Genomic DNA, 144,179 nt, shown 5'->3' with positions numbered 1-144,179 from the left:
GGTGCAATCCCCCACCTGTCCAAGATCCTCTTGTGGCAGGGAGGAGACTGTGCGCCATGTCTTTTGGGACTGTGCCTTTGCCGGAGTAGTATGGGCTAGGGCACGGGTGTTGTTAGGTTTGGTAATTTTGTATTGACGTGGGCCAGGTTAGAGAGAGGTGTAGGGAGAGCGAGAGGGACGGATAGGGACAGGTTTCTGCTCTGGCTTCTCATGAGTCTCTTTAAACGGGGGCTGTGGGAAGCCAGGCAGAACATGGTGAAGACAGGGAGAGATTGGGGGGTGGAAGGGATAGTGAGGAGGGTGGAAGGAGATTTGAGGGGGAGGATGAAGAGGGAGGAGAGGAAGTGGGGGCAGCATGCTGCTCGGGAGAGGTGGAAGGGGGGTTTAGGGCTGGGTGTCATTTAGATTTGTAAGGGGATAGATTAGGGACGGGGAGATAGGGAAAGGTAGTGAGATAGGGAAAGGTAGTTTGTAGGGTGACGGGGAGGGAAGATGCTCCCCTGAGGTTTTGTTTGGGGTTTTTGTTTCGTTAAATTAGTTCAATTAAAATACCATTATTTGAGTATGTATGAAAATTATGAGTTGTAAAGAATGAATGGTATTGAAGATAATAAATTATTTTTTATAAAAATAAAAAAATAGGCTACCACGCTGCATTTTGGTCCGACTCTCTTTCAACGGAGGAAAACCGTAACAGAATCACCCACCACTACAGGACCAAGCGGCGTGGTGACAGGCAGCGGCAGCAGGAGCTACGAAGTTTGGAGTATACGACTTGGGAGGAAATAGACAGGTGGGCGGTCGACCCAGAGAGAGTGCCGGAGCCCGCCTGGGATTCGCTGGAGCAGTGCGAAGAGGGCTATAGAAGAATGGAGTTGAAGAGACAAGCACGGTGGCGCAGAAGGAAGCCCGAGAGTCAGCCCCCAAAATGTATTGGGGGGGGGGGGGGGGGGCTCAGGGAGAGTGTGGCAGAGTCAGGCTTCAGACCTGAGCCAACTCCCCCTGTTTATCGTGAGGGGCAGCGATCACAGGACTTCTGGACGTGGGAGGAGATATTGGACGGAAAAGGACCCTGGACACAGCCTGGAGAATATCGCCGTCCCAAGGAAGAACTGGAGGCTGCGAAAGCGGAGAGGCGCTGGTATGAGGAGGCAGCACGGCGACGCGGATGGAAGCCCGAGAGTCAGCCCCAAAAATGTATTGGGGGGGGGGGGCTCAGGGAGAGTGTGGCAGAGTCAGGGTTCAGACCTGAGCCAACTCCCCCTGTTTATCGTGAGGAGACCAGAACCAGAGCCGGTGTTGGAGGTGAGTGAAGCAGAGACTGTGAAGGAGTTAATGGGGAAAGTGGAGGAGAGAGTTATGAGGGAGTTGCTAGGTTGGTGCTTTAGGTACGATATTCGCCCGACGGAGCGTGTCGGGGATTTGATGGCACCTGGGTCAGCACTCCATACTCATCCTGAGGTGCGTGTTAGTCAGCTGGTGAAGATTGTGCCAGCCTCACGCACTAGGCCTCCTGTGTACCTACCTAGCCTTGCACGTCCTGTGCCAGCCCTGCTCTCAGGCTCTCCAGTACACCTTCCCGGTCTGGTCCATCCTGTGCCACCTTCACACACCAGTCCTCCGGTGGCAGCTCCCCGCACCAGGCTTCCTGTGCGTGTTATCAGACTGCGGCCCGGAGCGAAGAGGGTAGCTTGCAGCTAACGTTAGAGTAGAGGACCTTGTGCTTTTCAGGTAAAATAACAACTCAATGTTTATATCCCAGGACAAATTAGCTAGCAAGTGCAAGCTAACTAGCCATACATGTTTAATGCTTTTCGACCTGTCCCCAAATTAATGTCCTGCAGGGGGACAAAATACATTTTGTGTGTAGGGGGACAAAATACATTTATGCACAATAGCGACGAGGCACACGCGCAGTCGGTTTGGGTTCCATGAAGGTGTAGCTATTAGACCTACTAGTTCTCAATGGGCTTTGGTCATAAGCCGAGCACAATGTAAAAATAAAAATTTCAGACAAACACGTTTTCTTTCAATGTTCTTTCTTCTAATGAGAGTTATTAGGTAGAAACAGTAAAACTGTGTGATGTGACGATTGCATTAGCTCTATCTCTGCACATGTGCCTGCGTTCAAGGGTCTACTATCATTAATCCCACTTCTAACATTGCCTATGATTATTTATTTTTGAGGGCACAACTGTACTCAAACTACAATAAATGGACAACTGTGAAGTATTTCATAGCTTGTAGTAGAGGTCGTCCGATTATGATTTTTCAACGCAGATACCAATACCATTATTGGAGGACAAAAAAGCCGATGCAGATTAATCGGCCGATTTTTTTTTAAATGTATTTGTAATAATGACAATTACAACAATACTGAATGAACACTTATTTTAACTTAATATAATACATCAATTTAGCCTCAAATAAATAATGAAACATGTTCAATTTGGTTTAAATAATGCAAAAACAAAGTGTTGGAGAAGAAAGTAAAAGTGCAATATGTGCCATGTAAGAAAGCTAACGTTGAAGTTCCTTGCTCAGGACATGAGAACATATGAAAGCTTGTGGTTCCTTTTAACATGAGTCTTCAATATTCCCAGGTAAGAAGTTTTGGGTGTAGTTATTATAGGAATTATAGGACTATTTCTCTCTATACCATTTGTATTTCATATACCTTTGACTATTGGATGTTCTTATAAGCATTTTAGTGTTGCCAGTGTTGCGGGCGATTCCCTGATCCACCTCTACGCAGACGACACCATTCTATATACTTTCGGCCCGTCTTTGGACACTGTGCTATCTAACCTCCAAACAAGCTTCAATGCCATACAACACTCCTTCCGTGGCCTCCAACTGCTCTTAAACGCTAGTAAAACCAAATGCATGCTTTTCAACCGGTCGCTGCCTGCACCTGCATGCCCGACTAGCATCACCACCCTGGATGGTTCCGACCTAGAATATGTGGACGTCTATAAGTACCTAGGTGTCTGGCTAGACTGCAAACTCTCCTTCCAGACTCATATCAAACATCTCCAATCGAAAATCAAATCAAGAGTCGGCTTTCTATTCCGCAACAAAGCCTCCTTCACTCAAGCCGCCAAGCTTACCCTAGTAAAACTGACTATCCTACCGATCCTCGACTTCGGCGATGTCATCTACAAAATGGCTTCCAACACTCTACTCAGCAAACTGGATGCAGTCTATCACAGTGCCATCCGTTTTGTCACTAAAGCACCTTATACCACCCACCACTGCGACTTGTATGCTCTAGTCGGCTGGCCCTCGCTACATATTCGTCGCCAGACCCACTGGCTCCAGGTCATCTACAAGTCTATGCTAGGTAAAGCTCCGCCTTATCTCAGCTCACTGGTCACGATGGCAACACCCATCCGTAGCACGCGCTCCAGCAGGTGTATCTCACTGATCATCCCTAAAGCCAACACCTCATTTGGCCGCCTTTCGTTCCAGTACTCTGCTGCCTGTGACTGGAACGAATTGCAAAAATCGCTGAAGTTGGAGACTTTTATCTCCCTCACCAACTTCAAACATCAGCTATCTGAGCAGCTAACCGATCGCTGCAGCTGTACATAGTCTATTGGTAAATAGCCCACCCTTTTCACCTACCTCATCCCCATACTGTTTTTATTTATTTACTTTTCTGCTCTTCTGCACACCAATATCTCTACCTGTACATGACCATCTGATCTTTTATCACTCCAGTGTTAATCTGCAAAATTGTAATTATTTGCCTACCTCCTCATGCCTTTTGCACACATTGTATATAGACCCCCCCTTTGTTTTCTACTGTGTTATTGACTTGTTAATTGTTTACTCCATGTGTAACTCTTTGTTGTATGCTCACACTGCTATGCTTTATCTTGGCCAGGTCGCAGTTGCAAATGAGAACTTGTTCTCAACTAGCCTACCTGGTTAAATAAAGGTGAAATAAATAAATAAAATAAAAACAGTATATCTTCCGTACCTCTCCTCGCTCCTACCTGGGCTCAGACCAGCCACCCTCAAAGCAGTGTTACCCATGCAGAACAAGGGGAACAACTACTCCAAGTCTCAGAGTGAGTGACGTTTGAAACGCTATTAGCGCGCACCCCGCTAACTAGTTAGCCATTTAACATCACATCGTTACACCAGCCTAATCTCAGGAGTTGATAGGCTTTAAGTCATAAACAGCAGGGCTGCTGGCAAAATGCATGAAAGGGTTGTTTGAATGAATGCTTATGAGCCTGCTGGTGCCTACCATCGCTCAGTCAGACTGCTCTATCAGATCATAGACTTAATTATAACATAATAACACACAGAAATGTGAGCCTTAGGTCATTAATATGGTCGAATCCGGAAACTATCATCTCGAAAACAAGACGTTTATTCTTTCAGTGAAATACGGAACCGTTCCGTATTTTATCTAATGGGTGGCATCCATCAGTTTAAATATTCCTGTTACATTGCACAACCTTCAATGTTATGTCATAATTACGTAAAAGTCTGGCAAATTAGTTCGCAATGAGCCAGGCGGCCCAAACTGTTGCATATATCCTGACTCTGCGTGCAATGAACGCAAGAGAAGTGACACAATTTCACCTGGTTAATATTGCCTGCTAACCTGGACTTCTTTTCGCTAAATATGCAGGTTTAAAAATATATACTTCTGTGCATTGATTTTAAGAAAGGCATTGGTGTTTATGGTTAGGTACACGTTGGAGCAACGACAGTCCTTTTTCACGAATGCGCACTGCATCGATTATATGCAATGCAGGACACGCTAGATAAACTAGTAATATCATCAACCATGTGTAGTTATAACTAGTGATTATGATTGATTAAGTTTAATGCTAGCTAGCAACTTACCTTGGCTTCTTACTGCATTCGCGTAACAGGCAGGCTCCTCGTGAGGCAGGTGGTTAGAGCATTGGACTAGTTTACCGTAAGGTTGCAAGATTGAATCCCTGAGCTGACAAGGTAAAAAATCTGTTGTTCTGCCCCTAAACAAGGCAGTTAACCCACCGTTCCTAGGCTGTCATTGAAAATAAGAATGTGTTCTTAACTGACTTGCCTAGTTAAATAAAGATTAAATAAAAATAATATATAAAAATATAAAAATATTTTTAAAAATCGGCGTCCAAAATTACCGATTTCCGATTGTTATGAAAACTTGAAATCGGCCCTAATTAATCGCCCATTCCGATTAATCGGTCGACCTCTAGCTTGTATTCCTGCTGGCAGTATCACATCAAATCAAATCAAATCCAATTTTATTTGTCACATACACATGGTTACATACTGTACCTGTCGAAAGGCTGCGGTCATACTTCTGATGTGACTTTATCTCTCCACAATATCATCATCCTGGCGGTCAGGTATGTATTATGTAGGCTATGCCTGGGTGCCTGGACTCTTAAGCTGCTCCGACAACTATTGTTTCTTTCATGAGATGAGTTTGCAAAACTGCTCAAAGAGATGGCACCCAGACTGTATATCGTCCTGGTAATATTTTTTTGAATTTCTGATCTTGGCTGTTTGTTTTTTGTTGTGATTTCAGATCTTGGCTGACTTAAAGAGGTGGATTCATATTGGTATGTGTTGACTTCAATGCTTTCCACAGTTGTGACAAGTTGGCTAAGATGCCCTTTGGGTGGTGGACCATTCTTGATACACACAGGAAACTGCTGAGGGTGCACTTGGCACCTACTACCATACCCCCTTCATTGGCACTTAACCTGTCTCCTCCTCTTCATCTACACTGATTTAATTGGATTTAACAAGTGACATTAATAGATAGCATAGCTTTCACCTGCATTCACCTGGTCAGTGTATGTCATGGTACGTTTTCTTAATGTCTTGTACAGTCAGTGTATATCTCTGACAACTCCTCATCAACTGTATTAGCTATTTGCACCCACACACTTTAAATTGTATACTTTTTAACTTAAATGACTTACTATTGTGTATCATGTGTATGTACTTCTATCTAAATACAGTTAATTTATAGACATTTGTTCAACAGACGATTACATGGGTTGAGTCCTTCCACTGAACTACTGTATTCCTAACTTTTCTTCATGTACCAGCTTCTCCTTCTTCCTCTCTGCACTGTATTCCACCCTGGACTGTCTGTAGACTGGAGTCTGTCTCCTAAGAAGGAAACGCATCACCGTCAATTGTTTTTGGTTGTTGATGTTTTTTACAGCCAGCGTGGAACCAGATATAAGGCTGTATTCAATCCGTATCGCGGAAGATCCGTATTAAAATGCAAAAGGTCATTTCCGATTGAGCCGACATATGCAGCGTTTAATTACGAATGCAGTCTCTGCGAACACGGGAACATGGCCTTTAAATTTCAGACGAGCTAATAAAAGGTGGATCTTCCTCGATACGGATTGAATTCAGCCCATAGTCTTGGTTTTCTTAACTTATTCCCAATCTCTTATTCTATCAGTTACAGTATATGAAATAAATGTACCGTAGACCTATATCACAATCTAGAGTTTGTACCCTGTCTATGGGCTGTGCCAACCATCTTGGTGTAGATATACTTGGCCCAGAATCGGTTCATTGTGTTCAGAGCCTTGGTGAGGAAGTCATCAGCTCACGGGACACGGACGATTATACATTGTTTGGGGGTCCACGTGATGAAATCAGTTCTTGTTCTACAAACATCTGCACCTGTGTTGAACCTAACATAGTGAGAGAACAAAACCTCGTGAAAACTGACTCTGCACTTAGCAGTCTATGCTCCTATGAACTTTTTGATGTCACTCAACATTTTGGTCAACTGTGAACTTTGTTGATATGCATTTTCCCTTATAACTGCTATTTAATTCAGTGTAAATGTTTACCAACCTGAGTGTTGGAGAAGTGGTTCTTCCTCAAAGAAGTTGCATTTGCCAGATGCCCTCTCTTGTTCTGTAGCCAGTCGTCCAGAGTGTTGTTGTCTTGTGCCCAAAGGACACTTGACATCCAGGACTCTGTGTACAGCCACCCATGTCTGATGTGATTCCTCCATCACCCTCCACAATGGTTTGACTTGAGCATTCATGAGGGTGCAGTCGGACGCCCCATCCACTTTCAAATAAGTTATTGGGCTTCCAAGGAATGGTAATTGTTCATATTATGTGCAGTGCAGATACCTTGTAAGATAAAGGGCAAAATACATTAGAAAAATGTACTGAATGCACAACTCAGATTATGTTTTTTAGGAGAAGAGGTAGGCAGGCACTGGGCAGGAAGGGGATGCCAGTAAGTCTAATGCCATCACCCCTCTATCCTAATGCCAGGACTGGAAATGTAGTCGTTTTTATATAGTACATTACTATAATACTTTTGACTATTGTATTTGACATAAAGTAGGACTGACAGGTGTCTAATAAGCTAAAGTTTTGAACTGTAACTTAATGTAGGTTAAAAAATGGAGAGAAGGCTATTATTACAGCCTCAGATCTTGGAATAGGGGTCAGGCAGCCTATGGGTCAGGCAGCCTATGGGTCAGGCAGCCTATGGGTCAGGCAGCCTATGGGTCAGGCAGCCTATGGGTCAGGCAGCCTATGGGTCAGACAGCTTATGGGTCATGCAGCCTATGGGTCATGCAGCCTATGGGTCATGCAGCCTATGGGTCATGCAGCCTATGGGTCATGCAGCCTATGGGTCATGCAGCCTATGGGTCAGACAGCCTATGGGTCATGCAGCCTAATGGTCAGCAAGCCCATTAGTCATTTATAAGGGGTATTATTAAGAATAAATATCTAACTTGAAATAATGAAACTCAGCTGCGAATTGGTAGGCCACACAAGCTCACAGAATGGGACCGCCAAGTGCTAAAAGCGCACAGCGCGTAAAAATCCTCTGTCCTCAGTTGCAACACTCACTACCAAGTTCCAAACTGCCTCTGGAAGCAATGTCAGCACAAGAACTGTTCTTCAGGAGCTTCATGAAATGGGTTTCCATGGCCAAGCAGCCACACACAAGCCTAAGATCACCATTCGCAATGCCAATCGTCGGCTGGAGGGGTGTAAAGCTCGCAGTCATTGGACTGGAGCAGTGAAAATTCTCTGGAGTGATGAATCACGCTTCACCATCTGGCAGTCTGACGGATGAATATGAGTTTAGCGGATGCCAAACTGTAAAGTTTGGTGGAGGAGGAATAATGGTCTGAGGCTGTTTTTCATGGTTCAGGCTAGGCCCCTTAGTTCCAGTGAAGGAAAATCTTAATGCTATGGCCTACAATTACATTCTAGACGATTCAGTGCTTCCAACTTTGTGGCTACAGTTTGGGGAAGGCCCTTTCCTGTTTCAGCATGACAATGGCCCCGTGCACAAAGCGAGGTCCGTACAATTATTTTATTTTTTTGAGATCGGTTTGGAAGAACTTGACTGGCATGCACAGAGCCCTGACCTCAACCCCATCGAACACATTTGGGATGAATTGGAACACCGACTCCGAGCCAGGCCTAATCGCCCAACATCAGTGCCCGACCTCACTAATGCTCTTGTCGCTGAATGGAAGTCCCCGCAGCAATGTATCAACATCTAGTGGAAAGCCTTCCCAGAAGAGTCGAGGATGTTATCGCAGCAAAGGGGGTACCAACTCCATATTAATGCCCATGATTTTGGTCATGTAGTGTATATACTTTCTATACCCTATAGGGATAATTAATACATATTAATGGGGCCTTCCGAGTGGCGCAGCTGTCTAAAGCACTGTCTAAAGCACATGACCTAAAGCACTCTAGGTCATGTTTCGGAGGATGCATGACTCGACTTTTGCCTCCCGAGCCTGTTGGGGAGTTGCAGCGACAAGACAAGATCGAAATTGGGGAGAAAACGTTTTTATGATCTTGCCAGACTTGTTGGGGTCTTTCGTCGGGGTGAATCTGATGGGGCAGCAGGAAAGCCCCACAATATTCGTAAAAACGAAGCGATTTTACCCTGCTCCTCGGCAGGAAGGCTGGACGAATAGTTTCAGGAAATGTTTTGATTAATATAATGTATTATATGTAGAAATAGTTCAAGTAGTTAAAATAGCAAGATACTTTCCCCTCAGTTTTGCAATGAGCGACAATGGGTAACCAAGGATTACGGCAGGTCCTGTGTCCACCAAACAGTAGGTGGAGTCTCCAACCAAGGGGCGTGGCCAACACGTGATCGCCCCTAAAACGACATAAACAGTCCCTTAGGGTGCCCAGGGCCCTGACATCCAAGGTGCCCCCTATTGATTTTGTTCATCAATCTCACTCAGATATCATTCAAATAGAATGTCTTGATAAAATGTGCTTTAAAATGGCAAGAATTGCTCCCCAACCCATCGCTAAATGCGTAGAATTGCAGGAAATTAGCTGTAAAACAAAATAAACTTTTTCTCTGTCATCAAAACGGGGGCCACTAAAAGGCTAGGGCCGGCCCTGGGTAACCTAATATAGTGTATATCTAATATAATGACCTTGGGCCATGTTTCCTCATGATAACTGGGTCAGGTGGGTGAAATCAGGTTTCAAATATTTACGTCTACCCGAAAACTCACTGTTTTGCTAAACAAAGCAGCTCCCAAAACATGGCAATTAGCATCTTGGTTTTAAGGTAATGTTGCTGTTTCATCATTATCCTATTTATTTTTTACACAGATCATAGTTAATCACCCGTAAAAAAAAGGGAGTAAATCCTAAAACTAAACCTGTCATTGGCCAAACAGACACTAACCGAAACTAACCTTGGTAGCACAGGTATAATATAGGTATAAGGGTGTCATACATGCTCATGACAAGTCTTACAATGTTTTCAGTGGCGACACCAGTTTTGAGCCCCACATTTTTTGCCTAATCACAGGGGGGGGGGGGGGGGGGGGTTGCCTGTTCTGCGTGTTATTTTGACATTCGTACGTGTCACATATCAGTTTGCAAACAATGTAAACAAAAAATATATCGTTGATAAAATGTATCGGTGCTTATCGGCCATTGGACATAAACTTTACATAACAAGTTGGAAATTGCAAATTCAACAATGAGTGGTTTGGAAGAAATCAGTGGCTAACTGCAAGCATTGCATAGCAATCATTAGTCCGCTATTCGGTGGAGTGGCTGTGTGGCCCCAAGTATAATCTTAGGTGACTCTTTTCCAAGTTTAAAATGATAAACATTCAACATTGGCCATGCTGTCAATGAAGCATGATTTGTGCCATGCTCAAAATAACTGTTAACTCGGAACTGCAAAATCTGACAGTGAGTAGTGAGTATAGTGAGTTCAAGGCAACTGAGAACTCGAGAAAAACCAGATACGACTGGGAAAACGTTTTTAACTTTCATCCAACTCGGAATTGTAAATTGGGAACTCGGGCCACTTTCAACAGCTACGACCTGAAGATCACTGACGTCATCATGATTCAACTTTTTTTTTGAGTTCCAAGTTGTCTTGAAAGCACCATACATCCAGAGAATGCCAGACTTTGATGACAAAGTTTAATGACAAAATTTGCCCACGAAGGACCGCTGTGCCACCTTCCTGTTTAAGTGGGCACAGCACAAGGTGAGGCAAAAATGTTTTGTATGCTGCTGCATAAATAATGTAATATGCCAGGGAGATATACAGTTTCTTGTTTGACACAAGTCATTTTTCCAACAATTGTTTACAGACAGATTATTTCACGTATAATTAATTCACTGTATCACAATTCCAGTGGGTCAGAAGTTTACATACACTAAGTTGACTGCCTTTAAACAGCTTGGAAAATGCCAGAAAATGTCATAGCTTTAGAAGCTTCTGATTGACATAATTTTTGTCAATTGTAGGTGTACCTGTGGATGTATTTCAAGGCCTACCTTCAAACTCGGAGCCTCTTTGCTTGACATCATGGGAAAATCAAAAGAAATCAGCCAAGACCTCAGAAAAAAAATTGTAGACCTCCACAAGTTTGGTTCATCATTGGGAGCAATTTCTAAATGCCTGAAGGTACCACGTTCATCTGTACAAACAACAGTACGCAAGTGTAAACACCATTGGACCACGCAGCCATCATACCGCTCAGGAAGGAGACGCGTTCTGTCTCCTAGAGGTGAACGTACTTTGGTGTGAAAAGTTCAAATCAATCCCAGAATAACAGCAAAGGACCTTGTGAAGATGCTGGAGGAAAAAGGTACAAAAGTATCTATATCCACAGTAAAACAAGTCCTATATCGACATAACCTGAAAGGCCGCTCAGCATGGAAGAAGCCACTGCATCAAAACCGCCATAAAAAAGCCAGACTACGGTTTGCAACTGCACATGGGGGCAAAGATCATACTATTTGGAGAAATGTCCTCTGGTCTGATGAAAGAAAAATATAACTGTTTGGCCATAATGTCCATTGTTATGTTTGGAGGGAAAAGGGGATGCTTGCAAGCTGAAAACACCATCCCAAACGTGAAGCACGGGGGTGGCAGCATCATGTTGTGGGGGTGCTTTGCTGCAGGAGGGTCTGGTGCACTTTACAAAATAGATGGCATCATGAGAGGAATGGGCCAAGGAGGAATGGGATGGGCCAAAATTCACCCAGCTTATTGTGGGAAGCTTGTTGAAGGCTATCCAAAACATTTGACCCAAGTTAAACCATTTAAAGGCAATTTTACCAAATACTAATTGAGTGTATGTGAACTTCTGATCCACTGGGAATGTGATGAAATAAATAAAAGCTGAAATAAATTATTCTCTCTAATATTATTCTGACATTTCACATTCTTAAAATAAAGTGGTGATCCTAACTGACCTAAGACAGGGGATTTTTTACTAGGATTAAATGTCAGGAATTGTGAAAAACTGAGTTTAAATGTATTTGGCTAACATGCTGACCAGACGTTGCAAGCATTGCAAAATACATTTAGAAATCCATGTTATTCAATTATTGTGCCAACGAGCATCTGCGTTGCCAAGGGCTAAAATAGAAGTCATAACCCTTTCTGTCGCAGATCACGCTGCATGTCCTGCCTCTCCCATCTCCTCATTGGTTTATAGAAGCAGGTACCCACGTGCCATCTCCTCATTGGTTATACCCACGTGGGTGATTGAAAGACGAACTGTTGCCGGTTGTCGTGGTAATACTATGAAAGTGTAGATGCTAATCACCATATAAGTTCAAAGATGAAAAAGCCTGGAAGGAGAAGGAGATGACTTGAAGCGATTTGGTTGACCGTTTTATGTGTGGATTAATTGTAGGAGTAGAGGACCTTGTGCTTTTCAGGTAAAATAACAACTCAATGTTTATATCCCAGATCAAATTAGCTAACAACAGCAAGCTAGCTAAATAGGACAAATTAGCTAGCAAGTGCAAGCTAACTAGCTAAATTGCCATACATGTTTAATGCTTTACGACCTGTCCCCCAAATTAATGTCATTGGTTCAGAGTTTGTTTTGATATTTTAACCTGCTTGTCGTGATCGCGTTTGATGTAGGGGGACAAAATAAATGTATGCACGATGTCGCACGCACGCAGCCGGTTTGGGTTCCGTGTTAGGTGTATGTAAACTTCCGTCTTCAACTGTATGTATACTGTAGCTAATAAATGAATACTAAGTGTATGTTCTGTGGTATGCTGTTAGTAGATCATGTGTTCACCGTAACAATTTTGTCTATTTTGTTCGGTATTCTGTCGTTGTACATTTCAAAATTGCTGAACAAATAGTTATATTGACTACATCCGTCCTAGCTCTCTCATTAATGTCTTAAACTAAATTACGGATTGCCTCTTATCCGCTTGTCGTAACCTTATGCCATAGTTTGTACATCTCAATTGTCAGTAGAAACCACATTTGTTTGAGCAAGTCAGCCATATCAGCAATGTTATTTTAAAAGGGAGTAAATTAGGCTGAATGAACTGTTTTGCTGCCAGACAAGGCTCCGCTGATAGCCAGGTGTAACAGTGGTAAGGTGTTGGGACTGCAGTTGGGACAGCTTTATGTAGGCCCTAACAGTTTGTGGGCACAGTTTGTCACTGTTATAGTGCAATTAATGTGTTGTAGTGGCTTTGCTGGCATGCATCCCACTCCCCCCCCCCCCCCCCCCCCACACACACACACACACACACAAAGATATGAATGCTAAAATCGCCAACTAATGATTTTCAAAAGGCAGTTACCCTTATCAACAGCCAAAGTTTCCATTGTAAACAAAGTAGGAAGGTGAGTAAGCTTACCAATGCAAAAGTGTGTAGCATTGCCCTACATTATCCAGAGGCCCTGGTTTGTGTTTAAACTTCCTAACTGCTTCGATACTTCACACTCAACGTGCAAGGTCCGCAAACTTCTGGGTCAAGGTTTTTATCTTATCATGTCAGTGCGATTATCAGGCTTCTTGCACGGTTCCTCTCTAGGCATGCAAGTCACTGGAGGTGATGTGACAGCCAACACACCGAAGCTTAGCCTGGTCCCAGATCTAAATAAGGTGTATAGCCAACTCCTATGGTCATTGTCATGCCTACGACGTGAATGGTATGACCGATTTGGGACCAGGTTTCCAAATTGTGCCGCATGGGCTTTTATTTCCATATTTATTTGATCGTGTGTAGGCAGTCAAGTGTACAAGTTTAGCCAATAGAGGCAAGCAGTTGCTCCATAACACCAGGGCATTTGCTCAATAAACAAACAAAGCATTGAATAAAAGCATGCATTTCAAGAGGAGTAGGCCTTTCAAATCCCCAAAATGTCACAAGATGATATACACTGAGTGTACAAACCATTAGGAACACTTTCATAATATTGAGTTACACCCCCTTTTGTCCTCAGAACAGCCTCAGTTTGTCAGGTCATGAACGCCACAAGGTGTCGAAAGCGTTCCACAGGGATGCTGGCCCCTGTTGACTCCAATGCTTCCCACAATTGTGTCAAGTTGGCTGGATGTCCTTGACACACTTAAACCGGTGCGCCTGGCACGTACTACCATACCCGTTCAAAGGCACTTAAATATTTTGTCTGGCACATTCACTCTATGAATGGCATACAAACACAATCCATGTCTCAATTGTCTCAAGGCTTAAAAATACTTCTATAACCTGTCTCCTCCCCTTCTTCTAAACTGATTTGAAGTGGATTTAACAAGTGAAATCAATAATGGATCATTGCTTTCACCTGGATTCGCCTGGTCAGTCTACGTTATGGAAAGAGAAGGTTTTGCTTATGTTTTGTTTACTCAGTGTAGAGTAAATGCACATGGCTAATGTGGGTTGTCCAGGCAGGTCCTGGAGAGAGGCTTGGCACTAAAAGCCTTCTTATGGGTCGTGCTGAAGTGTTGCTCATTGTAGAGAGCGGTGATGTGGCTGAATTTACAGTTTTCCCCTGCTAAACACAAAAACTGGTTCTTGGAGCACAAAAACCCATACCCTTACGTCATTCCCCAAAACACACACACATTTCCCATAGCCGTAAACACTATTCCACACATGTTTCAATATTCAAAACTCTTTATGCAAAACCTTACCCAAGTGGCCAAATAAATCAATCATTGCATTATATATTCATTCAGCAAACACATGCTCTCAATATAATTAACTCAAGTCCTCACAACCTGAACTCAAAGAGCACACCTTTCTCCAGGTGCAAACACTAAGCCTCAAAATTGTTAACACACCAATCAGAATGGCAGGATCAATAAATAGGGCCTAGAGGCATGTCCATGTGCTTTGGAGCAATGGATCCTAACGACGCCGAAGTTGCAAGACAACAGAGCGGAAGAGGACGACAAAGACAAGTAATCTCTGGTGACATTCGTGCCACCCTAGTTCAGCATGTGCTCATACATGGGAGGACTATGAGAGAAACTGGACAGCTTGTGCAACCCAACTTTAAAAAATGACAGTATGTAGAGTATGGCCCATCTCTCCAGCATATCAGTACAGTACCATATAGTAATGTGTTACAGTAACTGCAGTACACAATCTTTCATTCCAGTACTGTGTTTGTAGTACAGTAAAATGTGTTTTTTTAACCTCAGATAATCTTTTAGCTGGATGCCATGGCTGACTCACAGGAGTACATCTTCATCGACGATGCAGGGTTCAACCTAATAAAAGGGGGCGCAACATAATTGGTCACCGTGCGATCATACAAGTTCCTGGCCAGAGGGGAGGCAATGTCACCCTATGTGCAGCAATCATTGGCGTCCTCCACTGCCATGTCAAAGTGGGTCCATACAACACGGCACAACTCCTTCAATTTCTAGATCAGCTGCACGATAACATTCTTCAACAGGAAGGGGAACCAGAGCAAGCCCAATATGTTGTCATTTGGGATAACGTGAGTTTCCATCGGGCTGCTCTGGTTCGCGCCTGGTTCAATGACCTCCCCGGGTTTCCCATTCTTTTTTTGCCAGCAAATTCCCCATTTCTGAATCTGATTGAGGAATTTTTCTCAGCATGGCAGGGGAGAGTGTATGACAGCAACCCCTACGCACAGCAGCACCTCCTGGAGGCAATGGTGGACGCCTGTGGTGATGTGTCTGTAGAGTCTATCCAGGGTTTTCTAAGGCACACAAGGGACTTTTTTTTCCACATGTTTTTTTCCTAACATGTTTTGTCAGTGTGACATTTCAAAGGTAAGTTTTTTTTTCTCACCAAAACCGCATATACTGTATTCCCTTATCCACTAATGTAAGAGGTATTTATTACAGTACTGTTTTGAATTTCTCTCGCCAGGATGTTCCTGAAAGGGTATCTGGATAGTCAGTGCTGTGATTTTACAAAGTTCCAAATTATTTCTCTGAACCTTTTCTAAACATTTTTGTAGCAGTGTTTTGACTGAATCCCTCCAGTGTGTAACAGTCATGTAGTCTGTGTTTTTGACTGTGTTTGAGGGCAAAGTTTGAATTGGGACCCAGAAGTTAGAGGTTTGTACCGTTGGGCTTGAGTTTTAAAAAATTGGTGTGAAGATTTGAGAAAATGGTGAGTTGTTCCAGGAATTGGGTTTAAGCAAATTGAGAAACTAATTTACAGATGGCAATCTGATCTCAGAGCATTTTGTATTTATGTAAATCTGAGGCACTCCTTTTAGTATATGTTACGTTTGGAATGGTTACATAAGCCAGATGGTTACTTAATGCAAAAACAAAAGGGTGGATGGGTAGGACGGATAACTTTAACTTCTAGCAAGCTGAAGGTTGTGAGTTTGAATCTCATCACAGACAACTTTGGCATTTTAACTTTTCAACTGCTTAGTACTTTTTAGCTACTTTGCAAATACTTATGTTAGCTAACCCTTCACCTAACCATAACCTTTTAACCTAACTCCCAAACTAGCTAATGTTAGTGAGCTAGCTAACAGCCACCTAACTCTGATATATTTGTAATATTGTATGTTTTTCAAATTCGTATTGTACATTTTGCTAATTCGTAACAATATGAATTGTAATTTGTAACCTATCATATGGAATGGGTGATACTTACCATACCAAATGTAACATACACTAAATAGTCTCTGCTTTAAATACATAATTATACGAAATGCTCTGAGACCAGGTTGCTGGCAGATGGCGAGAGAGGGAGATGATTAAAAGACCCTAAGTTATGAATAACTTGCTGATGCTTGCACACAAAAGGGACAAAGAGCGTGTCAATGTTTCTGCTCTTTATGGCGTTTTAGGCTGGGTATCTGTCAATCCTGTGACAACTGCTGATGTAAAGGGGCTTTATAAAATACATTTGACTGACAAAGAGCTTGTGTGTGTACAGTAATCGGTGTCAACTGGTTCTCTGAGAACGTATTAGGTAGCAGTGGAGGCTGCTGAGGGGAGAATGGCTCATAATGGCTTAAACGGGGTGAATGAAAATGGCATCAAACCATGTATTTGATACCATTCTGCTTCAACCATTACCACGAGCCCATCCTCCCCAATTAATGTGCCACCAACCTCCTGTGGTACAGTGTTGGGGAAGCTACTCAAAGTATAGTTTACTAAACAACCAATTACTTCACACTGGAAGAAGTTAAGCTATACTAAATAAAAATATTGTTTACTTAACGAGAGTTACTTTCAAAAAGTAGATGACTAGATCCAAACTACTTTGTGAAGAATTTTCATATCTATGTAAATCTAAAATGTCAGAACAAAAAATGCAAAAACAGTTCACTCTGGAATCAGATGTTACCAAAATGTGTCATTTAGCCTATTAAACAGAAAATGTTTATTTTAGGCATGCACAAAAGTTTTTCAAGTAAGAATTAGGCAGGTCTGATGAAGCTTCACCCATACATAAAATTTTTAAAAAAAATGCCCCAAAACATTGTGTGTAGTTTCAGTAGATCGCTACACCACTACATGATAAAGTAATATACACTACCAATATTTGAATTTAGTTCAACTACCACCTAGCTATTGCAAAGTGTAGTTAAATGACTAGATCAATTACATGTAGTTGACTACTTCCCAACAATGAGGTATTCTCAGATATCTGCATTGCTTAAGCACTGACAACTTCAGCACATTTCTGTTCAGCATTACACATTGTGCTGTGTGTGTGTGTCTAGGGAACATACAGTGAAATGTGCACATAATAAGCCTGAAGAAACATCCGTTTGACCCCCTTTATGAAATATTAATTTGCATTAACAATACTGTCCTCTAGTGTTCGTTTACCTAACCATAATTGACTTAACGGCTGTTGTTGCTCTCAGCAGTATTTGTTTCCAATTCCAATGGCACAGGATCTTCTGTACAGGAATTTCTGTACAGGAACTTCTGTACCAATGAATGATGTATTTTTTATTTCACCTTTATTTAACAAGGTAGGCCAGTTGGGAACATGTTCTCATTAACAACTGCGACCTGGCCAAGATAAAGCAAAGCAGTGCGACAAAAACAACAAAACAGTGTTACACATGGGATAAACAAACGTGCAGTCAATAACACAACAGAATATCTGTATACAGTGTGTGCAAATGCAGAGTATTAAAGGTCCTTACCAGCTTGAGATGGGAGACATGGAGCGAACCCGTACTGACACTCGAATGGCGACAGTCCAGTGGACGAGTTCGGCAGTGTGTTGTGAGCATACTCTGCCCAGATGAGGAACTTGCTCCAGTTGCTGGCCTGGGTGGAGACGAAACAGTGAAAGAACTTCTCCAGCTCCTGGTTGGCCCGCTCCGTTTGCCCATTCGACTGTTGGTGGATCCCGAGGAGAGACTCACCGATGCCCCCAACAGGGAGCAGAAGGCTTTCTAATATCTAGTAACGAACTGGGGCCCACGATCCGAGACAATGTCCTGGGGAAGTCTGTGTAGTTGAAAGGTAATCATGAGATCAGGGGTCTCCTTCGCTGAGGGCAACTTGGGAAAGACGATCGACGACCACCAGGATAGTGGTAAGCCCTTGGGATGGGGGATAACCCTGTGATAAAGTCTACGGACAGGTGGGACCAGGGCCAGCTGGGGATGGGCAGAGGTTGGAGCAACCCAGCTGGTCGCTGTCGTGAGGACTTCCTTTGGGCACAGGTGGAGCAGACCGTAATGAAGGATCTCACATCCTCAATTATATTGGGCCACCAGAATCTCCCCCTCAGGAACTCTCATTGTGCTCGATTAACCCCTGGATGTCCAGTTAATTTAGAGGTGTGTCCCCATTGTAGTACTTTGGAACAGGCTGTTCGCGGAACATGAAGTCTATTAGTGGGACCCCGCCGGGGTCAGATTCTCCATGGTCTCAATACTCCATATCATGGGGGCCACAATGCGGGAGCTAGGGATGATGGGATGAGTTCCTCTCCTCGTTAGAAACACCATGTTGGCGGGACAGGACGTCTGCTTTCTGATTCTTGGATCCCGGGCAATAGGCTAATGTGAAGTTGAACCTGTTAAAGAACAGAGCCCACCTAGCCTGGCGAGAGTTCAACCTCTTGGCTTCTTGAATGGAGACCAAGTTATTCTGGTCCGTCCAGATTACGCAAGGATGAGGTACCCCTTCCAACCAGTGTCTCCACCACTCAAGGGCCCACTTAACTGCCAAGCGCTCCCGGTTACCTACATCATAGTTGTGTTCTGCTGGCGAGAATCTCTTGCAGAGAAAGGCACATGGGTGCAGTTTCTTGTCTCCCTCGTTCCGCTGTGAAAGGACTGCCCTTGCTCCGGTGTCCGAGGCGTCTACCTCTACCACGATGGGATGGGTAGAATCAGGATGGACAAGGATGGGTCCGGAGGCGAAAGGTCCATTGAGCTCCCTGAATGCCCCGTCAGCCTCTGAGGTCCAGCAAAAATGGTTCTGGGACTTGCGGGTTAGGGCCGTGAGAGGCGTTTCCACCGCACCAAAGTTGTGTATAAACGTGTGTAAAAATTGGCAAACACAAGGAACTGCTGGACTTGTTTGAGTGAGGCGGAACAGGTCCAGTCGGTGACCGCACTCACTTTTACAGGGTCCATTTGGATGCTGGCGGTAGAGATAATGTGGCCCAGGAAAGAAACTTGGGATACATGGAACTCACACTTCTCTATCTTGATTCATAGTTGACTCTGCAGGAGGCGTCTCAGGACTTGGCGGACATGCAGGATGTGTTCCAGAAGGGTCTTGGAGAAGATCAGGATGTCATCGAGGTCAACAAAGATGAACCGATTCAACTTATCCCTAAGCGTGTCATTGACCAATGCTTGGAAGACTGACAGGGAGTTTTTTATTTTTTTATTTGATTTATTTAAACTTTATTTAACCAGGTAGGCCAGTTGAGAACAAGTTCTTATTTACAACTGCGACCTGGCCAAGATAAAGCAAAGAATTGTGACACAAACAACAACACAGAGTTACACATGGAATAAACAAACATACAGTCAATAATACAATATAAAAAGTATATATACAGTGTGTGCAAATGAGGCAGGATAAGGGAGGTAAGGCAATGAATAGGCCATAGTGCCTAAATGATTACAATATAGCAACTAAACACTGGAATGATAAATGTGCAGAAGATGAGTGTGCAAGTAGAGTAGTTTGATAGTGCCAATTGTGTGCAAAGCTGTCATTAAGGCAAAGGGTGGCTACTTTGAAGAATCTCAAATATAAAATATCTTTAGATTTGTTTAACACTTTTACGGTTACTGCATGCTCCATATGTGTTATTTCATAGTTTTTATGTCTTCTCTATTATTCTACAATGTAGAAAATAGTAAAAATAAAGAAGAACCCTGGAATGAGTAGGTGTGTCCAAACTTTTGACTGGTACTGTATATATAAAAATATCAAGCCTATTGAATAGACCCCATTCCAGTACACGACACACTGACGTCACGCAGAGATGTGAACGACTCTTTGCTGCAGTAAGAAAGCCATCGCCATCTGCGCCTTTTCATCATAGCCTAGATTTACAGTTGTATTACTTCTTAACAAAATCACTTTTTGGGGTTCTCATACACTTATACAATACATACATATTGTGATCTTTACAAAATAACTATTTTGGATGAAGCGGTTGTTAGTTCTCTGCTGCCAATGATTGGAACAAACTACAAAAATCTCTGAAACTGGAAACACTTATCTCCCTCACTAGCTTTAAGCACCAGCTGTCAGAGCAGCTCACAGATTACTGCACCTGTACATAGCCCATCTATAATTTTGCCCAAACAACTACCGCTTCCCCTACTGTATTTATTTATTTTGCTCCTTTACACCCCATTATTTCTATTTCTACTTTGCACATTCTTCCACTGCAAATCTACCATTCCAGTGTTTCATTTGCTATATTGTATTTACTTCGCCACCATGGCCTTTTTTTGCCTTTACCTCCCTTATCTCACCTCATTTGCTCACATCGTATATAGACTTATTTTTCTACTGTATTATTGACTGTATGTTTGTTTTACTCCATGTGTAACTCTGTTGTTGTATGTGTCGAACTGCTTTTCTTTATCTTGGCCAGGTCACAATTGTAAATGAGAACTTGTTCTCAACTAGCCTACCTGGTTAAATAAAGGTGAAATAAATAAATAGCTATAATGCTAATGCTCATTGACATAGGTTGTAGCAAAAGCTAGACGAAGAGACATTTTATTGAAGTTCAAGTGTTTTATAAGTACAATGCAGTTGATTTGCGATGATGACATTTGCACATTATTATTTTCCAAATTCTTCAAGCTCTGTCAAATTGGTTGTTAATCATCACTAGACAACCATTTTCAGGTCTTGCCTGTAGATTTAAGTCGAAACTGTAAATCGGCCACTCAGGGAAATTCTCTGTCTTCTTGGTAAGCAACTCCAGTGTTTTAAGTTATTGTCCTGCTGAAAGGTGAATTAATCTCTCAGTGTCTGGTGGAAAGCAAACTGAACCAGGTTTTCCTCTAGGATTTTTCTCCATTCTGTTTCTTTTTTATCCTGAAAAACTCACCAGTAATGATTATAAGCATACACATAGCATGATGCAGCCACCACTATGCTTGAAAATATGGGGAACGGTACTCAGAAATGTGTTGTATTGGATTTGCACCAAACAGAACAGTGTATTCAGAAAGAAAAAAAAATGTAGTATTACTTTAGTGCCTTGTTGCATACACAAAGCATTCCTTCTTTTCACTCTAACAATTAGGTTAGTATTGTGAAATAACTATAATGTTGTTGATCCATCCTCAGTTTTTTCCTATCACAGCCATTAAACTCTGTAACTGTTTTAAAGTCACCATTGGCCTAATGGTGAAATCATGTTTGGTAGCACGCCTGTATCTTTGTAGTGACCGGGTGTATTGATACACCATACAAAGTGTAATTAATAACGTTGCCATGCTCAAAGGGATATTCAATGTCTGATCTCTTTTAAATGTACCCATCTATCAATGGGTACCCTTCTTTCTGAGGCACTGGAAAACCTCTGGTCTTTGTGGTTGAATCTGTGTTTGAAATTAACTGCTCGACTAAGCACATTTTTACTCCTGAACCTATTTAGGCTTGCCATAATACATGGGTTGAATACTTCTTGGCCTAAGACATTTCAGCTTTCCAAATTTTATTGTGGGCCTCCCATTGCTGAACCGGAGAAGGCAAAGTACAGTACACAGTCAGAGAAGTCAAATACACCCTCAGCAACATTTCGTCACATTTTGACATCTTATCAAATGCATTAGCAAAGACGTGGTGTGGGTTGGTTGTGGCTTTGTACTCCACAGGGAGAAAGGAAAAGTAAGTGAGAGTTATCAAAGGCCAGTTTAGTCCTATTAGTCCATTTCATGGCCATTAATAGAAAATATTCACATGATTCCATTATTCACATACAGCTACTGTAAAGTAAACACATCATTTCACAGTAGCCTAAATATTCCAGGATACCATCTCCACAGGTTGAGTTGGACTGCACCATTGTCCCTGGAATATGTCGTTGTGGTGGGAACTAAAATGGTGGTCATCCCTGTTCCCTATAAAGGTGGGTTCTCCCCCTGAATCGCACAGGAATTGACAACTTCACAATCTGGTAAGGGGAGAGCCACCCCTTGTTTCTCGGAAACCATACACAAAATGAATCATGTGACCAAATATTTAGAAAGAGGTCATCATTTCATGGAGTCTGAATCAAGAAACCACATGGAAAAAGAGCTAACTAAGTTAGGTTCAAAAAAATTATTTTTGCAAAGTCAAATTAATGTATTGTGTTATAGGTTTCATGATGCTTGTATCTAAACCAAAGTAGATAGCTAAGACATTTTATACATCAGTTGGGCTCTCTATAAGCTAAAATATGAGGTCCTAAACCTAACATGAAAGTGAATCCTTGTAGTTGTGTGGGCTAATATGGTCAAAATTGATGCGTCGGGGTAAATTGTGCAATTTGGCCAGGGGCAAGTTGCGGTAATGGATAATGAATTTACCCCATACAAATTAAGATTCCATTTTCTATATTTTAAACATAATATAGTGCATTCTGAATATATTCAGACCCCTTTGCTTTTTCCACATTTTGTTACGTTACAGCCTTATTCTAACAGGGATTCAATTGTTTTTTTCCCCCTCATCAATCTACACACAATACCCCATAATGACAAAGTAAAAACAGGTTTTTATAGATAAAAACAATTACAGAAATGGAAATATTGCATTTACATAAGTATTCAGATCCTTTAAACAGTACTTTGTTGAATCACCTTTGCCAGTGATTACAGCCACGAGTCTTCTTGGGTATGATACTACAAGCTTGGCACACCTGCATTTGGGGAATTTCTCCCATTCTGCACTGCAGATCCTCTCAAGCTCTGTCAGGTTGGATGGGGAGCGTCGCTGCACAGCTATTTTCAGGTCTCTCCAGAGATGTTCAATCGAGTTCAAGTCGGGGCTCTGGCTGGGCCACACAAGGACATTCAGAGAATTGTTCCGAAGCCACTCCTGCGTTGTCTTGGCTGTGTGCTTGGGGTCGTTGTCCTGTTGGAAGGTGAACCTTCGTCCCAGTCTGAAGCAGGTTTTCATCAAAAACCTGCCGTTGAAAAACATCCACAGAGCATGATGCTGCCACCATCATGCTTCACCTTAGGGAGGGTGCCAGAGAAATTCTGGACCTCTGTCAGAGTGACCATCGGGTTTTTGGTCACCTCCCTGACCAAAGCCCTTCTCCCCCGTTTGCTCAGTTTGGCCGGGCGGCTAGCTCTAGAAAGAGTCTTGGTGCTTCCAAACTTCTTCCATTTAAGAAGGATGGAGGCCACTGTGTTCTTGGGGACCTTCATTGCTGAAGAAATGTTTGGTACCCTTTCCAAGATCTGTGCCTTGACACAATCCTATCTCGGAGCTCTACGGACAATTCCTTCAACGTCATGGCTTGGTTTTTCCCTCTGACATGCACGGTCAACTGTGGGACCTTATATAGACAGGTGTGTGCCTTTCCAAATAATGTCCAATTAATTGAATTGACCACAGGTGAACTCCATTCAAGAAACATTTCAAGGATGATCAATGGAAACAGGATGCACCCGAGCTCAATTTCGAGTTTCATAGCAAAGGGTCTGAATACTTATGTAAACAGGGTATTTCATTTTTTTATTTGTAATACATTTGCTAAAATTTCTACAAACCTGTTTTTGCTTTGTCATTATGGGGTATTGTGTAAAGATTGATGAGGGGAAAAATTATATAATCAATTTTAGAATAAGGCTGTAGCGTAACAATATGTGGAAAAAGTCAAGGGGTCTGAATACTTTCCGAATGCGCTGTATGCGTAGTATTTTGAAGACACCTCGCATTTATGTGATTAGTCAAGTTAAAATTATGAAAAATGCCTTCCTCAGTTGGGTTCAACCCCCTCTACGCCTCAATTAAAGGGTTTTCTACCCAGGCGTAATGCAAGGAATTATCGCTGGGATATGAGATTACACCAGGGCCTTTTTTTAAAGTACAAAGTGCTATAAATGTGTCCCTTTGCTTACCCAGTCCCTATGCTCAACTTAACCCAGAGAGACCCCTTTTTTGGACAACCTGCTGTATGTTTTCAAATCTGTTATGTTTGCATGCGTTCTGATTATTATACACAACATCCTGAGATACAGTAAAAGTCAAAGGTTTGGACACACCTCCTCATTCCAGGGATTTTTATTTATTTGTACCGTTTTCTACATTGTAGAATAACAGTGACGATGTCAAAACTATGAAATAACACGTATGGAATCATGTGGTAACCAAAAACAAATCAAAAATCTATTTCATATTTGAGATTCTTCGAAGTAGCCACCCTTTGACTTGATGACAGCGCACAGCGTTGAGATTGCCTGCAATGACAACAAGCTCAGTCCGATGATGATGTGGCACACCGCCCCAGACCATGACGGACCCTCCACCTCCAAATTTATTTTTTTATTTTTTTATTTTACCTTTATTTAACCAGGTAGGCAAGTTGAGAACAAGTTCTCATTTACAATTGCGACCTGGCCAAGATAAAGCAAAGCAGTTCGACAGATAAAACGACACAGAGTTACACATGGAGTAAAAACAAACATACAGTCAATAATGCAGTATAAACAAGTCTATATACAATGTGAGCAAATGAGGTGAGAAGGGAGGTAAAGGCAAAAAAGGCCAAGATGGCAAAGTAAATACCATATAGCAAGTAAAATACTGGAATGGTAGTTTTGCAATGGAAGAATGTGCAAAGTAGAAATAAAAAAAAATAATGGGGTGCAAAGGAGCAAAATAAATAAATTAATTAAAATTAAATACAGTTGGGAAAGAGGTAGTTGTTTGGGCTAAATTATAGGTGGGCTATGTACAGGTGCAGTAATCTGTGAGCTGCTCTGACAGTTGGTGCTTAAAGCTAGTGAGGGAGATAAGTGTTTCCAGTTTCAGAGATTTTTGTAGTTCGTTCCAGTCATTGGCAGCAGAGAACTGGAAGGAGAGGCGGCCAAAGAAAGAATTGGTTTTGGGGGTGACTAGAGAGATATACCTGCTGGAGCGTGTGCTACAGGTGGGAGATGCTATGGTGACCAGCGAGCTGAGATAAGGGGGGACTTTACCTAGCAGGGTCTTGTAGATGACATGGAGCCAGTGGGTTTGGCGACGAGTATGAAGCGAGGGCCAGCCAACGAGAGCGTACAGGTCGCAATGGTGGGTAGTATATGGGGCTTTGGTGATAAAACGGATTGCACTGTGATAGACTGCATCCAATTTGTTGAGTAGGGTATTGGAGGCTATTTTGTAAATCGATCCCGCTCCAGAGTACAGGCCTCGGTGTAACACTCATTCCATCGACGATAAACCCAAATCCGACCTTCACCCCTGGTGAGACACAACCGCAACTCGTCAGTGAAGAGCACTTTTTGCCAGTCCTGTCTGGTTTGTGCTCATAGACGACGTTGTTCCGGTTGTTCCGGTGATGTCTGGTGAGGACCTGCCTAACAACAGGCCTATAAGCCTTCAGTCCAGCCTCTCTCAGCCTATTGCGGACAGTCTGAGCACTGATGGAGGGATTGTGCGTTTCTGGTGTAACTCGAGCTGTTGTTGTTGCCATCCTGTATCTGTCCCGCAGGTGTGATATTCGGATGTACCGATCCTGTGCAGGTGTTGTTACACATGGTCTGCCAATGCGAGGTTGATCAGCTATCCATCCCTGCAGCGCTGTCTTAGGTGTCTCACAGGACGGACATTTTAATTTATTGCCCTGGCCACATCTGAGGTCCTCATGCCTCCTTGCAACATGCCTAAGGCACGTTCACACAGATGAGCAGGGACCCTGGGCATCTTTCTTTTGGTGTTTTTCAGAGTCAGTAGAAAGGCCTCTTTAGTGTCCTAAGTTTTCATAACTGTGACCTTAATTGCCTACCGTCTGTAAGCTGTTAGTGTTTTAAAGACCGTTCCACAGGTGCATGTTCATTGATTGTTTATGGTTCATTGAACAAGCAAGACAAACAGTGTTTAAACCCTTTACAATGAAGTTATTTGGATTTTTACGAATTATCTTTGAAAGACAGGGTCCTATAGCTATAGCTTTGTTAGAAATAATATTATATTTCCCTAAATAATACTTACTTCCCACCATAATTTGCTAATAAATTCATTAAAAATCCTACAATGTGATTGTCTGTCATAGTTGAAGTGTACCTATGATGAAAATTACAGGCCTCTCATCTTTTTAAGTGGGAGAACTTGCACAATTGGTTGCTGACTAAATACTTTTTTTGCCCCACTGTATTATCATATTAGTTTTTGTTAGTTACTGCAAGCGCCGCAAAGCAATCGCTATTTTGCTTCCCCTGCCTGTTATTCGGTGGAGAAGGTGTGTGGTCCAAGTCTGGGTTTAAGGGTTTAAAACATCTGTCTGAAAGGGTCTCTTTTCCCAGCTTAAAAAGATTAACTTTCACACACAATACATGGGCCAGAAAAGGTTGAATACATGCTCCCGAGTGGCGCAGCGTTCTAAGGCACTGCATCTCAGTGCTAGAGGCGTCACTACAGACCCTGGTTTGATCCTGAGCTGTATGACAACCGGGCGTGATTAGGAGTCCCATAGGGCGGCGCGCAATTGGCCAGGATAGGGTTTGGCCAGGATAGGCAGTCATTGTAAATAAGAATTTGTTCATAACTGACTTACAGTGCCTTGCGAAAGTATTCGGCCCCCTTGAACTTTGCGACCTTTTGCCACATTTCAGGCTTCAAACATAAAGATATAAAACTGTATTTTTTTGTGAAGAATCAACAACAAGTGGGACACAATCATGAAGTGGAACGACATTTATTGGATATTTCAAACTTTTTTAACAAATCAAAAACTGAAAAACTGGGCGTGCAAAATTATTCAGCCCCCTTAAGTTAATACTTTGTAGCGCCACCTTTTGCTGCGATTACAGCTGTAAGTCGCTTGGGGTATGTCTCTATCAGTTTTGCACATCGAGAGACTGACATTTTTTCCCATTCCTCCTTGCAAAACAGCTCGAGCTCAGTGAGGTTGGATGGAGAGCATTGTGAACAGCAGTTTTCAGTTCTTTCCACAGATTCTCGATTGGATTCAGGTCTGGACTTTGACTTGGCCATTCTAACACCTGGATATGTTTATTTTTGAACCATTCCATTGTAGATTTTGCTTTATGTTTTGGATCATTGTCTTGTTGGAAGACAAATCTCCGTCCCAGTCTCAGGTCTTTTACAGACTCCATCAGGTTTTCTTCCAGAATGGTCCTGTATTTGGCTCCATCCATCTTCCCATCAATTTTAACCATCTTCCCTGTCCCTGCTGAAGAAAAGCAGGCCCAAACCATGATGCTGCCACCACCATGTTTGACAGTGGGGATGCTGTGTTCAGGGTGATGAGCTGTGTTGCTTTTACGCCAAACATAACGTTTTGCATTGTTGCCAAAAAGTTCAATTTTGGTTTAATCTGACCAGAGCACCTTCTTCCACATGTTTGGTGTGTCTCCCAGGTGGCTTGTGGCAAACTTTAAACGACACTTTTTATGGATATCTTTAAGAAATGGCTTTCTTCTTGCCACTCTTCCATAAAGGCCAGATTTGTGCAATATACGACTGATTGTTGTCCTATGGACAGAGTCTCCCACCTCAGCTGTAGATCTCTGCAGTTCATCCAGAGTGAACATGGGCCTCTTGGCTGCATCTCTGATCAGTCTTCTCCTTGTATGAGCTGAAAGTTTAGAGGGACGGCCAGGTCTTGGTAGATTTGCAGTGGTCTGATACTCCTTCCATTTCAATATTATCGCTTGCACAGTGCTCCTTGGGATGTTTAAAGCTTGGGAAATCTTTTTGTATCCAAATCCGGCTTTAAACTTCTTCACAACAGTATCTCGGACCTGCCTGGTGTGTTCCTTGTTCTTCATGATGCTCTCTGCGCTTTTAACGGACCTCTGAGACTATCACAGTGCAGGTGCATTTATACGGAGACTTGATTACACACAGGTGGATTGTATTTATCATCATTAGTCATTTAGGTCAACATTGGATCATTCAGAGATCCTCACTGAACTTCTGGAGAGTTTGCTGCACTGAAAGTAAAAGGGCTGAATAATTTTGCACGCCCAATTTTTCAGTTTTTGATTTGTTAAAAAAGTTTGAAATATCCAATAAATGTCGTTCCACTTCATGATTGTGTCCAACTTGTTGTTGATTCTTCACAAAAAAATACAGTTTTATATCTTTATGTTTGAAGCCTGAAATGTGGCAAAAGGTCGCAAAGTTCAAGGGGGCCGAATACTTTCGCAAGGCACTGTACCTAGTTAAATAAACATGACTTCTGCCGCATCGAAAACAACTTGGAACTGGGTAATCTCAGACTTCAGTGAGTTCAATACTTAGGCATTATTAGGCATTATTGACTGACTTATTGTTTCCATGTCCTGATGCTGCTCCTGTTTTTGTATTGTTTATTGTTCATGTTCTATTAAACTCTCTAATGCACCTGCTTCCTGACTCCCATCATCTACATTACAGGATTGCGCCGCCACGTTCAAGTGAGCACAGCACAACAACAGTGAGTCATAAAATATGTATTGTATACTGCTGCATAAATGATGTAATATGCTAGGGAGATATGTATACAGTAGCTAAGAAAGTAATAATAAATGTATGTTGTGTAGTAAGCTGTTAGTAGCCCATGTGTTTCACACTAAGAATTAGCCTACTGTTCTGACTTGATGGTGTACAAGTAGCCTATAGCCTGTTTTATAGAAATACCATCATCGACCATTGTAAGAGCTTTCATTGTCTGCTTTATATGCCCCCATTATTTATCCTACGGTTCTGACTTGGTGTACAGGGAGAATACTGTAAGAATGGCCCATGTTCTGAATTCTGTCGCTGTAAATTTACAAAGTGCTGAACAAATAGTTATATGGACTACTCGCTCATTAATGTCCTAATCGAAATTACGGCTTGCCTCTTATCCGCTCAACGTTCCCTAATGCCATAGTTTGTACATCTCAATTGTTATATTGCTTATATAGGTCTATCTCATTAGGATGTTATCATCATTTTTGGCAATGTTGGAATGATTTCATAGTTTTTTTGTTTTGAATTTGTGTATTATAATTAGCTCATGTGCTTTTCTTCTATGTAATGTTGTTGGGTTTGTAACCATGTTTGCCTCTTCCCATTCAAATATTTTTTTTCAACAAAAGGTTTAGTAATAGACCCATGTAATTCCAGTTGATATGGTGAGGGTTGTTTTGTTTGCACAATGCACTGTCTGTGCGGCAATATGTTGTCTATAAAAATGGATCCTCGTGATTGTATTTTCCTTCCGTGTTAGACCACATATGCCTAATAAAATGTTGTGTAGTGGCTTTGCTGGCATGCATCTTTAAAAAATTGGTTGCGTTTTCCCCAGCAAAAATGTAGACGCTAAAATAGCCACAGGAAACTCCACCTGGAGTATTCTTACACTCAATAGTAAGTTGAGACCTCTGGGGCCCTTTGTCACCGCTTATGCCTGGGGTAGGCCTTGCATAAAGGTTCATCCAAAACCAATGTTTGCCCCGTTCTGCAATGCTTCCATTTGAGTGACAAATAATCCACAAATGTGAGAAGGACGTCATAGATATAGTATATATGCATATACAACGTGATGATCTAGATTTGACAGAGCCACTGACCTAGGTGTTTGACCTTGGCCTTGACAATGTATGGGGTGAACATGGCTTTATGAGTGCTCTCGAGAAGCTTTTCCTCCATTTGATTCTTCTTGATGGCCATGACTGGCCGGATGCGGCTGGTGTGGGATGAGGCCAGGTTCTGGAAGCCCTCTATCTGGGTGGTGAGGAAGTTAACCTGCCTCGGTCTTCATACATCTGGAAGTTGGTGCACAGTTTGGTCCAGGCAGGGGTGCGGCTGAGTGGGATTCATGGGTGGAGGGCATAGCACTTGACCGCTTCCGTCAGATACTCCTTGATCCGACCCAGGTCTTTGTGCTCGACATGGCCAGGGGTAGGGCAAGCGATGGTTCCTTTCTTGGGAAGGGTGGCGAAGGAGGAGTTGAAGTCCGTCTGGAAGGTAGTCTTCAAGGTCTCGTTAGGGCCATCGCCACCGTTGGCACCCCGAAAGGGTATGTGTGAGGACTGAAGGAAGTCCTTTCCCATAAATGTGCTTACAGCCATAGACCTTCTTGGACTGTTCTTACTTATAATTTGTCGTTCTCCTTACATCACTGTGCATTTCCTTTTATGGTTTATCTTTTTTTTTAAATCATTCTATTCTATTAAAGTTTTTTTCGTGTGCATAATACAAATCTCTGTCCTGTGTAGCCAACCATATACACCTAGCATTATGACAGCCCTGAGTGATAGAGTTGATATTTTATGTTAATTAGTTATGGAATGAAGATGTGAATGAACAGAAATATAAATGAACAGGAATGAGTGTTCATTGTCTGCTGCTATGTGTGTATTTGTCTGTAGCAAAGCGAAGTTTATAGGAGGCAATGAAAGTTACTTACCCATTCCACAGTGAAGAACATCACCTGAATGAATAGTGGTAGCTACACGCTTCCCTGCCTCAAGTGTCTTTTGTGCAAGTGCCTCCCTAGTAGCGCAGTGGTCTAAGGCAGTACTTGACGTGTCACTACAGACCCAGGTTCAGCCTGCTGTGACTGGATCACCCATAAGGCGGTGGACAATTGGCCTAGCCTTGTCTGGATTAGGGGAGGGTTTGGCTGGCTGAGATGGCCTTGTCTCATTGTGCTTTAGCAACTCCTTTTGACGGACCGGGTGCCTGCAAGCTGACTTTGGTCTCCAGCTGGATGGTGTTTCCTCTGACACATTGGTGCAGCTGGCTTCTGGGATAAGCAAGCAGTGCGGCTTGGCAGGGTCGTGTTTCAGCGGATGCTTGGCTCTCAAACTTTGCCTCTCCTGAGTCCATAGGGGACTGCAGTGATGGGACAAGACTGTAACAACCAATTGGAAATCATAAAAAAATAGTATTTTATTCATAATAGCATTTCTGTGGAAAACCTTACAATATAAATTTGCCTTGCCTCACGTTCACGTACAGTATCAACGCTGTTTGCATGGCAATGCATGTAATTAGGAAGATGTTGTTTTGAAACTTAAGAGTTGATGTGAGGGCATCTTAAATGGAGTTAATGTTTCACTGTGGCATATTTTCACCCATTACCATGAACCTGTCTTCCCCATTTCTCCCACCACTGATAAATTCATACATACTGTACATTATATAGTCAAATAAATTATTAAATAATACACACTTGGTATGGTAATATAAATGACCTCATCAGAGAAGTTTACTCAGTCACACCAGAGGGTGGCAGTAAAATGCAACTATCTAACACCTGTTCCAAGCGACTGATCGTTTGTGTTCGTTTGAGGATACAATTTAGTGATACCAATAGTATATTGCAACTTTATATGATCCTGACGATAACTTTCCAAACATTTTGCTGTTAGTAAAGTCAGGATTAATCCAACAGATTTGTGCACATTTAAAAAAAAAAATTTAAAAAAGCTGGTGCGAAGCAGAAGAGGATGTGATGTAATATAACTTCCGCCTTGTACAGACTCTTTTCGTTGAGGCTCAGCTAGCGGCCGGGTGGGTTCACATTATAGTTCATACCAATTTTGGGGAAATTGACTATAATACGCATTTATAAAGTTCTAGAAATACAACAGTGTCCGTTCGCTACCATATACGTGTCTCAGTAGCCATTTGGTTATCACATGTTCGATGTGTAAATATGAGTATTGAAATACGAGCTCCAGCATGTGGCAGAGGCCTTACTAGTAGCACTGGCTGGACCGCAGTTGATGGCTAACTAATAAGTCAGCTGCTCATTCTTATTGCCGATGGGATAGCTAGCGTGTTCACTATTGTCCTCCAAAAACATTAGTACTCGTTGATGACTGAGTTGTGGACTCCCATAGCATTGTTTGTGGATTTCCATTCTTGGTGCCAGGGAGTAGCAGACTATGCTAGTTAACAAGCTTCTAAAAGAGAAATCTGCTAACTTGCCACCAACTCGCACCATTTTTTCTCCCAACAGCCTGCCAAGATGCAGATCTTTGTGAAGACGTTGACGGGGAAAACCATCACCCTTGAGGTTGAGCCCAGCGATACTATTGAAAATGTCAAGGCCAAGATCCAGGATAAGGAAGGTATTTTACGTTTCATTGTAGCTCATTTGTCATACTGTATGGTTGGGAGGTGGATTTTACACTTTGATACCAGCACTGTCCATGAGTGATTTCATTAGTGGGTCATATCAATTTTCATTTTATTCTCAGGTATTCCTCCTGACCAGCAGCGTCTGATCTTTGCTGGAAAACAGCTTGAAGATGGTCGCACCTTGTCAGACTACAACATCCAGAAAGGTAAGCGAATGAGTTAATGAGAGCATGTAATGCTGCTCAAAGTTATGAGTTGGCCCTATGTGAAAAGGTACAGGTGCTTTTAAAGACATACTTTGGGGCAATCATTTATTTAAAACCTGCTTCAGGCTGGATTTGTCAGTTTTACCTAAGCTAGCCACAGTTTCTTTCTGGAAGCTTTGTGTGCTATTTTCTCCCACTGGGGACAGCCCCCTAACAATTATTTTCAGCCAATGTGCTTTAGCCCCTTGCCATTTGAGTGACAGCTAGCAAGAACACAGCAGAACAAGAGGATGCACAATGATGTGGTGCACATATCAGTACATGTGATGTAGTACAACATTTTTGGGGACCACTTTTGATTTGTGCATGCTAGTTTCAGAACTACTGGCTAAAAGTGTACAAAAGTACTATGTTTGTTCCCATCCAGAGTCCACCCTGCATCTTGTGCTGCGTCTGCGTGGAGGCATCATTGAGCCATCTCTGAGACAGCTGGCCCAGAAGTACAACTGCGACAAAATGATCTGCCGCAAGTAAGTAAAGTTAAAGGCGGTAAAGAACAACTGTTTTTACAAAATAGTTAAGGTTGGCGCGTTTCTTTAAACTCACCCTTTATTTTTAGTTTCAATTTAACATTAAGAAACCTAAATGCACATTTGAGATTGAGTTGATGGAAATAGAGATGCAACATTCAGCAACTGCAGTAATGTTGCCGTGTACAAAAACTTAAGCCCCGTTGATGTGAGTGTCCCCTTGAATGGTTGACTGGACAATGGACCAGTTAATTCCATTGTTTTATGTCAACCATATCCCACACAAATTCAGATTTCATATGTCTGAAAAGATTGGGTAGCTAATCAGTATAATGTTTTAGTTCAAATTAATCAATTGGAGCGCTAGCTGGCAGTGGCCTTACACCGCTGGACTATACACTTTGGACAGTTCTGAGCCTTTTTGTGCTGCAGGTGCTACGCTCGCCTCCATCCTCGTGCTGTCAACTGCCGCAAGAAGAAGTGTGGACACACCAGCAACCTGCGCCCCAAGAAGAAGCTGAAGTAAACTGTTTGCTTGGTGCTTTCTGTGGGACATATGCAGAACTGTTCTGTAAAATAAACATTTTTTTTAAATGACATTGCCTGGCCTTGATTTAGTTAATCCACAATTGAAGGGTCTTAGAGAAAGAACTAAAGGACAGTCTGAATTTGTTTGATAGTCAGGCTTTCACGTGGGCATGGACAGCTCAAAAAAACATCCAGACAATTCAAGGTGACTTGTGTACATACTTGTGTGTGACAAATTGAACCAGCCCCAAATGAAGCTGACAAATGCACAATTGCTGTCTGAATTCATGTACATGTTTGAAATAGACATTTTGGGAATGCGAAAAATGGTTTTATAGCATTTTTATTTACAACTTAGTATGCTTTAAATTCCAGTTTAAAATGTAAATTTTGGCTTTTACACAGAAAAAAATAACTCATTAGGGCATAATCTGTGGTTTTCACATGACTGGGCATAGGCGTACACACTTGGGAGACTGGCCCAGCCAATCAGAATAGTTTTTTTTCTCCACAAGGGCTTAATTACGAACACACTCCTGTTTCATCAGCTGTCCGAGTGGTAGGTCTCGAACAATCCCGCAGGTGAAGAAGCCGGGCGTGGCGGTCCAGGGCTGGCGTGGTTACGTGGTCTGCGGTTGAGGCAGATTGGATGTACTACCAAATTCTTTAAAACAACGGTGGCTTATGGTAAAGAAATTAAATGCTCTGGACATTACTGCAGTCAGCACACTCCAACTTGAGACATCTGTGGCATTGTGACAACTGCTCATTTTAGTGGCATTTCTGGGACCAATACACTTTACATATTGCGTTTATTTCTGTTAAGTATTTGCTGCACACTTGAATAAAATTGTTCAGATCGTGTGTTCAACAGTTGATAGGCATTCCCTCATGATTATGAACAAAAGGTGGGAATCAAAGTAACTGCGCAAGATTTGACAGGGCCAACATGTTTGTGCTTGATGCACTTGTACTCAACCAACAAGTAATTTACAAGATAGTCATGTGAAAGAGGTGAATAGGAAATTGCAGTACACAGGATTGTATGACATTGTAAAGCAGAGCTTGTGTTCAAAGCTAAGGAAAATTCATACATCTCAAATGACTGATGTGCCTCAGTGTCAGTCAACATTTTAGAGGTCTGTAAACTGGCTACTGCAATTCATCAAAACAAATGTTTTAGCTAAGTTTAATGTTGAATTGTATACAAATACTTGCACATTGTAACTTCCATTATTATAAACATGGGTTCCTCCTATGCAGAAAGTAAAGTCAAATCAGGCAAGTGTGATTAAGGCCCTGTTTTAATACAGGAAAAATGTATCCTTGTTAAATAATGCAACAAATAAACCACCTGTCCAATGTGATTACAAGGATAATCATTGTATTTGAAAGTGCTCAGACACTTGGAGTTCAAAGTAGGTCGCTGAGGTATTTGAAGTATTAGTGGTTGTCAAGTGTATTAAGAGTAAGAGAACACTACAGACCCTACACATTTTAATTACAGAATAATTCCACAGGCATTCCAATATATATTTTTCCAGTCAGTTGTGCTTCATCCAGTTATGTGGGTAAGAAAAGTGCATCTTTGGTACTGCATTTTGTATCACCCCAGTGGGATGATCACATTTTCTGTCAAGTCTTCTCCAGAAGGTTGGAGATGGGCTAGGAAAACAACCATGTTGATATGACCATGCCCCCCCCCCCCTCTGTGTACTTCTAGGCATCAAGAAGTACACAGAGCAGGTTGCACTTCCTGATAAATTCTTGGATGACAGTCACACTTTTAGGTAGGGACAGCAGAGACCACGTTTACATGCATACCAATATCCCATTATTTTTTGGGAAACTCAAGTATTCTGTTTTTGAGTTGACGCATATATAAAACACATACAATAACCCGAAAAATCTTATATTCCGGTTTTGAGAAACATGTTTAAAAAAAAAACTTTATTTAACTAGGCAAGTCAGTTAAGAACAAATTCTTATTTACAATGATGGCCGGACGACGCTGGGCCAATTGTGCGCTGCCCTATGGGACTCCCAATCACGGCCAGTTGTGATACCGCCTAGAATCGAACCAGGGTCTGTAGTGACACCTCTAGCACGGAGATGTTGGGAGCCTGGGATATTCTGATCTTAGACGGGATACCGTGGTATGTAACCATCTTATCCCGTTTAGGCCTACTGTTGTTTTTCGAGGTCTGCACGGGCTCAGTTTCGCATATCATGGGTGCTGTGATGTTTTCCTCTGATTCTCAAACAAATCACTTCAAAAAGTTGGCTACATGCGCAGTTCCATCCACCATAATAATTTGTTTTTCTGATACTCCGTAGGCTACTGGACTGTATAGTTTACTGACTTAGGCTACTTTCACCCCTAATTTAGATATGTTTCTGCTTATAATTTCCAACATTTTGAAGACCGTTTGTTTGTCAACTATAGTTCGATACAGTGCATTCGGAAAGTATTCAGTCCCCTTCCCCTTTTCCACATTGTTACGTTACGGCCTTATTCTAAAATTGATTAAATTATCCCCACCACCCCCACTCTATGGAGATGGGAGAGCCTTACAGAAGGACAACTATTTCTGCAGCACTCCACCAATCAGACTTTTGTGATATAGTGGCCAGACGGAAGCCACTGCTCAGTAAAAAGGTACATGACAGCCCACTTGAAATTTGCCAAAAGGCACCTAAAGGACTCCCAACCTGACAGAGCTTGAGAGGATCTGCAGAGCAGAATGGGAGAAACTTCCCAAATACAGGTGTGCCAAGCTTGTAGCGTCATACCCAAGAAGACTCGATGCTGTAGTCAATACAAAAGGTGCTTCAGCAAAGTACTGAGTACAGGGTCTGAATACTGTAAAATGTGATAGCCGTTTTTTATTTGTAATAAATTTGCACCCCAAAAATTGTCATTATGAGGTATTGTGTGTAGAATGATGAGGGGATAAAAATAATTTTATCAATTTGAGAATAATATAACAAAATGTGGAAAAAGTCAAGGGGTCTGAATACTTTCCGAATGCACTGTACATGCAGCTTCTCTTTCGTAATAACTTGATGCCCTAGAAGACTAAATAAGGTAATGCTTACCAGATGAATGCATTACTAATCTACAGTGCCTTGCGAAAGTATTCGGCCCCCTTGAACTTTGCGACCTTTTGCCACATTTTAGGCTTCAAACATAAAGATATAAAACTGTATTTTTTGCGAAGAATCAACAACAAGTGGGACACAATCATGAAGTGGAATGACATTATTGGATATTTCAAACTTTTTAAACAAATCAAAGACTGAAAAATTGGGCGTGCAAAATTATTCAGCCCCCTTAAGTTAATACTTTGTAGCGCCACCTTTTGCTGCGATTACAGCTGTAAGTCGCTTGGGGTATGTCTCTATCAGTTTTGCACATCGAGAGACTGACATTTTTTCCCATTCCTCCTTGCAAAACAGCTCGAGCTCAGTGAGGTTGGATGGAGAGAATTTGTGAACAGCAGTTTTTAGTTCTTTCCACAGATTCTCGATTGGATTCAGGTCTGGACTTTGACTTGGCCATTCTAACACCTGGATATGTTTATTTTTGAACCATTCCATTGTAGATTTTGCTTTATGTTTTGGATCATTGTCTTGTTGGAAGACAAATCTCCGTCCCAGTCTCAGGTCTTTTGCAGACTCCATCAGGTTTTCTTCCAGAATGGTCCTGTATTTGGCTCCATCCATCTTCCCATCAATTTTAACCATCTTCCCTGTTCCTGCTGAAGAAAAGCAGGCCCAAACCATGATGCTGCCACCACCATGTTTGACAGTGGGGATGGTGTGTTCAGGGTGATGAGCTGTGTTGCTTTTACGCCAAAGTTAACATTTTGCATTGTTGCCAAAAAGTTCAATTTTGGTTTCATCTGACCAGAGCACCTTCTTCCACATGTTTGGTGTGTCTCCCAGGTGGCTTGTGGCAAACTTTAAACGACACTTTTTATGGATATCTTTAAGAAATGGCTTTCTTCTTGCCACTCTTCCATAAAGGCCAGATTTGTGCAATATACGACTGATTGTTGTCCTATGGACAGAGTCTCCCACCTCAGCTGTAGATCTCTGCAGTTCATCCAGAGTGATCATGGGCCTCTTGGCTGCATCTCTGATCAGTCTTCTCCTTGTATGAGCTGAAAGTTTAGAGGGACGGCCAGGTCTTGGTAGATTTGCAGTGGTCTGATACTCCTTCCATTTCAATATTATCGCTTGCACAGTGCTCGTTGGGATGTTTAAAGCTTGGGGAAATCTTTTTGTATCCAAATCCGGCTTTAAACTTCTTCACAACAGTATCTCGGACCTGCCTGGTGTGTTCCTTGTTCTTCATGATGCTCTCTGCGCTTTTAACGGACCTCTGAGACTATCACAGTGCAGGTGCATTTATACGGAGACTTGATTACACACAGGTGGATTGTATTTATCATCATTAGTCATTTAGGTCAACATTGGATCATTCAGAGATCCTCACTGAACTTCTGGAGAGAGTTTGCTGCACTGAAAGTAAAGAGGCTGAATAATTTAGCACGCCCAATTTTTCAGTTTTTGATTTGTTAAAAAAGTTTTAAATATCCAATAAATGTCGTTCCACTTCATGATTGTGTCCCACTTGCTGTTGATTCTTCACAAAAAAATACAGTTTTATATCTTTATGTTTGAAGCCTGAAATGTGGCAAAAGGTCGCAAAGTTCAAGGGGGCCGAATACTTTCGCAAGGCACTGTAATTACCAGTAAAGTTGTCTGTTTCGTTTTGGGACCTGGGAGAAAACACAATAACTCCAAATCAGTAGAAAAATTGTTCCTGTGGAAAATGTCCAAATTTCATCAATTTGACTGGTTAAGGTTAAATGAAAAGCTGAGAAAACCATGGAAAACACTTCTGATAAGACTTCAGTTCATCTCAGGTGCATATTTTGTGTGGTTGAACTACTGTCTGTTTGCATAACAGTGTCAAATATAACATGTTACACACGTATTCACATTTTCTCAAGAGATGCTGAAAGAAAAAAAGAAAAAATCTCCACTCCTGTTCCCGAGACAAAATTAACATTTGTTGTACCATTTTACAGTAAGAAATGCATTATTCTGCAGTAGTTAATGTTATATTACTCTACATGTGAGAGGTTATAGGCCGACAGTCAGTGTCCACATCTCAGTTACTTTTCCATTTAACCCATATGAACTTAAATTAGGAATATTCTATTTAGTCACATGGATACTTGTGAGCGGGATATCAAAGGTGCATGTAAACAGCTTATCCCGAATAAGACCTGAAGCAGGATATGAGCTACTATCCGAAATGTATGTAAATGTGGTCATTGTTCAACAGAATTGCAGTTTGTCTACATGAACAAGGTGAGATTACATTACCTACAGAGTACTTGTCAAAAAAACTGTATTGCTAATTCAACACTGATTTAACCTTATTTGTACCTAAATAATACCATGAAAAAATGCCTCAATGCCTAGGTCAGAAGATAATCTTGATGGTGTGCATCAGTGAAAGTAGAGATACCAGGTTAGCTTTTGCATTGAATCAAGTACAGTACATCTTTACTAATAACACTACTTGTGCTTTTAAATCTATTTGTAAAAGGTTGCACATTGGGTAATGCGCATAACTCACATTACTGTACTTGGCAAGGTTCTTCACTGAGCTCATTAAGTTTTGTCATTGAGTACCCTTGGTGGTAAACCCTCCGCAGCAACATTTCTGTAGGATGATCAAATAATTATGTTATCTGTTAATGTAATACATAAAACAACAGAAGTAAATCTATTATTAATTGTTAATACTGACAAACGGAAACAATAATTTGGCATCTACATTTTTAAGTACAAGCCCAGATTCAATCCAACTACTTTTAAAAGTTAAAGATAACTTCTATAATAGCAGGTTGACTGAATCATAACCCAACAAAACATTGAGATAAATGGTGTAAACGTCGACTCAACAATTCTCACAGCGACGAAGAAAAAATATTAGATTGTTATTTTCAAGGTGGTGGGTAGGATCAATGTACCGCTGCAATGGGTGGATCCACGGTTCTACTCTTAACCTCTGTAATAATGTGCTTAAGCAAACATTGTTCCAAAAGAGCTAGCTTCCTTTCCGTCCTTGTCCATCGCCCTCTACAATCCTGTCATCGCGTTGCGCTATTTGTCGATGAGCTTGGCCAAGCTCTGTCGTAGGTCATTCAGGTCGTAGATCTTGACATCCAGGACGTCGATGACCCGCTGAACCTCACTCTCCGCCCTATCCCGCTCCTCCAGAGAGGAAGCCAGAGTCTGCTCGGCTTTCTCCACCCGTTGCTCAAGTTCTGCATTCCGTGTCTCCAGACCCTAGAAGGTCCACAAGGTGACAGAGGACTTCGGATCAATTCATGTTAAAGATCTCAATTGCATACTCCTCGCATACTCTCTACTCGTCTCCTTATCAAAACTCATTGGATGAGAATGCCAGAGGTCCCTCCACTCTGACCATCTGCAATGGATTTTGAGGAGGTGGCCAGTAGAGAGGATGCGAGGAGTATGTAATTGAGATTCTCCCACTGTCATATCTTTAGATTTCCCCCCTGCAATTGTTCAGACCCTTTGAAAACTCTCAGAGACCCCCAAGCGGTGCCCGACCCCCTGGCTGAGAATCACTAGTCTTCAGTATAGTTTTGAAAAGCCAAAAATACATGTTCTGCCCTAGTTCCTAAAACTCACCTGAAGTCTCTGAACCGCCTCTTCCCTCTCTTTCTCTAAATCAGGAATATCTGAATTCTTGCTCTGTAGATTGTGGATTTCCTAAAAAAAAGACAAAGTATATTGAAAGCAGGTGCTTCCACATGTGTGGTTCCTGAGCAATTCCTAAGCAATAAACATCCCATCATGTATAAATATGCTGGGTAGGCCCAGTTCACCATTATTTTGGCTACCACAGGACCACAATGCCCCCATCCACAGGGCACGAATGGTCATCGAATGGTTTTGTGAGCATGAAAACAATGTAAACCATATGACATGGCAGTCTCAGTTACCAGATCTCAACCCAATTGAACACTTATGGGAGAGTTTGGAGCGGCGAACGAGACAGAGTTTTACACCACCATCAACAAAATACCAAATTATGGAATTTCTTGTCAAAGAATGGTGTCACATCCCTCCAATAGTTCCAGACACTTGTATAATATATACCAAGGACCATTAATAAAGTGGCCTAATGCCCTATTAAGACACTTCATGTTGATGTTTCCTACATAACAGTCAAAAGTTTGGACACATCTACTCACTCAAGGGTTTCTTAATGTTTACTATTTTCTATAGTGAAGACACCAACACTATGAAATAACACATATGGAATCATGTAGTATTCAAAAAAGTATATTTTTAATTCTTCAAAGTAGCCACCCTTTGCCTTGATGACAGTTTTGCACACTCTTGGCGTTCTCTCAACCAGCTTCACCTGGAATGCTTTTCCAACACTCTTGAAGGAGTTCCCACATACAGTGCCTTGCGAAAGTATTCGGCCCCCTTGAACTTTGCGAACTTTTGCCACATTTCAGGCTTCAAACATAAAGATATAAAACTGTATTTTTTTGTGAAGAATCAACAACAAGTGGGACACAATCATGAAGTGGAACGACATTTATTAGATATTTCGAACTTTTTTAACAAATCAAAAACTGAAAAATTGGGCGTGCAAAATTATTCAGCCCCTTTACTTTCAGTGCAGCAAACTCTCTCCAGAAGTTCAGTGAGGATCTCTGAATGATCCAATGTTGACCTAAATGACTAATGATGATAAATACAATCCACCTGTGTGTAATCAAGTCTCCGTATAAATGCACTTGCACTGTGATAGTCTCAGAGGTCCGTTAAAAGCGCAGAGAGCATCATGAAGAACAAGGAACACACCAGGCAGGTCCGAGATACTGTTGTGAAGAAGTTTAAAGCCGGATTTGGATACAAAAGATTTTCCAAGCTTTAAACATCCCAAGGAGCACTGTGCAAGCGATAATATTGAAATGGAAGGAGTATCAGACCACTGCAAATCTACCAAGACCTGGCCGTCCCTCTAAACTTTCAGCTCATACAAGGAGAAGACTGATCAGAGATGCAGCCAAGAGGCCCATGATCACTCTGGATGAACTGCAGAGATCTACAGCTGAGGTGGGAGACTCTGTCCATAGGACAACAATCAGTCGTATATTGCACAAATCTGGCCTTTATGGAAGAGTGGCAAGAAGAAAGCCATTTCTTAAAGATATCCATGAAAAGTGTTGTTTAAAGTTTGCCACAAGCCACCTGGGAGACACACCAAACATGTGGAAGAAATTGCTCTGGTCAGATGAAACCAAAATTGAACTTTTTGGCAACAATGCAAAACATTATGTTTGGCGTAAAAGCAACACATCTCATCACCCTGAACACACCATCCCCACTGTCAAACATGGTGGTGGCAGCATCATGGTTTGGGCCTGCTTTTCTTCAGCAGGGACAGGGAAGATGGTTGAAATTGATGTGATTTGCAAGGAGAAATGGGAAAAAATGTCAGTCTCTCGATGTGCAAAACTGATAGAGACATACCCCAAGCGACTTACAGCTGTACTCACAGCAAAAGGTGGCGCTACAAAGTATTAACTTAAGGGGGCTGAATAATTTTGCACGCCCAATTTTTCAGTTTTTGTTTGTTAAAAAAGTTTAAAATATCCAATAAATGTCGTTCCACTTCATGATTGTGTCCCACTTGTTGTTGATTCTTCACAAAAAAATACAGTTTTATATCTTTATGTTTGAAGCCTGAAATGTGGCAAAAGGTCGCAAAGTTCAAGGGGGCCGAATACTTTCGCAAGGCACTGTATGCTAAACACTTGTTGGCTGCTTTTCCTTCACTCTGCAGTCCAACTCATCCCAAACCATCTAATTTGGGTTGTGGTCAGGTGATTGTGGAGGCCAGGTCATCTGATGCAGCAATCCATCACTCTCCTTCTCTATCAAATAGCCGTTACACAGCCTGGAGGTGTGTTGGGTCATTCATCCTGTTGAAAAACAAATGATAGTCCCACTAAGCCCAAACCAGATGGGATGGCGTATCGCTGCAGAATGCTGTGGAAGCCATGCTGGTTAAGTGTGTCTTGAATTCTAAATAAAATCAGACAGTGTCACCAGCAAAGCACCATCACACCTCCTCCATGCTTCACGGTGGGAACCACACATAGGGATATCATGTGTTCACCTACTCTGCGTCTCACAAGGACAAACCAAAAATCAAAAATTTGTACTTCAGACCAAAGGACAGCTTTCCACGGGTCTAATGTCCATTGCTCGTGATTCTTGGCCCAAGCAAGTATCTTCATCTTATTGGTGTCCTTAAATAGTGGTTTCTTTGCAGCAATTCGACCATGAAGGCCTAATTCACGCAGTCTCTGAACAGTTGATGTTGAGATGTGTCTGTTACTTGAACTTTGTGAATCATTTAGTTGGGCTGCAATCTGAGGTGCAGTTAACTCTAATGGACTTATCCTCTGCAGCAGGTAACTCTGGGTCTTCCTTTCCTGTGGCGATCCTCATGAGAGCCAGTTTCATCATAGCGCTTGATGGTTTTTGTGACTGCACTTGACATTTTCCGGATTGACTGACCTTCATGTCTTAAAGTAATGATGGACTGTCATTTCTCTTTGCTTATTTGAGCTGTTCTTGCCATAATATGGACTTGGTCTTTTACCAAATAGGGCTATCTTTTGTATACCACCCCTACCTTGTCACAACACAACTGATTGCCTCAAATGCATTAAGGGATGAAATTCCACAAATTAACTTTTAACAAGGCACACCTGTTAATTGAAATGCACTCCAGGTGACTACCTCATGAAGCTGGTTGAGAGAATGCCAAGAGTGTGCAAAGCTGTCATCAAGGCAAAGGGTGGCTACTACTTTGAAGAACCTCAAATATAAGATGTTTTGATTTGTTTAACATTTTTGGTTACTACATGATTCCATGTGTTATTTCATAGTTTTGATGTCTTCACTATTATTCTAGAAAATAGTAAAAATAAAGAAAAACCCTTGAATGAGCAGGTGTGTCCAAACATTTGACTGGTACTGTACGTAAAGCAATTTCCTTTGAACAAGAGGTGGAATTCAGAGTATGCAAAGCACATCTACCAAGGAAATTTCCACATGGGAAGTGCTCGAAAAATCGGTTTCTTGAGATTCTCAAGTGAAAACCTCAGCTTGTACCTCACTTGTTTCTTTCAACGGTGCTATCTAGACAGCCTAGAAGACTGACATCTTGAGGCTAGCAGTACCTAGCTGCCTGGAAAGTGTGTCTGAGCCCCGGGTCTCACCTCATCTTTAGCTTTGAGCAAGGCTTCCAACTCCTCTAACGTCTGGGTCAGCTCATCCCTCGTCTCAGATTCACTGGGACCAGGCCGCCCGCTCTGAGCCTCCAGCTCTGCCACCTGCCAACACACAACACCGGAGAGGATAACAAGTAAGGACTTTTTAAATCCTAGTGTACATGCTATTACAGGATTTGTTTTTTCCATTTATATTTGGACTTTGGCACGTGGAGTGCACAGATTCTCTTCACTTCGTTAGTCAGTATGTGTTACATCTGTGCTGGTTTGTCATCTCGTTTGTGGGAAGGAGTTTCACCTGGGCTGGCCTAGGTAATATTTAAGAGTGGCTTGCCCAGTGCTCCAGTTGTCTTGAGAGATGTGGAGGGTTAACACCTTTAGTTGGCTCTCCTCATTTGATTTCTAAAAGAACAATCCTTTATCTGATCTTACCGGTTTTTGTTTTGCTCCACTTTTTGTTTTGCGTCCTGTCTTTAATTTTGTTTGCCTGTTCTTGGGCAAATTTAGTGAAAGCTCATGGTGGGTGTCTTTAGGTTGTTGTTGCTCGTCAATGTTCAGTAAACACACCCATGAGTGTCTTTCAGAACCCCTCCTAAAACCCCCACCTGTTTTGTTTTGGTTGTCAGTGACTCTTTGTTAGCCCCTATCTGTTTGAGCGACAATTTTTGTTCTTGCTGGGGAACGTAACAAAATGGGGGCTTGTCTGGGATCTTGTTTCCCATGTGTATGGTAGTCGCTCTAATCACCTACTCAGAAGCTCTGCTGTGCCCAGATATTTGAATGTTCAAAATACACTTCTGTCATAGTTTCTGTCACTGACATCCACCCTGAGACTGTTGGAATCATTTTGAAAGTTGCATAAACACACAGGCTTATAAAATAAAATAAACATGAACTTTAAGCATTTGTGGAAAACCCTACATGGGAGATGCTAGATAAATGTAAAAAGGCGAATCTGCTCGTCATTGCAAAGCATTATGACATCAAAGTTGCACATGCCGATTCGAAAGTGGTAGTCAAAGGGTTAGTCTATAGTATATTGATTTGGTGGGATGAGGAAATTCTTCCGGAAAGGGAGGATGATGAAAAGGGTCCTACGGGTGGTAGAGTACACCCCATAGACATGCAACTGCGAGAGGTAGAAATTTGAGTTTGTGCACAAGGAAAGACAAGATGGGTGTGCAGCCAAACAACAAGAACATGAACATACAGCCAAACAACAAGAACCTGAACATGCAGCCAGATAACAAGAACCTGAACATGCAGCCAGATAACAAGAACATGAACATGCAGCCAGATAACAAGAACATGAACATGCAGCCAGATAACAAGAACATGAAGCCAGAAAACAAGAACGAGAACATGAAGCCAGATAACAAGAACATGAACATGCAGCCAGATAACAAGAACATGAACATGCAGCCAGATAACAAGAACATGAACATGCAGCCAGATAACAAGAACATGAACATGCAGCCAGATAACAAAAACATGAACATGCCATTCAACTGAGATATGTAGACCTGGAAACACTCCATCCAGTCAGGCCATTTAGCCCCCCCAACAGAGTTTGGTCTTGGACGGAACAGCCTGCTTGTACACATCACTGACAATCTGAAATGGTCCACCCACACACCCTTTGTGCGGTGACAAAGGCAACCTCAGGAGGCTGAAGAAATTAGTCTTGGCCCCTAAGACCCTCACAAACTTTTACAGATGCACAATTGAGAGCATCCTGTCAGGCTGTATCACCGCCTGGTATGGCAACTGCACCGCCCACAACCGCAGGGCTCTCCAGAGGGTGGTGGCCCAACACATCACCGGGGGCACACTGCCTGCCCTCCCCAACACATACAGCACCAGATGTCACAGGAAGGGCAAAAATATCATCAAGGACATCAACCCCGCGAGCCACGGCCTGTTCACCCTGCTATCATCCAGAAGGCGAGGTCAGTACAGGTGCAGCAAAGCTGGGACCAAGAGACTTAAAAACATCCATCTCCATCAGACAGTTAAATAGCCATCACTAGCTGGCTACCACCCGGCTTTGACAGAGATCGTGTTCTAATGAGGACATGGCATTCTCGCGCCACTTCTGGGCAGGACGATTGGCCCAGTGCATCTCAAATTGTCGTTCCAGTTGCACTTGGACAAGAGATACTGAGGTTGGCTCACGATGGTAGTATGGCAGGCCATCTTGGGGTCAACAAGACGTAAGACCGTATCTTGCGTAACTACTTCTGGCCTGCTGTAAATCTAGTCTCGTTAGCCAGCGGACAGGTACAACGAACCAAGCTGTGCCGGTTGCACCTTTGCAGACTATTCCTGCTTTTGACTAACCTTTCAGCAGGGTTCTGATGGATTGTATTGTATTTATTATGGATCCGATTCTTCCTGGGGACCGGCAAAAACAAGACAGCTATACAATTTTAAAAACGTTACAATAGATTCATAACAGATTTCACAACACACTAAGTGCGTGCCCTTGGGGCCCTACTACACTACCACATATCTTCAACACAAGATCCATATGTACGTGTGTGTATAGTGCGTATGTTGTCATGTGTGTGTATGCATGTGTCTGTGCCTATGTTTGTGTTGCTTTACAGTCCCTGCTGTTCCATAAGGTGTATTTATATCTGTTTAAAAAAAATCGGATTCTACTGTGTACATCAGTTACCTGATGTGGTCATGGCTCTACGTAGTAGAGTTCCATGTAGTCATGGCTCTACGTAGTACTGTGTGTCTCCCATAGTCTGTTCTGGACTTGGAGACTGTGAAGAGACCTCTGGTGGCATGTCTTGTGGTGTATGCATGGGTGTCAGAGCTGTGTGCTAGTTGTTTAAACAGACAGCTCAGTGCTTTCAACATGTCAATACCTCTCACAAATACAAGTAGTGATGAAGTCAATCTCTCCTCCACTTTGAGCCAGGAGAGATTAACATGCATATTATTAATGTTGGCTCTCTGTGTACATCCAAGGGCCAGCTGTGCTGCCTTATTCTGAGACAATTGCAAAGTCCCTCTTTGTGGCACCTGACCCCAGGCCTGAACAGTAGTCCAGGTGCGACAAAACTAGAGCCTGTAGGACCTGCCTTGTTGATAGTGCATTTATGAATGAAGAGCAGCGTTTTATAATGGAAAGACTTCTCCCCATCTTAGCTACTGTTGTATCAATATGTTTTGACCATGACAGTTTACAATCCTGTGTTGCGCCTCAACTTGCTCGATTTCCACATGATTTATTACAAGATTTAGTTGAGGTTTAGAGTTTAGTGAACGGTTTGCCCCAAATACAATGCTTTTAGTTTTTGAAATATTTAGGAATATTTTATTCCTTGCCACCCATTCTGAAACTAAGTGTTGCAGTAATTTCAGTCGCTGTAGTAGCTGACGTGTATAGCATTGAGTCATCCGCATACATAGACACACTGGCTTAACTCCAAGTCATTTCATTAGTAAAGATTGAAAAAAGTAAGGGGCCTAGACAGCTGCCCTGGGGAATTCCTGATTATACCTGGATTATGTTGGAAAGGCTTCCATTAAAGAACACCCTCTGTGTTCTGTTAGACAGGAACTCTTTATCCACATTATAGCAGGGGGGTGTAAAGTCATAACACATGTTTTTCCAGCAGCAGAGTATGATCAATAATGTCAAAAGCTGTGCTTGTTGAATGTCCTTCCCTATAAGCATGCTGAAAGTCTGTTGTCAATTTTTTTTTACTGTAAATTGGCATTGTATCTGGTCAAACACCAGGCTTCTTTTTCTTCTTTGGACTTTATATGGCGATTAGTGATTTACTTTCATATTTACCACAACCGACTTCCGTTCATCTTTCAATCACCCATGTGGGTATATGTTCCTAAAAACCAATGAAGAGATGGCACGTGGGTATATGCTTCTAAAATCCAAATGAGGAGATGGGAGAGGCAGGACTTGAAGCCCGTTCTGCATCACAAATAGAATCAACTTCTATTTTAGCGCCTGGCAACACAGATGCTCGTTGGGGCCGCGTCTGGTTTGGGCATGGTGTAAGGGTTGTTAAAAGGCTGATTGGTTGGCTATTTGAGCCAGTAAAGGGGGCTTTACTATTCTTAGGTAGTGGAATTACTTTTGCTTCCCTCCAGGTCTTAGGGCACAGACTTTCTAGAAGCATAAATTGAAGATGTGGCAATATCATCCACAATTATCCTCAGTAATTTTCCATCCAAGTTGTCAGACCCCGGTTGCTTGAATTTGTTGATAGACAACAATCATTTTTTTCACCTCTTTCACACTCACTTTACGTAATTCAAAATTAAAATTCTTGTCTTTCAGAATTTATACTTGGATGTGTAGTGGCAGCGTTTGTTGCTGGCATGTCATGCCTAATCTTGCCAATGAAAAAATGATTAAAGTAGTTGGCAATATCAGTAGGTTTTGTGATGAATGAGCCATCTGATTCAATGAATGATGGAGCTGAGTTTACCTTTTTTCCCTAAATGTAATTGAAGGTTCTCCAAAGATTTTTACTACCATTCGTCATTTTTCTTTGTTTCATAATTTAATTTCGTCTTCTTTTTATTCAGTTTAGTCACAATTTCAACATTTTCAGTACGTTTGCCAAGCGGTTATGCTGCCAGACTTATTTGCTATTCCTTTTGCCTCATCCCTCTCAACCATACTATTTTTACATTTCTCAGCAATCCAAGGGGATTTAACCGTTTTTACAATCATTTTCTTAATGGGTGCACGCGTATTAGTAACTGGGATAAGCAATTTAAAAAATATGTTAAGTGCAACGTCTGTTTGCGCCTCATTACACACCATGGACCAACAAATATTCTTTACATCAACATTGGAATCACGACAAAACTTGTATGACCTCTTATGCATATTAGGCCCAGCCTTTGGAACTTTAGTTTGCCATGATATGGCTACTATATTGTGATCACTACATCCAATGGATTTGGATACTGTTTTCAAGCACATTTCTGCAGCATTAGTAAAAATGTGATCAACACATGTTGATGATTTCATTCTTGTGCTGTTTGCAACTACCCTGGTAGGTTGACTGATAACCTGAACCAGGTTGCAGGCACTGGTTACAGTTTGAAACTTTTTCATGAGTGGGCATCTTGATGAAAGCCAGTCAATATTTAAATCACCCAGAAAATCCAGTTTCAACTGTTCAGAGCTGCCCTTCATAATGTCATTAAAAACCACATAGTCTACGATTGAGTCGAGATCCATGTCCTGCCGTAGTACATTCGGGAGCAGCTTAGTAATGTAATTTACTCGATCTCCGGGATAGGACATTGTTTTTGCACCAGGAACAGTCACATTTCTTATCATGGAGCTGCCCAAAATCATGGCTGGCGAGAAGGACGATGAAATCCACCAACTCCTGCTCGATCCAGAGCAGGGCTGGAAGGTTGCCGATGTCAACTTTTAAATCGTAGGGGATGGAGTAGGAGTAGGCACAGCGGCCGCAGAAACACAGGTACCCCCAGCGATGGGCCTCTCGTTGGGAGTGAAGACTGCTTTGCAGGAGGCCACTGTCTTCGGCTTCCACAGCTCGTGACATGCGACAATCATTGATTCCGATGCTCCTCTTGCTGTGCTCCTTCGACTCCGCTGTGCTCCTTCGACTCCGCCAGTAGGATAACGACAAATGACAAGACGGAGATGCATCCAACATGCGCGAACGCCGCCCAGCCACCGGCGTAGAAAAGGTCAACATTCCACACTGCGTTTTCCCCGGTTACTTACATAGACTGGCGACCTGCATGATCAAGGAAGCCACCTCAAGCCAATAATCATTTTGGAAGTTATCATTCTGAAACTTTGCACAAGTACTGTTGCCCTCTTGTGTTTTTCACTGAAATCGGCAAATTGGTGAAGTTATACATTTTGAATGGAATAACTATATATAAAATACCAAAATGGTATTCTAACACAACCCCTAAAAAAAGGAGAAAAAACATGAAAAAAAATACATGTATAAAATAACACTTTCAATATTTGGAAGACCCACAGTCCTCTACACAATATTGTGCTGCTGATGCCAGGTGCCATAGCAGTCTCTTTCTGCTGTAAAGCAGTTGGTCACCAAGCAAGTGGTGCAGGTGATGGGGGACTTCATTTTGCAAAGAACACAGAGACGCCTACATGCTGTGCCCTTTTGGCCCTGAGGCACATCCATGCCTGCAGAAATACATTTGGGCAGATGAACACCACTTGTGGCAGGAGCTGGATGAACCAGCTTCAGTGGGGGATGGACACCTTGGCACTGGGGGCTGCCATTCGGAGTCAGTGTCACTGTGAAAGAAAATGTTCAGTTAGAATAGTTTCACATATGAGCCCTGTATCAACAGGTGTAATAAACAGATATATAAATATATATATATATATATATATATATATATATATATATATATATATATATATATAGAGTACAGGGAACATAAGGTTGAATATATTATTATAGACCTGCTAGATCTACTGTCTCATTTATATTATGACAGACCAGCTAGATCTACTGTCTATTTCATATTATGACATTTCAGCTAGATCTACTGTATATTATATTATGACAGACCAGCTAGATCTACTGTCTTTATTATATTACAACAGACAAGCTGTATCTACTGTCTCCATTTCACTTTGGCCATTGCTGTGGGCCTGCCCTCCCCTCAACAGCCTCAAATAGGCTATTTCATTTCACAAATAATATTTTATATTATTAATTTCAAACAACAGCTTTGGTATGAGAAAAACTTACCAGCTGAAGATGCGCTTTACCAAAACAATGCTGTGCATAACATGCGTGGCTCCTTCTGGTATGAATCTTCAATGGCGAATGAACCTCTTTATGCCGGAGTTTACTACATGGGTTGATCTTCCAACACATAAATATTACATATTGCCGTTTACCTCAGCTCATTGGCTATCTACCCAGCTAGATTTCAAGACGATCAGTGGTCATTGGGTTAAAATACAGTCAATCAACAAAACAGAGGTCATATCATTGGTGCACAATGATGTCATTACTTGTTGTCTTCAAATCGGTTTCTTTCAGTCAATACGTCCCGCGAAATGATCCATCAGGTTTGGTTGTGTTACAAACAAAGCAGTTGATTGCAATGAAACCAAACATGACTGGAAAAGTCCCGTTTAGTGTGTGTATTTACATCGAATCTGTCGTCGAAAATGGAATGAGACGGAATTCACGACACAAGCGGTTCACAAAATGTTTCGTGTTAGGCTATAAAAATGGATTTGATCAAACAAAAGACCATTCATTGTGTAACAATGAGCATTGGGATTGCAAACAGAGGAAGATCGTCAAAGGTAAACAATTTATTTTATTGCAGTTTGTGATTTTGTTACGCCTGTGCTAGTTGAAATAGTTGTTCAGATAATCGCATCGTATTCTCTGCCCAAAACAAATAGTGAAAATCTGTTTCTCTTGACCATCGTGTGCGCTGCCATTTGTTTCCTTGAGGCCAATCCACTGAGGAAAATCACGAGAGAAAAGTTACAACAGATATTACAGGAATTTCCCCTTGAAATCAGACATGTCCGTGGTAAGGACAACTTGGTTGCTGATTGTCTTTCTAGGGTGGGCAGTCAATTTATTATGACTGCACGTTTTTCCATATTGGAGATGAGTTTTGTTTTGGTTGTGCTCCTTTCAAGGGGATGAGAGTTATAGAAGCGTCTTGTCCTTCCCTGTTTCTTAAAACGTGAGAGTTTTAGGCAACTATAGAAAGAAAAAGAAAATATATAAAAAAAGATTGTAAAATAACATCTCTATATATCTATACAGTTGAAGTCGGAAGTTTACATACACTTAGGTTGGAGTCATTAAAACTTGTTTTTCAACCGCTCCATAAATTTCTTGTTAACAAACTATAGTTTTGGCAAGTCAGTTAGGACATCGTCTTTGTGCATGACACAAGTAATTTTTCTAACAATTGTTTACAGACAGATTATTTCACTGTATCACAATTCCAGTGGTTAGAGCGTTGGTTTCTGGATCGAATCCCCGAGCTGACAAGGTAAAAAGCTGTTGTTCTGCCCCTGAGCAAGGCAGTTAACCCACTGTTCCCCGGGCGCAGAAGACGTGGATGACGATTATGACCCCCCCCCCCCGCACCTCTCTGATTCAGAGGGGTTGGGTTAAATGCAGAAGAATTTCAGTTGTACAACTGACTAGGTATCCCCCTTTACTTTCCTTTTATTAATTGCTGGACGGATTTATTTGACCTACTTTTACAAATAAATTGTGACTCAAAGGTTTGAATTCCACATATGCTCATGTGGGGAGTAACAGTGATTAAAAGAGAGAAACTATTAACCCCTTGAAATCAAAACTTTTACTTGATGCCAATTATCTTCACTTTAACACCAGACAGGAACATGGTTAGAATTGTATAACAAAACAGACTTGTTATTTGAAAACTGAAGTTTGCATGGGTTTGTGCTCAGCCTTCGCAATTACCATCTCTCCCTTTATATCTCCTCCGCATCTTCAGAGTGAATTTCAAAGTGGCCCTTTAAGATTCCATGTCATGCCATCCAGCAGCGCTTGAGAAAGCTGCTCTAAGGGCATCTAGCATTCCGATAGGACCCAACCCCATCCTGTCAAATCCATGTGACAGCAAGTCCCCGGGGGAATGATGTTACTGGTTGCTCACAACAGCCCTTTCACACCACCGCTGACAACATAGACAACAGTATTACTGATGACACCTGAAGCCAATCTAAACCCAACATACAAGTACATGAAAATAGTCCCTTCTGAAATTCTCCTTTCATCTCTAAAACAGTTATCAAATTGCCTTGCAGGAAAATGAATAGGAGCTCAAGTCAAATACATTATGGTGAAATTACCTGAAAAGAGCTTGTATGAACAATGTTAGCATTTTGAGAGAACCAACAAATGGGATTTTAAAACAGTGTGCACTCTACTGTCCCTTGGTATAGTTTTTATTTAAAAAGGACTTCCTCGCTTCGCTCCTACCGCATCTCAGCTACTGTCTACAGTGCAAGGCAAGACATGAGAGAGTAGGCTGGGGACCAGAGCATCTCTGCAGTGTCAGAGATACCCCCGAAAATAAACCGACCCCTTCAGTAAAGCGCGTCTACCGCTTGGAGAGCCTGGAGAGGAAAGGGCTTACTTTAAATGGTGGCTTGGTAGAAAATCCTAGCCAATGTCTTGCCTGCTCTCCCTCTGGGTGATTTGTCATTTCCTCCACATCTAGGGCAGGGGGAAATAGGGTGTCCTGTCCTCAAACTGCTTCACCGCCCCGCCAAGCCCTGGAGACATGGTCTACTTCCAACCACCTGGTTGACTTTGTTGCAGAAGTGGATAACCTTAGCTTTTTTTTGGACTGAGATGGATGTTGTTCCCCTCGGTGCCTGAAGCTAAAATAGGACTGTTGACAGCTAATTTCTTCCAGAAGATGTTACGCTGGTACTTTAATCTGCCACATGAAAGAACCTCAATAAGCTTGACCAAGGACACATCTCTTTTTCCAATTAAGTTTAAATTAAGCTAAACACATTTCTCCCTCTGATTATCCAGGCACATCAACAGTGATACATAAAAAATGTTATCAAACCGGTGGAACCTGCAGCCAAATGTCAGGACAGTCCTTTGACATAACCCCAGTTTAACTACCATGTGACCACTGATCTTCAGTAGATCTTCATATGATGTTGCTTTGAGAATGGTCTTTCTCATGGGCACGATCCCACTTTGACCACCAAAGTGGCAAAGTGTAAGGGTTACCCCCTCTTTAAACCTAATAATCTACCATTATGGATCCAGACCAGTTAGCTGGGATGCAGACAACCGGAATAGCAGTGGTCTGTCACCGTAACTCTTACCTGATCTCGGAGCCTGCCAGTCTCCTCCTGATACTCAGCCAGCTGTTTCTTCCACTCTTCCACGCCCGTGTTAGCCTCGTGAAGCGCCGCCACTAGCTTAGCGTTGCTATCCTGCAGGGTGAACAGCTCTGCCTCCAGGTTAATCTCACATATGGACCTGGAGGGAAAAACCAAATCAGAAGATAAGTGCACCATGATCAGACAAATCAGAGGTCATAGTCAGGTGCAAAGTACTGCTCCCCAAGTGGTATACAGTACAGCTATTAAGTGGTTTTAGAATTCCTGTCATGCCAGAATGTGGGACCATTAGAGTCATTATATTGAATGGACAAGAGCTTTCAAATAATTTGCGGGAGATGGGAAAATTCCAAACAGTCTTCTAAGACCAGCATCTTCTAAAGTACTGAGGCCTCAGGCAAAAAACCACCCCCATGCCGTTTCTAACTGTCTGCCAACTACCAACCAACTCACCATAGCAACAGGCACAAAAAAAACATACAACTCTCATTACATGCAAGAAAAGAACAAGGAGGGTTTGTCAAAGAACATTTTAAAATTGTATATTATGTGCTTGGGTGGGATGGAATGGTGTCTGAATGGCTCTGCTGTAGAGCCTCATTAATGACCATGTTTTAACTGCACATGACTCAGCCTCATACAGGTCAGTGGCCACCTGTCATTGGGCTCAACCTCCCACTCACAACAACCTCCACAATAGGAGAAACCATACCGCCTAGGGCCATGGCTTGATTTTGCTAGTATATTTCCACAGCTAAAACGCATCCCATACACTCTATATAGGAGTTATTATCTAATGGTTTGCTTTAAGCACTAATCTGCTTTCCTCTCGCCACGCACGCTCCTTCCTCCCTAACGTAGCGGTGAGTTAAATCGTGTGCGACAGTTTCCCGGGTCACATCATCCTATTAAGTGAGCTCAGCGTCCGTGTTCCTTTCCATTCACTTAGGCACCATATATCCCATGTTCTAAAAAGGCTTCACCTCTGCCATTGTGATCACATTGACGCTTTCGCACCACAAGCCACTGAACCTCTATCATCATCTGGCACGTTAGCGCAAACTCTGCCCCAGAAATCAGATGACGGGGAACACGCACTATGCCTGGCGACACGTGATAGCTGCTCAGTGACTCACTTGGTAACCCAACAGTTGCACGACAACACCAGATAGTGGGAGACAATAGGCTACATTTACATTTTACATTGAAAATGTCACACCATGCTACCGCAATTAAAATAAAATGTCACAATCTGGTGCCAGCTAATTTGAAAGGTTATTTGAAGACACCAATGTGACTTCACACCGACGGGGTGGCACATTATTACCATTTGGAGAAATATAGTGTGCACTGTATGCTTTACATTTTATACATGGTCTACAGTATTTAAATTGAACCTTCATTTAACCAGGAAGTCACACTGAGCTCAGAATACCTCTTTCCCAAGGGAGACCTAGTCACTGTAAACAATGACGATGGTGGCACAATGGAAGTAGACTTTTTTGGATCTCATTGTGTAACTACGAGGTGTGTGTTTGGCAAACTGCTGTGTTCAGGGGGGGGGGGGGGCTGTTCCATAACATTACCCTTCAGACAGCATCTTCTTAATGCGCTCCTTCTCCGACGTCAGCTGCTCCATGTCGGCGCTCTTGCTGCGGAACAGCTTGTCCTCGGGTCCGTTGACAGTCAGCAGCGGTGGCGAGTGGCGGTCCTCTGATAAGTCCTGGGGGACCACAGGGACATGATTAGTGACAGGAAGGATATCATGGAAATGAGTTACCCGGACACCTCCAATCCTACTGTATGTTCAACTCTTCCTTGTTGTCAAAGCTCAATGAAGCTGACCACAACTACTCTACATTATGAAGCGAAGGGGTGGTCAACCAGCCTCCTGCAGAGCTACTGAGTATGCAGGTTTTTGCTCAAGCCCTACTCTTACACACCTGATTCTACTAATTAGCTGCTCAGTAAGACTTTGATATGCTTAATTGGGTGTGTTACAACATGAGGTGTTCCAAAAGCCTGCATATCCCAGTGGCTCTCCAGGAGGTGAGTTAGCCAAACCTGACATAACTCTAGAACGGCCTAACAGGCCTAAGGATTGGTTTAGACAAACCAGGGCTCACTTCAATATGTTTTTAATACAAATGTGAGCTCTTGGTTAAAATCGTGGATGAATAAGTGATGTGTCCATCTCATGTGTCTTTCTGAACTAACAGACCACACATAGGGATCTCTCTCTGATATCTCTGTCTGTATCTGAATTTGGTGTGGTTGTTACGGGAATTAAAGGGATACTTCGGGATTTTGGCAATGAGGCCTTTTATCAACTTCCCTAGTCAGACGAACTCGTGGATACCATTTTTATGTCTGTGTGCAGTTTGAAGTAAGTTGCTATCTAGCGCAATTGCTAACTAACATGAGTGCAATGACTGGAAGTCTATGGGTATATATATTAGCATGGTAGCAGATACCCATAGACTTCGTCATTGCGCTAATGCTAGTTTGCATTGGCTCGCAAAACTACCTCCAACTTCCTTCATACTTGACACAGAGACATACAAATGGTAACACGAAGCATCCTTTAAGAAAACATGAACGCTTAAAATAAAGACTGCGCATGTCCTACAGTGTTCCCATTCAATTCAAATAATTTGTTTGGATCTGAAAAGGGAGCGGAATGACTATTCATTTCACACTGCATATCTCTATTTGTCATAGCTATTCCCCTGCCAGTTGGAGCATTGACATTCAGGGGCTGTACAATGAGACAGAAACAGGGCAGCTCAGCATTTCTGATGTGAGTAGATATTTATTGTTCGAGGGACATCCAAACTGTTAAAAAAAATTCTGTATTAGTATTGTACCGTTTCTGTTACCTGACAAAGATAAATGGTTGAAACATTAGCCCTCGTTAGTACAATAAAATGACAGGAAGAAGATGACAAGCTGTCACTATAGATTCAGACACCTCATTCAAAACAACAGGTTGCCAAAAGTAATTATGTCATTTATCAACCTCCATACTGATGTAGGATCTTAATTTGAGCCACTTTGCTAAATAACCCTACAGAAACAGGAAGTGTGAATTATTGTGGGGCTTATAATTATTGGACGTTTTTGTAAGGGTTTTCCATAAAGGGAAAATCAAGTCTGACATTTCAAAGTGAAAATTACAAACTTCAGAAGCCTTGCAGGAAATTCTCCTGCAACAGGGTGATCAAATGAAGATCCTACATCTGTATCCGCAACGCAGGTTCAAAGTTGAACAAGCAACCATGGGGAGCCACACAGCTGCTAAACGCATTACTTTGTAGAGCATGAAGCAGCATATGGCTCTTTCCTTTTAAAATGATTTAAATTCGAAGGAACATTGCCCCAGTTGCAATGCTTCCTTTCATTTGTATGCTAGTGGATACTGAAAGACAATTCTCTGTATTGTACAGTGCATTCTGAAAGTATTCAGACCCATTGACTTTTAGCACATTTTGTTAAATTATAGCCTTATTATAAAATGGATTAGAGAAATGTTTTCCCTCAATCTACACACAATACCCTATAATGACAAAGTGAAAAGCGGGTTTAATACATTTTTGCAAATGTATTTAAAATAAAAAGCAGAAATGTCTTATTTACATCAGTAAACCTTTGCTATATGAGACTCGAAATTGAGTTCAGGCACATCCAGTTTCCATTGATCATCCTTGAGATGTTTCTACAACTTGATTTTCCACTTGTGGTTAATTCAATTGATTGGACAGGATTTGGAAAGGCACACACCTGTCTATTTAAGGTTCCACAGTTGACAGTGCATGTCAGAGCAAAAACCAAGCCGAGGTCGAAGGGATTGTCCGTAGAGCTCCGAGACAGGATTGGGTCGAGGCACAGATCTGTGGAAGGGTACCAAAAAATGTCTGCAGCATTGAAGGTCCCCAAAACCACATTCTTAAATGGAAGACGTTTGGAACCACCAATACTCTCCCTAGAGCTGGCCGCCCGGCCAAACTGAGCAATCGGGCGAGAAAGGCCTTGGTGGCCAAGAACCTGATGGTCACTGACAGCGTTCCAGAGTTCCTCTGTGGAGATGGGAGAACCTTCCAGAAGCACTCCACCAATCAGGCCTTTGTGGTAGATTGGCCAGAAGGAAGCCACTCCTCAGTAAAAGGTACGACAGCCAGCTTGGAGTTCGCCAAAAGTTACCTAAAGGACTCTCAGACCATAAGAAACAAGATTCTCTAGTCTAATGAAACCAAGATTGAACTCTTTGGTCTGAATGCCAAGTGTCACGTTTGGTGGAAACCTGGCACCATCCCTTAGGTGAAGCATGCTGTTGGAATGTTTTTCAGCTGCAGTGACTGGGAGACTAGTTGGGATCAAGGGAAAGATGAACGGAGCAAAGTAGAGTGAGATCCTTGATAAAACTTACTCCAGAGTGCTTAGGGCCTCAGACTGGGGTGAAGATTCACCTTCCACAGGACAGTGACCCTATGCACAGAGCCAAGACAATGCAGGCGTGGCTTTGGGACAAGTCTCTGGCTTTGGGACAAGCCAGAGCCCGGACTTGAACCCGATCGAACATCTGAAAATAGCTGTGCAGCGATGCTCCCCATCCAACCTGACAGATCTTGAGAGGATCTGCAGAGAAGAATGGGAGAAACTCCCCAAATACAGGTGTGCCAGGCTCGAGGTGTCATACCCAAGAAGACTTGAGGCTGTAATCACTGCCAAAGGTGCTTCAACAAAGTACTGAGTAAAGGGTCTGAATACTTATGTAAATGTGAGTTTTTTACATTTTTTTAATTATAAATTAGCAAAAAATTCTAAAAACCTGTTTTAGCTTTGTCATTATGTGGTGTTGTGTGTAGATTGCGGGGAAAAGCAATTTAATACATTTTAGAATAATGTAACAAAATGGTTGTTAGCCTTTTTTAATTTCGTAAGACATTTTACTTATTTGCTAGAGCCAGGCCAAATAATTTGAGGAATAACTGTTTGTGATTAGAAAACTTAGAAGAACCATACAAACGTCAGCACACAGCGTCCAGGGGGTGAGCACGCTCTACCACTACGGGGCAGTTTAGTTGACGCAAAGTAAGACATTCTCGTGTTCCAATTGTTTGTTTAGGTAGCGTGAATCGTTGTTGTTCACACAGAGGTGAAGTGCGGAATAATTGAAGGAATGAATCCGAGCCTCACGCTTATCACCTGTGGAAGGCGGGGCTTCCAGTGAGCCGTGGATTTAATTGGCCTTGTCAGGAGTGATTGTAGATCCTTCAACTGAAGTCGTGAGAGTTCGACACCCCATAAGTATATTGTACCAAAGTTGACTGACTGAAAGGGAACTAAACTTGAGCTCGACAAGTGCAGAGTGCATCGGTGAGGCATTACACCCCTGCACTCAGAAAATCTTGTATTATTAATTAGTCTCAGAGTCAGCCTGTGTGTATTCCCCCCAAGGAAGTTGTTTCTATGACCTAGCTACTCCCTCACTATACTTAAAAAACGTGGATAAAAAAAATGCACAGGGCCAGCATTCAAAACAGAGCTGGCGCTAGCTAGGTCCAAAAGTGAAGAGCAAGAAATCAAAGCTAAGACAACTCCACACACCAAAGTCAATGGCTAGGGAGCACAGTTCTCTAAATTATTCACAATGTGGATCATGTTTAAGTAATAATGGATTACAAATTTCCAACAGTTTTCCCTCATCGTTGACTAGTGCATTCCAATAGGAGCAAGTGCAAACATACGACAGTACTACATCCTAACGAGCGGAATAGCTCATTAGGTTTGTAATTCAAATGATGATATCGCAAGTGGAATCTTTTCCCTTAAAATGTACAGACCGTTTGTATTTGATCATGGGATGATATGCTTTTTTTTCTCTCTTTCCCGCTCTCCAAATCTACCCTCTTCATACTGCAACTGCATTATTGAGAACAATGTCTCATGGAAACACTAGGGGTTCTTCTAGGAACTCCCAAGTCCCATTGAAAATGCCTCATGAAGTAGGCCATCTGGGATGTGATGAGGAGAATGCCTTTGGAATAACGTGCAGGGAGTGCGCTCTCCGTGCCAGTCGGCAGCAGAGAGAAAAGAGGTGTAATAGACATGACACTAACCTGAGAGAGCTGTGAGATGAGCAAGCAGATGGTGGATCAGTGGCAGCGAGGCAGAGGGCACCCGCGTGGGGGGAAAAGAGAATAGGTGAAAAGAGAGAGAAGTGTGTTTTCATGAACAGAGCTTAAAAAAAAAGAGAGCAATAATCAGCAATATTTCAGTGTCATACTGTCTGCTCCGGTGCACACCATTTTATGCAACAACAAAAAACAACCCTAAAACAAAGATAGTCGCTGGTTATGCTTTATTTCAGTCAGCTATTCCCTTGATATTTTGTAATTACATTGTATAATGATAATTACATGCCAATTTCCTTTTGGATTCTGTGAGACTCATTGAAATTTGGTTCTAGGTAATTACTAATCGTGTAGAATGAAGTACCCATTGTTACAACAATTTCTCTAGGAAAATATCATATATAGTAGGGCTATAGAATAAAGCTCTGAGTTTCATGACCATAAAAGGAAGAGGATGAGATGATTAAAAACTATACATTTTCATTTCAAACAGATATAAAATATTAAACCAAAGTTATAACCCTGTGCTACCGCAAACCAAGTACATCACCAATGTTTACTTATTTATCATTCTTTGTCAAACCTATTTTCCTTGCTTTATACTTTTCCTTTACACTTGGTTTCCTTGAGACCCTGAACCAGCATTATTAATTAATAAGCCCTTGCATCAGAGGCATATTTCGGTACATGCCGGCTCTCTTTGTGGGTTCTTAATGGTGAGGTCATATTAATTATAGACAACCGTCGTACTCGAGCACAACCATCTGCCCTTTTCATATGGCTGCCATCATGTGTAGCCCTGGTTCACAGGGAAGTTCCTAGCTCCTGTCATGAATGACCATGATGCGCCTACAGCATGACGCGACCCCTACTGAGACTTCACATCTCAGTAGACAAACGTGGCTTCCTCTCCTTATCTCCTTTCTGTCATCTGCTCTGACAAAAAATGTGAAAGAAGTGGACAGGTGAAAGCTAATTCCCAATAGACATCAAGCATATTGCTTCCACCTATCAGATACGAAGCCGAGGATGAAAGTAATATACTTTAGACTGTTGAGATGCACCCTAACCACATAGCTCTGCATCAGTGGGAGTGTGCTGCTGCCTTGGAGGCAGTGAAAGAAGTGGGTGTACCCATGCTATTTGTCAGTGGCCAGGGCTTGTAAGGTTTGGAGTGTGGTGAATTAATACAATAGGAGAGGTACCAAAACCTGGAGCATCAACAACGCTTCTATTGTAGCTGTCCCTCCAGCTACAAAATAAAGTCACTACTAAGCTTTTCAACACTAAAATACAGGACCTCCAGACAAAGATTTTACAGTTATATCACAGACGTGACAACACGTCTGCCATAACCATAATGACTTAAGTCAATTACAATAATTATTTCATGAAGTGGTCCGCCGTGTGTATGCTAAATGTCGGCATATATTTCATACATGAAACTGCACCACTTGTGTTTAATTCATAGAACACAAATCGATACGTTTGACTTATCTTATCTTAAGTCAAACAGAAAGCCAAAGTCAGACTGTGTGTGTGTGTGTGGCTGAAAGGACAGAGATGAGTGCACTCTAGATGGAGGAGAGGAATGAGTCAGTGAACTGTACAAAGAAATGCGCTGTGCTCCAGCCAGTTTCCTAGGTGACCCCACTGCAATTACATTATACATTCCCACAGTAGCCAAAGGAATGTTTCCGCCTGGTGTCAACGGACACGGGGGCATAGTTTGTTGAACTAATGTGATAAAAACAGAGTGAAATCAGATCACATCAAAATAAGCCCAGCTGTAAGATGTGCCTTGTAAAACATGACTCGAGAATATCACAAACCAGGAAAGCTATGAAGAAGAATGTACCGTTGTTTCTGCTGTATTGTTGAAGTTGTGTCACATTTATGAATACCCAAACAATGACTTCCCGGGGTATCTACTCTATACCGCCCATTGTTCATAGTCATGCATAATAGGAATTCATGCCAGTAGAATGCCGCCTAACGCCTGTTTATCTCAATATGCTAAACAGCGGGGCTATTGTACAGTTACACAAAGGCTCTGGTTGGCTGTAGACAGTATGGACAACTGCTTCCCCCGTGACTAGCGCTATTCTGAAAAAAAAAAGATGTTTGCCTTATACTGTTGGCAGCTACTCATGTTCACTGGCTTGTTGTTAGTGGTTTGCAGCACACACACACAGCTCTCATTCAATGCATGTTGGTACCAAAACAAATAACCAAAATGGCCCTAGCACTTATCAAACGATGGATTACAATTACTTTGCTGAAATAGCCATTCAAATGAATTGGACGAGCCATCGATTCAGGTTGGCTCTGTAACAACGAGCTGTATAACAATGTGATTTCCAAACGCGATTAGTTTGTATTTACATAGTTTGCGCGGTGTATAAATTGTGTCTCCCGCCCACATTGGCTCAAGCTGTCATTATTTATACAGCAAATCCTTCAAACGTAACCTAGTGATAATATATCCCATATTAATTCCCAAGAAACAAACAACCCTAATGCCTTTCAGCACACAACATGGTACAAGAGAATCTTTGGAGGAATAGCCACGGGAAGTAGTTTGCGGTGGGGGTGCTGCGTTATTTTTTAGCAGACAGGAGGGAAGCAGAAAAAAATGATTGTTCGCACTGAAGACGTCTATATCAGTCCACTAATACAGGACTAATAAAGGCCCAGTGCACCACTTTTGTGAAAATGTTTTTCCAAAAATGTATTTGAGTGTTTACCAGCTTTTGTAACTGATAATTATCTGTACAAAAAAGTTAATCTGATTATATTTATGGAATATAAAAATACTTGCTTGATATAGCTTATGTTTTCTAGTTTCTTAAAATACTTATTTCTATGTGAAAACTGAAATGGTCTATTCATTCCTTTTCCATTTTAGCAGACGCTCTTATTCAGAGCAACTTAAAGTAGTGAGTGCATGAATTCACATACTTTTTCGTACTGGTCCCCTGTGGGAATCAAACCCACAACCCTAGCATTGCAATCACCATGATCTATCAACAACCACATCACCACAAACCAGCTGATGTCTCAATGTACTCAATTACTGTATTGTGCATTGTTTTTCTTCATGGTGAGGGAAAGTTTACAGGTACAAACCTACATGACCAGCCTACATACATGTACATTTACATGAAGTGGTTTGTAAGAACGGTAAATTAATGACCGCACAAAAATTAGTTGTTTTCCATGTTATTTGATCAAGAAAATATACAAATTTGATGTGGATGTTTTGTGTCTTTGTCCATTACTTTGCGCGTTTTTTTGTATTTTTGTATTTATTTTTTGTGATATCCAATTGTGATCTTGTCTCATCGCTGCAACTCCCCAACGGTCTCGGGAGAGGCAAAAGTCTAGTCATTCTTCGAAACATGACCCGCCAAACCGCACTTAACACCCGCCCGTTTAACCCGGAAGCCAGCCACACCAATGTGTTGGAGGAAACACAGTTCAACTTGACGACTGAAGTCAGCCTGCAGGTGCCCGGCCCACCACAAGGAGTTGCTAGAATGCGATGAGCCATGTAAAGCCCCTAACCCGGATGACGCTGGGCCAATTGTGCACCGGTCATGGCCACTTGTGACAAGGCCTGGGATTGTCTGTAGTGATGCCTCAAGCACTGCCTTAGACCACTGCGCCATTCGGGAGGCCCCAACTTTGCACCTTCTGATGTAAATGTTTGAACAGTGAAAAAATATATATATATTAATAAAAATAAAGAATAAATTGAAAAAAATATTGTTTAACAAATTTAGTGCACTGGGCTTTGAAAGTTTCTTCAAGTGCAGTCGCAAAAACCATCAAGCGCTATAATGAAACTGGACTGGCTCTCAGAGTTCAAATAACAGACACATCTCAACATCAACTGTTCAGAGGAGATCGCGTGAAATCAGGCCTTCATGGTCGAATTGTTGCAAAGAAACCACTACCAAAGGACACCAATAATAATAAGAGAATGGCTTGGGCCAAGAAAGACGAGCAATGGACATTAGACCGGTGGAAATCTGTCCTTTGATCTGGAGTCCAAATTTGAGATTTTTGGTTCCAACCACCGTGTCTTTGTGAGACACACACACACACACACACACGGTCCTTAGGGGTAGCACTGCTACGCCATGTGCTTATCTGTCATGCCTCAGCAGTCTACTTATGAGAATAATCGAACAACTGCAATTCCAGGCCTCACCTGTGGAGCGGCGATATTCAGCGCAGGGTTGGTCAGTTCAAATTTCTCCTGTGATTTCTCCCTTGCAAGACGCGCTGCTTCTTTCACTTCCTTGAACTGGTCTGAAAACTATGGAAGAAAAAGTTAAATATAAGTATCAGAGTAATTCGTCAACCAGTGTGCATTATAAATGTGTTTCTTCTGAATTTGAGACAGTCTATAGTGGTGACTAACCTGCTGAAGCTGTTGCTCGGTGGCAAAGCCCAGGCCATACACGGTGTTGGCGCGGCTGTCAGCCCACTGGCCAAACTTCTGGGAGGTTTTGGTGAAGGTCATGTTGGGGGTGATGGTGCTGTTGATGATGGCCTATGATGGATGGCAGAGGCCATGAAATAAATCAACCGCTTATTTCTAATCAACAAAGCAACAAAGGAAAACTTCACACATCACTGCTTGATTCTGCCACCTTGCCTGGGGCCTACTGATAATAAATTCACAGAGAAAAACAACATTACCAACACATCAGACAAAGGCATTATTGTACAAAATGTACTAAATTGCAGACGTGTCTAAAGTTCACCATTTCCCTTTTTAATCCATCAACCCATTCAGTGAGTGAGAGAGCATTAACATTCTCATTGAGTAAGGACATCCACTCACTCTAGTACTGACAAAAACCTAAGCAAAATAATAAGATGTGTGCTGACTACCTTTGAAGCACCCTTTGTAGGACAAGCATAGGGAGGCAGGACTAGAAAATGTTACATGCTCATTAGTCAAGAGCAGGCCAGCTCCCCTATAATGTGTGTGTTGGGAAGCAGCCAAGGGTACACCTAACTACCCTCTACCAGACATGACACAGCAGGTCCTTACTAATGGTGTTACTCAAAGGGGACTCTGCTGTTCAATCATATTGCATCAAAGGCAATCTGGACAATGAGGACCATGTTGGTAAGAGAGAGCCAGCGGGGTTCACATCTCACCTTGGTGCCCCCCACACTGATGATGCGGTACACACTCCGATTGGCATCGTAGAAGAAGGAGACAGTGACGGCATGCTTGCTGGCCGGAAGCCAGTTCCTCTTGGTGGCCGGGTCTATCTGGAAGACGTGCGCTCTGGCACTGAAGATGGGTTGTTCCCTTCAGGGGAGAAACACACAATGCTATTTAGCAATGCAGCCCAGTCACTCACTGCCATTCTCTTCTAAGACATGGAGGTGAAATGGAGGACGTATGCACGTTACAGTTACATGATTCCATTGCTGCCAGTCAAGCTGTGGGAGGGGAGCCCCTTTTTGAGATTCACACTCGGATTCATTTTGAGCCCTGGAAATGGCTCTCTTTCAAATGAACCACCACAACGCATTAACAACTTAAAGGCCAAACAAACAAAATAGTTCTGAATAGAAAATGTTCTGCAGAGGTACATATTGCTCAGACATTCCCATCTTTTAAATGGATGGTATTTCATTATTTTTTATAGCCTGTGGGTATTGTTGTGGGTTTAGGTTAGGAGTGACCTAGTGTAGCAAGCATGAAATAAAGTCCTGATGCTAGATCTTCTACCTACTGGTAAATAACTCTACTGCACTGTTCAACCAATCCAGTAAATGTGGAGGAGGAGTTAAGATGGAATGTCACATTGTTAATGTCCAAAAGCGTAAGTCGCACCCACAGACTCACTTTCCTTTTCCTCTGAAAATCGGGAACATCTGGTTGTTGGGTACTAGACAGAGGAAAGGCCAGGGTTTTTTCTGCCGTTTAAATCCTTGTGTCGTGCCACATAAGCATTTTATTTAAGTACAAACAGTGGAGAAAAACAGTGGAAGAATATGTAAGGATTGAAAAGCGTTTTCAGTGTAAACTTAAACAACTAAAACCAGATATAGAGTATGTAGAAAAGATAATGGATGTACACTCAGTGGCCAGTTTTTTCGCTCCAACAGACAGTGAGTTGCAGGCAGACAGGCATTCACTTACCGTTTGATTGAATGTTAGAATGGGCAAAACGAGGACCTAAGTGACTTTGAGCATGTTTTGATCGTCCGTGCCAGGCGCGCCGGTTCTAGTATCTCAGAAGCGTCCAGCCTCCAGAGCTTTTCACTTATGACAGTGTCTAGGGTTTACCGAGAACGGTGCGCAAAACAAAAAAACATCCAGTCAGTGGTAGTCCTGGAGGTGAAAACAACTTGTTAAAGGAGAATGGCACAACAGTGGTGTGCAGAACAATATCTCAGAACGCCCCGTTGATAATTATCACGGATCGGCTATTGAAGCAGATGACCACACAGGATTCCACTCTGATCAGCTAAAAACAAGAAGAAGTGGCTGCAGTGGGCATGTGATCACCAACACTGGACAATTGAAGAGTGGAAAAACATTGCCTGGTCCGCCGAATACCGGTTCCTGTTGTGTTATGCGTAAGTAGCATGAATCCATGGCCCCATCCTGCCTGGTGTCAACAGTACAGGCTGGGCGGTGGTGTGGGGATTATTTTCCTGGCATTGCTAGGTCCTTTGATACCAATTGATCAACATTTCCATACCCCAAAGAATTCAATATGTTATGGATGCAAAGTGGGTGGTCTGAGCCGGCACTAGATGGGTGTAACAATTTTTTTGTAATCTTTGAGAACTAACAAATCACCAAAATAAAAGCTAAACAGGGAGAATTGAAAATTCCTAAAACAATGAATTTAGCAGTATAGATTTTGTTATTATGTTTGATCAAAATAACACAGCATTAGCCATGGCAAAATGCATACAATGGCAGGAAATTAGCTTTAAACTGAAAACAATATTGCTATATTGTAGAATTGCAGGAAATTGGCTTAGAAATGCAAACATTTCTCTACCCCACCAAGATGGGGGCAGACCGCGCCACCCTGTTACGGCCCCTGCCACACCCACCGCCTAAGCTTTTGGATCCAGAAAAAACCTTGGAGGCTATCTGTTAAATTAACCTATATCAATGGATAGTGATTTGATATTTCCAGAAGCCAACTCATCCTCTAATTCAGGGCTTCGCAAACTCGGTCTTGGGGCCCCCTTGGGTGCACAATTTGGTTTTTGCCTCAACGCTACACAGCTGATTAGCACTACACACACTACACAGCTCATCAAGCTTTCATTATTTGAATCAGCTGTGTAATGCTAGGGCGAAGACCAAAATGTGCACCAATGCTGCAAGGCAAACGCAGCTGAACGTACTTCTGGTGTACCAAAATGCCATGACCCTGTCGGTGTGATCGAGGCGTAAAGGACATGCTGGTGGCGCAGTCACTTATGACCTATCGAAATCTCCCAAGGAACGTTTGGATGATGCCCGTGGTTTCTTCCCGTCACAATTGTGCGGCCTGTACAGGTATTAAAAAGTCCAACACCTTCAGATCGTTCATTACAAATAAAGAATACACGATCAATAGATTAATTGCCTGTGGATCTAACAATGTAGTGTATCTACTGTCTTGTCCATGCGGCTTGCAATACACTGGTATTCATTTTGCTCCTCCCTTCCTGTAGGCAGAAACTCAAACAGGATGTACCAACGCTGGTCTGACCAATCTGAATCCACATTTCAAGATAGTTTTGATCACGCAGACTGGGATATGTTCCGGGTAGCTTCCGAGAATAATATTGACGAATATACTGATACGGTGACTGAGTTTATCAGGAAGTGTATAGGAGATGTTGTACCCACTGTGACTATTAAAACCTTCCCTAACCAGAAACCGTGGATAGATGGCAGATTTCACGCAAAACTGAAAGTGCGAACCACTGCATTTAACCATGGCAAGGTGACTGGGAATATAGCAGAAAACAAACAGTGTAGTTATTCCTGCCGCAAGGTAATCCAACAGGCAAAATGTCAATATAGAGACAAAGTGGAGTCACAATTCAACGGCTCAGACATGAATGTATGTGGCAGGGTCTACAGACAATCACGGACTACAAAAGAAAAACCAGCTACATCGCGGACACCAACATCCTGCTTCCGGACAAGCTAAACACCTTCTTCACCCGCTTTGTGGATAACACAGTGTCACTGACGCAGCCCACTACGAAGGACTCTGGGCTCTCCTTCTCTGTGGCCGATGTGAATAAGACATTTAAGCATGTTAACCCTCGCAAGGCTGCCGGCCGAGACCGCATCCCTAGCCGTGTCCTCAGAGCATGCACAGACCAGCTGGCTGGTGTGTTTACGGACATATTCAAACTCTCCCTATCCCAGTCAGCTGTCCCCACATGCTTCAAGATGGCCACCGTTGTTCCTGTACCCCAGAAAGCTAAGGTAACTGAACTAAATGACTATCGCCCCATAGCACTCACTTCTGTCATCATGAAGTGCTTTGAGAGACTAGTCAAGGATCATATCACCTCTACCTTACCTGTCACCCCAGACCCACTTCAATTTGCTTACCGCCCCAATAGATCCATAGACGGTGCAATCGCCATCGCACTGCACACTGTCCTATCCCATCTGGACAAGAGGGATACCTATGTAAGAATGCTGTTCATTGACTATAGCTCAGCATTAAACACCATAGTACCCTCCAAGCTCATCATTAAGCTCGAGGCCCTGGGTCTGAACCCCACCCTGTGCAACTGGGTCCTGGACTTCCTGACCGGCCGCCCCCAGGTGGTGAAGGTAGGAAACAACACCTCTACTTCACTGATATTCAACACTGGGGCCCCACAAGGGTGTGTGCTTGGCCCCCTCCTGTACTCCCTGTTCACCACACATGATTGTGTGGCCAAGCAGGCATCCAACTCAATCATCAAGTTTGCAGACATCACAACAGTAGTTGTGGGAGTGTGATGCCAAGAAAATAACCTCTCACTCAATGTCAATAAAACAAAGGAGATGATCGTGGACTGCAGTGGAGAAGGTGGAAAGCGTAAAGTTCCTCGGCATACACATAACTGACAAACTGAAATGGTCCACCCACACAGACAGTGTGGTGAAGAAGGTGCAACAGAGCCTAAAAACCCTAAAACATTTACAGATGCACAATTGAGAGCATCCTGTCGGGCTGTATCACCGCCTGGTACGGCAACTGCACCGCCAGCAACCACAGGGCTCTCCAGAGGGTGGTGCGGTCTGCCCAACACATCACCAGGGGCACACTTCCTGCCCTCCAGGACACCTACAGCACCCTGTGTCACAGGAAGGCCAAAAAGATCCTCAAGGACAACAACCACCCAAGCCACTGCCTGTTCAACCTGCTATCATCCAGAAGGTGAGGTCAGTACAGGTGTATTAAAACTGGGAATGAGAGACTGAAAAACAGCTTCTCTCTCCAGGCCATCAGACTGTTAAATAGATATCACTAGCACAGAGGCTGTTGCCCTATATACATAGACTTTAAATCACTGGCCACTTTAATAAGTGGAACACTAGTCACTTTAACAATGTCACTTTAATAATGTTTGCATATCTTGCATTACTCATCTCATACGTATATGCTGTATTCTATTCTACTGCATCTTAATCTATGCCACTCTGACATTGCCCGTCCATATATTTATATATTTTTAATTCCATTCCTTTACTTAGATTTGTGTGTGTTAAGTATTTGTGGTGAAATTGTTAGATATTACTGCACTGTCGGAGCTAGAAACACAATCATTTCACTACACCCGCAATAACATCTGCTAAACACGTGAATGTGACCAATTACATTTGATTTATTTTGATTTATTACACGTAGGCAACTACGGTTGCGCAATAATAAGCATCGCAGTGCCATCTGAAGATATTACCTAAAATCACCAGACATTTTTATGAGGCTAATCATGCTGTGAATGATCTTAAGTTCTGTGCCATTGACCGTGTTCTCTCAAACTGCAGATGCAATATAGGATGAGCGCCTTCTCCAGCGCTAAGCCCGATGGATCTTGTACTTAAAAAACTCTACACCCCCAAGGGCCTAATGAGGAATTGGACCTTGTATGTTTCTTGTAGTGTTGTCTACACGCACTAACAGTCCCCGTCCCCCCCGCTGAGCGTTTTAGCCTACTCGAGTATTTCATATATTTTGCTTCTGATATTGTTATGTACCCCATACTGTTGTCTCTTTCCAATTATGTGGGATTTGAATTATCGATTTTTGATACTCTTCTATATATTCCTTGTTAATATGCATTGACTCCCGATTCGCCAGTCTCTAACAAACTATCTGCTTTGCTCCTGTTGCACTTGTTACACACAGCAGGTCTTAAGTACGTGTCTTCTTAATTTGTGTGTACAGCACTGATAAAAGCATACGGCCAAAACGTATGTCCAGTAAAAAAAATTATTAGCACCTTTCACTTTTTGTATTATATTCTTTTTGCATCTCAGCCTCCTTGGGTTACTCCTGTTCATGGTTTTGAGTGCAAGGACTTTTTGAACTCTACAGATATTCTCTCTCCCACGCACCGGCCGCCGTTCATTCTAGCCTGAGCGCTAACCCTCATAATGGTTTCTAGCTAGCCATGTTATGAACACAACTCCCATCTGCTGTCGACATCAGGACACAATGAAAGCACGAGCTAGTTACCTTAAAGTGGTTATTAGCTTTGGCTGCATGCTGACAGTGAATTCAGAGACATTCAGTGGCTATCCACACTACAAAACAATTTTACCAGGTTTCCGTTGAAGCAATTGTAATTACAGTCCACCACAACATACTAATCAGGAAATGCTTGGGTAAGGGATAGTGTGTTTAATTTCATTGTGTATAAAAAAACAAAGTTTCAGATCAGTGTGAGGGGATTTTGACAGTAGTTCTTATTAGAAAAGGTTGTCCAAGGTTACAACAGTAGAGAAGGGTCCATTGTATCGCTCTTAGAAGAAAATAAAAGCAGAAAGTCAAGGACATCCATTACCAGATGTTGTAGGGAGATTCAAACACATTACAAGATAATGCAACATTACACAACTAGCTGAGTTTATACAATGTTAATCTATGCAATGTAGGGGAGAACCAGGACCAAAGTAACATGCACCATTTTCTCAGATAACAAGGAAGCTAGAATGATGTAATGAAGTCGGGCATGTTAGTCATTCGGAGGACAACCTCCCTGCAAAATAACAGCCCAGTCTGACCATGTTTCGTCAGCAAAAAGGTTGGTAACTTGGCGACTAATTGCCAGCATAAGTATCAAGTATCATGCTAGCTAATCTTGGGTGTTAGCCTGGGAAAAGTTACAGGAAAGACAGGTGGGACGGAAGTAACAATGCAATCTGATGATCTAGAATAAAAGAAAATAAACGTTTAAGCAGAGGCCATTGTCTCCTCTAGTTCATATTGCTTTTATAAATGTTTGCAAAATAGCAACATGCGACAATGTTTGAAAATTATATATGACATTAGAATTATGCCTTAAATCAATTGACTTGATCGATCAGCTCCAGGACAGCTGGAGCGTGCCTGATTGGTAGGGCTAACCATGAATAGTAATTGAAAATGGCGAAAAACATCTACCACATTCCCATTAAGGTGAGATGACAAAATTAGGGTTAATATAGCTATTCTTTGATCCAATTTAGTTTGATTCATATTGTAAAGACAAAATATTGTGGTTGAACAACATTGCAATGTTGACACATGGTTCATTTTCATAAACTTAGAACCTATAATATAAATTATTTCAATCGATACGTGAAATCATGGCTGATATTACATTTGTTGAAAGTAACAAGCATTACATACCAAAAACATGGAGATAAGACAGGTATTGTGCACTTCTTGGCGGCTGTTACTTCCCTCCCAAGGCTGTGTTACTTTTGTACCTGCCGGCAAGTAACATTGTGGTGGTTCTGTTCTCCGTCTACAAATGAAACCCTACAAATGAAATTACAGTTGCTAATGGTAGAGGACAGGTGTGTCAAGTTGGATGGATGTTCTTTGGGTCGTGGACCATTCTTGAAAACACACAGAAAACTGTTGAGCGTGAAAAACCCAGCAGCGTTACAGTTCTTGACACAATTCGGTGCACCTGGCACCTACTACCATACCCCGTTCAAAGGCACTTCAAACCTTTGTCTTGCCCATTCACCCTCTGAATGGCACACGTACCCAATCCATGTCTCAAATCGTCTCAAGGCTTAAAAATCTTTTTTTAAACCAGTCTCCTCCACTTCATCTACACTGATTGAAATGGATTTGTGACATCAATAAGGGATCATAGCTTCACATGGTCACTCTTTGTGAAGGAAAGAGCAGGTGTTCTTAATGTTTTGTGGATTCAGAAGGTATTTAGATACTTCCCCCTTTCCACATTGTGTTACTTTTTACAGCCTTATTCTAAAATTGATTCAATAAAATAAAAAGTCCTGAATCTACACACAATACCCCATTATGACAAAGCAAAAACAGGTTTTTAGAAATGTTCGCTAATTTATTAAAAATAAAAAACAGATACCTTATTTATATACACAATTAGTCAAAAAGTTTTAGAACACCTACTCATTCAAGGGTTTTTATTTTGACTATTTTCTACATTGTAGAATAATAGTGAAGACATCAAAACTATGAAATAACACATATGGAATCATGTAGTAAACAAAAAAAGTGATAAACAAATCAAAATATATTTTAGATTCTTCAGATAGCCACCCTTTGCCTTGATGATAGCTTTGCCCACTCTTGACATTCTCTCAACCAGCTTCATGAGGTAGTCACCTGGAATGCATTTCAATTAACAGGTGTGCCTTCTTAAAAGTTAATTTGTGAAATTTCTTTCCTTCTTAATGCGTTTGAGCCAATCAGTTGTGTTGTGACAAGGGAGGGGTGGTATACAGAAGATAGCCATATTATGGCAAGAACAGCTCAAATAAGCAAAGAGAAACAGTCCATTACTTTAAGACATGAAGGTCAGTCAATATGGAACATTTCAAGAACTTTGAAAGTTTCTTCAAGTGCAGTCACAAAAACCATCGCTATGATGAAATTGGCTCTAATGAGGACCGCCACAGGAATGGAAGATCCAGAGTTACCTCTGCTGCAGAGGATAAGTTCATTAGAGTTACCAGCCTCAGAATGCAGCCCAAATAAATGCTTCACAGAGTTCAAGTAACAGACACATCTGTGTGAATCAGGCCATCATCGTCGAATTGCTTCAAAGAAATTACTACTATAGGACATCAATAAGAAGAAGAGACTTGCTTGGGCCAAGAAACACAAGCAATGGACATTAGACGGGTGGAAATCTGTCCTTTGGTCTGATGAGTCAACATTTTTGGGTCCGACCCCGTGACTTTGTGAGACATGGTGTGGGTGAACGGATGATCGCCACATGTGTGGTTCCCACCATAAAGCATGGAGGAGCAGGTGTTATGGTGTGGTGGTGCTTTGCTGGTGACACCGTCTGATTTATTTAGAATTCAAGGCACACTTAACCAGCATGGCTAGCACAGCACTCAGCAGCGATACGCCATCCCATCTGCTTTGGGCTTAGTAGGACAATAATTTGTTTTTCAACAAAACAATGACCCAACACACCTCCAGGCTGTGTAAGGGCTATTTTACCAAGAAGGAGAGTGATGGAGTGCTCCATCAGATGACCTGGCCTCCACAATGTCCCGACCTCAAACAAATTGAGATGGTTTGGGATGAGTTGAACTGCAGAGTGAAGGAAAGGCAGCCAACAAGTGGTCAGCATATGATGGAACTCCTTCAAGAGTGTTGGAAAAGCATTCCAGGTGAAGCTGGTTGAGAAAATGCCAAGTGTGCAAAGCTGTCATCAAGGGAAAGGGTGGCTATATAAAATATATTTTGATTTCTTTAACACTTTTTTGGTTACTACATGATTCCATATGTGTTATTTCATAGTTTTGATGTCTTCACTATTATTCTACAATTTAGAAAATAGTAAAAAATAACAACAAAAAACACTTGAGTTCTAAAACTTTTGACCGGTAGTGTAAGTATACAGACCCTTCGCTATGAGACTCGAAATTGAGCTCAGGCGCATCATGTTTCCATTCATCATCCTTGAAATGTTTCTTCAACTTCATTGGACTCCAAATGTGGTAAATTCAATTGATTGTAAAAGATTTGGAATGGCACACACCTGTCTATATAAGGTCCCACATTTGACCGTGCATGTCAGAGCAAAAACCAAGCCATGAGGTTCGAAGGAAATGTCCGTAGAGCTCTAAGACAGGATTTTGACGAGGCGCCGATCTGGGGAAGGTTACCAGAAATGTCTGCAGCATTGAAGGTCCCCAAGAACACAGTGGCCTCCATCATTCTGAAATGGAAGAGGTTTGGAACCACCAACACTTCCTAGAGCTTTCTGTCTGGCCAAACTGAGCAATCAGGGGAGAAGGGCCTTGGTCAGGGAGGTGACCAAGAACCCGATGGTCACTCTGACAGAGCTCCTCTGTGGAGATGGGAGAACCTTCCAGAAGGACAACAATCTCACAGCACTTCACCAAATCAGGCCTTTATGTTGGAGTGGCCAGACAGAATACACTCCTCAGTAAAAAGGCACATGACAGCCCGCTTGGAGTTTGCCAAACAGCACCTAAAGGACTCTCAGACCATGAGAAAAAATATTATCTGGTCTGACGAAACCAAAAGTGAACTCTTTCGCCTGAATGCCAAGCGTCACATCTGCAGGAAACCTGGCATTCCATGTGGGAGTACATGGAAAATAATGATCTGATTACAGCCAATCAGCATGCTTATCGCAAAGACCATTCCACTACCACTGCATTGGTTGACATGACTGACCAGTGGCTCAATGCTATGGATAATGGCACATTTGTAGGTGTACTATTTTTAGATTTCAGTGCAGCATTTGATTTAGTGGATTATGAAAGAATTTTGACAAAATTAATGCATTATGGTTTTAAGGAGGTAGCATTGAATTGGGTACAGTCATATCTAACTGACAAGAAACAGTCCACCTATATCAATGGTTCATTTTCTTCCCCTAATGTGTTAAACTGTGGAATACCGCAGGGCAGCTGCATTGGGCCACTTCTTTACTTAATATATACCAACGACCTTCCCTATGCCTTGGTTGAAACTCAAGCTACTATATTTGCAGATGATACTACAATTTATGCAGCAAGACAATCGGTTCAACAGGTACAGCAGGCTTTACAAGGAGATTGAGAATATCAGGAAGTGGGTTTGCCAAAACAAACTTGTTTTAAACACCAAGAAAACTAAAGTTATGTTGGTCTGTTCAACTAGGAAAAGGCCGAAACAGCATGGGATACAATTAAGTATGGGAGGAGTACAAATTGAAGAAGTGGCAGAAACCAAACTATTGGGAGTGCAGCTAGACAACTGCTTATCATGGTAGTCTCAAATAACTAATCTATGTAAAAAAAAAAAACATCAAAACAGCATGCATAATCAGAAGGATAGCTAAATATTTACCAGGAAAAATTATTCAGCAAATTATTAGGCATTAATTGAGAGTCAGGTGAACTACTGTTCGGTGGTCTGGGGAAATGCATCATCAAGTGAAGTTAAGAGGCTGCAGAATGCACAGAATAAAGCAGCAAGGATTGTTTTAAGGTGGAGATATGGTTTTTCTGTTGCAGTCATGCACAGTGTTCTTGGTTGGTCATCAATCAACAAGATAATTGAAAAAAACATGCTTATTTTATTTTAGAATATACATCATTTAAAACGGCCAAGTTCTATTCACAACTGTATTCAGTTGGTAAGAGACAGACATTCCGTAAATACTAGGAATAGATTGTCCACCATCTATGCGTTATCCAGACAGAAAAGAGAAATAGGCAAAATAACATTTCGATTTAGAGCAATAAAGAAATTGAATAAATTGACTGAGCAAACTAGAAACCTTTCAATATATACATTTAAACATTATTTTAAAACAATTTAAATATAGTATATAGAAATATAGATGAAGAATCAATATTTTTTAGATTGAGTATTTATTGGGTCATTATGCTAATATATTATGTATGTTTGTAATAGTGTGTTATATGTGAAAGTGTGTTTGTATTATACATTTATTTGAATGTTTAAGGACTCTTGGAAGATTAGTCCAAATGGGGACTAAAATAGATCAAATCAAACCCTACGTAGGGCTGGGCGGAATACTGTATTTTACTATATACCGTGATTGATGCATGGACCGGTTTGTGTTTTTACTTTACCTTATATAATGGTATTTGAATGTTTGGTTTGTTAAATGTGATACTCCGTATGTAACGTTCATTTTTTATAGCTTACTCCGCTACTTGAGTCATCCCTCTCCAAGCCACTTTCCACAGACCAAGTCCCACCCGTCACTCAAAGAGCTAATTTGTTGTTGCTTAACCACGAGACATTTTCGTTCAGTCTGCATGGTCAATGCAGCACATGCAACAATGTTGATGACAACAATGTTGTTTCCAATTTGATCTTAATATAAATCGACATACATTCTATAATTACAAACTTAGTTTGTGTTTCTTACATCTGCAAACAGCTAGTTTGTATTTTCTTAGCAAGTTAAGCTAAATCGTGTTAGCCACTAATGCTAATCGCTAGCTAACTAGCTCATAGAAGTACTGAGTTAGAGCAAACATAGCTAGCTAATACAGCCTGATACCAGTGCTGGTGGAGGCCTAAATCAGCATGTTGTTTGTGCAACAGTATCTTCTAAATCAAAGAGGAAAAGGCGAAGCATGAATATGATGGCTATATGAATAAAGATTTAATGTGGCCAAAGTTTATAGGTCCCCTAGGAAACACGGAACATCACTTTGGTTCCTACCTTGTCACAATAACTCTTCCAATAATTCGTTGTCATGTCAAACAACACTGTATTCAAAGTCCCCACTATTATGTATATTCTAACTAACTATAGAATTATAAACTATTTCCATGATTCCAAAAGTTCACCCAAGTGTTGATCTAAATCGCAACATTTGGTTAAAAATAAGGTCTAGTTTTTTTGCCCATATCATGGCAGTGTGGAAATTATCTCAAATGAGTGCAGGAAATACAGAAAGGGATGGAAATGCTGGAAATTATTTTAGGTTGATGTTGAATTGAACAGTATAAAACAATCTGAATGGCGAAAGACCCATTGAAATACTGTAGAATATATGTGTTGCCACCCTACGGTCACACACTACTCAAAGCAAATGTAGAACTTTTATTAATCAAAAACATAAAATACAGTCAAAAATGTGAAAGATTCCATATGATATTTTGGCCATATCACCCAGCCCTAACCCTTCGGTGAAGCTTAGTGGTGGCAGCATCATGCTGTGGGGATGTTTTTCAGCGGTAGGCAATGGGAAACTAGCCAGGATTGAGGGAAAGATGAACGGAGCAAAGTATAGATAGATCCTTGATGAAAACCTGCTCCAGAGCGCTCAGGACCTCATACTAGGGCGAAAGTTCACCTTCCAACAGGACAACGACCCTAAGCGCACAGCCAAGACAACGCAGGAGTGGTTTTGGAACAAGTCTCTGAATGTCCTTGTGTGGCCCAGCCAAGGCCTGGACTTGAACCTGATCGAACATCTCTGGAGAGATCTGAGAAGAGCTGTGCAGCAATGCTCCATCCAACCTGACAGAGCTTGAGAGGATCTGCAGAGAAGAATGGGAGAAACTCCCCAAATACAGATGTGGCAAGTTTGTAGCGAAGACTCAAGGCTGTAATCACTGCCAAAGGTGCTTCAACAAAGTACAGAGTAAAGGGTCTGAATATTTATGTAAATGTGATATGTAAATGTTTTATTTGTAATACATTTTCAAAATTAAAATTGTTTTTGCTTTGTCATTATGGGGTATTGTGTATAGATTGATTAATGGAAAAACGATTTAATCCATTTTAGAATAAGGCTGTAACGAAACAAAATGTCGAAAAAGTGAAGGGGTCTGAGTTTATAAGGTGTCATAAAATATGGTGTCTCAAGCTCTATCGATCTCTGAGTAATTAGGAAAAAAACGTTGTCTTACTTTCGTCCCGGTTCCCCTTACAATTACCTAGCTATACTGATTTTAATGAGCACAACACAACGCATGCCAAAAATATTATTTTTACTTTAAGGGAGAAGGAATAACAAGGTAAAATTGCAACTGCAATAAGGGAATGGCTCATTGCCTTTTGCCTTCAATTTGACTGAAACCAGGATATAGGCCAGATAAAGAAGACAGGCTGTTGTTGGTATTTGCCCCCCAAAACATTTTTATTTCAATTAGGCTACTTCTTATTCATTCCTGACAAGGTTAAATAACTGTTTGGGTGATTATCTGCTAAATCAGTCACAACATGGAGACATTCCCAAATTGATCTCATACGACACCTTTCATCGTATCGTGGGTGGCAGGTAGCCTAGTGGTTAGCGCATTGGACTAGTAACCGAAAGGTTGCAAGATCGAATCCCCGAGCTGACAAGGCAAACATCTGTCGTTCTGCCCCTGTTCTAACCCACTGTTCCTAGGCCGTCAATGAAAATAAAAATGTGTTCTTAACTGACTTGCCTAGGTAAATAATAAAAAAAGATCCCTTTTAGTCTGTTTGAGAAAATGACAACTGTCCTTCAATCTCTCTGGAGTGCAAAGTTGCATCAGGTTGAGACTTCAAATAGAATACAATTGTAATTTGTCACATGCGCCGAATACACCTTACCGTGAAATGGTTAAGGGCTTGTAAGTAAACAACAATGCAGTTAAGAAAAATAAGAGTTAAGAAAATATTTACTAAATAAACTAAAGTTTAAAAAAAAGTTACACAATAAAACAACAATAACCAGGCTATATATACACACAGTGGGTACAAGTACAGAGTTAATGTGTGGGGCTACAGGTTAGTCCAGGTAATTGAGGTAATATGTACTTGTAGGTAGGGGTAAAGTGACTATGCCTAGACAATAAACAGACTTGATGAAACTTCTAGATTAACATGGATTCAAATCCTCCTGAAGATCAGTCCTGTAGCATAAATACAGTACATATTCATTCCCATTAGAGGATCAGATCTAGGTTCTACAGGAGCCCAGGAGAGCTTGGTTGTAAAGAAGCCATGCCTCATGCTGTGAAGCCTCATGTCTGAGCGCAAGAGTGGGCAGAGAGAGAGAAAGAGAGAGAAAATGGGGCCTTGAGCCCTCCCCCTGGCCTGGAGGGAGTGGGTTGGAAGCCAAAAGCGAGGCCTCAGAAGGGAAAGCAAAGAGCCGTGGAGAGGAGGCAGGGGGGGCGGAGGAGGGGTGACCGTGACACACATTTCTGGGACACAGGCCTTTGTCTGGCCAGCTGGCACATTCCATGCTTCCCTGCAGGATCAAGGAGGACCCGGGGGGGGGGGGGGGGGGGGGGGGGGGGGGGGCTCAACGAACCGTCAATTCAATGCTCCACCAACGCTCTACCAACATGCTTCAATGCTCTACTAGCCTCTGCACAGCCATGTCAAATCACCCTTACAGTGTTGTGCACAGGTATCCTAGAGATGAGGTAAATCTGGCAGCGACATTTTCAAATCAACATGGCACTGCTCTGCAAAGGTCATAATAAAGTCAGGGTTGTCCAGATAGATTATTGTAAACCTATTCCAGGTCATATTCAGGAAACGTATAAGGAATCATTGAAACAAACAAGTTGGAGCTGTATTATCAGAGGGGACGGTGAGCAGCTGATGGCTAGCGAGGTGAGTGGGACAGCAGCTGCTGGGCTGGCAGCCAGCAGGATGAGAGGGAGGGAACTGAAGGAAAAGACTACTTACTCTCCCCACGTCTCTATATTTCATCACCTTTCCCGTGCTGTACGCACGACCATATATTATAAATTAATCTAAACGTTTCACAACAATGAATTAATCATGGGCTGGGTGCTGACGATGGATGGGCCGCTTTCTGTACCTGGTCAAATCACTTCTGTGGGAATCAGTGCATTTTTAGGGCAAATGAAAACTGGCCAGTCCATCAGTTTTGAGTCAGTAGTACTTGACAACAGAATGTAAAATTCTAGCCCAACAAACACCCTCTCAGTGAAAAACAAGTGCACAAAAGAAAGTCCATTGTGGTAAAATGCTCATAATCTCAGTCAACATTACTCCTCATTACACTGACTTCAAATGTAAGTCAGTGTAAAACAAAAAGTACAACTCTGAACCTTTCGCAGTGAAGGCAGGTGATATTGATTGGTTCGTTCTGAAATCAGTACCGTAACTGCATTTACAGTGAAACAGCATTAGACATTAGCTTCTTGCTCACGTTCTAAGTTAAACTCTAAAACTCACTTTCCCAGTGACCCGTGGGTGTGTGGGTTCACCCAGAGACAGTGTCATCGCTGGCTAATCCACCTCACTTGGATCTTCATCTCATGCTTAAGCTCCCTCAGTAATTCATCTTCCAGAGTCACTGATCTATAAAATGGCCCCCCTATGCGGATCAGCTGCCCAAAAATACCCATGAGTTATTCTGTGGTCTACTATGAAAGCATCAAAATAAGTTATCTGGAAGCAATAGCTCAGAAATATAAAACCAAGCTGTTCCAAACTACACGTGGTATATGTTACAAAGGATACATCTTCAATGGGGAAAACAGATGGCAGAATACCACAGGTAAACTCTGATACTGAAAAATAATTTGACCAATGATATAAGATTCTAAATGACATACTTCATGCAGAAGTTCTGGGGTGTAAATATCCTCCATTATAATATATCTCAGATTATTTGAAAAGATCCGATGATATAAAAAAAAGAATAGCTGACTCCAAAACTGTGAAATCAATTAGGCTATTGTAATCTTGTGCCATATTTGAATGTAGGTAATAGAATAATGGGAGTTGTTTCGCAATGTTTTCCGCCGACAACTATATAAATGGCCCCTGAGGTAAAAAGACTAAAGTTGTTACCCCTGCTGTAAGCATTACGGGGATGACACTCAGGGGACTATGGTCATTTCCATGTAAAAGGACCCATGAGCACCAACGTGTTAAGTTTATAGGAGCATGACAAAGTGGGTGACAAATGAAAGCTAAGAGTCTATATTTTGAGAGATTAAGGCATAGATACATTTACCATTTCCAATCAAAAAATTTGTAATAAAGCAAAGGCTTTGATTTCTTGTTCAACTGATGGAAAAGGAGTCTTAGAAAACATTTACCCGAAAAAGTCTTAACCTCATAACAATGTTGAAGAATAAAAGACCCCGGCCAACTAAATATCAACACTTACAGTGCATTCGGAAAATATTAAGACCTCTTGACATTTCCCACATTTTCTTACGTTACAGCCGTATTCTAAAATAGATTAAATTGTTTTTCCCCCCTTTTTAGCAAATGTATAAAAAAATTGAAATATTACATAAGTATTCAGACCATTTACTTAGAACTTTGTTGAAACACCTTTGGCAGCGATTACAGCCTCGAGTCTTCTTGGGTATGACGCTACAAGCTTGGCACACCTGTATTTGGGGAGTTTCTCACATTTTTTTCTGCAGATCCTTTCAAGCTCTGTCAGGTTGGATGGGGAGCATCGCTGCACAGCTATTTTCAGGTCTCTCCAGAGATGTTCGATCGGGTTCAAGTCCGGGCTCTGGCTAGGCCCTCAAGGACATTCAGAGACTTGTCCTGAAGCCACTCCTGAGTTGTCTTGGCTGTGAGCTTAGAGTCGTTGTCCTCTTGGAAAGGTGAACCTTCACCCCAGTCTGAGGTCCTGAGCGCTCTGGAGCAGGTTTTCATCAAGGATCTCTCTGTACTTTGCTCCAAGTCCTTAATAAGGTGCCTTTTGGCAAACTCCAAGAGGGCTGTCATGTGCCATTTACCGAGGAGTGGCTTCCGTCTGGCCACTCTAACATAAAGGCTTGATTGGTGGAGTGCTGCAGAGGTGGAGGAACCTTACAGAAGGACAACCATTTCCACAGAGAAACTCTGGAGCCCTGTCAAAGTGACCATTGTGTTCTTGGTCACCTCCCTGACAAGGCCCTTCTCCCCGATTGCTCAGTTTGGCCGGGCAGTCAGCTCTAGGAAGAGTCTTGGTGGTTCCAAACTTCTTCAATTTAAGAATGATGGAAGCCACTGTGTTTTTGGGGATCTTCAATGCTGCAGACATTTTTTGGTACCCTTCCCCAGATCTGTACCTTGACACAATCCTGTCTCTTGAGCTTTACCACAGGTGGACTCCAATCAAGTTTAGAAATATCTCAAGGATGATCAATGGAAACAAGATGCACCTGAGCTCAATTTTGAGTATCATAGCAAGTTTGGACAGCACAGCACAGTACAGTAGAGCACAGTACAGTAAAGAAAAGTAGAGTATAGTTCAGTACAGTCCTGTACAGTAGAATTGAGTAGAGTTCAGTACAGTACACAGTAGAGCATACTAGAGTCGAGTACACTAATGTACTGTACTAAACTATACTCTCCTGAACTTTACTGTACTCTATTGTGCTCTACTTTGATGTCCAAACTTGTGGAACATAGACGTCTATGATTGGTTCAGATTTGGTCCTGTCTGGACCGACGTAGTTTGGTCGTTTGGTGGACGAGCTCTTTAAAATAATAGCCAGTGTGTAGAATAATACCCAAATACGCAAAAGGAGGATATTGCATATTTCTACCTTTGTGTACCTATTTAGGATACATCACCATGAACTGAATTATACTCATAACCATAAATATGCATTTCTGTGTGGTACAGATCAGGGACCAATGATGAAATTCCGTAACCACAATTCTGTTACCGGATGTAAACCCACTCCACCTACATTAGTTCAAAATTCAAACTCAAGGTGTCATGTCATAGCTGATACCCCATTCATTCTGAAGACATCTTGAATCATAATTCTGAGCAGATGTTTAACAACGTTCTTGGAAAACGTCGTCACATAAATTGTACCAAAATTCAGTTACGAAACTTTGCATCTGCACAGTTCTTTTAGTAAATGTGTTTTTGCAAAATGTTCAGTGTAAATTGTTAAAAGTAGTCCTTGTGAACAGTGTTATATGGTTTGTTAAAACTTTAAAATCAATGTTTTTTGTTTGGCATACATTTGAGTCTCCGTGCAATTCTGTTACTGTGGAATTGCCCCTATTTCCTTTCCAGAAACATAGATTATTGTTTTTGTATAGAGAATAAAATGTGAGAGAAAAACTAATTTAGACTCTAGTTCTCCTTTAAGGGTTTCATTCCTATGACACCCTGAGAGTCGAGTGAACCTCACGTCAACATTCCTGAGCCAGCGAAAGTGTCCGGCCATTTCAGCAACATGACACTGCACAACTAAATACCAAAATAGCACAGTGGAAACACTAACTCACTACTATTCAACAACAAGTAGAGACATCTCAGCTCACATATGGTCTTCTATCAAGGTGCTAAGGTGTTTCATTCTTTAATCCACACATTCCTCTCCAGGGACCAAATTATGTTCTCATCAAATGGAATTCTCAACAACTTAAGAATGTTAACGATACAACATTGCCTTTTTCTAAATAATCTGGAAACTTGTCAAAACCTTCTTAGCATCATCTTCACTTGTATTATGAAGTGCAGGCTCTTAACTTGGTCAGTAGGCTCTTGCATATGTCTGACTGATAAAATGTTGTAGTCAAGAAATTAAAGTGAAAGGAGAGAGAATATTACATGCATAAGCAATAGCAAAGATCCCCAAAAACAGCAATTAGCAAGCACTTCCTCAACCTCAGAATTCTCATTGAGCAATATGCTATAGACCACAAAATACTATTTTATGGCATATATAATTTGTCTAATTTTACTCACGCTTGCACAACGCAAAACAAATCCTATTTTTGGGACAACTGGTTTAAGCACAATGTCTTTGACACAATGCAATAATTTATGAGGACAATTTCAGGGTAAATGCATCTCAGTGCAGTAACCAAATCTCCAGAAAGTTCTGGGACACTGTAAAGTCCATGGAGAATAAGAGCACCTCCTCCCAGCTGCCCACTGCACTGAGCCTAGGAAACACTGTCACCACATATAAAATCCACGATAACTGAGATTTTCAATAAGCATTTTTCTATGGCTGGCCATGCTTTCCACCAGGCTACCCCTACCCCGGTCAACAGCCCTCAGCAACTTGCCCAAGCCTCCCCATTTCTCCTTCACTCAAATCCAGATAGCCGATGTTCTGAAAGAGCTGCAAAATCTGGACCCCTACAAATCAGCCGGGCTAGACAATCTGGACCATCTCTTTCTAAAATTATCCGCCGCAATTGTTGCAACCCCTATTACTAGCCTGTTCAACCACTCTTTCGTATCGTCTGAGATCGCCAAAGATTGGAAAGCTGCCGCTGTCATCCCCCTCCTCAAAGGGGGAGACACTCTAGACCCAAATTGTCACAGACCTATATCTATCCTATCCTGCCTTTCTAAGGTCTTCGAAATCCAAGTTAACAAGCAGATCATGGCCATTTCGAATCCCACCGTACCTTCTCCGCTATGCAATCTGGTTTCCGAGCTGGTCATGGGTGCACCTTACCCACGCTCAAGGTCCTAAATAATATCATAACCGCCATCGCTAAGAGACAATACTGTGCAGCTGTCTTTCGACTCTGTCAATCACCACATTCTTATCGGCAGACTCAACAGCCATGGTTTCTCAAAGGACTGCCTCGCCTGGTTCACCAACCACTTCTTTGATAAGAGTTCATGTCTCTCTTGCAGCTGGTGATTCCCTGATCCCACTCTACGCAGACGACACCATTCTGTATACTTCTGGCCCTTCTTTGGACACTGAGTTAACTAACCTCCAGACAAGCTTCAATGCCATATAACTCTCCTTCCGTGGCCTCCAACTGGTCTTAAATGCAATTAAAACTAAATGCATGCTCTTCAACCGATCGCTGCCCGCACCTGCCCGCCCATCCAGCATCACTACTTTGGACGGTTCTGACTTAGATGTGGACAACTAGAAATACCTAGGTGTCTGGTTAGATTGTAAACACTCCTTCCAGACTCACATTAAGCATCTCCAATCCAAAATGAAATCTAGAATCGGCTTCCTATTTCGCAACAAAGCATACTTCACTCATGCTGCCAAACGTACCCTCGTAAAACTGACTATCCTACAGATCCTTGACTTCGGTGATGTCATTTACAAAATAACCTCCAACACTCTACTCAACAAATTGGATGCAGTCTATCACAGTGCCATCCGTTTTGTCACCAAAGCCCCATATACTACCCACCACTGCGACCTGTATGCTCTCGTTGGCTGGCCCGCACTTCATATTCGTCGCCAAACCCACTGGCTCTCGGTCATCTATAAGTCTTGGCTAGGTAAAGCCCCGCCTTATCTCAGCTCGCTGGTCACCAAAGCAGCACGCGCTCCAGCAGGTATATTTCACTCATCACCTCCAAAGCCAATTTCTCCTTTGGCCGCCTTTTTTTCCAGTTCTCTGCTGCCAATGACTGGAACGAATTGCAAAAATCACTGAAGCTGGAGACTCATATCTCTCTCTCCCTCTTTAAGCACCAGCTGTCAGAGCAGCTCACAGATCACTACACCTGTACATAGCCCATCTGTAAATAGCCCATCCAACTACCTCATCCCCATACTGTTGTTTTTTTTCTTCTCCTTTGCACCCCAGTATCTCTACTTCCACATTCATCTTCTGCACATCTATCACTACAGTGTTTAATTGCTAAATTGTAATTATTTTGCCATTATGGCCTATTTATTGCCGTATCTTACCTCGATTGCACACACTGTATTTTAACTTTTCTATTGGTGTTATTGACTGTATATTTGTTTATTCCATGTGTAACTCTGTGTTGTTGTTTGTGTCGCACTGCTTTGCTTTATCTTGGCCAGGTCGCAGTTGTAAATGAGAACTTGTTCTCAACTGGCCTACCTAAAGATGAAATAAAAAAGATGAGGCATGAAAAATCCAGTTTGGACTTCATTTTTTATTTTACCTCGATTTAACTAGGCAAGTCAGTTAAGAACAAATTCTTATTTTCAATGACGGCCTAGGAACAGTGGGTTAACTGCCTTGTTCAGGGGCAGAACGACAGACCTTGTCAGCTCGGGATTCGATCTTTCGGTTACTAGTCCAACGCTCTAACCACTAGGCTACCTGCCGCCCATACTGTAGGGGTTCTAATTTTTATCCCTAGATTAGAATATGATAAGAGCATACATGACGTGACAAGATGGGGCAATTGGGAGGGGAGACTTGTAGAGGAGGGGCACATTTTTGGGGGCAGGGCAAATGGACAATGAATTAGCACAACACATATGACATGTATCAATAATACCTTTCTCTGTGTGACGGATACATGTTTACAGCTCAGGGAAGGCTCCTTTTCTGTGATGGAAAAAGAAGGTAACACTTCAAATTAGACCTTAAAAAAAAAAAGTGGAATAAACTTTAAAAATCACGGCGGTTTTTCAAGGTCAAATGAAAACAGCATGAGGTTAGAATAGTTTTTCTTCTTTCCCAACCTTTGTCTGTAGTGGAGAACTATGGGAACTAAAGACAGCACTAGTTTCTCTGAAGCCGAGCTGACTGCATCCTTGCTCAGACATACTTGCAATACACTAAACCCCTCACATTTGGTTTCCAAGGCCCCAAGGCCCTTCTTAAATATCATTAGTTAAATAATTCAAAGAGGCAACATAAATCTTTCAACTAATGATTTCACCATCAATGGAGCCTTTAACCCATTCATAGATGCTAACTACCTTTAGCTCCTATTGACAAAAGTATCCTCTGGCTGGGGAAGTTTCGTTAACAGCCCCGACGCTCGTTCTGAACTTCAAAACACTTCGCTTGTGGTATGTTTTTGGAAACATAATCGTTCATATCAGCGAGAAATACTAATAAGTAAAAAAGAAAAGTTAATTTATTACACCTTTATAGGCTTCCCACACAGCCATATTTCCATGTTACAGCGCTTGTGTACGGACAACAGACAGAGACAGAGGCAAAGACAGAGGCATAGCCTACCTGTGCTAATTTGCCATCTGCATCTTCCGAACACCTGTGTGTAAACGGAAGACAGATGGCACAAAAGTGTTGTCCCTGAAAAATACTGTGTGCTGCAACTGTGTTAAAACAGTGTACAGTGAGTGTATATTTTGCATTTGTGAAAATATTTTGATGTGATGTAAAAGTAGAGGTCTTTATGTTTCTAGATCCGTACCACTATTGAGAATCGATTCACATTTAAATTGAGTATTTGGCTGCCAGAGCCAATTCGCCTCTAAAAAGAACATGTAAGGCCCTTGAAAGGAGTAACTTTAGGCTTCTTTAGTCCATTATTGAGCTATGGAGCCTTCAGCACAGCTTGACTATCAAATTATGAGGTGGCTTCAAAAGCTGTCTGTTACCAAGGTATACATAAGTAAATATTAATTGGAAAAAAGGGCTAAGAATTAGAGAAAATTATTGCACCACACAATACAACCAAAGTCATCAACATTTCTGCGTATGTGAACTGTGGCATTTTAATCGGATTATTTCAACACATCAGTATGACATGTCTTTGACAGTGTGGAACAATGTAGCCATAGTCAAGGTGAACATTCATACAGTAGACTGAGGGCAACAACCATGCTGCTGACGGCGCTGAAATGAGGTCATAAGAAAAATAAATAAGATTAAACCCTTCTTTCAAATAAGATCATTAAGAAAAGATTAAGACTTATGTACAAAACATTTAAGAATTCTGAGATTTCTTTTTGGGGGGGGGGGGTCAATGCATGCATACATTACGCCCATACATTAGGGCGATAACATGCCACATCTTAAAGAATATTTCCAATCAAACTCATACAAAAACATGGGTAATTTATACATACCACCCTGAACTCATCCCAAACTTCACTTTTTGTCTTTGCCTTTTCAAGAGATTGTAGAGAAAGCGCAACTTGATTTGAGAAACTATGAAGCTGCAGTGCACTCACCCCATATTGTTGAACGCTTTCCGTGTCCTTGCAGAATATAAATTCCAGTCTTATCTCAAGCGATAGGTAATGTCTTGCTCTTTGTCTCCGAATAGATGGTTAACAAATTGTCTCGAATGTCACTGTAAAGTGAATTCCTTTATAATTGTACAGTACGTTGCATTACATTTCTCTAACAGGAATACCGCAAACGTTCAGTGGGGGAAAAATGTACTTGAAAACATGTAATGTTTTCCCAATTGTAGTAGTTCTGTTGTTTGGAATCAATTAAAACAGCTTTCCTTTGTCCGTCGAATCCCGTTCTTTGTCGCTCTTCCTTTGTGGTGGCACACTAATCTTGTAATTTAACGCCTCTCAAAAACATGAGGGAACTATGTTCTACAAAAGTATAAATGCGTTCTGCCCCTGCTAAGTGTCAGCGCACGGTAATGAGATCCTTCTGCAGTTTGTTGTTTCCCCCTGCTCTGCCCATTCCGGTATCCCATTCAAGAATTGTCCTTGCTCAATGAGACAGAGACACTAAGTCTAACACCACCTACTGGCTGCTGTTTGACGAATCAAATTACATTGCCTCTAACCTAACCTACTTTACGCCATTTGAAATGTGAAATATAATATTCTAATGGCTTGCAGGTTGTCTTGAAAGCACTCTCCCCACTTGTAATGAGGTTTGATTGACATAATGGGATTAAACTATCTATATTTCCAGCGATTGATGGCTGAAATGAGGAATACATTCACATTATGGGTGTAAACGTACATTGTAATTGCTGTTTGGAATAAAAAATGCTCTGCCTATTAAGGTAAACCTAAATCATACATTTTTTAAATTGCTGTACGTTTTTTTCTTCTCTCCTGTGGTTCCAAAAACTCCCCCTGAGCTGTCCTTGAAAGGTCCGTGTAAATGTCTCTGAAGCATTTTATTTTTGTCTTCCTTCAATCTCTAAGCTTTTATGACATGTAGGTGCTCAAAATATGCTTGAAACAAGGTGTTCATATTATATTGGTGTGTATTTGGCATCATATTGAAAACCTCACTAAGGCATTAATACAATATAGAAATACATCTGGTAAATCAGGTGCGTCAAACTCATTCCACCGTTTCTTTTCTATTAAGACCTAGACAACCAGGTGAGGGGGAGTTGCTTCTTCTTCGATGAGGTTTAACGGCAGTTGGCATCCAATAAATGTTGCATTACCGCCACCTACTAGACTGGAGTATAACTCCCTTATACTTGGCTTATTTTTTTAAATCAACAAAAACATTTAATACTACAACAATTACCTTACCATCTAACGCTACACTCACAAAAAAAGTATGAATACCATACTCCACTATTTAAATCTATTTAGTCCTACAGCCTGAAAGGATGGGACACTACCACTTAACACACCCTGTAACTCTTCTGATGGCAAGTCTCTTACACCCAAATACCTCTCTGCAGCTGCCACCACAACCTCAATTTTTTTTTTTACAACTTACGTTCCATCCCTGCAGTACAGTTGAGAACCATTACTATAAATGCCAAAAACTGGTACAGATCTACTATTTCATTTCACCTTTATTTAACCAGGTAGGCCAGTTGAACAAGTTCTCATTTACAACTGCGACCTGGCCAAGATAAAGCAAAGCTGTGCGACAAAAACAACACAGAGTTACACATAAACAAATGTAGTCAATAACAGTAAGTTAAAAAAGAAAAATCTATGTACAGTGTGTGTAAATGTAGAAGAGTAGGGAGGTAGGCAATAAATAGGCCCTTACAGGTGAAAATAATTACAATTTAGCATTAATACTGGAGTGATAGATGTGCAGATGATGATGTGCAAGTAGAGATACTGGGGTGCAAAAGAGCAAGAGGGTAATTAATAATATGGGGATGAGGTGGTCGGGTGTGCTATTTACAGATGGGCTGTGTACAGGTACAGTGATCGGTAAGCTGCTCAGACAGCTGATGCTTAAAGTTAGAGGGGGAGATATAAGACTCCAGCTTCAGAGATTTTTGCAATTTGTTCCAGCCATTGGCAGCAGAGAACTAGAAGGAAAGGCGGCCAAAGTAAGTGTTGGCTTTGGGGATTTCCAGTGCAATATACCTGCTGGAGTGCGTGCTATGGGTGGGTGCTGTTATGGTGACCAGTGCGCTGAGATAAGGCGGGGCTTTACCTAGCAAAGACTTATAGTTGACCTGGAGCCAGTGGGTTTGGCGACGGATATGTAGTGAGGGCCAGCCATCGAGAGCATACAGGTCGCAGTGGTGGGTAGTATATGGGGTTTGGTGATAAAATGGATGGCACTGTGATAGACTGCATACAGTTTGCTGAGTAGAGTGTTGGGGGCTATTTTGTAAATGACATCGCCAATGTCAAGGATTGGTAGGATTGTCAGCTTTACGAGGGTAAGTTTGGCGGCATGAGTGAAGGAGGCTTAGTTGTGAAATAGGAAGCCGATTCTAGATGTAATTATGGATTGGAGATGCTTAATGTGAGTCTGGAAGGAGAGTTTACAGTCTAACCAGACACCAAGGTATTTGTAGTTGTCCATATATTTTAGGTCAGAACCCATCCAGAGTAGTGATGCTAGTCGGGCGGGAGGGTGCGGGCAGCAATCAGTTGAAGAGCATGCACTTAGATTTACTAGCATTTAAAAGCAGTTGGAGGCTAGTGTTGTATGGCGTTGAAGCTCGTTTGAAGGTTTGTTAGCACAGTGGCCCAGAGAATCACCAGCAGCAAGAGCGACATCATTGATAAATACAGAGATGACTACTCACACCACTCCTCTCAGAATCCCTCCACCTTGACCCATCTTCCTCTATTTTCTTCACTGCCTCAGCATATGACCACTTCTGCGCTACTCTATTCACCCCCTTGGCATTTTTCCTATTTTGTTGCCTTACAACCTGTCATTTGATTTACACAACATGCATACCACCTTGAAGATGCAATTTCTTGTGTGAAACAAACAAGAAATAGGACCAAAAAAAACAGAACTTGAGTGTGCATAGCTATTCACTCCCCCTAAGTCAATACTTTGTAGAGCCATTTTTTGCAGGAATTACAGCTGCAAGTCTCTTGGGGTATGTCTATAAGCTTGGCACATCTAGCCACTGGGATTTTTGCCCATTCTTCAAGGCAAAACTGCTCCAGCTCCTCCAAGTTGGATGGGTTCCGCTGGTGTACAGCAATCTTTAAGTCATACCACAGATTCTCAATTGGAGAGAGGTCTGGGCTTTGACTAGGCCATTTCAAGTCATTTAAATGTTTCCCCTCAAGTGATGTATGCTTAGGGTCATTGTCCTGCTGGAAGTTGAACCTCTGTCCCAGTTTTATTTTACCTTTATTTAACTAGGCAAGTCAGTTAAGAACAAATTCTTATTTTCAATGACAGCCTAGGAACAGTGGGTTAACTGCCTTGTTCAGGGGCAGATCAACAGATTTTTACCTTGTTGGCTCTGGGATTCGATCTTAAAACCTTTCGGTTACTTGTCCAACGCTCTAACCACTAGGCTACTTGCGCCCCAGTCTCAAATCTCTGGAAGACTGAAACAGGGTTCCCTCAAGAATTTCCTTGTATTTAGCGCCATCCATCGTTTCTTCAATTCTGACCAGTTTCCCAGTCCCTGCAGATGAAAAACATACCCACAGCATGCTGTTGCCACCACCACGCTTCACTGTGGGGATGATGTTCTCGGGATGATGAGAGGTGTTGGGTTTGCGCCAGACATAGCGTTTTCCTTGATGGCCAAAAACTCAATTTTAGTCTCATCTGACCAGACATGTTTGGTCAGGCTAGAATGAATGGGCAAATTCGAGCGTATCCAACGACCAATCCTGTCATCCATTGAAGAAGCATAGTGACATCAAAAAAATTCACAAATTTTATGATACCAAGAGTATGATTTTCTGGCAGTTCAGATGATAATTCTGAACACAAAATAAAGTATATTCTATATAATTGTCATCTGGAACTTTGTAAAATGTTGGACTTCTCCTCTCTCGGGCTGTCAGATTGTTGAATCAACCAATGTAAACCAAATCAGAAATTATCTGATGACCCATATGGCATCTTTTGTTTGGTGCTCACACCTACCATGTTGGGCATCTTCGGATAATTTAAGTACAAATTCTAGAGCAATAATTGACCAAAATTTCATTTAAAAGGCATATCTTCTGGAAAACAACAATGTAATATAATGGTCAATGTTGTGTAATGTTTAAACTTGTGTCCTTTGCAGGGAATTGGCCTACCAGATTGCCAAACAGTTCAGAGTCCTGGGAAAACCAATGTGCTTGCGGGACCGCATCATTGGTGGAATGAGTAATCTCGATTACCAATGACACTGCCTCTTATTGCATTGTTATTCATTTGACCAGCATGTTCAGGTGATGTTCCATACACATATGATCACATAGACCTTAGAGCTCTCAATGAAGCCCCACGTCGTTGTAACCACTCCAGGAAGACCACATTCGGATCTCCAACACATTCAGCATCAAGAAGATCCCGTTTCTGGTAAAACAAAGATTTAAAAAATATTGTTTCTTCCACAAAGGCCATGTTTGAGGATGTCTAGGTGAGGATTTCACTGACAACCAAAACAGTGTGTCATGAACAACCTTTATTTCCTCAGGTTCTCAGATTAACCCCCCCCCCCCATTAGGGTTTATTTTTTGTATTGCCTTCTAATAGGATTTCAAACCAATTTAGTTACATTTCTTCTGCATACTTAAATTGTAAATATTTTTCTCGTAGGGTCCGCACAGCAGAGGAGTTGGATCAAAAGGTACATCCTGACGCCAGAGAAAGATGCCTACCTGGTGCATCTGATCCAGAAGTTAAGACGAGCATGACAACTGGTCCATCATGATCTTCACCAAGACCTGCAAGTAAGGACTCCTTCACTCAGAGATGACTGAAGAACCTAGAACAATGACTATGTGGATTATAATAGAACCAATAGAACATGCTGCTGCATCATGGCCTCCAGACACATCAATATAGAATGATGGTTAGACATTGAATCATTAATGCATTGCATTCTTCCTACAGGAATTGCCAAATCCTCACAATGATCTGGCAGAAATTCAACTCTCCTTCCATTCAATGATGATGCGGGTAAACAACCCGAGCTCAGACTGTAGCTTTGTATTCATTAATGGGTTACAGGACAGGTTAAAAGCACATTTAACACGCGTCATAATAAGTAACGTTAATTTGGACAATGTACACAGAATCTTGGGGCGGAAAGCTAGATTATTATTTGTTTTGCTTTCTCGTTTGTCCAGAGGCCAAACTGAAGGAGTATCCTGTTGAAAATCCTGACTCAAATCAACGTGGCCAGACGCTAGTGTGAAATTGTATGAACACATTCTGTTTATATAGACATTTCCCCTCGTGAACATGTGGCCGTTGGATAACATGGGCTCATATTGCAGCTGTGACTTCTCACCATTCCTTTCGTGTTGCAGAAACCTGAGTCAGCAGATGTTCACTCGAAAAAGGAGACCAACTAGAGAATATGATTGGAGGGGAACGTAAGTATACACACTCACCATGAGCCACAACACCAAGGACAGACTTACATTTTTTGCTGCGATAAGGGTTCTAGACAATTTTTCCCGACATTCCAACTACTATCCTGTCAAGAGTATCCTGGAAAGAAAGGCTGAACTGGATAAGATAAGGGGTGAGAAGAAGTTGTTCAGGGAGAAGGCACATGAAACCATTCAGAAGACGCAACATGGGATTCAGAAAAATAAACTGATGAAGCAAAAACTCATTCAAAAGAGAAAAAAAAGGCAGAGAAGTCCATATAATGCAACACTGTACATTAACAAATGGTGTATATACAGTACATACACCTTAGCCAAATACATTTAAACTCTGTTTCACAATTCCTGACATTTAATCCTAGTAAAAATGCTCGGTCTTAGGTCAGTTAGGATCACCACTTTATTTTAAGAATGTGAAATATCAGAATAATAGTAGAGATAATGATTTATTTCAGCTTTTATTTCTTTCATCACATTCCCAGTGGGTCAGAAGTTTACATACACTCAATAAGTATTTGGTAGCATTTAACTTGGGTCAAACGCTTCGGGTAGTCATCCACAAGCTTCTCACAATAAGTTGGGTGAATTTTGGCCCATTCCTCCTGACAGAGCTGGTGTAACTGAGTCAGGTTTGTAGGCCTCCTTGCTTTTTCAGTTATGCCCACAAAGTTTCTATGGGATTGAGGTCAGGGCTTTGTGATGGCAGCTCCAATACATTTACTCTGTTGTCCTTAAGTCATTTTGCCACAACTTTGGAAGTATGTTTGGGGTTATTGTCCATCTGGAAGACCCATTTGTGACTAAGCTTTAACTGATGTCTTGAGATGTTGCTTCAATATATCCACATTATTTTATTTTCTCATGATGCCATCTATTTTGTGAAGTGCACCAGCCCCTCCTGCAGCAAAGCACCCACACAACATGATGCTGCCACCCCCGTGCTTCACGGATGGGATGGTGGTCTTCGGCTGGCAAGCCTCCCCCTTTTTCCTCCAAACATAAAAATGGTCATTATGGCCAAAGTGTTCTATTTTTCTTTCGTCAGACCAGAGGACATTTCTCCAAAAAGTACATCCCCATGTGCAGTTGCAAACTGTAGTCAGGCTTTTTTTAAAGGCGGTTTTGGAGCAGTGGCTTCTTCCTTGCTGAGCAGCCTTTCAGGTTTTGTGGATATAGGACTAGTTTTACTGTGGTTATAGATACCTTTGTACCCATTTCATCCAGCATCTTCACAAGGTCCTTTGCTGCTGTTCTGGGATTGATTTGCACTTTTCGCACCAAAGTACGTTCATCTCTAGGAGACAGAACGTGTCTCCTTCCTGAGCAGTATGACGGCTGCGTGGTCCCATGGTGTTTATACTTGCGTACTATTGTTTGTACAGATGAACGTGGTACCTTCAGGCATTTGGAAATTGCTCCCAAAGATGAACCAGACTTGTGGTCTACAATTTGTTTTCTGGGGTCTTGGCTGATTCCTTTTGATTTTCCCATGATGTCAAGCAAAGAGGCACTGATTTTGAATGTAGGCCTTGAAATACAGCCACAGGTACACTCCCAATTGACTCAAATTATGTCAATTAGTCATTTAGCCTATGAGAAGCTTCTAAAGCCATAACACCATTTTCTGGAATTTTCCAGGCTGTTTAAAGGGCAGTCAATTTAGTGTATGTAAACTTCTGACCCACTGGAATTGAGATATAGTGAATTATAAGTGAAATAATCTATGTAAACAATTGTTGTGTCATGCACAAAGTAGATGTCCTAACCGACTTGCCAAAACTATAGTTTATTAACAAGACATTTGTGGAGTGGTTGAAAAACTGGTTTTAATGACTCCAACCTAAGTGCATGTAAACTTCCGACTTCAACTGTATAACAAGATCAGTTGCCCATTATTGCGCCGAGTTCAGGTGCAACATGTTTCATAATCTGTAAATGCCAAATAAATGGCAAAATCACTTTCTCATTGCTCAAACCCTTTGACATGCAAGCAACCTTTGTTTCTGTTTCACAAGAGAGGAATCATCAGGTGAAATGTCTCGATTAATCTTCACTGCAACTAAAATACTAATTCCTGCAAATCCAGTGCAGTTTTTCCAGTGAGAATCCAAATGCTGGGAAGAAGGAAAGCATACATTACCGTATTACCATATTACCATTACCGTAAAAAAAATGTTTGTTCTTATCCATTGATTCCTGCAGTATAGTTTGGTAATATACTTTTAATACATTTCTAGTTAGCAGTGCTGGCCATGTAACAGATGACAAACTTTGATAGCAGGATTGCTGTATTTCATTTCAACATAAGTATAATGTCACCATCTTAGTAAAAAGTATAAGGAGCAATGCTATATTCCCTGCTGGAATTCTTGATGTGAAATACAAGTAACATAATCAACATGGAAAAATGCATAATGTTGATCAAAAAAGACCATTTGTAAGCATTTCTTCAACCATGACTAGCTATTTGACAGCAAGATTGTCATACAATGTGTTTTGGATTGACATATTCAAAGTCAGGTGACGACAAAGAAAAAGAAATGGACAGCAGAGGACAATGCAGGTGGTGAGCTAAAATGAATACATTCTCAATTTGGTGCTCGAAGCATCCAAATGACATTCCTAAAAACTGATAGAGGACTCCTCAAATAGCCAAGGATTCCTCAATATAAAACAGTCCCATGGACAGTTTATTTAAATGATTGATTTAAAACTTTAAAAAACAAACATTATTTAATCCCCCTTTGTCATCAGATAACAAATTAAACCATATAGTGTGGTTTAAGTGTCATTTTGCTGTTCACAACCTCACCCCTGGCAGGAAAATCATGCAAAAAAGAAAATACTGGGGGGAAATTACAATTCACAGAGGGGTAAGAATGGAGGGTTTGGGAGCCATAGGAATTTGGAGCAAACAGATGGGCGAACTATAGGGAAGCCAAAAGTGTAAAAACACTAATTAAATAGAAGTTACAAAAGGAAGGCCATTCTACCAACCTGGTTTAGTGGAAACTCCTAAGAGAAGGAAGGTGGCTTAAACCAGTTCGTACATTCAGTAACCATTCAGAAACACTTTGACTCAGGTTCAAGTAATGACTCTGTGGGTTTCAATGTCACAACCTACTGGTCACATTCAGCGATTCTTTCTATGAAGTTAGTATATGCTGGCTTTGGCCTAGCACGAACCATGAAAAATAGCTCCAGACAATTATTCCTCCATCACCAAACTTTACAGTTGGCACTATTCATTCAGGCAGGTAGTGTTCTCCTGGCATCCACCAAACCCAGATTCATCTGTCCGACTGCCAGATGATGAAGCGTGATTTATCACTGCAGAAAACGCATTTCCACTGCTCCAGAGTCCAATGGTGGCGAGCTTTACACCACTCCAACCGACGCTTAACATTGCGCATGGTGATCTTCGGCTTGTGTGTAGCTACTCGGCCAAGGAAAGCCATTTCATGAAGCTCCCGATGAACAGTTATTGTGTTGACGTTGCTTCCAGAGGCAGTTTGAAACTTGATAGTGAGTGTTGCAACTGAGGACAGGCGATTATTACGTGCTACGGTCCCATTCTGTGAGCTTGTGTGGCCTACCACATTGCGGGTTAGCCATTTCCACTTCACAATACCAGCACTTAAAGTTGACCCGGACAGCTCTAGCAGGGAAGAAACCGACTTGTTGGAAAAGTGACATCCTATGACGTTGCCACTTTGAAAGTCACTGAGCTCTTCAGTACGGGCCATTCTACTGCCAATGTTTGTCTATGGAGATTTCATGGCTGTGTGCTCGACTGTATACACCTGTCAGCATCGGGTGTATCTGAAATACCTGAATCCACTCATTTGAAGGTGTCTCCACATACTTTCGTCCATGTAGCGTGTTTCACACCTAGCCACCTGCAACTTCAATAGTAACACAAAAGTGTGTAGACTATAGTGGAAATCAGTTTCCATTAATAGCTCAGTGTTCATGCAGATGGATCTTACATCCACAAGGAATTCCCCCAAATAGAGCATTCATTCAAAACCGCTGCCAATCTAAGCATAAAAACATTTAAAACATAGAATATTATCCACTGAACAGCACAGCGGGCGAAATCTCATGTAACCCCCCCCCCCCCCCCCCCCCCCCCCCTTCAAAAGATCAAAAAAGCCTTTGCTACAACTTCAAATAATATTGAGTCAATATTCTTCAATGCTGGTCATTTTTCTATTAAATATTTTTTGCCTTTTGCGCTCAAAAACAAATAGTCTCATGATTAAAGATCTCTTGGATCCAGAGCTCACCACTTCAGAAACCTTCCTCTGATATCCCCATGCCACTCAACTCCACCAGACTTCTAGTTAACCACCTGTTTCTGAAAAGACCTGTTGAAAAAGCCAAATGGTTCTGAAGGCCATCAAAGGCATTTCAATTCAAAGTTCTTTATTATCAGACTTTAGCGGAGAAAACTTTTCAACTCAAAAGTTGAACGACGATGTGAACTGCCACTGTTCCTCTTGGAGACGGTTCCTCTTGGAGACGGTTCCTCTTGGAGACGGTTCCTCTTGGAGACGGTTCCTCTTGCGGTCATTTGATGAGATTTCAGGTCTGAGAGTTGAGATCAACACCGCAAGTGATCAACATTGAGGTGACGATTTCCTATGTTGCCTGCTTGAAGTGTTCCACACCCTCCCCCCTCTACATTCTTGTTATCCGCTTTCGAGAGTTAGTGGAAAGTGCTCCCCCAGCCAAGTTGCTTGAGAACTTGTCTTTCATTCTCTGTTAGTTGATCAAAGAGCAAGGTCCTCTGGATAACTGGTCATTCTCTCAGACAGAGGTGTGAGGTTAGAATGGGAGGTGGGAAAAGGGTTGTGGAGGGAGGGAGTTGTTCCTCGTTTCGTCTTCCTCACGACAGCTCGACCGCTGGCCACCGTCTTCCTCTCGCTTTCGTTCCCATGTGCCGGCAGTGGTCCCTCACTCCCACACGTTCCCTCTTCCTGGCCGTCCGTTTTTTCTACCACTTTCTCTCTCGCGATTGGTTGGTTTCTCTCTCCCGTTGATTTCACACGGTGGTGCTTCAGTTGTAGAGGAAAACAGGTCTCCATTTTTTGTTTTTATTATTACCCAGATTAAAATGCTGATGAACTAAGCTCAGCTCAAGCCTAGCTCCTCTTCCAACAACCTGAGAAAAGGAAACAATAAGGATATTCAAAATGGCTTCCGCCAACACGATTATTGGTCTGTACAGTGGAGGTCAAATCAATAACACTTCTTGATGACTCTAGTACCGTGGGAATGTGAATAGTTATCTTACACTCTAGTACTGTGACAGTCCAGTCACTCCACCATGTTGGTATGCACGTTCACCCTGGTAAGTCGAATCCTGCGACAGAGCCACGTCGATCTGGGACTTGAACTCGTCACCTAAATAACTGTCCTGTTAAAACAGAAGGAGAAACACCCAATTACATCCAAAACATAATTCGTCCAACTAATGTTTCCTACATTTTTTCAGCACTGAGCAAATTTCAGGTCTGCTGAGCGCAAACTTGAATGTTGTGAAAACTCTGTGCAACTTCCAGCGCACATTTACTGTGAACACTGAGGCTGTACCCGGTTTAAGTTAGTTTTAACAGTGGACAAGTAGGCTACTGTGGCTATTTGATCATAACGTAGGCCTATCTGAGTGGTCTACCATCAAAAACAATGGAGGAAATGCATCCCATAACATTTTAACATGGAAATAGCTGTTCTATCATTCAGCCTACAGTAGCAGCCAGTGTGTGGTGTTCAATGTATATCCTTCCTGTTTGGCCCTGTCCGGGGGTGTCCTCGGATGGGGCCACAGTGTCTCCTGACCCCTCCTGTCTCAGCCTCCAGTATTTATGCTGCAGTAGTTTGTGTCGGGGGGCTGGGGTCAGTTTGTTATATCTGGAGTACTTCTCCTGTCCTATTCGGTGTCCTGTGTGAATCTAAGTGTGCGTTCTCTAATTCTCTCCTTCTCTCTTTCTTTCTCTCTCTCGGAGGACCTGAGCCCTAGGACCATGCCCCAGGACTACCTGACATGATGACTCCTTGCTGTCCCCAGTCCACCTGGCCATGCTGCTGTTCCAGTTTCAACTGACCTGAGCCCTAGGACCATGCCCCAGGACTACCTGACATGATGACTCCTTGCTGTCCCCAGTCTACCTGGCCATGCTGCTGCTCCAGTTTCAACTTCCACCTGACTGTGCTGCTGCTCTAGTTTCAACTGTTCTGCCTTATTATTATTCGACCATGCTGGTCATTTATGAACATTGAACATCTTGACCATGTTCTGTTATAATCTCCACCCGGCACAGCCAGAAGAGGACTGGCCACCCCACATAGCCTGGTTCCTCTCTAGGTTTCTTCCTAGGTATTGGCCTTTCTAGGGAGTTTTTCCTAGCCACCGTGCTTCTCCACCTGCATTGCTTGCTGTTTGGGGTTTTAGGCTGGGTTTCTGTACAGCACTTTGAGATATCAGCTGATGTACGAAGGGCTATATAAATAAATTTGATTTGATTTGATTTGAATGTAGGCCTACATTCCATGAAACTTTAGAAAAGAACATGCATGTTGTGTTGTTTGATGCAAGAAACCACTTTACAAAATAAAATGCATTATTATTTCCATACCATTATTACAGAGAATCAGACAAATTATGCTACCCTCTGCCTATTTATTGGCTACTTATTCAAGCCTGCCTCAAAGTAAATGGCACAGATCCATATATGGCAATGGTCTATTTGCATATAGGCCTACTACAGCTCTGATTGGTAATGCCGCACGCTACAACAAAATCTTGTGTAGTTAGTTTTGCATTCTAAGTCTTGCATAGTTATTTTTGTTTTGGTATGTTGCATTGAAAGTGGCTAATATTGCGCTGATTCGATCACAATAGCCGCAGTAAAGGGAAAAGTTGATAGTGTTAACAGGGAAAACTAAAAAGTTGAGTGAAGTTCAATCTCGTGCTTCCCTCCGTGGGACAATACTGTATTTCTTCTGCGCGCCCGCACGCAGCTTAAAGGGGACATTGCTTCCAACACATTTCCCTAAGAGTATCAGATGTCAGCAATATGAACCTCCACCCAGCAAATCAGAGGTGGCATTATTACCATATTGCTTACGTTATTATTACCATACTGCTTCTTGCTTGGTTCAAGCAATATGTCAAAAACATTACATCTAACCAATGGGAAAGGTGAAGATGTTATAATCTTTTACTTATACCCATCTAATCCTCTCAGATCTCCACAATCACATAAAGAGTAAGGTACGATTTGGGATTGGGCATAGGAGTACAAGGCCAGATTCTGATTTGGTATTAGGTAGTAAAGAGTGGAGTTTAGGCCGGTCTTGTTACCTGGGAAAGTTCAGGCTGGGAGAGGCCAGGCTGGCTCATCTGGGAGGGCTGACTCATGGTGATGTAGCCCTGGGTGAGTGGCCCCTGGGAGAAGGGCTGGGAAGATACGTCCTGGCTAGCCTGGCTGTTGTGCCCGTTGGCTTGCCCGCTGCTACCGTGGTTCCCCATGCCGCGGGTCCTCTGGCGCCCGCCACGCCCCGCTTTGCTCTTCAGCACCCCACCACGACCTGGGTGGCACAGAGAGAGTATGTTCCCGCTCACTTATCAAACACACGAACAAACAATGAACATGCATTACAGACGAGAAATAGTAGGGGTACGAGGACATCTCCAAACCCCCATAACATAATATCACCAACAACAGTACCACATGAAGAATACTCTTGTGAGCAGCACAGAGACTTCTGGTCATTTGGATAATGTCCAACTTCACAGGGCCAAATACAATATCCACCAGTCAATATATGAACAACTAATGAATAGTAGTTGTTTTGCTTCCTGCTCACCTGCAGCAGGGCCGTTGGCCTGGGCCAGGTAGCCTGGCGGAGGCATGGGGGGCACCACCAAGTTGAAGGGAATAGGCATGTTCATGGCCGCCATGTGGGCTGGCCCAGTCCCAATCATGCCGATCTGATCGTGGGTTTGGAAATACATGTTGGATGGACGCCCTGTAGAAAGAAACACACAGAAAACATGTCACAGTAGTGTGTGAGCGGTCTCATTGCTGTAGGATGCGTTTGTTGCATCTAGCAATGCAATAAAGTCTGGTGCCACCTTAGAGTTCTAGCAAGGCATTAGCCTACAGTACCTTCAGAAAGTATTCACAACCTTGACTTTCCCCCCCAAAACATTGTGTTACAGCCGGAATTTAAAATGCATTCAATTTAGATTTTGTCATCACTAGCCTACACACAATACCCCAAAGTGGACGTTTTTTTTAAAGAATTTTTTTTATAAAAAAATGAAATGTCGAGTCAACCCTTTTCTTATGACAAGCCTAAAAAGGTTCAGGAGTAAAAATGTGCTTAACAAGTAACATAATATAATAAACAAAAATATAAAAACGCAACATGCAACAGTTTCAAAGATTTTACTGCGTTTTTAAAAATGTATTTAACTGGGCAAGTCAGTTAAGAACAAATTTGTATTTACAATGACGGCCTAGAAACAGTGGGTTAACTGCCTTGTTCAGGGGCAGAACGACAGATTTTTACATGGTCAGCTCGGGGATTCAATCTAGCACCCTTTGGTTACTGGCCCAACGCTCTAACCACCAGGCTACATGCCTCCCCTGCGTTACAGTTCATATAAGGAAATCAGTCAATTGAAATTAGAGCCTAATGGATTTCACATGACTGGGAATACAGATATGCATATGTTGGTCACAGACACCTTAAAAAAACTGGTAGGGGCATGGATCAGAAAACCAGTCAGTATCTGGTGTGACAACCATTTGCCTCATTTAGAGCGACACATCTCCTTCGCATAGAGTTGATTAGGCTGTTGATTGTGGCCTGTGGAATGTTGTCCCTCTCCTCTTCATTGGCTGTGTGAAGTTGCCGGATATTTACATTTTAATTGAACCTTTATTTAACTAGGCAAGTCAGTTAAGAACAAATTCTTATTTTACAATGCCGGTCTACCCCCGCCAAAACCGGACAACGCTGTGCCAATTGTTTGGCGCCTTATGGGATTCCCGATCCCGGCCGGTTGTGATACAGCCTGGGATCGAACCAGGGTCTGTAGTGATGCCTCTAGCACTGAGATGCAGTGCCTTAGACCGCTGCACCACCGGGAGCCCCAAAAAATATAGGTGGGAACTGGAATGCGCTGTCGTACACGTCGATCCAGAGCATCCCAAACATGCTCGAATGGGTGAAATGTCTGGTGAGTATGCAGGCCATGGAAGAACTGGGACATTTTCAGCTTCCAGGAATTGCATAGAGATCCTTGCGACATGGGGCCGTGCATTATCCTGCTGAAACAGGAGGTGATGGCAGTGGATGAATGGCCGACGATGGGACTCAGGATCTTGTCACGGTATCTCTGTGCATTCAAATTGCCAAAAAATAAAATACAATTGTGTTCGTTGTCCGTAGCTTATGCCTGTCCATATCACAACCCCACCATGGGGCACTCGGTTCACAACATTGACATCAGCAAACCACTCGCCCACACAACACCATACACATGGTCTGCGGTTGTTAGGCCGGTTGGACGTACTGCCAAATTCTCTAAAATGACATTGGAGGCAGCTGATGGTAGAGAAATTAACATTAAATTATTATCTGGCAACAGCTCTGGGTGGACATTCCTGCAGTCAGCATGCCAATTGCACACTCCCTCAAAACTTGAGACATCTGTGGCATTGTGTGACTAAAGTGCACATTTTAGAGTAGGCTTTTATTGTCCTCAGCGCAAGGTGCAATGATCTGTGTAATGATGATGCTGTTTAATCCGCTTCTTGATATGCCACACTTGTCAGGTGGATGGAGTCTCTTGATAAAGGAGAAAATATTCACTAACAGGGATGGAAACACATTTGGCCACACAATTTGAGAGAAATAAGCTTTTTGTGCATGTGGAAAGTTGTTGGGATCTTTTATTTCAGCTCATGAAACATGGGACCAACACTTTAGTTTATATTATGGTTCAGTGTAAGTTGCATGAACTGTGTGCAATAATAATGTTTAACATGACTACCTCATCTCTGTACCCCACACAGAAAGATAATTGTAAGGTCCCTCAGTCGAGCAGTGAATTTCAAACAAAGATTCAACCACAAAGACCAGGGAGGTTTTCCAATGCCTCGTAATGAAGGGCATCTATTGGTAGCTGGGTAAAAAAAAGCAGACATTGAATATCCCTTTGAGCATGGTAAAGTTATTAATTATACTTTGGATGGTGTATCAATACACCCAGTCACTACAAAGATACAGGCGTCCTTCCTAACTCAGTTGCAGGAGAGGAAGGAACCACTCAAGAATTTCACCATGAGGGCAATGGGGACTGTGAAACAGTTACAATGGCGGTGATAGTTGTCTCCGAAAGGATGGATCAACAATATTGTAGTTACTCCACAATACTAACCTAATTGACAGAGGGAAAGGCAGCCTGTACAGAATACATTTTTTCCAAAACATGCATCCTGTTTGCAACAAGGCACTAAAGTAAAACTGCAAAAATGTGGCAAAGCAAGTAACTTTTTTTTGTCTTCAATAGTTATTTGCCTCAAAGTTATCTTTGGGGCAAATGTAATACAACACATTACGGAGCACCACACTCCATATTTTCAAGCATTGTGGTGGCTGCATTATGTTATGGGTATGTTTGTAAACGTTACGGACTGGAGAGTTTTTCAGTATGAAAACAGAAACGGAGCCTAGCCAGGCAAAATCCGAGAGGAAAACCTGGTTCAGTCTGCTTTCCACCAGACACTGGGAAATGAATTCACCTTTCAGCAGGGCAATAACCTAAAGCACATGGCCAATTCTACACTGGAGTCGCTTACCAAGAAGACAGTTAATCATCCTGAGTGGCCAAGTTACAGTTTTGACTTGAATCTACTTGAAAATCTATGGCAAGACCTGAAAATGGTTGTCTAGCAATGATCAACAACCAATCTGACAGAACATGAAGAACCGTGAAAAGAATAAAAGGGCAAATGTTGAACAATCCAGGTGTGGAAAGCTCTTAAGAGACTTACCCAGATGGAGTCAGGGGAGTGAATACTTAAATTAAATGAGATGTTTCATTTTCAATAAAACGTGCAAAAATGTCTAAAAACATGTTCTCACTTGGTCATGATGGGGTATGGGTAAATGGCTGAAAACATGTTCTCACTTGGTCATGATGGGGTATGGGTAAATGGCTGAAAACATGTTCTCACTTGGTCATGATGGGGTATGGGTAAATGGCTGAAAACATGTTCTCACTTGGTCATGATGGGGTATGGGTAAATGGCTGAAAACATGTTCTCACTTGGTCATGATGGGGTATGGGTAAATGGCTGAAAACAAATATTTAATTCAGTTGTGAATTCAGACTAACAACAAAATGTGGAATAAGTCAAGGGGTATGAATACTTTGAAGGCACTGTAAATGTTAGTGGGCTATTGAAGAGGTTAAAGAACAAGTTAACGCATTATAAAACAATGAAAACGAAGTGGCTACGGATACAGAGATTCTGTATCCCAATTTGCCCAGGCTAAAAATACAGATATATCTGCGGATGTGCCGGATATTTTTTTGATGTAGCAGAGTGACCACTCTGCTGCCTACGTACTGCTGCGCTCAGCGCTCCCCTGCCGCTCCCCCCTACTCGGTCGCCTTCGTCTGGTCACTGGTGTAGCCTACAAAACGTCATGTTGTACACTAAACTGTTCTAAATATTGCATTCCATGCCGCAGTAAGCATAAGCACACGTCTTCAAGTTCTTTTTTTCAGGAGAGGAGTAGGCTACAGCTATGTACATGTTTGACACAAAATACATTAGACATGTTAGTACAAACTTTGTTGCCAGTATTGTAAACATAAGCATGACACAAACAGGCAGTCTAGCAATATCATGTTCTTAGCTGCGGAGTTTACATGCAGCCATTTACTCTCGCCACGGTACAGCAGTATATATGGCATAACTATGACACCGAGCGATGCAAAACAAACTTGCCCATTGTCAGAGTCTTTTTACCGGTCTGGATACATGCTCGGCTACCCAGAGGTGGAACGCAGCAAGACAGATACGCAGTGTAATTAGAGATGGAATTCAATTTTTTACATCATCAACCCAAACACTGACTAAGTCACACAGGAGGCAGACATGTGTACGATATGGCAGCACCTATAAAGTTTAGCCTACATCACACAACACGCTGATAGTTTTTTGCTCCAAAGTGTAGGGCCTGCATCCTGCTTGTGCACTTGCGATATCCGTTACAACAGACAGAAGGTTGTAGCCTTCATAATATATAGGGCTGACCCCATTTAGTCAACTGGTCAATTGTTTTGTCGATAGGCCGTTGGTCGACCGAGATTTCTTTAGTCAAGCAGAAGCAAATATACATTTTTTAATATGGAGTACAAGACACCTGTCTGATTCACGCCTGTCTCAGTGGATTAATCCATTGTGAAGGCCGTGGGGATGGCACAGTCTATCGCTCTAAGACATGTGCTACTGAAATTGTATGTTGTACACCTGTCTGATTCGGCCAAACTGAGCAATCGGTAGAAGGGCCTTGGTTAGAGAAGTGACCAAGAACCCGATGGTCACTGACAGAGCTCCAGAGTTCCTCTGGCCAGACAGAAGTCACTCCTCAGTAAAAAGGTACATGACATCTTGCTTGGAATTTGCCAAAAGGCACCTAAAGGACTCTTAAAGGGTTGAGGGAATAGGAAATTATTTTCCTAAACATATGTGTCTATATTGTATATGGGGAAATACACGTTTAAAAACTTGACAGATGACTCTCGGTCAAGCAAGATTTATTTTGGTCGGGGAGAGCCCTAATAATATACACTGCTCAAAAAAATTAAATAAAGGGAACACTTAAACAACACAATGTAACTCCAAGTCAATCACACTTCTGTGAAATCAAACTGTCCACTTAGGAAGCAACACTGATTGACAATACATTTCACATGCTGTTGTGCAAATGGAATAGACAACAGGTGGAAATTATAGGCAATTAGCAAGACACCCCCAATAAAGGAGTGGTTCTGCAGGTGGCAACCAAAGACCACTTCTCAGTTCCTATGCTTCCTGGCTGATGTTTTGGTCACTTTTGAATGCTGGCGGTGCTTTCACTCTAGTGGTAGCATGAGACGGAGTCTACAACCCACACAAGTGGCTCAGGTAGTGCAGCTCATCCAGGATGGCACATCAATGCGAGCTGTGGCAAGAAGGTTTGCTGTGTCTGTCAGCGTAGTGTCCAGATCATGGAGGCGCTACCAGGAGACAGGCCAGTACATCAGGAGACGTGGAGGCGGCCATAGGAGGGCAACAACCCAGCAGCAGGACCGCTACTTCCGCCTTTGTGCCAGGAGGAGCACTGCCAGAGCCCTGCAAATTGACCTCCAGCATGCCACAAATGTGCATGTGTCTGCTCAAACGGTCAGAAACAGACTCCATGAGGGTGATATGAGGGCCCGATGTCCACAGGTGGGGGTTGTGCTTACAGCCCAACACCGTGCAGGACGTTTGGCATTTGCCAGAGAACACCAAGATTGGCAAATTCGCCCCTGGCGCCCTGTGCTCTTCACAGATGAAAGCAGGTTCACACTGAGCACATGTGACAGACGTGACAGAGTCTGGAGACGCCGTGGAGAACGTGCTGCTGCCTGCAACATCCTCCAGCATGAACGGTTTGGCGGTAGGTCAGTCATGGTGTGGGGTGGCATTTCTTTGGGGGGGCCGCACAGCCCTCCATGTGCTCGCCAGAGGTAGCCTGACTGCCATTAGGTACCGAGATGAGATCCTCAGACCCCTTGTGAGACCATATGCTGGTGCGGTTGGCCCTGGGTTCCTCCTAATTCAAGACAATGCTAGACCTCATGTGACTGGAGTGTGTCAGCAGTTCCTGTAAGAGGAAGGCATTGATGCTATGGACTGGCCCGCCTGTTCCCCAGACCTGAATCCAATTGAGCACATCTGGGACATCATGTCTCGCTCCATCCACCAACGCCACGTTGCACCACAGACTGTCCAGGAGTTGGCGGATGCTTTAGTCCAGGTCTGGGAGGAGATCCCTCAGGAGACCATCCGTCACCTCATCAGGAGCATGCCCAGGCGTTGTAGGGAGGTTGTACAGGCACGTGGAGGCCACACACACACTACTGAGCCTCATTTATACTTGTTTTAAGGACATTACATCAAAGTTGGATCAGCCTGTAGTGTGGTTTTCCACTTTAATTTTGAGTGTCACTCCAAATCCAGAGCTCCATGGGTTGATAAATTTGATTTCCATTGATAATTTTTGTGTGATTTTGTTGTCAGCACATTCAACTATGTAAAGAAAAAAGTATTTAATAAGAATATTTCATTCATTCAAATAGGATGTGTTATTTTAGTGTTCCCTTTATTTTTTTGAGAAGTGTATATGTTTTGGAATGTTTGTTCAAATCGGCGCAGGGTTTTTAATTTAGCTGTTTAAAAATAGGAGTCAGACATCATCATGGTTCAGAAGAGGGTGAGTAAAGAGCAAAACATGAAGAGAGGAGTGTGAGCAGCAAATACATTAGAAAAACAAATGTGTGTAAAATAACACATGCCGAATGTGATCCGGAATGTTAGCTTTGAGAAAGAGGTTTCCGTAGCCACGGAATCCGTAGCCACGGCCTTATATTAAACACTTTCCCACTAACCTGCGCTGCTGCGATCGTAGGCAGACCCAGGGATGAGGGCCTCACGGGCATCATACATGGCAGTGCTCATGAACCGGGCTCCCTGGAACACAGACAAGGGTTCAATACCCTCAAAAACACAGTGGCACTGCTGTACTGTTATAACATTGCTGTAAATGGCATTACATATTGGCCAAAGTGTTACTGAGGTAAAAGTGTTAAGTACTAATTTAAAAAAGGATATGAGGGGAATAGAATCATCATGGGTTCAATACCCACACTGAAAACATGTGCCAACTGTACACTCCAACATATAATGCGTGTTCATGCAAGTGTGATAACTCACAGGGTTGATGGCATTGACCAGCTTGCGGGGCCTGCTGAACTGCATCAGGCTCTCTCTCAGGTTGTTGAGGGGTCCCTCCACCAGAACCTTCTGCTCCTTGTAGTAGTTGAGAAGGTGGTTCCACAGAGGCTGCTTGGACAGGGCCTTTGGGTTGCCCACAATGATCACCCCATACCTGAAAATATACGTTTTACACACACACACAGTGGGAGAAATCTATCTAAGGACAAGGCAGTCTCAAACTGCACCATTTTGTCTACGGTGTCAAGGATGAATGTGGACAGGGATTCACATAGATATTTTGATGATGCATTCTATACTGTTCCACTGAGGCTCATCACGATTCATCATCAAGGCTTCTAAACTACCATGACTTTGAACACAGACATCCTATGAAGTAACTATTGCTAGGATCCCATTGTCCATTCTAGGTCTTTTATATGGAATTCTATGACTTTGTCCATACAGATTTGAAACTGTCCATCCAGAGAAGCTGTGGTGAGAATGAAGACTAATGGTCCAGATGCTTACTTGGCTCTGGTGAGGGCCACGTTGAGACGTCGCGGGTCATTGAGGAAGCCGATGCCCTGGTGCTCGTTGGCTCGTACGCACGACAGGATGATAAAGTCCTTCTCCCTGCCCTGGAACGCGTCCACGCTGGCGATCTCAACCTCCTGATAGCAAGACAAGAGGATAGAACCATGTTGTAACATTGGTCATCGAGACCTGTTGCATTTGGCATTGGGTCAAATGGCAACAGGGATCGACAGAACTAGCAGCGCAATATTATTTTAAGATTTTATAAGTCTGCTACCATCTGCAGAACAATAACAAAGCAAATCGATATCACAAATCATGTTCTTGAGAAGACTGCGACAACAAAAATATATTGAATTGTTTTTTCCCCCCAAGACAAGTGCAAGTTCAGCTATACTGCCATACCTGGTAGAGTTTTGTATGGAGGGAACCACTGAACTGCATGTACTGCACCAGGTAGGACCTCTGGCCCTCGTAGGGGGTGATGATGCCTATCTGGTCAGGCTTGGCCCCAGCCTTCAGCAGCCTGGTTGTGATCTTCTCCACGTTGGCCGCCTCAGTTCTGGGGAGAGGACAGTGTTTAAAATGGTTCCAGTCAAACTAAATGAAGAGACGCACTCTATGTGCATTTCAAAATAGCAATCAATTCTGTTGATGCTTTGAGATTAACCTTGACAGGACTGTTAGCCGTACCTATTCAGGTAGGACGTTCCAGAGCTGGCTATTTCCTCCTGGCCTTGAGTTACATAGAAGAACATGGGCTTGTCTGGCTGCGGCCACTGGAAGTCAAAGCCTTTCTTGATGCGGTCAGCTTCCCAGGATAAACAGAGAATTTGTCAACATGGTTAGTATGGGAATTGGTCTTCAATAATTCAGTGAGATTGTGAACAAACCTAAAATTGGCCATTTTATTCAACAGCAAATACGTGCCCAAAAGCAATATGCTTTGAGTTGCAGTTGATTTCAGAATGGTCTAACAAACTTCCACAGTAGAGTAAATGCTTTATACTCAGTGTATGAACACAAACACCGCTTGAATCCAAAGCAGATCTACACTGCTACTTCTAGATCTTCTAGGGGTGAACAAACAACCTTTCTACAAAAACGTCACATGTTCTAGATGCAAGGCACCAGTACATTGCTGATAATAAGTGTGAATTATTTTGAAATGAAAACATTTTTTTTACATTTTATTTTTTACGCCTGGTGAAAACGTCTAACTCACCAGCGGTGACTCCGTTCTGCAGGGAGCCCTCGTAGAAGATGTTGGAGGGGAAAGAGCTAAGGGCCGGGTGCATACGGTACTGCACCTGCAGACGAATGGGCCTGATGCCCAGCACCACCAGACGCTCAAACAGAGACTGGGACAGGCCTGCTTTGGCTGCCTTCTTACACATCACTACTGGGCCCAGCTGGCAGTGGTCTCCCACCAGAATGAGCTGTGAAGGGGGGAATTAATGATGAAATGACAATCAATTAACCAAATATTCTCATGGGCTTTTACATTGTTTTCGTAAGTCACGGACAATTGACCTAGTTGAGCTGTTTATCTTGAACATAAATTGGTGTGTGTGGTTGTACCTGCTTGGCACCCAGGACCACAGGCACCATGCACTCTGGCTCGGTGGCCTGGGTGCTCTCATCAATCAAGATGGAGCGGAACTGCATCTTGGCCAGGCGTGGATCTCCTGCCCCCACACAGGTACAGCAGATCACATCCGCATTCTGCCGAGGGACAGAAGAGGAACAGTGGTTAACAGGTTAACAGTTGGTTTGAAATTGAAGGAACGGGGAACCCATATCATCTTCGCTAGGTCAAAAAAAAATAAAAAAAAACATTCTACTTGACAGCACCTGCCATACTCTTCTCATAATACTGCTGTGACATATCGGGCGACAAAGGTGTAAGTGTTGTAAAAGTCCTCCTCACCGTGAGCAGCTCTCGCTCAGCGGTGCGCTTCAGGGCCCGGTAACGCTTCTCGTCAGCAGACGACAGCTCCCCGGTCTCATCCTTCAGCTGCTGCAGCTTCTGCAACTCTGGCATACTGAGGGTCACACCAGACACAGAGCAGGCAAAGTGGGTTGAGTCATTAGTAGCCTTGTCGAGAACCTGGCTTCCCTAATCGGAAAACCTGGTGAAGGTAATGGCAGAAACTAGTTCCAAAGGGGTATAAAGCCGGAGTGAATCAGTGACGCCTTGCAACACCTCAAACCAATTAAATGCCTTGTTTGGGCAGAGCTCTGAAGGTGCCCACTAGAATAGTGTCATAGGAGCAAAGGTTCTCCATCTCATTTCAAACTGCGTATGCGGCGGCAATTCCTTGAGAGTTAAGGACACAAACCTGATCTTTGATTATTGACATCAGATGAGAAACTACTATTACCATCGGTTTTTCCACTTTCAATAAATCAGACTGCCACACTAAACTATTACCACGGCCTGTAGGTAGACACACCATAACTTCTCTTTTTTTTGAAGGGTGCAGAGACTTTGTAACGCCTTCGACTCGATTTGTGTAGAGCACATTTCTGCCAAAACAGAATTAAGTTTTCTCCAGGTTCTCTTCTATTTTCTGCGATGTTGCAAACTAGCATACGCAACAACTCTCTGCAAGTGTGGCCCCGGTCACATGTGAGAGTTACGGTTCTTGAAATTGAACATCCAATAAAATGTAGCCGCTGGAAGCCATCAGACCAATCAAGCCATTTCGGATGATATAAAATTCTCCAGACCTCCAAATGAGGTGTGACAACAATGCGATTTGGAGGTATATGGCTATGCGAAACTAAGTCTGTGGTTGCATTCCCCTGCTCAGAAGTTGCATGCATTAACCAATGTTTACGTGCCACGTCATCGACTGTGTCATCGACTTACAGATTGCTATGACAATGTGGTTAGCGGATAATTAAAATACTTATCCAGGCGTTTTAAGATTTGGCATGAGTTAGCAAAGCCCGAGCAGAGGAACACCCCCATTAGAAACACACAGAATTAGAGTTATTATATCTATCAAAGGTTCTGTTGTAAGTGCTTAAAAAAATCCATCCTTCCCTTTCCGTAATTCTTTGATATTCAAAACAGGGATAATACACTGCTACAAGCATTAACATGAGTGATTACGAGAGCACTACTACATGTAAAATTCTATTTCAGACAGTGCTAACAAAGACTTAATTTCCCAGCATGCCCCACCTGTCCATGTTGCGGATCTGGTTGTGCAGCGCCAGGAATGAGACGGGGGAGTCGATGGCCTCTCTGCTCTTAGCACACAGCCGGACCACCTTCAGACCTGACATGTGGATCTTCTCAGTCAGCTGGTCCACCGCGATGTTACTGGGAGCACACACCAGCACGGGTCTGCAGGAACCAAACACAACAGATGAACGCAGAAAGCTAGGGCAACGTGGAGATGCTTTTGATGTGCGTCGCTTCACATTCTTGTTAAGTACGATAACTTGCTGTAAGTCGTTCTAGATGAGAGCTTCCGCTTAACGACTTGAATGTAAACTGCACACGAAAATGCTTTAAAAAGACACATATGCATAGTGAGTGTAACCCATCTTACCCGTTGCCCTGCCTGGCGAGCTGGTACACTATGGTGGCAGAGGTGACAGTTTTCCCAGTGCCAGGGGGGCCTTGGATAAGACTGAGGGGTCTTTGCAGCACAGTCTTCACAGCATACACCTATTTTACACACACAAATCAAAACATTTATGAAAGCTGCGCAAAGAGCACATGGTAGTACGGGGAATTAACATCTAACCCCAAATGAAGTTCTTTGTGATTATAAGACGACGTTACTATAATAAGGTTTCCCCATCTAATTTTCTGTGATCATTCATCCACTAAAACGAATGGTTAAAAATGCAAACAAGTTCAGTTTCCGGCAGTCAGGTTGGGTCAGGTCAGATGAGGTGTTAAGAGTATGTGTGTGGGTCAGACCTGAGAGTGGTTGAGATCGGGTAGGCCCTGGGCAGTGAAGCGTTTGGGCAGCTGACACTTGATGATGACATCCTCCACCTCGTGGCCCAGCAGTTTGTGGTAGATGTAGCCTGACACGGACGTCTCGTCCACAGCAAAGGTCTTCAGGGCACTCTGCATTCTGGAACCCAGTGGAAACCAATGGGTTATGGTGGTGATAGAGAGTGACGTGATTAACAGCAATAATACCAGCTAGTACCTTCATATCATGTCTTATTCATTCAATTATTCAATATATATAATATATATCAGGAGTTACGTTTGGGATAAATCATGTGAAACGCTGCCGAAGCTAAGGCATTAGTACTCTGGAAGTCACGTTAAGAACACCAGAGCGTCAACAACCAAAGTAGAACTGCTTAAATATTCCGATCGGCTTGTCACACCTGTCAAAGGAAGTGGACTTCCACACGAAATCCACCTGGTAGTCGTGGGTTGTTTCCACAGGTGCTCCGACACTGCTGCGCAATTCTATAGCAATCTCATCTCCATAGTCTTTCACAAAGGGTGCTAAGGAAATAAGTACAGCAAAATAGCCTTTCCTCCTTGTGGAATGTTAGAAAGAAAAAGACGTGTCCCCATCCCCTCCCCCACCCACTTGAACGGGGCTAATAGTAGGGAAGAAAAGCAAGGTCTACAAAACTGTAGATTTTCCCCTACATTAGCATATATCAGATACACTAGCCAGGGGCAAACTAGAGGGGCATTAACTAATGGGTGGGCTTCTCCTAAGGGAGTTCCATGGGGTATTGAACCCTTAATAATTTGGTTTAAATTAGGCAATTATCTCCCAATAAAATATTATTTATTTCTGCAAGCCTTTGAACATTGCAACCCAATAACGTGGCTAGTATCATTAGACTGATTACCTCACGTTTTGCATTGGTTACCAAGAACTAGTCAGCATTTGAGACATTGAGAATGTCCAGATTGGCTGATAAGTTGAGACACAAAATTGCTTCTTTTTTTTCTGACCCCCACCATGGAAAAATAAAGATGGAGAGGTGGATCCTATTTGTTAAAAAGGGACCACTTTGAAAAGGTGGTCAGAAGGGTAGAGATGAGCAACCATTGAAGAATTAAAGTTTTTCTTCAGAATGGTCTTTTAGTTAAAGGATACTGTCTGGGACTTTGATGACATGGCCGATGCCTTTCCAAAGTGGAGCCAGGTCTCCTTTGTAGCGCAGACAAATCTCATCTCCCTGCATCAGCCGCATGTCTGTACAAACCACCACAAACAGAGACACATCAGAAACACTTTGCTCAAAACTATAATCACAAAATATACGAATAATGGTTCCAATGAGGCGGACAGAATACAATACCGTACACACACGGCACGACACAAAACGAACACACCACCAGGGATGCAGGTATGGGATGCGTGGGATGCAAGGGTTCTCTATGCACAGCAGAACAACCGGTAGACAGAGAAAAGTCAATTGAAAGAATTACCACCTGAATCCGTCTTGGGCAAGGAGAAATAGGCAATCCGCTTTTTATTCAGCCCCAGGTCCCACCTGACCGTTATATTATCTTGGGTCTATGAAGAGTTCCAGATGAGAACAAGGGAAACAATAAATAGGACAAGTTAGTCGTCATACTGTTATTAGCTACATAAAAGAAAACTCGGCCCCCTTGCTATGTTCAAGTACAATTTCCTTTTCTTTGAACATGCATCGTTCCCTGCACATGTTCACTGATTTGACAAATTTGGCCGGGTTATAGCAAGGTTTCCACCATTATGATTTTACCTCACACAAGACAGATTAAGTACTGCATGTAAACATTTAATAGAGTGGGTATGTTGTAGTAGGCAGTTGCACAGTAGACTCATGTGTGACTGACGTTTTGTTGATTTAAAGGGGAGATTATGGATGATCTTGGGCCCTATAAAATCAGATTTAATTTTTGATTAATTCTGATTTTCCATGTTTCAGCTTTCCTGACGTTTTTCTGGTTTTCGCTCACTAAAACACACTTTAAAAATATATATTTAAAAAACTACAAAATTGGATGTTCCAAATCTGCAACAACGCTTAAACTGCATCAGAAGACCACATTTGAGGTCTGGGGGAGAAAAATTTTTTTTCAAAGAATTTTACATTTTTGGGTATAGATACCCTTAATTCAAGTGTGCACCAGCAAGAGACTTTGGTTTTTCTGTAGTACACATGTGAGTGCAGAGTTTGCTTTACAAATCACCACTGGATTGATGCAAATAATCATGATATCATTCTGCCAGGTAGGCATAGGCTACTTTGCAATTGATATTTAATTGTAAAGGTTTTTTGGGAAAGCCTTTCCATCTACCAGTTGATAGTTATCATTAGCATCATCGCTATCAGCCACACAAAGTGGTAGACAAACTCGCACACACAGACAGGGGCAATCCCATACTGTCTCTTCAGAATGTTGAAGGTAAAAACTGAATCAACGCATGACTACAAAGTTCAATACATTTAGTCGGTTTCCTAATATGTTCAATACATTTTTGAATATTGTTTAATGTCTGCATTCCGTGACTCCACCCGGGTTCTCCACATCGCAGATTTTTAAAGGGACCTAATTATCTAAAGGGGATGTGGAGGCTATACCTGGGACTCTTTAAGCTTTTTGTCGTAGTCGGCCTCCAGTTTGACAAGGGGGCCGAAGATGTTCTGGTACTGGTAGGCATCCTCGTAGCGCAGCAGCACATGTTGAGGCTCCTCATCTACACCGGGCTTCTCCAGATCCTCCAGAGTGGCTGTTGGATTGTCCTGAGACGAGAGGATGCACAGGTTCAAGCTTTCATGCACGTCCATATATGGTAACACTGACTGATTCCTCCTACAGCTACTGATAGGTGTTGGTAGGGACTGTCCCTGCCTAGTTTTGTTGCCCTTCTGCCCCAAAAGAGGCCTTGATTTGTTGAATGAACCCCCCCAGTATGTTTGATGCTGTGGTGTTTCATGGTTATTTCTGAAGTTAAGATACGTGTACAGTGCATTGTCTACTTCATGGCCCTGGATGGGTTGAGTCAGCCCAGTACCTTCCAGAGCTCCTCTAGCTTGTTGATCTGTTGGGCGGTAATCTGTCGGGCCCGGAGCTGCTCCTGCTCCGAGGGGATCTTTACCAGCCAGGACAGGAAGCAGCGGTCCTGGATCAGCGGCTGCCACTGGGAGCTGTCCCAGTTTATGTCTTTCAGGCTGCTCTGACTGGCACATGGCTGCCTAAGAGCACAAACATTTGGATATAGTCAACTTACACTTGCATTATCGAAAGTCTGTTCGACAGAAGATTGTGCTGATCTCTTGCCATAATAGGACATTCTCAAATCAAGTTTATAAGTCATATACACAGTTTATAGCAGGCATAAACGGTGCAGCGAAATGCTAACTTGCAAGCTCTTCGCTGCACCTAGTCAACCTGCTGTAAACGGTGTAAGTGACAAATAAGCGTTGATTTGATACTTACGTTTACATCACGGCCTCTATGGCAACACATGTGTGTATACTGTCAAATCTATGGTAATAACACACACACAATCAGTCTCTCTATCACACCACACACACAGCGTTGGCCATCATTCCCTCTTTTTCAGCACATTATACACACCTGCACAGCAGCACCACCACAGAGTCGGCCTTGGCGGGTATGAAGCCCAGGAGGAAGACGTTGCGACAGCCACAGTTGTAGCACTCCAGCACTGTCTCGCCCAACGGCCCGTCTTTGTGCAGAGTCACCTCTTTGCATTTGGCTCTCACCAAGTGGTTTACGATGTGGCTGAACGAGAGCATGGAAGACGATCAACTTACATACACACGCATGTTATGAATGCATTTTTTGTGTGTGGATATGATGCTGTTGTGATGCATACCTGCCAGATGTATTGCCACGTCCATTGCAGAACCACTTCTTGCTTGTGTTGCAGTACACCACACACGCAGGATCATGGATGCCACAGTAACTGAAAAAAGAAACATAGCAACAGGCCCTTTTATGACTTCTCAGTCATACGTATTTACTCATAATCGGGTGAAGCTGCACCGAAAGCAATAACAGAGTTATAATACGTTTATATTACAACAGTTATTATTTTACTTTATTTACAAACTACCTGCAGGCATGCAGTGGGAGGTCTTTAGTGTAATAGGTGTCCTCTTCATCCTCCTCAAAGTTCAACTCAGAGAGAATTTGGCTCGCCTTGGCAACATCATCAACCCCTCCATTGTGAAGCCCTTCATTAGGACCATTCACCTACAGATAGAGTATGGTTGAATTAAGACTGAACTATTGCTATGGCACTAGGTAACGTTAGAAGCATGTTTAATTTGCCACTACTATGAACACATACAACTTTAAAAAAGGTAAAACAATACAAGCAAACTTTAAATTTGTGGACGAATTTTTTGGTTTGTAATCAAACCACTTGATGAATACTTGGAACTGCTGCAGAACGTCGTTACCCACATCGGTACTGTTGTTGTTAGTTAGCCATTTTAGCATGACCAACATTTAGCACATGTTTTTGGCCTTTCATTTTGGAGAGGAGGAAGTCATACGGTGTTAGACAAGAAGCTATGTTAGCTAACTAAAGCTACCTTACACTGTTAGCTATCACCAACTAACTTTGTAATATAGCCAGCACAGTGACGTGTAAAAGGTGATTGATACATATAATGCTAGCTAGTTAGCAAACAAGTTAGCTAGTCAGCTAGCTAGTACGATCACTGGCTAACAACGCTTTATAATATTAGCTGGCTAGCTAACTGTTGATAGCGTAAGCAAACAGTCAACATTGTTGGTGGTGGCGAGCAAGCAAACTAACGTTACTTGTTAGCTAGCGTGTTTGGCTAGCTAACGTTAACTGTTGACATGAAGAATAGAAACCTGATTGTCCAGCTGACTCTGGGTGTGGCCTTGAGTTTGTGTCTGGCTAGGTAGGGTAAAATCGGTAAACTCGTACTCCGAGCCCTGGGTATCTGCTCCAAGTAGCTCCGCTTCTTCGGTGTCCAGGAAGGTGAGCGTTTGAGAACTCGGCCCGTACGCTTCCACACTCATCTCGACACAAGTTGCGCGTCCTAAACGGACTCCGATGCGGCGTTGAATATGATCAAGAGCTTCAGTGATATGCTTATCAATGCTGATATCTGTGATCACCGCTTCTGCTTCAAGTCTGATTTGAACCTAAACAAAATTCTAACCGCACCAGAAATTAAACAGAAAACAACTCGAGGCGCCTGAACTCCAACACCAAACAGTGACGAACTTCCTAGCCACACAACGTGCATAGAGAACAGAAATGCAAATGAAGTAGGATGAAACTATTATTGATGGATTGATTGATATTGGTGACTAAATCTATTTTTTATCATGTCAAAAAAAATCAGTAGCTGTCAACTAGAAGTGTTTACTATGAATATACTTATGATTGGAAGAGAATTAACATTGTGTGTGGGTTATTCTCGAGGCACATGGGAAACCAAAATGTATTTATTCAAACGTTAATGAGGTTCATCTTTTTCAATGCTTATTTTTGTTTACAAAACCAACCACTAAATAGAAATACGGGAAAATACAGAGGAATTTGATGTACATCTAGATGTCATAAAATATGATATACATCTAAGAACAATAGGCCTACACATTGAGACAGAGGAGCATTTATAGGTTGGTATAGATTTTAGGCATACTGGGATCGATGTATGTAGGAAGTTCATTTCTAAATAGTAACCTAGTGAATATTCTACAGCCCTTTCCATTATTACATATGGCACAGGTCAGAAGAGTATCCTCAAAGGAAATTGGTCACCTCAACAAGCATTTGGGGACATAGGCTTTCACATCTGTGAGTATAGTCACAATTTAATCACATATGTAATAACCAGTATGTGACAGTGTGAAGGAACACATAAACGACACAAAGACAAATCTCCATGGATACAGTCCATGAACACTCAAATACCCAGTAAACACAAAACATATTTTAGGCAACAAAATTGCTTATGACAGTTGTTCTGGGAAGAAGATACAATTCATCTGGATCAGTTACTGTATGTTATTATGTGGTTGTACCACGAGAGGTATGACATGTCTTTTAAAATATAGATACAACACGGTAAGAAGCCGTAATGGGAGACAACTGAAAACAAATACTGTGTTATGACAAAAATACAAGAACAAAACTAAACCAGCTCAATGACGTTCATAAAGCTGAAACATCCAAAACAATTCAGTCAATAAAGTAAAAAAAGAAAGTGCTACAGAAATGCAAGAACTGGGTCCAATTCTCACCTGGCTGCCTGCCTACCTGCCCACTTCATCAAATGAAATCCTCGGCTGAGATAAGCATACTGATCTGATAAAGTTCATTGAACTTCAAACATCGCCATACAGCTATTAATCAAAGTTGGGCCCACAGACTTGAAAATATGAGATAGAACCAAACCGTTCCCTGATATAAATAACCGTAGTAAAAGGCACAACTACAACTTCTTAGAAAAATACTCAAGAAACAATAAGAAATCCATGTAAACGAGCAACATTTGGCTTTTGCAAGTAAGAGAAACTATCTGAAATTGCTGTTTTTTCCCCCCCAAGAAAAACAACAAACAAAAGTTTAGATAACGTTGGGGTGGATATGAAAACACAATATGCAGTTTAAATGTAAAAAAAAGTCTGCTCTACAGAACATTTTTCAGGTACATTAATTTCTATACAACATATAAATCCAGCAAAACACCTTATGAAAGCACCATCAGAATCACCTTTATTCACTAAGTACATTTACAAATAGTCAGAGTTGTACTTGGTGATATGGTGCCAGCTGCTTGTGATAGACAACATTTAGAGACAGAATACAGACAACGAAGTTTACACACATTATATACAACTAGGTAAAGTGAACATAGAGAATGAGCAGATATACAAATGTACAGTGGGTACACATTTACAGTATGAATCTATCTAAATGCAGAGAGCTGGACAGAGTGAAATGCAGTTATTTTGTATACAGTTCAGAGATGGCCTGATGCGGTGTGCAGCATAGAGTGCATAGTGCTTTAGTCTCTATGGGCCAGATAGCCGGTTGGTGAGGGCCACAGCCTGGGGGAAGAAACTATTCAGGTGGCAAGACATTTTGGGTATGTGTTGCAGTTTGCCCTTGCAGTGGGCAGACCCAAACCAGACAGTGATGGAGGAGATGAAGGATGGACTCAACGATTGATGCTTAAAACCAGATAATGTATGGCTGGGAGATTGTGTTTTGCTGCTGCAAGTAGTACATCCACTGGTGTGCCTTCTTGGTGACCTCTGTGATGTTGTCCTCCAATTTGAGATTGTGGGAGATGATGGTCCCCAGGTATTTGAATGATTTAGCCGTGCTAACAGCTGAGCCAACAATCTCGAGGGGGAGAGATGGTGGGGGGCGTTTTCTTAAGTCAACCACCATTTCAACGGTTTTGTCTGTGCTGAGTTCCAGGTTATTTTGACTGCACCAGGCCACTAGTTGGTTGACCTCTCCACGGTACATGTACTCATCGCCTTCGGTGATGAGATCGACCAGAGTGGCGTCATCTGCAAACTTGAGTAGTTTGACAGATGCGTTGTTAGAGGTGCAAAGTGAGTAGAGTATAGGTGAGAGCACGCATCCTTGCGGCACTCTGGTGCTGAGGGATAAAGAGTCCGAGAGGTGTTTTCCCAGCTTCACGTGTTGCGTCCTGTTGGTTAGGAAGTCAGTAGTCCACTGATAGATGGAGCTGGACACGTTCAGCTAGGACAGTTTGTCTTGTAGCAGTTCTGAGATAATGTAATGAAAGCAGAGCTAAAGTCCACAAACTATGTCCTTGTATATGTCTATGGGTTATCGATGTGTTTGAGGATGTAGTGTTGGCCCATTTCGACAGTGTCGTCCACAGACCTGTCAGCTCTGTAGGCAAACTGCAGTGGGTTGAGGGAGGCGTCAGTGATGGTTTTGAGATGGGACAGTACAAGGCGCTGAAAGGTTTTCATGATTACCGAGGTGAGCACTGCAGGTCTGTAAAAGTTCAGGCAGGACACCTTTAGGTTTTTTTGGGACTGTAACAATGATGGAAGATTTGAAACAGGCAGGAACAGTGCATTGCTCTAATGACTGGTAGAATATGGTCAGTGAAAACGGGAGAGCTGGTCCGCGCAGTGCTTTAAACCTCTAAATATCTAAGCCATTTGAGGGGAGGGTTACTAAGCTGACATAACACGTGGAATTGTTTTAAGATGGTCATACCATGGATCATTTAGCTATTTGATTTGGAATTTTAGCACACCTTTAGGTGTAAACATTTAAAAAATATATAAAAAAATGTTGATAAAATATTGAACTTGGCCATTACTATATCCCATAGAAACACATTGAATAAACATTCATAAATGGCAAAAAATAAGAAAAAATAAGAAAAAAAATCATAAAGGAATAAGGTTTTGAAGGTTGGATACACATTTAACCTCTTATTTCTACTCCCATAACCCATACAAATGAATGGAAGTATCTTAAGATAGGTCCCCGTGACACAGGAGAACACCATTGTGTTTGTGAGAGTCTCCCCTTTCCATTGAGTGGTTATTAGTTTGTAGGCCAAACCGTTCGGAAGCTACAGACGTTTTTGTGAGAAGCTAGATTTTTCAGGATGTCTCATGGTCTGACAGCTCTAGCTCTGTTAGCTTCCACCGCAGATACGGAAAGGCCGCCATAGGTGGATGCGGTGGATTGAGACGTAACCCATGTAAAAAAATGGGGATGATGATTTTTAAAATTGTATTACTTATATTGATGCACGTGGCGTCAATAGACTTAAGTATTAAGTAGAGGAGAGAGGAGCCTGGAGAGAAATGGGGAAGGGAGGGGTGGGATGGGGTAGATGGGTGAGAGGGGGAAGTGGCAAGGAGGGGTAGGTGGAGGGTGTGTCAAATCTGCAGTAGAACTTGTTGAGTTTATTCGGCAGTGAGGGGTTAGGGTTTGTAGTTTTAGGTTTCTAGTTGGACATTTCTTTCAGTCCTTTCCAGACAGACGAGCAGTTGCTCTAGTCTGTCTTTGTACTGCTGTTTGGCTGCCTTCATTCCTGAGAGTAGCTTTTTCTTGACCTCTATAGAGTACCCTGGTCTTGCTCTTCGGCACTGTGGAGAGCCCTAAGCTCACCAGTGACTCATGGCTTGTCGTTGAAGTGTGATAGAAAAATGTTTGGATGGTATGTAGTTCTCCTCACATACACCGATGTAGGATGTGAATCTGTCTGTGTAGTCGTGTATGTTGGCTTTGCTGTCCTTGAATATGTTCCAATTTGTGGTGTCTAGGCAGTGCTTTCACTTCCCAATGGCCTCGTCAGTCTTATTTCCACATGTTTGACAGGCTTGGCTGTTTTTAGTTGATGTCTGTATGCAGGGATGAGGTGTGGCATCACATGGTCGGAGTTCCCTTAGGGAGCATGGGAGACAGCATGGTATGTCCCTTTAAAAGTGCTGTAAACATGGTCCAGAATTTTTTTCTTGACTTGTTGAACATTTCACCAAGTGTTTGTATCTGGGAAGTTCCTGTTGTAGGCTGGTATGGTTAAAATCCCCCCATTGATGGTCAAAGTAGAATCTGGGTATTCTCTTTCCACCTCTGATCTGATCAGCCAGTAGATGTTGCTCTGTGTGCACAGGTGCTCGGAGCGATATAGACTCCGGCCAGAATGACTGAGGAAAATTCACAGGGTGAATAAAAAGGTTTGCAGTGGATGAAAATAGATTCCAGATCTGGAGACTTAGAAGTGTCATCATTGCACCAGCATTGGGTGACGTAGAAACAAACCACCGCTGGATTTATTGCACTGCTTCGGGACGTGATCAGCCCTGTAGACCTGGAAGCTGGCTAGACCCACAGCATAAAAAAGAAAGAGGTGAGAAGTCCTTTTTTATCCTTATCAGAAGTTGTAGTTCGCTGGTTTTGTTGGTGAGTGGAGAGGAAAAGGCCGGGCATTTCATATACATCAAATCCAGGAAGTACTAGCATGACTTAAGTAGCACCAACAAGTGGACGCTTAAGACTTTAATGAAAAAGCTGGTTACAAAAATAGCTCTTCAAGATGATGAATAACAACCAAAGACAGAAATTCCCCTTAAATAACTAGATAGATAACAATAAATAATGTGGAACTTGTACATTGAGTTGATGCAAAAAAGGGCTATTCCATACACTAACCCTGTTTCTGAGATAGCAGTGTAAGTATGGATAAAGAGTCAAAACCATGGAAGCTTCTCAGATTCAAAAAGAGTAGCGCTCTTAGAACAAGCATGTGGCTCACTTCTGTCAATTCCTGTTATTCCAGTTCAAATCGTCATGCTCAATCTCTGTGTCAACAGAATGTGGGGAAAGCTCGTTACACCAAAACACCGAACCAGCTTTACTCACCTCATCATAACCATTAAGATTTTTTTCTTTTTCTTTTTTTAAATGGGCCAGGTCAAGAGCTTGAGGAAACAGCAATGAAGAATGTGACGAAATGGCTGTGAAATAAGTCAACTGGAAGTGTCTGTATGGTTGCCATCTTTGAATTTGCACCAGAAGAGGTAATGAAACAAAAACATTGTTTGGCTAGTTGTGGTTAAGTGCATAATCTCTCTTGTGTGTAAGGGGTTAAAGGCAGTTGGCTTTCACAGGTAAATTAGTGCACACGCTGGCAGTGGATCTTCTCTTTGGTTTGGTCGAGCATGTTCAACATCTCTTGTATGATGGCTTGGAGGGCCCTACCCAAGTCCACTCCACTATAAGGCTTCTCTATGGGAGGCACGTGGATGAATGCCGAGTGCCCATGGCTCAGGTACAGAGAGGTGTAGTAGGTGAAGTCACAGAGGTATCTGTCAGGAAAGACACAGGAATTAATATAATGGTTCTAAGTGGTGGTTCTACAGTAAGATATGTGGGGGGGGTAAAATAGGCCTACAACTTTCTTTGAAATACAGGTGTATGCATGCATATTGATTTTATTAGCAATTTCACAAACACAAAAGCACACAGGAGGAAGATGCTTACCTGCCAGCATCTTGAGAGATGGAGACTGCTACTCCTAGTCCAGAGGCTGTCACTCTTTTGCAGACCGATTCCATGTCAATAACTGAGTCAATGCAGTCTGGGCCCCCCTCAATGCAACACTGAGAATGGGGACAGAAGCGGCTGTTGTCCAGACCCTTGTAGCCATGGTTACGGCCACATTTCTCTAAGGTAACGGTGGTGGCCATACCTGAGACTCCAACATGGACCACTAACTGATTCCCCGTGCAGAGAAGGATACAAAACAAACAATTCAAATATGGTGCATATTAAGATGCATAATTGACCAGCAGGAAAGGAGATAGGAGCCCATTCATTGCCTTCTTACCTGGGGATGATACTGCTTCAATAGTGATGGAATCAAACTCTGGACTGCCTGGTAGTCGACAGGCACCTCATACACATGCAGGTCTATGTCCTTTCCCAGGCCCAGCTTCTTTAGTTCCTTAAAACAAAGAGAAGAGTAGACAGGTGATTAATATTCATAAAAGATAATAGAAATGTCTTCACATTATTTTGAAACTCATTGCTTTTAAAATAGACATTTTGTAACATGTTAGACATTTCCTTGTGGTCATCTTTACTTTGTCTATTCAGTCCATAAAAAAATATGCACAACAGAAATATGATTGGTTGATATCCTAAAAATACAAATTGGGAAAGCACAAATAGGAAAAGATTGAACATTTCTGGAGGAGACAACATTTCTAAAGTGTAATGTTCACAACTGGCTCTATAATTTGCTACAGGACAACTGGCCATGGCTACCAGGCCAGTTCCCATAAACATTTAAAAGTGGCGTGATTGACCACAGCCACAAAGCAGCCCTTTGTTTGATTTGAATATCCTTATCAAGTCTGTCTAGACACCCTGACAACCATTGTCCCCATAACATTTCCCAATACAGCCCCACACCACCACTTTGGCCCTATAATGATTCTCTCACATTATAGAACGTGTAAGAAAACATTTTCTGAATGGAGATCCCATGACTAATGTGTTCTACCAAAACAGGCTGAGGTAGGCAGGTAGGTAGGCAGTTTTGTGTTATTGTCAGGGAAATAAAACACATCCTCATAGTTATAAAGACAAATGAATTCAATATAGCCTACGTGAAATATGCTAAATATACATACCTGGACTGCTACCCAACTGGCATTAATAGTGTGCTCTCCAAATGGCTCAAACCCTGCAAAATATGGCAACATTTATAAAATTAAAAGAAAGTATTAAACTCAAATAGCAGACTCCATTAGCTTGAGATTGAAGCTTTACTTATAGGATTGCTTGGCAATACATTTGCTTGAAGGGAAATAACTGTCCTAAGAACCCACGCTCGAAGGGACACTAAAGAAATATGCACAATCCAATAAAAAGCTCACTTTATATGATGTTTATATAAATGTGTGAGTGTAGCTGCAGTAACGTTGAGACATCACTCTGAATCCCTGTGAAATTAATGGGCTGGTGTGTTCCCTTGGGGACACAGGGATCTGTCTGTCTGGCAGGAAGGTGAAAAGGAGAGAGCGTGGGGTCAGCAGCTGCTGGCCAGCTCTTTTGTGAGGCCCTCTGTTCCCAGGCAATCTAACATCTTTTATCAGGCCATCCCGTGTTCAATTGGCCTTTGCGTCTGGGAGACAGGAGAATTCGGGTGTTTTCACACTTGGTCCCTTTCGGACAATTTTTGTGAACTCAGCACAGTTTGCAACATTTGTTGTGCACTGTGAACACTCCAAAGGAAGTCAGACACCTCAAAAGAGCCCCTGAAGCAGTTCGCTTGAATTCCGTGGTCCGGTTCCCTCTTTTAGGGAAATGTGAACACAAAGCACCCCAGGTTCGTCTGTCATTATTCCCACACCACACACTTGAATACCTCAACACAGATTCCCCTGCCATAATCCATCACATTGGTGCCACAAAAGAGAGAAGATTATATGCAGGTTCGCAGAAAAAAAATGTTTTTGGTTACTGATTAGCGACACAGAAATTCCAAAATGTGTGTTTGTAGTTCAAGATTGTTTGCAATTTGAGCTTGAGTTGAGTTTGAGTTTATTTGTTTTTTTATAGGGACAGTGCACATTAATCAACATTTCAGTAAAAGTGCCGGTTTTAGCCAACCGGCTAATTTTCAACCACAGTCCCTGGGCAGGTTATTAAAAACAATTACAATATAGACAATAGCAACATAGAACAAGCAAGACATAGCATACAGACAGAGCAACATAGGACAAGCAAGATGTAGCATACAGACAGAGCAGCATAAAAACAAAAAGCAGCCAGACAAAATTCATAAAAGCAACAAAGTGTTTCCACACCTCACAAGCTACAGACAACATGCTATCTATAGGCTGAGCGCTTCATAAAATGCTTATTTGATTGTGCATTTTGAAATGTGTGAGAAGACAACATAATTTGGTGAGAATAACAACATACTGTAGGGTACAAAATCAATTCTAGCTAATAAAGGGTCAGTCGCCTATATTTGGTGTACAATTTTCAATTACAGCATTATTTAAATCTGTTATTCTTCTGCTATATATTATGTTAGCAATAAAATGTACATGTTAAATAGTATCTTCTAATTACAATTATGCCTCATATTTTAATTAAATGCTATTATTAGCTTCCAAAATGTATGTATATCTAGTTGTCCAATAACACAATTCTAATTGAATGGCTTGTCCTGCACTTTGTAAAAACACAGAGTGCATGTTGGAAAAAAATATCTTGGTTCCTTTCTAAACATAGCAATGTAAGTGCAAAGAGGACTCAGTCCACAAAATAGGTGAAGTGTACTGGAAAAAATAGTTGAGTCCTCATTCAAAGGCAAGGGTAGTGTGACTACAAAGAGAACTGGGTTATTTTTATTTCATTTAAAATGTTTTACCCCAATTCACTTTAAAGAGGACTGAGATAATGTCTTTTAAAAGAGGAATATGTGAAAACACCATAAAAAGTTTCACAATTCTGTTTAATGCTAGTATGTAAAGCAAATGTTTATTGAAACTAGAATTTTGCTAAACACAAGGAAGACATTAAACATGGGCCAAATTGCCTAACAAGTGCATGTCTGGAGGTCTGAAATATTACAACTTCAATTTGATTCTGCTACATACAGGGTCAAGTAGGTCATACCATGCATGACACGTTCCTAAAGTTATGCAATTATGTCCATATGCAGTTATCCATAGGCATATTATTTTGGAATACAAGAAACAAATGATTGCCAATTTGACAAACACTTTGAAGGAATGTATGCCATTTTACAAATAACAAACTGCAACTTTGGACAACTCAGCTGCATGTCCTTCACACAACTTTTCAACAGAGTAACATTCTTGACATGCACGCCCTAGTTGGCTTTGTCGAGCTAGAAACTACGTACAGTCGAGCAAGTAGAGGAAAGCCCACTAACCTGTTACAACAACAGTTTGCTTACTGTTGTCCATATTTTTCTTAGCTGTAGTGAATGTTTTCGTTTGTTATTCTAAATTTTACCAGGGATGCAGCAGTCTGGGAATTTGCTGTCCTTTCACAGTTGATCAGTTATCTGTTTCTGTGCTTTTTGCGGTTTTTTTTTTATCGGCGAGTCTGACGTAATGACGCATGGTAGAAACACATTTTGGCGACAACTTCCGTCCAACGTAGTTAGCATTAGCAAACAAAATAAAATACGTCCAGTTGACCGGATAGTTTGTAATATAATCTGTTATAATGGTAAGTATATGTTTTATCGGGTTACAGTAATATGAGGACTATTATGTGTGGGACCGTGGAATAGCTCGAGCACAAAAGCGTGGTTGTTTTGTTTACCATGCAGCTTGAATAGTTAGCTACTGTAACGTAACATGAACGTAGCTAAATGGTTAACTCATTGTGTTAATGCTAGCTAATAGCTAATTAAAAATATAATCGTAATCTAGTTAAAACATTGACATATGTTTGTTATAGTGTCTAAACACATGGTTTGCATTTCAAGTCAAATTTGATCTAGCTAGTTAACTACACTAAACAAACAATATAAACGCATCATGTAAAGTGTAGGTTCCATGAGCTGAAATAAAGTATCCCAGAAATGTTCAATAAGTACGAAAAGCTTATTTCTCTCAAATGTTGTGCACAGATTTGTTTACATCCCTGTTAGTGTGCATTTTTTATTTGCCAAGATAATCCATCCACCTGACAGGTGTGGCATATGAAGAAACTGATAAAACAGCATGATCACTAGACAGGTGCACCTTGTGCTAGGGACAAAAAAAGGCGACTCTAAAATGTGCAGTTTTGTCACAACACAATGCCACAGATGTCTTTGAGGGAGTGTGCAATTGGCATGCTGACTGCAGGAATGTCCACCAAACATAGTCCTGGGGTGCCTCTTCTCCCCACGTTTTGGTTTTTGCCCTAGCACTACACAACTGATTCAAATAACCATCTCATCATCAAGCTTTGATTACGTGAATCAGCAGTGTAGTGCTACAGCAAAACTAAACGTGCATCCAGGGGGGGGCCCAGGACCGAGTTTGGGAACCCTTGCTGCCTCAAATGCTGCCTCAAATGTAATTTTTGAGAATTTGGCAGGTCGTCCAACCAGCCACACAACTGCTGACCACATATATAGCATCGCGTGAGCGAGCTGTTTACTGATGTCAATGTTGTGAACAGAGTGCCCTGTGGTGGTGGGGTTATGGTATAGGCAGGCATAAGCTACGGACAAAGAACACAATTGCATTTTATCTATGGCAATTTGAATGCACAGAGATACCTTGACTAGATCCCGAGGCCCATTGTTGTGCCATTCATCCGCCGCCATCACCTAATGTTTCAGCATAATAGTGCACATCCCCATGTCACAAGGACTGTACACAATTCCTGGAAGCTGAAAATGTCCCAGTTCTTTCATGGCCTATTGAACATGTTTGGGATGCTCTGGTTCGACATGTACAATAACGTGTTCCAGTTCCTGCGACTTTTTACAGCCATTGAAGAGGAGTGGGACAACATTCCATAGGCCACAATCAACAGCCTGATCAACTCTGTTAAGGAGCCGCCACGCTGCATGAGGCAAATGGCGGTTGTCAATCCCTTTTTTATAAAGGTGTCTGGGACCAACAGATACATATCTGTATTTCCAGTCATGTGAAATCCATAGATTAGGGCCTAAGGACTTTTTTTAATTGACTGATTTCCTTATATGAACTAACTCAGTAAATTCTTTGAAATTTTTGCGTTTATATTTTTGTTCAGTATAGTTGGCTATCATACCAACTAGTTAGCAAACCTTTTCAAAGCTAGCTAGCTAATTTAATCATGTGTTAGCTAATGAGCAAGACAACATGCGCAATGACTTTAAAAAAACATTGAAATTCACAGCTACCTCTATCTCTGCTGAAGACTGCACAGAACCACCCTATGGTAAGGATGAATTCAACTAGTCTTACGTTTTTGTGATATTTTACTCTTACTTTGTTTCTTGAGTCATGTGAGTTTCTCACAGTTGTTCATGTAAATGTGGTCATTGGTTTTTGTGGTACAAACATGAAACCACATCACTTTGATTTCTTACTCATGCTTCTTCCCTATGCTCCTCAGCTGGTGGAGTTGAAGAATGGAGAGACGTATAACGGACACTTGGTCAGTTGTGACAACTGGATGAATATCAACTTACGAGAAGTCATCTGCACCTCGAGGGTAAAGGATTTGTCTATAAGTACTTGTCGACACTCGAGTTGTGACCACTGATCTGAAATATGTATATGGTTGCTTACGTGACAGCCGTGAATGAAGAGGCTACATTGCTGTCTTTTTCACAAATCAACTATCAGAAAAATGTCCATGTCAAGCCACAAGATGGCACTATTGACAGTCAAAAGATTCAGCTTTTAAGAGTGCTTCTACCAAGACTAATGCTGAAATTCTCCCCTAATCCCATTCACTCCTATCGTTTAGGATGGAGATAAGTTTTGGAGGATGCCCGAGTGTTACATCAGAGGAAGCACCATAAAGTACCTGCGTATCCCTGATGAAATCATCGACATGGTAAAGGAGGAGGTGGTGTCCAAGGGCCGCGGGCGAGGAGGCATGCAGCAGAACAAACAGCAGGGCAAGGGCCGGGGGGGAGGAGCAGGAGCAGGTAGAGGTAAGATGGAACCTCTCTTTCTGGGGAGACAAATGGGTAACATTTGGTTGAGGTGCTGGTAGTGTGATGCAATTGGGACTTATATTTATGAGCTAAGTAAACATAGTGTGTGTGTATATATATATATATATACATACATACATACACTATGTTTACTTAGCTCATAAATATAAGTCCCAATTGCATCACACTACCATATTTTATTTATTTTTTCATTATTGAGTGATTCCACACGAAACCAGGACAAAAAAAGGCTTTGATATTGGTGATTTTCAAAAATGTTAAATGTAATCCATAGAATGGTCCTTTGGCAGAAGGATTGTTAACATATGTAAGCACTGTAAGTGACCCCAAACTTTTGAACGGTTGTGTGTGTGTATGACTCTTACAGTGCTAATATTGTAAATTACTATTGTAAACGTGTGTATGTATGAGCTATATATATATATATATATATATATATATACTGCTCAAAAAAATGAAGGGAACACTAAAATAACACATCCTAGATCTGAACGAATGAAATATTCTTATTAAATACTTTATTCTTTACATGTTGAATGTGCTGACAACAAAATCACACAAAAATTATCAATGGAAATAAATTTTATCAACCCATGGAGGTCTGGATTTGGAGTCACAGTCAAATTTAAAGTGGAAAACCACACTACAGACTGATCCAACTTTGATGTAATGTCCTTAAAACAAGTCAAAATGAGGCTCAGTAGTGTGTGTGGCCTCCACGTGCCTGTATGACCTCCCTACAACGCCTGGGCATGCTCCTGATGAGGTGGCGGATGGTCTCCTGAGGGATCTCGTCCCAGACCTGGACTAAAGCATCCGCCAATTCCTGGACAGTCTGTGGTGCAACGTGGCGTTGGTGGATGGAGCGAGACATGAAGTCCCAGATGTGCTCAGTTGGATTCAGGTCTAGGGAACGGGCGGGCCAGTCCATAGCATCAATGCCTTCCTCTTGCAGGAACTGCTGACGCACTCCAGCCACATGAGGTTTAGCATTGTCTTGCATTAGGAGGAACCCAGGGCCAACCGCACCAGCATATGGTCTCACAAGGGGTCTGAGGATCTCATGGCAGTCAGGCTACCTCTGGCGAGCACATGGAGGGCTGTGCGGCCCCCCAAAGAAATGCCACCCCTACACCATGACTGACCCACCGCCAAACCGGTCATGCTGGAGGATGTTGCAGGCAGCAGAACATTCTCCACGGCGTCTCCAGACTCTGTCACATGTGCTCAGTGTGAACCTGCTTTCATCTGTGAAGAGCACAGGGCGCCAGTGGCGAATTTGCCCATCTTGGTGTTCTCTGGCAAATGCCAAACGTCCTGCACGGTGTTGGGCTGTATAAGCACAACCTCCACCTGTGGACGTCGGGCCCTCATACCACCCTCATGGAGTCTGTTTCTGACCGTTTGAGCAGACACATGCACATTTGTGGCCTGCTGGAGGTCATTTTGCAGGGCTCTGGCAGTGCTCCTCCTGCTCCTCCTTCTTGCACAAAGGCGGAGGTAGCGGTCCTGCTGCCGGGTTATTGCCCTCCTACGGCCTCTTCCACGTCTCCTGATGTACTGGCCTGTCTCCTGGTAGCGCCTCCATGCTCTGGACACTACGCTGACAGACACAGCAAACCTTCTTGCCACAGCTCGCATTGATGTGCCATCCTGGATGAGCTGCACTACCTGAGCCACTTGTGTGGGTTGTAGACTCCGTCTCATGCTGCCACTAGAGTGAAAGCACCACCAGCATTCAAAAGTGACCAAAACATCAGCCAGGAAGCATAGGAACTGAGAAGTGGTCTGTGGTACCCACCTGCAGAACAACTCTTTTATTGGGGGTGTCTTGCTAATTGCCTATAATTTCCACCTGTTGTCTATTCCATTTGCACAACAGCATGTGAAATGTATTGTCAATCAGTGTCGCTTCCTAAGTGGACAGTTTGATTTCACAGAAGTGTGATTGACTTGGAGTTACATTGTGTTGTTTAAGTGTTCCCTTTTATTTTTTTGAGCAGTGTATATTAGTGTACCAGTCAAAAGTTTGGACACCAACTCATTCCAGGGTTTTTTCTTTGGACTATTTTCTACATTGTAAAATAATGGTGAAGACATCAAAACTATGGAATCATGTAGTACGCAAAAAAAGTGTTGAAACAAATCTAAATATATTTGACAGACACATCTCAAAATCAACTGTTCAGAGGAGACTGCGTCAATCAGGCCTTCATGGTCGAATTGCTGCAAGGAAACCACTACTAAAGGATACCAATGAGAAGAGACTTTGGTTCCAGCCATGAGACGCAGAGTAGGTGAACGGATCTCCACATGTGTGGTTCCCACAGTGAAGCATGGAGGAGGGGGTATGGAGGTGCTTTGCTTGTGACCCTGTCTGTGATTTTATTTAGAATTCAAGGCACATTTAACCAGCATGGCTACCACGGCATTCTGCAGCGATAGGCCATCCCATCTGGTTTGCGCTTAGTGGGACAACTATTTGTTTTTCCAACAGGACAATGACCCAAAACACACATCCAGTCTGTGTAAGGGCTATTTGTCCAAGAAGGAGAGTGATAGAGTGCTGCATCAGATGATCTGGCCTCTCAATCACCTGACCTCAACCCAACTGAGATGGTTTGGGATGAGTTGGACCGCAGAGTGAAGGAAAAGCAGCCAACAAGTGCTCAGCATATGTGGGAACTCCTTCAAGAGTGTTGGAAAAGCATTCCAGGTGAAACTGGTTGAGAGAATGCCAAGAGTGTGCAAAGCTGTTAAGGCAAAGGGTGGCTACTTTGAAGAATCTAAAATCAATATATATTTTGATTTGTTTAACACTTTGTTTAACTCATTGATTCTGCTTTGTAGTATACTCTGGTAACATTACCAGTATATCCAAACATTTGGGGGTATATCCAAACATTTGGGTGCACAGAAAGGAAAAAAGATAGCTTCTTCAGGAGATCAATGATCATAGCAATGAATAAATGACTGATCTCCTGGATTCATCACCACAAACCTGCCGTTCTTAGTGTTCAATGTTATGGATCTCAATAGGAAAATACTGCATTTACTCAATGTAGAAACCTAATATAACCCAAATGACTTTTTAATTTCAGTGACTGGTATTTTATCAACATGTTAGCTTTTATAATAAACTGTCTTTACAGTGTTACATAATAATTTCTAGCGGACAGCATGTGCTTCAAAAGTAGCTAGAATTCATATAGGCCCAATATAGGCTGTCAATCAAGAGACGGTGTACAATGCATCGCAATAGCAAAATTAAATAAACCAAATTTCCCACAAATTACTTTGTAATTTCAGGCCTGCCAACCTGCATGTATTTTGCGTACCATGCATGCAATTTGAGGTCAAAGTACATGACTTTAAAACGACCCTAAAATACACAGAAAAATAGGCTTCTAGTTGGCACGTTGTGGTTTTTGACTCAACGGTCTGAATTTGGAGCTGAGCCAATCTGAGGACTTGGGTGAGGAGAACATTTTTCAAGCTGTACGCTCCGGCCAGCCCTTGTAGTCATAGTACTATTTTCCACCCTCGAGCTGGATGGCAGATCTCCACATCGTCCGTTGATACCAATAATGTGTGGGGTGGAAAAGGGTACGGAAAATGAACTGTTTGCCAAATATATTTTCCAAAATGGTATGTTAGTCAAGCACATAATCACTATTCTTTCGTAGTTAGCTCCTTAGCTAAGGTGTCATTACAATGAAGATAGTTGGCTACAACATTGTCAACTCAGTGAACACTTTCTTGCTTGCACATGCTTTGTTCTCCGCAACCGTAGTAGTCACGAGCGCATTGCCGAGCAAGGAAACGTGCGGGTGTTGCGGTAGTTTAGAGCATGTTCCTGTGTGGATGGAAACAGACATGGCAGAGAGCTGTTCCGCTAATACCGTCCTTCACATTAAGTTATTTTAGACGGTTTAAAGATTAGTTGGCCAATGTTAATTAATCAGTTATTGATCTGTCCTCTTGATATATCTGTATGTCAAAAGTAGGCTTCTAATGATGTGATAATAGTCAGTCCACCAATGATGACAAGGCATGTTGAGTGAATGGTAGACTAGTAGTCAGACCTTGATGGATTAGGTCAGGGATGGAGATCTGAAACCAGCTCATATAGGCCTAGTTCAGTTGTTTCATATTTCAAATAGTCTACAATAAACTAGACTACATTGCATCTAGTAATTGAATTGAGAATTTTCTCCCCAAACAAAATTACGAAGCCAGTTCACATTTTCACTAGACTGTTCACAAAGACACCTATTAAATCTAATAATCATTACCCCTAAATTTTACCCAGAAATATGTGAAGGTGTCATTGAGACCACCTCAATTTAATGTAGGATCAAACAAGACTTATTTTGTTGGATACATTGTTTGAGTATTTACTATTAGTTAATTTTAGTATACTGTAAACAAACTGTATCCTTTCAGTTGAGCGTACTAGCGCTTCGCCTGTTTATCGGAAGTTGATGTTGTTGCCGTGCAACCTATTGCTAGCTTGTTAGCATAATAAATGACTAGCTAGACATTTTATGATTTTGGGTGTGTTCGGAAATTCAATCTGGAGTGCCAGAGTGCGCTCTGGGTGTTCGGAAATCCAGATCGTTGTCAGATTGTCCATTTCAGAGTGGTTCACTCTTGGAGCGTGCTCTGGCTGAGGAATAGGGTTGATCCGATCGTTCTGACCTCATAACCACAGTAAAGCACCCAAGCTAACTGGATAACGTTGGCTAGCTTGCTAACTATTTCCAGACACAAATGAGAGAACACGTTACTCTGACCGTTTTACTCGCCTTAGCAGAGCTGGTTAGGCTGGTTCATGTTATCCAGAGCGTTTGTGACTGTAACTATGATGCTGGCAACAATTTAATTATGCTTTTTTTGGCCAACATTTACTGACACTGGCCATATATTCAACGGGTGTTGAAAATGTGTAAATTCATCAGTTATTCTGCGCTCTGGCACACTCAGACGAGTGTGCTCTGAAATCGGAGTAGATGGCCAGAAATTAACAATGTCCATTGAGAACGCACAACGACTATACCACTTAGCTAAGAATGACGTGAATAATCAAGTCAATAAACATTGGGTAGTTAGTTAGATTATAGTTTATACTGCCTGGCAAGTTTGACGTATTAGAAGCCAACTAATGTTAACATTACACGTTAGGTAACTAACTAACATAGCATTACAGCAGTATGTACCGGTATGCGGTTTGTAAAGATAGCGTTGCTAACAAATTGTAAGCCAACATAACGTGTAACTTATTTGATAAGTCATTACTTTATTACATTGTTCAACATGTTCTTAACATTTGTCATTAGTTAAAGCAATGAATTTGTATCCGCCCCCGTCGAACTTGGGCTGCCATTTTCTTCAAATCTGAAAATGTGAAGCCATGAGCATTTTCTGAAGAATTTGCTTTTTAGGCCCTAAAAGCACATAAATAGTGTCCACTGCTTGCATACTTCGTATTTTGGCAAATTTAGTATGATATCTGGGAACAATTTTATTTAACTAGGCAAGTCAGTTAAGAACAAATTCTTATTTACAATGACGGCATAGGAACCGTGGGTTAACTGCCTTGTTCAGGGAAAGAACGACAGACTTTTACCTTGTCAGCTCTGGGATTCGATTTAGCAACCTTTCGTTACTGGCTCAACGCTCTAACCACTAGGCTACCTGTCGCCCCCAATTAGCATACTACATACTCAATTTACGTCACAAATACTACACAAATTCTACTGTGTTATTGACTTGTTAATTGTTTACTCCATGTGTAACTGTTGTCTGTTCACACTGCTATACTTTATCTTGGCCAGGTCGCAGTTGTAAATGAGAACTTGTTCTCAACTAGCCTACCTGGTTAAATAAAGGTGGAAAAAAATATTTTAAAAAGGAAAAAAATATTTTTTTAAAGGAACAAATAAAAATAGTGCGGTTAGTATGAGTATTTGAACACAGCTTAGGTTTCAGGAAATGTCAGTTAGGGAAGTTGACTGACCCCTTCCGGACCTCACCCCTACCCAACCGTAGACCAACATTGGCCTCCCATTCTTACTGAGGCAGTCTTCTGCTAACATCATTATTAGGCACACAAAAAAAAGTGCATTTGCCTATGATTTAGGCAGTGTGTGTTGCAGATCTGTAATTTCAATGACAGGCATATGCATCCACATTTGAGCTTTTATAATAAACTGTCTTTACATTGTTAAATATTAGTTGGGGCGGCAGGTGGCCTAGTGGTTAAAGCATTGGGCCAGTAACCGAAAGGTCCATAGATCGAGTCCCCGAGCTGACAAGGTAAAAATCTGTCGTTCTGCCCCTGAACAAGGCAGTTAACCCACTGTTCCTAGGCCGTCATTGAAAATAAGAATTTTTTCCTTAACTGGCTTGCCTGGTAAAAAAAAAAAAAACATGTTTCTAGGGCACAGTGTGTGCTTCAAAAGTAGCTAGAAATCATATTTGCCCAATATAAGCTGTGTCAATCATTATTTTCTGGTGCTCCTGATGTGCATTAACTTTGGTCTTGCTGTATGTCCCTGCTCAATGTTTAGGTGTATTTGGAGGCCGTGGCCGGGGTATGCCAGGAGTGGGCAGAGGCCAGCAGCAGCAGGAGAAGAAGCCTGGTGGTGGCAAACCTCAGGGAGTCAAGAACCAGCACTGAGGAGAGGGACAGGCAGACAGGTCAGACGTAAGAGAGAGTGTAGTTTTCACAGAATAACAACACAGTGGAGATCATCTCACACAATGTCTTGTATAATGGCCATTACCGCTCCCTTTGTGCTTTGTTTCTAGTTGTGTGAGTTTGAACTCCACTGTGAGAACTATGAATAGTCCGTTCAGGTCAGAAAATGCAGGGTTTTGTATTATCTACAGATTTCCCCCCCCCCCCCCCCTACTTACAGTTTTTGTTAAGTTATCAATTTGGACCACCGTCAAAAACCTATAAATATCGTCCAGAAGTTTGTTTTTATTGTGGCTAGAGACATTTACATACAAGTGATTGTACCCAATTGTTTTTTATGTATATCCAATTGTTTTCGACTTAAAGCACATTTTATGCCCTTGGAATTTGAAAACTTAAGTTGATTGGGGTATATGAGTGAAAAATACCTAGTTGGTTAAAGAGTTTCTAAATGTTCTACTTTTGGAATTTTATTTGCATTTTGTAACCCAAGAAAATAACTTTGTAATTTACTTACATGAGAATAAACAATTTTATGTTATACACTGTACATTATGTATGAAAGAAGAAAAAACGAATTGAATTGGTCTACATACAGAATTAAAAAGCCTTTTGTAACACTCATGCTCGCTTATCTCCTACAGTGACAAAAACACAATTTGCATATTAGGTTTATGTTCTTGTATAACTAGCTGTAAAATAAACAGTCCGTAGTCAACAAACAATAAGGGGTGCATATAACAAGGCTGGTGTAACCCTCTAACCCCCTAAAGCACAACCTCAATCACAGAGCTGCTGAATGTGCAATAATGCAGCCAGGATTTTGTGTGACGACTTAAACTGAATTCTTCCACTGCTCTATGTTCGTTGCATACGTCAATCTGAGACTGCCATCGTTGAAGTCGTTTGTGGTGACTTCAAAATTAGGGGTAATTGGACAAAACAAAGTCCTTAGCGATTGGATCATCTCTAACCAATCAGCGTATCAATGCAAATGACTGATTTTCAAAACGCCGCTATACCCACGTGTGTTCTGGCTCTGGCCCAACCGGTTTCTGTTACCAATCAGAATGGTTAGAATGTGTTTGCGTTCTAGAAATCATCTGCAAGATCTAAATTCGTAGAGTACCACTGTATGAGTCATAATACCAATAAATCCTAGCGGTCTAACAGGGAAATCGTTCAAATAGTTTTTCCATTAGGTCATTTTAGAAACATTTAAAATAAGGGCTGTGTAGGCTTACCGTGACGTTTAGATAACCCTGTAAATCTTTCTAGGACAAGGTGACTTCTATCAATATATTTGCCTGTATTTACCCGCCAAAAATGAAATGCTAATGTGGTTCTCATAAAGAACTACAAATGACATGATGATCTGGGCGAGACTGCCTAATCGAGGCAAAGGTAAGAATCTCTGGATTAACTATCGAATGTTAGCAAAATGTAGTAATTAATAAATTGGCCAAATGTATTTAAATGGATAATTCTGTGAACTGCCTTGTGCAAGTTTTAAGTTGACACAATACCTGTAAGCAAAGGTGTCTGCCAGAGATGATATGCAGGAGCTTGCAGGGATTTGTAGTTTTGCATGATGTCTACTTTGATGCTAATTAGCATTTTCAAATCTGAGAGTAAATATTGCCAAATATATTCGTCACCTTGTCCGAGAGAGATTTGGGGCGGGGGGGGCTGTCCTGTCCTTTAAATAGTCTTGATATGACCAAAATGTACAGTTGATTTGTCAGATGACAAACCATCCAGAGACAAACTCATATCTTTCCAACAGATAAGATCTAAACCAGGCAAGAACTTTTCCGTGTAGACCAATTTGGGTTTCCAATCTCTGCAAAAGAATGTGGTGATCGATGGTATCAAAAGCAGCACTAAGGTCTAGGAGCACGAGGACGGATGCAGAGCCATGGTCTGATGCCATTTAAAGGTATTTTACCACCTTCATGAGTGGAGTCTCAGTGCTATGATGGGGTCTAAAACCAGACTGAAGCGTTTCGTATACATTGCTTGTCTTCAAGAAGGCAGTGAGTTGTAGCGCAACAGCTTTTTCAAAAAAAATTGAGAGGATAAAATTAATGGTGTAAAAATGATTGCAACAGCTAGGTTTTATGGGTATTATGACACCTCCACTGTGGGGCTCTATTGCGGAAAAAAACGTATGTCTGTGGGCGTGGCGTAGCATTTGGCCAGAGCAAGGGGTTTAGGTAGCAAGGCAAGCCCTGATTTAACATAGTTATAATTCATGAAGTTAAATATCACATGAGATGCTGACTGATTTAGGATGCTGTAACATGAGTTTTATTACTGTAGTGTGGCTGTTTCTAATGAATTGAAATGGAACATCTGTATTAGTTTCAGTAACCTGTAACATGAAACCCCCAAAAAAGAACTCAAACCTTAACTTCATTTGCATGAAAAGCCAGCTTCAATGTAAAATGTAAAATGCATAAGTGTTTTTTTGACAAGGGGTTGCTGGAAATTATGAGATGGTTTCCCTACCTCTGAAATAAGGTGCCTTCGGAAAGTATTCAGACCTGTTCACTTTTTCCACATTTTGTTACAATCCAGCCTTATTCTAAAACTGATGAGGAACATTTGAACTCTTATCAATATACACACACAATACCCCATAGTGACAAAGCGAAAACAGGTTTTTAATAACATTTTCCAAATGTAATACATTTTATATATTTTTGTAACCTTATTTACATAAGTATTCAGACCTTTTGCAATGAGACTCGAAATTGAGCTCCGGTGCATCCGGTTTCCATTGATCATCCTTGAGATGTTTCTACAACTTGACTGGAGTCCACCTGTGGTATATTCAATTTATTGGACATGTTTTGGAAAGGCACACCTGTCTATATAAGGTTCCACAGCTGACAGTGCATGTCAGAGCAAAAACCGAGCCACGAGGTCGAATTAATTGTCCGTCGAGGCACAGATCTGTGAAAGGTTCTGCAAAAAAGTTCTGCAGAGGCATGGATTTTTTTTTTTAGGGTGCATTACAGCCACACAAAGGGGATGCTGCTGTGAAATTGTGAATGAATGACTGATGTAGAGTGTACGTCCTGTGCAACAAACAAAGCACACAAAGCAGAGCTCATGCCTTTTTAAAGCAACTTTTTTCAAATCATCTTTAGTCACGTCATGCAGCCTTACAATGTATTAAAAATCTAAGCATATAGATCAATGTTTGTAGAACAACTAAAGTTACAATAATAACTCTAAATTAAGCATATAGGAATACCTATTTCTTAACTGCTCGACACAGAATTGCGCACTCTCAAATTGTTTGGAGTAATTGTTTGGAGTAAATCTCCTATTTTATTCAGCATTGTTCAATTGTATTATTCATACTAAAAAGATGATATAAAATAATCCTAAGGAATTCTAAGCAAGTCTTGTCTGCTAAATTAACTAATGTAGCCCACAGCCATTTGGCATAGCCAGATCAGAGCCTAACAAGGACAACTCAAAGTATAGTATTCTGTTCTTCTGAATTCGATTTTCTTCATATCATACTTCTTTAGACCTGTCTAAAATAATAATGGATTTATTGCGAAGGTGTATGATATATTACATGGATTTATTAGACTTTTTAAAATGTAGATGTTCTGCATCAGGGGAGCCAGGAGAAGCTAAATGTGTTTGTTAATTAACGGTAAGTTACCATGAGACCGACCAGTTATTTGCTTGACAATCACCATCCGACTAAATTTCGTGACCGCCACAGCCCTAGTCAAATCAAATCAAATTGTATTAGTCACATGCGCCAAATACAACAGGTACCTTACAGTGAAATGCTTACTTACGAGCCCCTAACAAACAATGCAGTTGAAAAAATATGGATAAGAATAAGAAATAAAAGTAGCAAGTCATTAAAGAGCAGCAGTAAAATAACGAGCGAGACTATTTACAGGGGGATACCGGTACAGAGTAAATTTTCGTGGGCACCGGTTAGTTGAGGTAATATGCACATGAAGGTAGAGTTATTAAAGTGACTATGCATAGATGATAACAGAGTATCAGCGGTGTAAAAGAGGGGAAGGGAGGGGGGGAATGCAAATAGTCTGGGTAGCCATTTGATTAGGTGTTCAGGAGTCTTATGGCTTGGGGGTAGAAGCTGTTTAGAAGCCTAGACTTGGCGCTTCGGTACCGCTTGCCGTGTAGTAGCGGAGAGAACAGTCTATGACAAGGGTGGCTGGAGTCTGACAATTTTTATGGCCTTCTTCTGACGCCTGGTATAGAGGTCCTGGATGGCAGGAAGCTTAGCCCCATTGATATCCTGGGCCGATCGCACTACCCTCTGTAGTGCCTTGCGGTCGGAGGCCGAGCAGTTGCCATACCAGGCAGTGATGCAACTTGATTGTGCAGCTGTAGAACCTTTTTGAGGATCTGAGGACCCACCCATGCCAAATCTTTTCAGTCTCCTGAGGGGGAATAGGTTTTGTCGTGCCCTCTTCACAACTGTCTTGGCGTGTTTGGCCAATGTTAGTTTGTTGGTGATGTGGACACCAAGTAACTTGAAGCGCTCAACCTGCTTCACTGCAGCCCTGTCAATGAGAATGGGGGTGTGCTCGGTCCTCTTTTTCCTGTAGTCCACAATAATCTCCTTTGTCTTGATCACGTTGAGGGGGAGATTGTTGTCCTGGCACCACATGGCCAGGTCTCTGATCTCCTCCCTATAGGCTGTCTTGTCAGTGATCAGGCCTACCAGTTTGTGTCATCGGCAAACTTAATGATGGTTTTGGAGTCGTGCCTGGCCGTGCAGTCATGGGTGAACAGGAAGTACAGGAGGGGACTGAGCACGCACCCCTAAGGGGCCCCTGTGTTGAGGATCAGCGTGGAGGATGTGTTTGTTCCTACCCTTACCACCTAGGGGCGACCCGTCAGGAAGTCCAGGATCCAGTTGCAGAGGGAGGTGTTTACTCCCAGGGTCCTTAGCTTATTGATGAGCTTTGAGTGCACTATGGTGTTGAACGCTGAGCTGTAGTCAATGAATAGCATTCTCACATAGGTGTTCCTTTTGTCCAGGTGGGAAAGGGCAGTATGGAGTGCAAAGAGATTGCATCATCTGTGGATCTGTTGGGGCGGTATGCAAATTAGTGGGTCTAGGGTTTCTGGGATAATGGTGTTGATGTGAGTCATGACCAGCCTTTCAAAGCACTTCATGGCTACAGACATGAGTGTTGCGGGTTTTCTTGGTGTTCTTGGGCACAGGCTCTATGGTGGTCTGCTTGAAACTTGTTGGTATTACAGACTCGGACAGGTAGAGGTTGAAAATGTCAGTGAAGACACTTGACAGTTGGTCAGTGCATGCTCGCAGTGCACGTCCTGGTAATCTGTCGGGCCCTGCAGCCTTGTGAATGTTGACCTGTTTAAAGGTTTTACATCGGCTGCGGAGAGCGTGATCACACAGTCTTCCCGGAACAGCTGGTGCTCTAATGCATGTTTCAGTGTTATTTGCCTCGAAGCGAGCATAGAAGCTGTTTAGCTCGTCTGGTAGGCTCGCGTCACTGGGCAGCTCCAGGCTGTGCTTCCCTTTGTAGTCTGTAATGGTTTGCGAGCCCTGCTACAACCGTCAAGCGTTGGAGCTGGTGTAGTACATTCGATCTTAGTCCTGTATTGACGCTTTGCCTGTATGGTGGTTCATCGGAAGGCATAGCGGGATTTCTTATAAGCTTCCGGGTTAGAGTCCCGCCCCTTGAAGCGGCAGCTATAGCCTTTAGCTCAGTGCGGATGTTGCCTGTAATCCATGGCTTCTGGTTGGGGTATGTACGTGCGGTCACTGTGGGGACGACGTCATCGATGCACTTACTGCTGAAGCCAATGACTGATGTGGTGTACTCCTCAATGCCATTGGAGGAATCCCGGAACATATTCCAGTCTGTGCTAGCAAAACAGTCCCGTAGCTTAGCATCTGCTTTGTCTGACCTCTTTTTTTTATTGATCTAGTCACTGGTGCTTCCTGCTTTAATTTGGCTTGTAAGCAGGAATCAGGAAGATTGAATTATGGTCAGATTTGCCAAATGGAGGACGAGGGAGAGCTTTGTATGCGTCTCTCTCAGGTGGTCCTGAGTTTGGTCAAACTGATTTAAGTTACCCTGCATTAAAGTTCATGGCTATTAGGAGCACCGCCTCTGGGTGAGCGGTTTCTTTTTTGCTTATGTCGGAATACAGCTCATTCAATGCTGTCTTAGTGCCAGCCTCTGACTGTGGTGGTTTGTAAACGGGTACGATAAATACAGATGAGAACTCTCTGGGTAGATAGTGTGGTCTACAGCTTATCATAAGTACTCTACCTCAGACGAGCAATAGCTCGAGACTTCCTTAGATATCGTGCACCAGCTGTTATTTACAGTGGTGGCAGCATTATGCTGTGGGGGTATTTGTCAGCGGCAGGTCCTGGCAGAGACAAGCCAGAATTGAGAGAAATGTGAACAAAATACAGAGAGATCCTTGATGAAAACCAGAGTGCTCAAGACCTGGGGCGAAGGTTCACCTTCCAACAGGACAACGACCCTAAGCACACAGCCAATGCAAAGCAGGAGTGGATTCGTGCCAAGTCTCAATGTCCTTGAGTGGCCCAGCCAGAGCCCGGACTTGAACCCGAGCGAACATCTCTGGAGAGACCTGAAAATAGCTGTGCAGCGACGCTCCCCATCCAACCTGACAGAGCTTGACAGAATCTGCAGAGAAGAATGGGAGAAATTCCCCAAATACAGATGTGCCAAGCTTGTAGCGTCATACCCAAGAAGACTCGAGGCTTTAATCGCTGCCAAAGGTGCTTAAACAAAATACTTATGTAAATGTGACGTTTCAGATTTTATTAATAAATTATCACAAATTTCTATAAAACTTTTTGCTTTGTCAGTAGGGGGTATTGTGTGTAAATTGAA

General features: G+C 42.1%; 5 protein-coding genes across 11 annotated transcripts; 2 read left to right on the top strand and 3 right to left on the bottom strand.

Moving 5' to 3' along the window:
• The first annotated feature begins 31,822 nt into the window (after positions 1–31,822).
• LOC109902370 (ubiquitin-60S ribosomal protein L40) lies at positions 31,823–33,853 on the top strand. The gene is made up of 5 exons (XM_020498664.2): positions 31,823–31,945; positions 32,397–32,508; positions 32,638–32,724; positions 33,152–33,254; positions 33,687–33,853. Exons 2-5 carry the CDS (start codon positions 32,406–32,408, stop codon positions 33,778–33,780), a joined length of 387 nt encoding a protein of 128 aa, XP_020354253.1. The 5' UTR covers positions 31,823–31,945; positions 32,397–32,405; the 3' UTR covers positions 33,781–33,853.
• Positions 33,854–38,465: 4,612 nt separating this feature from the next.
• On the bottom strand, positions 38,466–88,717 carry LOC109902371 (homer protein homolog 3). Of its 3 annotated transcripts, XM_020498665.2 has the most exons (11): positions 88,234–88,717; positions 86,583–86,632; positions 65,366–65,522; positions 64,617–64,748; positions 64,404–64,511; positions 60,173–60,181; positions 55,640–55,776; positions 54,036–54,192; positions 44,147–44,260; positions 40,524–40,604; positions 38,466–40,154 (listed from the first exon to the last, which is right to left on the bottom strand). In XM_020498665.2, exons 2-11 carry the CDS (start codon positions 86,603–86,605, stop codon positions 39,969–39,971), a joined length of 1,104 nt encoding a protein of 367 aa, XP_020354254.1. In that variant the 5' UTR covers positions 86,606–86,632; positions 88,234–88,717; the 3' UTR covers positions 38,466–39,968. The 3 variants fall into 3 exon arrangements, with proteins under 3 accessions (XP_020354254.1, XP_020354255.1, XP_020354256.1); XM_020498666.2 differs by lacking the exon at positions 60,173–60,181; XM_020498667.2 differs by lacking the exon at positions 86,583–86,632.
• A 9,477-nt stretch (positions 88,718–98,194) lies between these two features.
• On the bottom strand, positions 98,195–119,955 carry LOC109902372 (regulator of nonsense transcripts 1-like). Of its 4 annotated transcripts, none has more exons than XM_020498668.2 (24): positions 118,228–119,955; positions 117,455–117,594; positions 117,215–117,304; positions 116,953–117,120; positions 116,387–116,567; positions 115,953–116,114; positions 114,811–114,898; positions 114,476–114,574; positions 113,742–113,865; positions 113,317–113,476; positions 112,940–113,058; positions 112,567–112,731; positions 111,304–111,418; positions 110,955–111,098; positions 110,599–110,812; positions 110,067–110,184; positions 109,779–109,935; positions 109,368–109,510; positions 108,837–109,011; positions 108,512–108,593; positions 101,659–101,820; positions 101,153–101,379; positions 99,083–99,205; positions 98,195–98,950 (listed from the first exon to the last, which is right to left on the bottom strand). In XM_020498668.2, exons 1-23 carry the CDS (start codon positions 118,396–118,398, stop codon positions 99,086–99,088), a joined length of 3,324 nt encoding a protein of 1,107 aa, XP_020354257.1. In that variant the 5' UTR covers positions 118,399–119,955; the 3' UTR covers positions 98,195–98,950; positions 99,083–99,085. The 4 variants fall into 4 exon arrangements, with proteins under 4 accessions (XP_020354257.1, XP_020354259.1, XP_020354258.1 ...); XM_020498670.2 differs by having other exon boundaries at positions 113,742–113,850; XM_020498669.2 differs by having other exon boundaries at positions 114,814–114,898.
• LOC109902375 (U6 snRNA-associated Sm-like protein LSm4) lies at positions 118,270–137,885 on the top strand. 2 transcript variants are annotated; one of them, XM_031786258.1, is made up of 6 exons: positions 118,270–118,357; positions 123,815–123,921; positions 129,773–129,814; positions 129,992–130,090; positions 130,349–130,538; positions 137,135–137,885. In XM_031786258.1, the coding sequence occupies exons 2-6, from the start codon at positions 123,889–123,891 to the stop codon at positions 137,242–137,244; spliced, it is 474 nt and encodes a 157-aa protein (XP_031642118.1). In that variant the 5' UTR covers positions 118,270–118,357; positions 123,815–123,888; the 3' UTR covers positions 137,245–137,885. The 2 variants fall into 2 exon arrangements, with proteins under 2 accessions (XP_031642118.1, XP_020354262.1); XM_020498673.2 differs by lacking the exons at positions 118,270–118,357; positions 123,815–123,921 and adding an exon at positions 128,014–128,119.
• LOC109902373 (pyroglutamyl-peptidase 1-like) lies at positions 120,071–127,995 on the bottom strand. Its single transcript, XM_020498672.2, has 5 exons — positions 127,818–127,995; positions 125,539–125,591; positions 124,731–124,847; positions 124,385–124,617; positions 120,071–124,209 (listed from the first exon to the last, which is right to left on the bottom strand). The coding sequence occupies exons 1-5, from the start codon at positions 127,849–127,851 to the stop codon at positions 124,017–124,019; spliced, it is 630 nt and encodes a 209-aa protein (XP_020354261.1). The 5' UTR covers positions 127,852–127,995; the 3' UTR covers positions 120,071–124,016.
• Positions 137,886–144,179: the final 6,294 nt, after the last annotated feature.

Source organism: Oncorhynchus kisutch, linkage group LG13 (genome assembly GCF_002021735.2).
Source record: "Oncorhynchus kisutch isolate 150728-3 linkage group LG13, Okis_V2, whole genome shotgun sequence".
In the NCBI taxonomy this organism is placed as follows: Eukaryota; Metazoa; Chordata; class Actinopteri; order Salmoniformes; family Salmonidae; genus Oncorhynchus; species Oncorhynchus kisutch.
Note: the sequence above shows the minus strand (reverse complement) of the source record. Positions and strands in the feature narration are given on the sequence as shown.

Coding starts and splice junctions, on each gene's coding strand:
- LOC109902372 (XM_020498668.2), bottom strand. CDS start 118,398: ATGAGTGTGGAAGCGTACGGGCCGAGTTCTCAAACGCTCACCTTCCTG. Junction 117,595..118,227: donor AGAGTCAGCTGGACAATCAG/GTTTCTATTCTT, acceptor CTCTATCTGTAG/GTGAATGGTCCTAATGAAGG. Junction 111,419..112,566: donor CAGATCCGCAACATGGACAG/GTGGGGCATGCT, acceptor TGTGACCCTCAG/TATGCCAGAGTTGCAGAAGC.
- LOC109902371 (XM_020498665.2), bottom strand. CDS start 86,605: ATGTATCCGTCACACAGAGAAAG. Junction 65,523..86,582: donor TATCCGTCACACAGAGAAAG/GTATTATTGATA, acceptor TCTCCCCTGAAG/GGAACAACCCATCTTCAGTG. Junction 44,261..54,035: donor CTGGCAGGCTCCGAGATCAG/GTAAGAGTTACG, acceptor GTGTGTTGGCAG/GTGGCAGAGCTGGAGGCTCA.
- LOC109902373 (XM_020498672.2), bottom strand. CDS start 127,851: ATGGACAACAGTAAGCAAACTGTTGTTGTAACAG. Junction 125,592..127,817: donor GCAAACTGTTGTTGTAACAG/GTTAGTGGGCTT, acceptor CATATTTTGCAG/GGTTTGAGCCATTTGGAGAG. Junction 124,618..124,730: donor TGAAGCAGTATCATCCCCAG/GTAAGAAGGCAA, acceptor ACGGGGAATCAG/TTAGTGGTCCATGTTGGAGT.
- LOC109902370 (XM_020498664.2), top strand. CDS start 32,406: ATGCAGATCTTTGTGAAGACGTTGACGGGGAAAACCATCACCCTTGAG. Junction 32,725..33,151: donor AGACTACAACATCCAGAAAG/GTAAGCGAATGA, acceptor GTTCCCATCCAG/AGTCCACCCTGCATCTTGTG. Junction 33,255..33,686: donor GACAAAATGATCTGCCGCAA/GTAAGTAAAGTT, acceptor TTTGTGCTGCAG/GTGCTACGCTCGCCTCCATC.
- LOC109902375 (XM_031786258.1), top strand. CDS start 123,889: ATGGTTGCCATCTTTGAATTTGCACCAGAAGAG. Junction 130,091..130,348: donor AAGTCATCTGCACCTCGAGG/GTAAAGGATTTG, acceptor CCTATCGTTTAG/GATGGAGATAAGTTTTGGAG. Junction 130,539..137,134: donor AGGAGCAGGAGCAGGTAGAG/GTAAGATGGAAC, acceptor CTCAATGTTTAG/GTGTATTTGGAGGCCGTGGC.